Below are 144,179 nucleotides of genomic sequence, written 5' to 3' on the forward strand. Positions count from 1 at the left end.
GCTATTTTTATAGTGCCAAGTTAACCTAAAATTCCTTTCTTCTCAGACAATGTGACAGAGGCAGTATCAGCCAATCACACAGTGAGGGTAGGACATCCTGTGCTCAAGAGGGGAGTAGTTCAGGGGCAATCTTCGAATGGCAGTGCTCTCATCCAATTAAAAATTGTCCATATGAGGATTTTATTTTCCATAGTGGATTGACATCACTGTTGGCAAATGAAATCATAAGGGTATTAGAGCATCCGTTCGGTAGTACAGTTCCTCAACCGACTAGAAATCTCATTTCAGACCAGCACTGCTAGACCAGAGGAGAAAGATGTTTCCCTAAGGTTCTGGCTGCACGTTTCCCCATACCCCCTGATTTATGCACTCCCCATCCATGGCCCCACAAAGTCGTGAGATCTTCTTATCAACCATCTCCTGGTGCTGGCCAAGTTGGCCGTCCACCATACCAGGGGGAGGATGCTGGATGGGGAGGTTCTCTGCGATTGTGGGGCCTATTTCCACCCCTCCCTTTGATCATGTCCACTGGCCCCTTGGACACCTTCAAGGAGAGGTCTGGGGTTCTCTGCTCGGTGTCCCCCTCTGGCTCCCCGCTTATGACCCTGTGACCCTCATGCCCATTCCTGTTTTCTCATTTGTTGCCCCCCTGACCTTACTTGAACTCTGGGTTCAGTAGCTCCTCCACTTAGGCTTTCAGACACAGGTGGGCTTATGCCCACCCACCCCCACGATTTCAATAGTGTTAGCTTCCAGTACTCTGTCACAAGCAGCATTTTGAATTGATGTAGATGGGGCAAGCTGGCATTTGCCAGCTATAAGAAGGCCAGAGAGGAGTTTGTAGTAATTAAGATGAGGAGAGCCTGGGCATGAGTTTTAGCTGTGTGAATGAAGAGAAAGGGATGGATGGATCTAAGGCAGACGTGGACAAACTGCGGCCCGTGGGACTGTCCTGCCTGGCCCCTGAGCTCCTGGACGGGAAGCCTAGTCCCCGGCCCCTCCCCTACTGTCCACCCTCCCCCGCAGCCACACCACCGTGTGGGCCACGCTCTGGCCTGCCATTCCCGCTGGGCAGCGTGGGGAGTGCAGCTGGCTCTGGCTGGGTGTTGCAGCTGCAAGCTCCTGCTGCTGGTAAGGGGGCAGGGAGCGAGGGGATTGGGTAAGGGAGCAGGGAGTCCTGGGGGGCAGTCAGGGAGGAGGGGGTGGTTGGATGGGGTGGAGGTTCTGGGGGGGCGGTCAGGGGATGGGGAACAGGGAGGGCTGGGAGTGGCAGTCCCAGGGGGCCTGCCAGGGGATGTGGATAGGGGTCAGGAGGACAGTCAGGGGACAGGGAGCAGGGAGGGTTGGATAAGGGGGTGGGATCCTGGGGGGCAGTTAGGGATGGGGGGTCCTGGGAGGGGGTGGTCAGGGATGAGGAGCAGAGGGTGGTTGGATAGGGGGTGGGAGTCCCAGGGGGAGTCCATCCCTGTCAGGGGTGTGGATAGGGGTCAGGGCAGTCAGGGGATAGGGAGCAGGGGGGTTGGATGGGGACAGAGATCCCGGGATGGGGTGGTCAGGAGACGAGGAGCAGAGGGCGGTTGGATAGGGGGCGGGGGTGTGGATAGGGGGCAGGGCAGGCCGGGGACAAGGAGCAGGGGGGGGATTAGAAACTTACTGCGTGGCAAGGTGGGGTGTAAATCTACAGCATATCCGCCTGACATGCCCTAAGCTGCCGTGTGGACCTTGTTGCTGTGCGCTATAAGTCCTGTCATGTGTTTTGACATACTCCCATTTCAAACAGCAGTAGATCAAAGTGCACTACAAAACTTTTGGTGCACAGCAGCAGAGGTCACACAACAACTTAATGTGCGGCAGGCTGTACGCTGTAGAGTTACACCCCAGCTTGCTGCACATTGAGTTGCGGTATGGACAAGCCCTTAGAGATGTTGTGCAGAAAGAAGCATAAGACTTAGGCAGGGCCTGGAGATGAGGGTCAAGAGAGAGGGCTGAGTCAAAGAGAGTACTCAAGTTATGGGCCTAAGTGACAGGTGGTGGTAGTGTCCACAGGGACTGAGCCCGAATGCTTACACTGCAATTAAACAGCTCCTTAGCCTGAGCCCTGCAAGCCTGAGTCAGCTGGTACAGACCAGCCACCAATATCTAATTGCAGTGTTGACATACCCATAGCCATCGGTGATGGCCCAGGCTGCACCTGTGCTCAGCTGTTCAAAGAGAAGAAAAGGCAACATCATCTCAGACCTGCCCCCAACCATTCAAATATCGGCAAAGGGGTGGAGCCTGGTGATCTCATGCTGCATGCAGTCTGCTCCACTTGCTCTCCTCTGACGGCACACAATGACAGCAGTGACATCATTACATGAGTTCACAGCTACAGCCCTAGGTATGGGCCTATTGTGTCTAGTGGTTAATCTGTCCCTAGCACAGGGCCAGTGGTAGGGCTGTACAGCAGCATGCAAGTATGAGGTGCCCCCTTCACCCATGGTGCCCTTAAGAGTCTGAAGCACTGGGGCTCTGAGCCATGCCACAAAGTAAGATTTTATTTTTTAACAGGAAGAAGGAGGAAAAAGATAAGGGTGATGGGAATGCCATGGTGTGGGTGGGAGGGCAGAGGAGGGGTGTGAGAGTGGAGGGTATCCCATGGTGGGAGAGAGAGAGGTAAGAATGGAGGGCCTCCCATGGCAAGGGAGGAGGAGGGAGTTGAGGGTGGTGGATGTCCCATAGCAGAGGGGTTGATGGGAATGGTAGGTATCCCATGGCAGAAGGAGAGGAAGATGGGAGTGGGAGGGCGTCCTATTGTGCAGGGGAGAGCTAAGGGATAAATGTGGTGGGAAACCCATGCAGGGTGAGAGTTGTTCCCAATGCCTGATCCTATCGTGCACCCATAAAAACAAAGACAGCCATGCAACTCCACAATACACTCCAGCTCTGTGGATGGGAGTAGACAGGAAGCTGGGCCGGAGAGGGGTGGGAGAAAAAAGCGAGGATGGGGAGGGAGGTTGAACTGACGTGTCAGGGCCTAACAATGAACCGTCTGTGTCAGGAAAACAATTTTACTCAGCAGAGCTATTTTTAGGGGTTCATTTTTTTCCTCAGCTCTTCCCCTCCCTCTCGTCCCCACCCTGCCTTTTGTGCTGAGCGGCGCCTGGAAGATTGCTGGAGATTTAAAAGCCATGGATGGGAAAGAGTTCAACACAATGACAGAAACACAACAGGGAGGGCAGGGACATGCTCCCAGAAATAGCCCGCAAGTGGTGCCTCCCCCACAGTCCCTGGGTCTCAGAAGGGGAGGGCACCATACCTAGGCATTATGGCCAAAGTTTTTCCTGGGGCCCTTTCTCTGTTTCCAGGACACAAATGTCCCATCTGGGGAGAAATTACAGAGTCATTAACTGTCCCATATTCAGTCACAGAAACCTGCCTGCGGCATCGAATTTGTGAGACACCCTAAATTCCTAGAGAAGCTGGATGTGTGGGGTCAACCTTCTGTCACAAAGCCCACCTCACTGCATGCATTGGTGGGTCAGCCTCTTCTAACAATAGCGCTTTTGTGATGGCATGTGCTTGTGCCTTGGTCAGCCTCTGTTACGTATTGTACAACAGGCTAATACGCTAATATTACTGCCAGCAGCATGTACTGCAACATCACAACCTATTCTTCAGCACAAAGAGTCAGGGAGGTGTGACAGACCCAAACCAGTGGGATACAGGAGTCTGGTAGAGGGCAAATATTCACTGGATGACTACTGGATGAGTAGTTTTCTGTTCCCTGAGTGACCAGAGCAGGGGCTGCACTAGAGTAATCAGGAACCTGCTAGAACCAATTCAGGCAGACAAGCTGATTAGATCACCTGCAGCCAATCAAGGCAGGCTAATCAGGGCATCCGACGAAGTGGGTATTCACCCACGAAAGCTCATGCTGCAGAATGTCTGTTAGTCTATAAGGTTAGTCCACGGGATTCGTTGCTGCTTTTACAGATCCAGACTAACATAGCTACCCCTCTGATACTAATCAGGGCACCTGGATTTAAAAACGAGCTCACTCCAGTCAGCTGGGGGAGTCAGAGGAGAGAGAGAGAGAGTGTGTGTGGGTAGCACAAAGAGCTGAGAGGGTGTGCTGCTGGAGGACTAAGGAGCACAAGCATTATCAGACACCAGGAGGAAGGTCCTGTGGTGAGGATAAAGAAGGTGTTTGGAGGAGGCCATGGGGAAGTAGCCCAGGGAGTTGTAGCTGTCATGCAGCTGTTACAGGAGGCACTATAGACAGCTGCAATCCACAGGGCCCTGGGCTGGAACCCAGAGTAGAGGGTGGGCCTGGGTTCCCCCCAAACCTCCCAACTCCTGATCAGACACAGGAGGAGTTGACCCAGACTGTGGGGAAGATCACTGAGGTGAGTAAATCTGACAATAAGTGCAGGACCCACCAAGGTAGAGGAGGAACTTTGTCACAATGGGCAAACTGGTTAAATAATGTACTAACAAAACGAAATCTCCACTAGCTCCAAAGCCTGAAAAGGTTCAAAGTGAAGGTATTAAAATAAATGTTATGGGCTTTGACTTCCTAGGTTGGGCTGAGGTACTGTGGAACAAGCTGTTTTCATGGAGTTTCCATCTGAGCTGAGACCAGGAAGCAATGGGGGTCTCCTGAGAGAACTTGTTCCTGTGAGGTTACCAACCTGACTTTGTGCTGCTTTCATTCTGCAGTCTCATTTTCAGGAGGGATGATTTCCCTCCCCGCTTTCAGCTTCCATCTCCAGTTTCAATTCTGAACTCTGTTTTGTTTCCACTGTCTGTACTTTGGGCCTGAACTACTTGTCTCCTCCCACTTTGCCCATCCTCATCTTCACTTAACCTCCATGAATTTATCCAGTTCTCTTAAGTCCATTAATGGCTATTAGCCAGGATGGGTAAGGAATGGTGTCCCTAGCCTCTGTTTGTCAGAGGGTGGAGATGGATGGCAGGAGAGAGATCACTTGATCATTGCCTGTTAGGTTCACTCCCTCTGGGCCACCTGGCATTGGCTACTGTCGGTAGACAGGATACTGGGCTAGATGGACCTTTGGTCTGACCCAGTACGGCTGTTCTTATGTTCACAAACTCTTCCATGAATGACTCTTGCTTGATTCTGTTTCTTTGTGGAACCCTCATTCCTGCCATCATCTGCTCTAACCTTAACTACGGCAGCTCTTTTCTCTATGTGCTCTCCTGACTCCAGTAGGTATCCTAGACTCCAGCATGTATCTGTAGCTCCTCCTCACACTGATCACTTTCTAAGATACACAAAGAAACAGGACCTACTGGCTCCACTGTTATTTCAGGTTCCAATACAAAAATGTCCTAGTTTTGAAAAGCCTCCGTTGTTCTGCTCCAGCCTATCTCACTGACCTTGTCTGTCTCTATTCAGTCCCTCAGGTGATCCAGCAATGACCTCCCCTCTGTCCTTTCACAGAACCTTGTCAGTGCTGGTGTGAAAGCCTTCTCCTCTGAAGCTCCTGCTGCCTGACAGGGTGTCGTGATGTGGTTCTGGCGGGACCCAACTGAAAGTGCCAATTCAGGACCAATTGCTTAAACAGGGCAGTTACAGCCCTAGGCTGGGGTTTTTCCACCTCTAAGGCAAACCAAACCAGCCAGACAAAGAGGACTTTGACTTCACCCCACTGGCTAACCACAAGTTACACAAGCAATTTCCTTAGACACTTCAGTCTCCCCAGTATCACCACCAGTCCCACTCATCCTGGGGATGAATGGTTATGAAAACCAATACCCCAATAAAAGAAAGCGGTTCTCTTGATCCCAAAGAATCAAGCCCCAGACCCAGGTCAATAGACACATCAGATCTTACCCACAAATCATGCTGAATATAAAGGTTTATTCATAAAGGGAAAAAGATAGAGATGAGAGCTAGAATTGGTTAAATGGAATCAATTACATACAGTAATGGCAAAGTTCTTAGTTCAGGCTTGTAGCAGTGATGGAGTAAACTGTAGGTTCAAATCAAGTCTCTGGAGTACATCCACAGCTGGGATGGGTCAATCAGTCCTTTGTTCAGAGCTTCAGTTCATAGCAAAGTTCCTCCAGAGGTAAGAAGCAGGATTGAAAACAAGAAGGAGATGAGGCATCAGCCTTATATAGGCTCTTCCAGGTGTAAGAACACTTCTTTGTTCTTACTGTGGAAAATTACAGCAAAAAGGAGTCTGGAGTCACATGGGCAAGTCCCTGCACTTTGCTGAGTTACAAGGCGTATTTGCCTTCTCTCAATGGGTCAATTGTGTAGCTGATGGTCCTTAATGGGCCGCTAGGCAGAGCTAAGACCAACTTGTCTGGGATGTTTCCCAGAAACACAGCACAAATTTGAAATACAGACAGTACAGAGCCAATACTTATAACTTCAACTACAAAATGATACAGACATATAGACACCATAATCATAACCAGCAACCCATAACCTGGTCTTAGACACCTTATATGACCCCCTTTACATAAGATTTGGTGCCTCTACAGGACCTTGGTTGCAACCATGTTCTATATGGTCCCAGAATATATCAATAACGTCACACAGGGCTTCCTGTGCTGCTCTGTTTCCGCTACACTAGAGCTGGGTAAAAATTTTTGGACAAACATTTTTTTCGTAGAAAATTGCAGATATGGGTTGGCTGAAACATTGAGCAAATTTGTGTTGACTTCACCAGATGGTTTCAGCTGGAAGAAAATCAAACCCACCAACCAAAAGAAAAGCTCCTCAAAGTCACAACATTTTGTTTTGACATTTTTTAAATGAAACATTTCAATTTTTGTTTAGTATTTGACTTCAATTTTATTTTTTAAAAAAGCTTAAACATGAAACCAAAATGAAACATTTAATTTCAGGTCAAACAAAATGTTTTATTTGACCCAAAACAATTCTTTAAACAACTTTTTCAATTTGCTTCAATTGACCCAAAATGATTTCTTTTTAAATTTCATGTTTTGTTTTGGTCAGCACACTGAAAAATCAGTTATCTGCACTACTTCGCTCAATGCTCTGCCACATACCAAGTCTCATCTGAAAACAGATCTTTCCTCCTTGCATGTTATACCTCTTCATTCCTCTTTCCTGCTACTCCTTTCTTTCATTGTTTTGTTCAGCTCAGTGAAGCATTCTGGGATAGACTGGAAGATGCTATACAAACTGAAGTTGCATTGTATTGGATTCTAGTATGAGAGAGAGCAGCAGGGCTACTTAGCACCAAGGGGCAGAAGCTCCAGGAAGCCCTTACGTGATAGAAAGAAGGAAAGTACAGTACATTAGAGAAGAGAAAGACAGAGGGAGGGAGTCAGAATGACAGACGGAAGACTCCATTCTGCAAGCTCAATGAATGCAGAACATGCACTGAAGCCAGTGTGACTGCTGTGTATGTGTAGGGGGAGAGAGAAATCAGCAGTATCTTAATAGACTACTAAAAATAGCAAGTAACCTGGTCTCCTTCCTTGGGCCACTACAGGCCTCCCTCACCCTCCTCCCACTTCTTGTTTAAAATATAAATGTTTCCTTTGGGGAACGGGTTTCTGCTGGTTACCACAATCGCTGAGTGCCAAACTATGATATCCTTGCTCACAATGAGTAGTACCTTACTCCAGGGGTTCTCAACCTTTCCTTTCTGAGGCCCCCCCCCCAACATGCTATAAAAACTCCACAGGCCACCTGTGCCACAACAACTGGTTTCTGCATATAAAACCCAGGGCTGGCACTAGGGGGTAGCAAGCAGGGCAATTGCCTGGAGTCCCACGCCACAGGGGCCCCCTTGAAGCTAAGTTGCTCAGGCTTCAGCCCTAGCCCTGAGTGGCAGGGCTCAGGGACCTGGGCTTCAGCCCCATGCAGTGGGGCTTTGGCTTTCTTCCCTGGGCCCCATCAAGTCTAACCCTGGCCCTGCTTGGAGGCCCCCCTGAAACCTGCTCTGGCTCCCCAGAGGACCCCGGGCCCCTGGTTGAAAACCACTGCCTTACTCCAGCATTAGCCCCATTTGACTTCTTTGGGGCTAGGCTGTGAATTAAGGCACTAGTCAAGAATGACTGAATACTAGCAAAGGTATCAAAATCTGAGTGCTCAGAGGAACTCCTCCTTCTGGCCCAAATTCTGGTGACCTCAGTCAGTTTTTACTCAGATGAAAGCCCTAAAGAATCCACTGAGATTAGGACAGAATAAGGACTCAGTAACAGTTCAGACCTTCAGGATCTGGCCCTCTGTAAGAAGCCCAAGATCTCCTCAGTCTTTTTTCCATCATTCTCTCCTCTCTTCTGTGTGTAGGGAATGTAGCCATGTTTTGGGCAACAGATTAGCAGGCAGCAGGGACTAAACTATGTCTGTACCATGCGGGTTGATATTAGACAATCATCATCAGTCTGGCATAAGAGTCTAGCAAAGGTCTTGAGTGAAGGCAGGTGGCGATACCTTTCAGAATTGGATCACTGGACATGTTGTAAGATACAGACAAATGAAACATGTTGTGCATAAGTCCAGCCTTCTGGAATAGTGTCAGAGCTTCTCAGCCCCTCAAGAAGAAGCTGTTGTGTGTGGAAGGAAATGCCTCTTTTGAAGCCACCCACATGGGCTTTCTCTTCCTATAGAAGTCAGCCAGCAGCTGGTTTGAATGAGATACAGAGAAACATCTGCATCTTAGTGCCTTTTTGTCTGAATCAGCCACTGGACCCTTTTGAAGTTTGCCTCTCATCCGTCACAGCATATGAATTTTTGCAGCAAGATGTTGCTGTGGCATGTGATGTGTTTGCGGCATTATGTTATACAGCAGATCCTCATGTATTGACTCAACATCAAGGTGTTGCAAGCAGCCCAGAATAAATTCAGGATGTTCAAATGTTCTGCAAGCCAGACTAACACTAAGGGAACAGAGAGGAGGCTAATAGTGAGAGCAGGAAGTGGAAAGTCAGGAGTTCCAGATTCTGGCTCTGGAAGCAGTGTGATCTCGTGGTGAAAACAGGGGGCTGGGAGTCAAGAGAGTTGAGTATCATTATCAGCTCCGAAACTGACTTCCTGTTTGTCTGTGGAGCAGTCATTTCCTTTTTTTGTGCCTCAGTTTCTCTAGCTGTAAAATGGGAATGAGATTAATTGGGTGACCAAAGTAAGCTCCTACACTCAATGTGATGGTGTTTTTCTGTCTAACCATATGTAACAGGATAACTTTTTAAAGCTACAGCTGATCAGTTCTAATATTTCAGGGAATAGTCTAGGCATCAATGGGCAGAACCCTATTGATTTTGGTGACAATCAGAAGACCAGAAAGGTCTGATTTCCACTAAAATCACTATTTGGTCACTCAGGATAAGAGATGTCAGTGGCCTCATAGGGTATGTCTCTACTCTGTAATAAAACACCCATGGCTGGTGTGTGTCAGCTGACTCAGGCTTGCAGGGCTCAGGCTAAAGGGCTATAAATTTGCAGTGTAGACATTTAGGGTTGGGTTGGAGCCTGGGCTCTGGGATCCTTCCCCCTTGCAGGCTCCCCAGAGCACGGGCTCCAGCCCAAGCCTTGCATCTACATGGCAGTTTTATAGCCCTGCAGCCTGAGCCCTGTGAGCCCAAGTCCACTGACATGGGCCAGCCTTAGGTGTTTAATTTCAGCCTGTGGGAGGGCAACAGAATCACTTTGAATACGGGGTGAGTACTAAGTTAGGGAAGGTGAGCCCCTCACCATATTATAGCCAGCCCCCCTCCCCCCGCCGGACCCCTTGATCCCCCAGCTCCAATCAGGTCCCACTCTAGCTGAGCCGCTCATGACCACCCCTCCCCACAAGCTCAGAGCCCTATTGATTTGAGTAAAAATGGGGAAACCAGAAAAGCCTGATTTTAGTGGAAAATAGGCTTTTCCAGTTTTAATCAAACCGAGCAGAGTTGGGGGAAGGAGGTCAGGCTGGGTGTATAGCTGGACCTACATAAGCAACAAAGCATGCTGACCCTCTAGTTTACCCCCTATGTAAAGCGTTTGGAGATCCTGGACAGAAAGGTGCAATGGAAGTGCAGATTTCTTCACACAATGCACAGTCAAGCTGTGGAACTCCTTGCCACAGGATGTTGTGAAGGCCAAGACTATAACAGGGTTAAAAAAAGAACTAGATAAGTTCATGGAGGATAGATCCATCAATGGCTATTAGCCAGGATGGGCAGGGATGGTGTCCCTAGCCTCTGTTTGCCAGAAACTGGGAATGGGTGACACGGGATAGATCACTTGATGATTACCTGTTCTGTTCATTCCCTCTGGGGCACCTGGCATTGGTCACTACTGGAAGAAAGGATACTGGGCTAGATGGGCCTTTGGTCTGACCTACTATGGCTGTTCTTATTAGCATGATTATTTGTGAGAGACAAGGTGGGTGAGTGAAATCATATTTTTGTTGGCTCAACTTCAGGGGTGCTGGAACAATTTGTATAGTGGGGGTGCTGATAGCCATTGAACCACACTGTAAACCCTTGATATGAGGAAAACCACTTCAAGCCAGGGGGTGCAGCAGCCCCTCCAACACCCCTAGTTCCAGCACCTATGCCCAACTTCTGTTGGCAAGACAGACTGTGCCTGCGTGTCAGGCAGCCCCACCAGCACTGGGCTGGGTGGCAGTCTGAGCTGAACTCCATGCCCCCAGCTGTCTGCTCCCCAGCCACTGGGGAGATTTCGGTTTCTTGCCTCCAACTCCTTTCACTGGGAAGCCCAAAAGGAGCCTTTCCTGGCAACTGACTCCGAAGTGCATCTGTTTCTGCTCTCGGGGGGGAAGGGAACTCCCCCCCCCAGGTCTAGCATTGGCGTCTCCGGGAGAGAAGCGTCCCGGCGGGGAGAGGGCTCCGGAGAGAGGAACCAGTGACCAGAGCCGGGCACCGACCGAAGCCATGTCTGTTCCCTCCTCCCCCCGGGCCTCTCCAAGGCGGAGCGCTGGTGGCCCAGGCCGGCCCGTTATCTGTCAGGACACCCCCCTCTCTCCGCCCCCCCCCCACCCCTGCACACCCCCTCCCCGGCGCTGCCACAGCCCTCCGCCCCCTCCCCGGCCAACTTCCTTCCAGCCTTTCCTGGCTGGAGCGTCCCCGCAGCGGCGGCGCGGGGGGAAGGAGGCAGCCGGAGGAGCCAGGACAGGAAGCGGGCTCCTCACTGCGCTCCCGCCGGCTCGCTCGGCCTCTGCCCGGGGTGCGGTCCGTGTCCCCCGCTAGCGGGGCGCCGAGGAACCAGGCGGGGTTTGCTCGGGGAGCGGGGCCCGGGACAACCCCTCCTCCCCCCAAGCCATCGTCCAGCTCCGCCGCGGGCACCGCTCCGGCGCCCCCCCGCTGATGAGAAGCCCGCCGGGCCCGGGCTGTGCGCGCCGCGGCCGCCTGCCTGCCGGGCAGCCCCCTCTGGCCCGGCCCTGCCGGCGGAGCGCTGCGGCGGGAGCCCCCATGCGGCGCCCCGGGCGCGGGGCAGGGGCGGCGGAGTGAGGGGCAGCGCGCGGGGCAGCGGCAGGAGCGGGGCGAGCCGCGGGCGGGACTAACTCATGAAGAACAAGGGAGCGAAGCCGAAGCCGAAGAGGAAGGGAGCCGCGGGCGCCTTCGGCTGTGACCTGGCGGAGCACCTGGAGAGCTCGGGGCAGGACGGTAATCGCCTCCTCAGCCCCTCGGGAGGGGCCGGGCCGGGGCTGCGGGGGCATGTGGGATCCCCGGGCACGGGCGGCTCGTTGCTGCCTGACCTCCTGCAGGGTGGGGCCAGCCGGGCAGGGGAGGCTGGGTGTGTCGGGGGATCCTGCTTTCCAAGGGCTCCAGGTTGGCAAGCCAGCCTCACACCTAGAGTCTGCTCCGTCCAGGCACTGAAGCCCCCGAATTGCCACTGAGGTCCATGGGTCAGTGCTTAATTTGTGCCAGGGCTGAGCCCCCCCCCCCCCGGGCAGGCACCTCTAGACTTGGCACTTTATAGCCCTGGCACCTCTGGGCTTGCCACATCAGCTGTGACTGTAAACAAATTTGCTTGGAACCGGGTGCCTAATTGCTTGAGCCTGGGCAACTCTTTCATTCCAAATGAAGCATGGGGGGGAGAGGGCACTCAGCCCCCACAGGACAGGGTCTGTAAAGAGGAACCGGAATGCCCCTCAGCTGCCCCTCCCTATGTCCAGTAAGGCTCCCATCTCCTCCTTCTGTTGTAGTGCTGGGTAAGGGACGTTGGATCTGGGCAAGGCAAAGGATGAGGGAGGGACGTGTGTGGGGCTTTAAGGGGGCAGCTGAGATAATATAACCACATCCTTGCTTGTTCTCTCTCTCTCTCCTCGCCGCCTTCCTTCGGGGCTTTCAGATGAGCATATGGTGGGTCAGACTGGGGGTGGCTGCAGTAAAGTCAGAGGGCTTTGGTTTTGAAATGACTGGTTTGGGATGAGGAAAGGAAAAGAGCTGATTTCTTAAAAGAGGGACGGGATGACGGGAGAAGCAGCCGAGACCTCAACAGATAGAGCAGGGGTTCTCAAACTGGGAGTCATGACCCCTCAGGGGGTCGTGAGGTTATTACATGGGGGGGGTCATGAGCTGTCAGCCTCCACCCCAAACTCCGCATTTCCTCCAGCTTTTATAACGGTGTTAAATATATAAAAAGTTTTTAATGTAGAAGGGGGGTCACACTCAGGGGCTTGCTGTGTGAAAGGGGTCACCAATACAAAAGTCTGAGAATCCCTGAGAGTCTCTGCTTCCGAGTAGATGGGGAAAGAATAAGTATATGTCTGCTCCAAGTCCTCCATCTAAGTTAACATAATGTTCTAGTTACTGAGTTACTTTCCCCAGATTTGGGCTACTCTGAGTGACAGAGCTCTTGCAGCAACGTCAGCTACATGGAGGGTGGGCCTTACAATTGGGTCTTTCACTGTATGATGATGAGGATGATTAATGATGTGCTGTAGGGAACAAGCCTGCCTTGGCAGAGAGGTAGACTAGATTATGTAGTAAGTCTTTTTCATCACGCAGGAAAGATGTGCTATATATGTGTGTGTGCTATTCATATACATGTGCATGTTACATATGTGCATCTCTCTGGTTACTGCAAAAGACAGTTTACAATGCAAATCAGCAGTAATGTTAAGTACTTACAATATCTTCCACGTATATAGTGCCTTAATCCCCAATGATCCAAACAGCAAGCAAATATAACACATTTTAAAACAAATAATTTTGCAAACATAACACATTGATACATGAATTATGTGTGCCAGTGAATTCCACCCATCACTACAGCAGCCACCTCTGGTGAGGAGCTGTTTACAGCAGCTCATAGCAACACTGCATAACAGTTTAGGATAGGAAAGAACAAGCATATCCAGTGGAAACTGCGGAGGCAATTTAGAGGGAAAGAACAGCATTATCCCAGGTGAAACTAGGCCAGGGCAGCTGGACTAAAAAGCAAGCGTTTATTACAAAATATACAGTGGGTGGTGGTTGTTTTTTTTTGACAATTAGGGGTGAGGACCTTGTCTTAGGTGTCATTTGTAGGATGGTTCACAATTCAACCTACTTACATGGTCTGTCTTGAAAAGCAATGTGAGAAAATGTGATATTCCTTTCCCTTATATAATACTGTGTTATTTGCTGAATAGCATGTCACATTGCCCAGTGCTGTATGATCCAGAAAAGAAAGACCCAATTGTTATATATTCATTTAGAAGGATATGAGCTAGATCATAGAGTAGAAGTTAAATCAGGGGGGTTGGGGTGGATGAAAGAGTCGTGGGAGCACTCATTCCTCTGTTAGCAGGATCAATACTCATGAAATAAAATCTATCAGAGTGACTGTGAGGGCAATGAGGGGGCCAAATGTCACTGATGGGTTTACAAGCCTGCAGCTTTCCTCTAATTGGAACTATGAGATGAAATTCGAAGGGCTGCGACGGCATGGAAGATAATTGTCAGTGGGACAATTTAACTATCCAAAAATCAACTGGCTGCAGGAACCAGCCAGTATCCCTGCAGGCAGGGGCTTTGTAGAGGTAATAGGAGATAACTTTCTCTCCTGTGCAGGCAGGATCCTGGAGGGTGTGAGTAAGTTTTTTTTGGGGAGTGATGCTGGCTCTAGCTATTGCCTATTCAGAAGCAATATGGGACTGAGGTACTGGTTCAGAGCACCTGGTAGTCACAACATGAGGATAGAGCACTTTGACTGATGTCCAGAAAAGACTTTCTAATGTGGAACTTTGTGAAAGCAGAGTTTCAAATGCACTCAGAAGGATTAACTGGAACAGCAGACAAGGGTGTACAAGGGACTGGAGCCAACTCAAAGTGGTTGTACATCACACAGAGTGGCTTTTGCCCAGCTTGCAAAGCTGCCTTGTGCAGTGATTCCACAAGCTCTCATAAACCAGCGAGTGTTAGACCAGCTCTGTGCTTGGGAGGGAGATCTCTAAGGAACATCTGTGTGCTGCAGGATGTAGAGCAGGCAATTCTTTATGGTTTTCTTCCCTTTGGGTCAGTACATAATCATTAATTCAGCAAGCTCTTCAGGGGTGCTGTGCTCATAGACTTTAAGGCCAGAAGGGACCATCATGATCAGGTAGTCTGACCTCCTGCATATCGCAGGCCACAGCACCCTGCCAACCCCCTCCTGTAATAGACCCCTAACCTCTGAGTTACTGAAGTCCTCAAATCATGGGGTGCCCTTTTCAGATGAGAGATTAAAATTGAGCTCTGGAATTCTTGTGGTCAATTCATTTACAAGCCAGTGGTGTTTTTTGTAAGGGCTTTAGTCCTGATGTCCTTACCAAATTCCCGTGGAGAGAATTCTATTCTGCTTAAGGTGTTAACATTTCTCCTTCTATAATTTTTTGTCCTTAACTGTTAAACAGCTACTACATTCCACCCCAGAGATGGCTATATTTTAATAGAAGCAGCAAAGAATCCTGTGGCACCTTATAGACTAACAGACGTTTTGCAGCATGAGCTTTCGTGGGTGAATACCCACTTCTTCGGATGCAAGCAATCACTATTTTAATAGTGGATGAGAAGATGCTTCTGTATTCCTTACCTACTATACTTAAGGCAGTGTTTCTCAAACTGGGGTCGCCGCTTGTGTAGGGAAAGCCCCTGGCAGGCCAGTTTGTTTACCTGCCCCATCCGCATGTCTGGCTGATCGCAGTTCCCACTGGCCGCGGTTCGCTGCTCCTGGCCAATGGGAGCTGCTGTAAGCAGCGTGGGCCGAGGGACCGCGGCCAGTGGGAGCTGCGATCAGCCAGACCTGCGGATGGGGCAGGTAAACAAACTGGCCCGGCTCGCCAGGGGCTTTCCCTACACAAGCGGCGACCCCCGTTTGAGAAACACTGAACTAACGCTTAATTAACAATTGCTTGTAAAGTGCTTTACAATCATAGGATGAAAGTTGGTGTAAAAGTACAAAGTATTATTAAATAGGGGCAGAGAGTCAAAATATGTTAGCAGGTACAATGGATGGCTTAGGGCATTGATCATGGGATACAGCGCGTTTCTCTTCTAGGGTGATTCTTCAAGTCCGGCATGGGTCAGCAACGGTTGACAGTTGTTGCTATCTGATGGCTGGTTAGTTGCTTGTGTGCAGGGGTGAAAGCAACCTAAAGGACTTGCCAGTACGCCGGGCAGCCGAGGTCCTGGGCAAGGTTGGGGGGAGAGGCTCTGGGCCACTGGAAGGGGCAGGGCCTTGAGCGGAATGGGTGGGGCTGGGGCCAGACTCTCCCAGCCAGCCCTTCAGCGCTGTCCAGCCCGTGCCGCCTAGGGCTCTGGCGGTGATTTAAAGGGCCCGGGGCTCTGGCTGCTGCTGTGAGCCACGGGCCCTTTTAAATCACTGGGCCCTGGGACAGCTGCTCCTTTTTGCCCACCCCCCGTCCTCCCCCATCAGCAGCCCTGCCGGTACAGTGCTTAAAGCACTGCTGCGGCAGCACTTGAATGTTGCCTGTGTACCAGCAGCCACTTTCTTACCGGGTACACTGTATCAGCCCGTACCGGCTTACTTTCACCTCTGCTTGTGTGAAATGTATTTGCTGGGTCTCACTCCGGTTCCTGTCATCACCGCAATTTGTCCTCGCTGACTTCCTTGACAGTCTCAACTGAGTGGGCAGGGAGTCTGAACTCCCTTTTTACCCTTAGAGCTGATCCCTCTGGGCAGGGGCAGCTCTAGACTTTCGCCGCCCCAAGCACAGCGGCATGCCACGGGGGGCGCTCTGCCAGTTGCCGGTCCCACGGCTCCGGTGGACCTCCCACAGGAGTGCCTGCGGAGGGTCCGCTGGTCCCGTGGCTTTGGTGGAGCCGCGGGACCAGCGGACCCTCCGCAGGCATGCTGCCGAAGGCACCCTGCCTGCCGCCCTCGCGGCGACCGGCAGAGCGCCCCCCGCGGCATGCCGCCCCAAGCACGCGCTTGGCGTGCTGGCGCCTGGAGCCGCCCCTGCCTCTGGGGCAGAAATGAAGCCTGTTGGTTGAATGGAGGGTGGCAGAGGGCACTGTACCATTTGTGGGGGTAAATCAGTACTGCCAGTCCCAAGCATTCAATAATCATGAGTCAGCCCCTCCAAATCATGAGATTGGTTTAAAATCATGAGATTTTCTAAAATAACAAATATGGGTTTTTTTCCTTTGCCTTCTGGTTTCTGAGCCTTTGGGGTGCACTCAGCTCATGTTGTCCAGTTTTTCTCTGCAACCAGGAGAGCCAGAAACTTTCTCTCTCAAAAAATAAACAGAAAAGCTTCAGATAACCACTTTGTTCCAAGACTGGAGGAGCTGCTCTGTGTCCCAGCTTGTCCCATTTGCAGTAGAGTTAATTCTACTGCTGCTGTACCCTTCTGTGGTTTGTTGCACATCTGTTTCCTGCATGATGCTGTCTGATTGGGATGCAGTGACCTCAGATTTTCCCCATACCACCCCCCCACCCACTCTTTGCAGTTTCCTCAATGGCTGAAGTATTCACCAGTTGCACCCAGAGCTCTTTAAATTCCTTTGTTTGACTCCAGTTATTGGTTTTGTTCTGTGGCTGAAAAAGTGGGTCTGCTTCATTAACGGCCTTTGAAACAAACGACCCTCTTTGTGCTCAGCGGTTGAGGCTCCTGCTTTCCATGAGCAGAGGACTCTGAGTGGCTGTGAAGTGAGGCCTGCTAGCAGTGCCCTCTGGAGAGGAAAAAGGGATCAGTGTTCTGTGAGTGCTGCCAATGTAACATTCTGCTCACCCTCCTGCAAGCCCTGGAATAGTATTGACTGTGGGGAGACAGCTATGGAGTTTAATAGTGGGGGTGCTGGGCCTGGGCCAGGATGGGCAGGGCTTGCCCCAGTGGAGGCTGAATCAGAGCAGGGTTGGAGGAAGGCAGTCCCTGTGCCCTAGACACACTATGACATGATGCTCTTTGTAGCTCCTCCTCATCACTGTGGCACAGCCCCCAGGTGGGACTTGATCACATTGTTAATCTCTAAACCCTCTCTCAGGCCTGGGGGGTATTTAGTCAGTTCATCCAGCCATCCGTATTTACCCAGGCTAAATCCTGAAAGCCATATTCACATTTGACTCAGGCACAAATTTCCACTGAGAATTTTGTCTGCGGTAGAACTTCTGGATTTGCCCATTAATTAATAGGAAAGCTTGGTAGCAGGTGGCAAGATTGTTTGCATTATGGGAAATATCAACCCTCACTGCTAACTTCTCATAAGGTAGATGCAGCCAGTCCTATGCCTCAGCCATTGTGGTAAGATTCAACAACAGGGCAGCTTGTATAGAAATTAGAACTTGTTGAGAACAGTTATTGCCCACCTGGCAACTGACGGATCAGGAGGCAACTCTCCTACACTCCACAGGAGCCCTGTGATGTTTGCACATGGGAAGGGAAACCAGGCACAGTGCTCCTACTCTCTATGGGTTGAATTAAGACACAGGCATTTTTTATATGCCTAGTGCCCAGCTGTCGGAGTCAGGCGATTATGTCAGAATCGCATATTTCATTTTATTTCAAGTAAATCTCCAGCCCTCCTGCTTACATAGAAGAGCCTGAAAATATGATCCAAGTGTGAGCACTTCAGCATCATCTTCCTGAGCCTGCAGACAGCCTCAGACACACAATAGGGTTTCGGAAAGCACACACAACCAGGGCCTGACTTCTTGATGACCCCTCAAAAAGGATTTAAAATGACACAAAGACAAGACTTCTTGTTCTATTGTGTGGGAATGTTTGGCTGGAGCAAGAAGCAGAAAATGACCTTGAATGTGTATGGCTTGACATCCTAACAGATAAAGCTCAAGATGTGATATTATTTGGTGTCTGCTACAGATCACCAAATCACACTAGAATATGTAATGATGCATTCATCCTGTTATCTATAATATGCTGGGGGGAAAAAACCCTATATGATCATGGGGGACTTCATTTTGAGTAACATATGCTGGAGGTCTCACATTGCCAGTACAAAAACATCCTTGGAATTTTTAAACATCATAGATGACAGTTTCCTAACTCAAAATGTGTTGCAGTCAACATGGGAGAATTCTATATTACGTCTTGTCCTAACAGATAAAGAGGAACTGATAACACAACTAAGAATTAATGGCCTTGATCACATTAATAATGTGCAAGCAGAATAAAGTCCAGACCAGTACTATATAAACTTGGTGCTTTAATAGGGCCAATTTCACAAAGCTGAAAACAATTATGAGCCAAATCAGCTTGGAGGAAGATTTTAAACAGAAAAGTGTGAATGATAATTGGGAATCATTTAAGAGGACTTTACTAGATGCCCCAAAAGCCACAATCCTACAGCTGAGGAATAAGGCCATGCTGGTTAAAAAACTGAATTGATTTAGAGGGGCAGTGAAGGAATCTATAACAAAAAAAAATTAAAAATGATATATAACACATGGAAGAAAGGGAAAGTTGATAGTAATGAATATACATCAGAAGTTAGGAATTGTAGAAAATTGATGAGGGCAGCAAAGGGACACAAGGATAAATCTATGACCAACAAAGTTAAGGACAATCAGAAGGAGTTTTTAAAATATAATAGGAACAAAAAGAATCCTGAGAATGGTATTGCTTCATTACTAGATGGAAATGGTAGAATTATCAATAATAATGCAGAAAAGGCACAAGTGTTCAATAAATATTTCTGTTCTGTATTTGTGGAAAAAACAGATGACGTAGTCTCATCATATGGTTATGAAAACACTCTTTCCATTCCACTACTATATCTGGAGGATGTTAAACAGGAGCTGCTAAAATTAGGTGTTTTTAAAACAGTAGGTCCAGATAGCTTGCATGTAAGAATTTTAAAAGAGCTGGCTGAGGAGCTTGCTAGACGGTTAATGTTGATTTTCAGTAAGTCTTGGAGCACTGGACAGTGCTTCCAGAAGACTGGAAGAAGGCCCATTTTTAAAGCAGGTAAATAGGCTGACCTGGGTAATTACAGGCCTGTCGGTCTGACATTGATACTGGGCAAGATAATGGAGCAGCTGTATAGGACTTGATTAATAAAGAATTAAAGGAGGGTAATGTAATTAATGCCAATCAACATGGGTTTATGGAAAATTATCCTGTCAAACTAACTTCATATCTTTTTTTATGAGCTTATAAGATTGGTTGATAAAGGTGATAGTGTTGACGTAATATATTTAGACTTCTGTAAGACACTTAGGCCTGGTCTACACATGAATAACGTAGCTGAAGTCGACGTACTTAGATCGACTTACTGTGGTGTCTTCACTGCAGTGAGTCAACTGCTGCTGCTCCCCTGTCGACTCTGCCTGCACCTCTCGCCGAGCTGGAGTACAGGAGTCGATGGGAGAGCGCTCAGGGATCGATTTATCATGTCTAGACTAGATGCGATAAATCGACCGCAACTGGCTTGCTCACTGCCCACCGATCCAGCGGGTAGTGAAGACATATCCTTAAGTTGGTACCACATGACATTTTGATTAAAAATCTAGAATGATATGACGTTCACATTTCACACATTAAAAGGATTCAAAGCTGGATTATAGGCCTCAAAATGTAATTGTAAATAGGAAATTATCACCATGTGGGTCTGTTTCCAGAGGGGACCCACAAGGATTAGTTCTTGGTGCTACATTATTTAATATAAAATCATCACTGATAAAGTTTGCAGATGACACGATTGGGAGAGTGGTAAATAATGAAGAGAACAGGTCACTGGTTGAGAGTGATCTGGGTCACTTGGTAAACTGGGTGCAAGCAAACAATATGCAATTTGGTATGGTTAAACATAAATGTATGCATTTTGGAACAAAGAAGTTGGCCATACTTACAGGATAGTGATTCTATCCTGGGAAGCAGTGATTCTGAAGAGGATTTGGGGGTCATGGTGGAAAATCAACTGCTAGCCCTAGCTGAACAATGTGATGCTGTGATGAAAAGCGCTAATGAGAACTTGTGATGCATAAACAGGGGCTGGAACGTGAAGCTAGACAAATTCAGACTGGAAATAAGGTGTATGTTTTTGACAGTGAGGGTAATTGGCCATTGGAACAATTTACCAGGATTATGATGGATTCTCCATCACTAACAATTTTTAAATCAAGATTGGATGTTTTTCTAGAGAATCTGCTCTAGGAATTATTTTGGGGCAATTCTGTGACCTGCGTTATACAGGAGGTCAGACTAGATGATCACAATGGTCCCTTCTGGCCTTCGAGTCTGTGAATGTAAGAACTCAAGCCAGCCATGCAAAGGATACAAGCAAGGGATGAGGATGCGTATCCCACCAGGACATGGGAGTGGAAATGGCTCGAAAATGCCATTCCCTACTTCCTCACCCCACCGACACCCATCCTTAATATCCATCACCCTGCCCTTTCCAATACCCACTGCCTCAATATGGATCTTCTTCCCAGTCTCCCAGTACACATCACCTGCTCTCACAGTACCCTTTACTCCTGTTCCCATTACTCATCCCTCATTGTTCTTCCCAATCCCTACCATACAACTCTAAAAATCTCTCCCCAATGCCTATAATTAATCTACCAATATAAATCCTCCTCCAATAACGGTGTCTCCAGTACCCATCCTACAGTATCCACCATCTTTCCATTCCCAGTCTCCATCACCTCCCATATCCTCTCTGCCAAAACTAACAACACCCTTCTAACATTCCTCCCTCAGCACCCATCTCTTCACACTCACCGTTTCTGTAGAAGAAGCATTAGGATGACTGCACTGAGTGAGCATTAAAACAGGGCTCATTTAGTGTTAGGGCCCTAATAAAAAAATTACTGCAATTTTGGACCCTAATAGCTCTCCCAAAGCATTGCAGTAGCACTCTTGTGAATTGTAATGTTTCAGAGCATTACTATAGGAGATATCAATATTTTTTTAAGGAGGTAAAGTAATAAATACTTTGCACAGAAGAAAGAAAACACAGAGCACTATCCAGATCTCCATTCGCTGACTCCTGATTTTGGGACAGTATCTTGTCACCAGATCAGCCATCACAACCATGTGCTAGGGGAACAGAGTTTTATGACCATTTATATTACAATCATACTGCTGTCCTTGCTGTGATGAGCAAGGAGACCTATCTTGCAGGCAGCATGTTGTTGGTGCCATTAGGCATATTCCTAGATAATTCAGGAGGGTAGAAAACCACAGTATTAATGAAGTCTTTCTGTACTAGGCCTGAATTGAACCAAAGTTATTTTATGCTGGTCTAAGAGTCCCTTTATGTTAAACTCTAGTTGAATTCCCAAGTTAGAAGTGAGAATGGAATGTGTAACTGCTTCTTATCAGTACAACACGGACAGCAGGAGATAGTAAAAAGAGGCCCCTTTTATTACTTGTGTTTAGTTTATAAAGAGGGGAGACAAGATAATAAATTTCGAAGTGAACCAGGCTAACAGCCTTGAAAAGTTACTAGCAGATAGATTGTTTGCTGTCAAGAATGATTTAACCTGTTAATGTAAACGCTAGCTATACAATGTGTCTACTATATGGGAGGAGGAAGGGGGGGGGTAGTAAGGGGAGGAGTGTGGGGGGTAATAGAGATGTGTAACTGAAATCATGTATAAGAAGAGACACACAGCTTCTATCTGTGTGCAGGATTTGAGATGGTAAATATCTCCCTGGCACCTTACTTGAGCTCAAATAAACTTTTTCTGCATTCTCCACCCTGGTGTGATAATTAGTGCGACGCACACCGGGCAACGAACCACTGTTTGCTGCCTCAGGCCTTTTTGGGCCGGCAACAGTCTTGGCGTCCCTGGGTGGGCTCGAGGCAAAATTATGCCTTGCCCGGACTCCTCCAATGGCCGGTGGACGACAGTCACAGCCGATGCCAGCGCGCACCGGTGCTTTTACCGGGGGCCTCGGCAGGGACGTGTCAGACCGACCTTGGAAGGCACAACGGTGCAACGCACTCAGATAGTGGAGAAGCAGCTGCGGGCGACGGTGAGGAACCGGTCCTGTGGAAAAGGTAGGAACAGTTCAGTGCTGTTAACCTTTTGTTTGCCTGTTAAGACCTGGGGACGCCCAGTGTCTTCCCATAGGTATGGGGCAGGGATAGAGTACAGGCAGGGCACGGTGTATGCCCCCAGAATGCATTCTAGCAAATTGGAAAGTGTTTGGTTTGGATCCAATGATTAAGGGTAAACTAAAAAGGTTCTGTACAGTAGACTGGCCTCAATATCAACTAGAGAGCCAGGAAAGGTGGCCACCAGAAGGATCACTTAATTACAACATGATCCTTCAATTACTTTTGTTTTGTTAGCAAATGGGTAGCTTTTGAAACTGTTTGTATAAAGAGCTCTTGTAAAAATCCCCCACCATATGCCCCAGAGCTGCACTGGGAGGAGGATTGTCCGTGGGAATAATGGTCTTGGTGTGTGTGTGTGTGTGTATACCAGTGTGAGTGTCTGTTACTGGAAGACGCCCAGATTACCCTGTGAAGCAAATGCTAATGATCAGGAGTAGTCTAACGCAAGCCCAGTAACTAGTGGATCTTTAGGAGATCCGACCCACGGTGGGCTGACTCAGCCTGGCATCGTCCGGCGAGGAAGCTGCCTGGGTCTAGGAATGTGTGAACCTATCTTCCCTTCCCCCCCTTCCTTTCTGTGTGGGCTACTGACAGTCTGATCATCTCATTGAATGCAATTAGAGTATACGGCGTTGTGTCTCCCAGAGACTAGCCGACGCTCTTTGCTGAAAGGAGATGTAGAAGAGTCAGTCATCCTCGTTAATCTCTCCTGTGTGAGTGTCCTGTAGGGAGAGATTCTTAGTTTATGAGCCGCTAGCGCGGACAGGGCCCCCCCTCTTTGTGTGTGTAAGTGGAAAAGGGGGGAAGGGACAGTCTAAACGTTCTACCTCACCCCCTAAGGGTACCCCAGCATAGTACATGTACGTACATTATGGTCCTGAAACCTGCAGGTATTTAGAGAATTGGAATCTTTACACGCGTAAAAATCCATCTAAACAATGTCCATTAGAAGGTACCTTCAATCTAGATAAGATCATATATCTCAGAGGAGCTTTTAATTACCAAAGGAAAAACCTCTGACACGGTGTGAGCAATTCGTCTAGGAATGGGTTAATTTGAAACTCTGCTAAGGCCAGAGATAAAGAGAGAGCTGCTCTGCGTGTTAGGTCAGACTATGTTAAGTATAAAGAAAAATTTTTAGCCCCAGCTGGCTGTGGGAAAATATAGACAGAGGTAAATTAAAGGTAATCTAAGTTACAGAACTGAGATTGCATTTGCAAAGCTTAACTGTTCAGTGAGATTTAACAGTCTTTGCAATCCCAGAGCTGGTATGGCTTGGTGACCTGAACTGGGATCTCTGAAAGAGACACTGCAGGAGATTCCAGGGTGTAAAAGAACAGCTCTCCCAAGAGTGGAAGCATGTTGGAAATACTGGATAAGCTGTATACAGAATAATTTCCTGTCCACCTATTCCCCTTCTCTGAATGTTATACACAGACGTGGTCAGTCTGGATATGTGTGAGTATTAAAGTGGCTTAAGGCTTGGGGAAGCTTTGGGGTTTGGTTATATGGTGTGTTTTGTCCTCCCCCAACGTCCTGCAGTAGATAAATTGGTAACAGATTTGTTACAGTTTGGTGAGTAATTGAGAATGGGGGAGCCCTATAGAATTTACACCATCTATTTGTTTTACCTTTGTTATGTTGTGTTTCTTTTGTTTGGAACTGTTGGTGTTATATGTTGAGGATTGCATGATTAAAGGTGAGCCTACTCTCAGCTGCAGTAAGTCTGAGAACTAGAAAGGGGTTCTACCCCCAGTTGCAGCAGGACTGGGCAATAGAGTAGTTGGAGAAAAAGAACAAATATGTACTTGATAACTAGAATTGAGCAATTAAGAGCATAGATCATGACCCAGACAGCAACTCAAACCTGCACCCAGGGCAAGTTGCAGGCTTTGAGACAGGATTTCCAGTTAGAAAAGGAAGCCCTGGTTAAGCAAGTACCAGTCCTTCAGGGACTTGCCAAAATTTAACTATTTGTGCTCAGCATACGCCGTAATAGTAGTGTGTTTGCTACAAGGGGAGATTAAATAATTAAACACCAGTGGGCCATGTGTTTTGCCCAGGTGGCAAGCCTCACAAGGGAAGACTTAGGTAGTCTTGTGAGTTAAAATGTTTTAGGGAAAAAGACCAGAAGGGTGGGGGCTAGTTGAGAAGCCAACCCCCCCCTTAGTTAAAACTGGCAGTGGAGCAAATTGGTGTCTAGGGAAAGAACGGTTCAGCTAGAAAAGAAGGATCGGGCCCAGGCAGGCAAACAACAGACGGAGAGATTGGAAAACGGGTTGGAAACTTTTGAGGGTCTAGTGGAAGAAAGGAGTAAATAGGTATAAACATGGGGATTTCAAATACCCAGGAGGATACTTGGAATAGTGATTTAAGTTGAGAAAAATGGTTGTTGAAGAAAACAAGTGAGTGATTTAAGGCAGTGTGAAAAGTTAACTCCGTAGTTGCTGGAGGGAACAGCAGTTGAACTTTGTAAAAATGCTAAAGAGAAAAATTCTTGGTGTTTGTTTTTGAAATGTTTGTAAATAAATTCAGGCAAAGAAATTTTTAGATTGCAATCATTTGGTTATAACCCATTTAGTTGAATTATCTAAAAAATGTTTATATAGTGCTATGTAATTGAAATCTTATTAGGTTCTAAAGGCACTATAAGTGATGATGTTTTCTTTCAGTGTTTAAAAGCAGGAGTTAAAAGTACAAAGCAAGTCAGGAAGCATCTGTATTGATGCAAGTTATCTAACTGATAAAGTAGAAGTCACTGAGACCAAAGCTGCCTATGAAACATATATATGAAAATATGGGGTAATTCCCCTGTTTTGCCTGAAATCAACTAAGGTATTTGTATATTTTCAGTGATGATTGATTGCCCAGAAAGGGTAGACTTCTGTTTTTGCCTTTCAGATAATCAGAGAAAACTGATGCTAGCTGAACAGCATTCAACATACCATGCCTTTGATGGCACAGTAAAAATTATGTTTTATGTTTTATGTTCTGTCTTGTGGTGTCTGTCTGGTGGCCAAAATTATTTTGTTTATGGGATGGTCTGGATTGGAATACAGATACTTGTTTTGTTCAACTTGGAATACAAAGTGCTTGGATAAATTGGGAAAAATATGGTATACTAAAGTCTAATACATCTCCTTAAGTAAGAGAAAGAGAAACTTTATTGGCCAAATCTTTTAATTGAAAATTGTTAGTAAAACTTGCATACCAATAGTTTTTGGAAGCAAGGACATGGAAAGTTAACCCACTCCCCATATTGTACATGGGATCCTTCTGGCTATCTCAGATTTCTAGCCAGAGGGCTGGGGATGGTGGGAAACTATTGGACTAGAGGCTCTATGAAATAAACTCATCAAAGTGGGTGTGCTTGTCCTAACTTGTTGTCCCAAAGCTCTGGAAAAAGTTATTTTAGTGAAAGGATAGATGTGATAAACTTTAAATAATAAGACTAATGTACTGTATAAAGGCAATGTATATGTGTTCATTGTTAGCAAAAGATGTATAAGTGAAGGCTAAGTTTCCTTTGTAGGTTAAAAGAAGCCAAACAGGACAAAGGAAGAAGGACGAGTTAACTGAGGAAAAATAGCTAACATGCTGAGTTTAAAAATAGGGCATTAGCCCCATTTCAGGACACTGCTCTCAGCTAAGACTTAGCTAACAACCAAGACAAGGGAGGCTTAAATGTGCCCACACAGCTGTAAAGTCTGCAAATCGCTGACAGGCACTAATGAAATGTGTTAGGTTTCTTTTTTCACAGGTAAAGATGCACTACACAAAGACCCTAGGAGTCCTGCCACCCTTGGAACCAGGAAACTGGATTAATGTAAAGCTCCACCAACGAAAGACTGCTTTTGCTCTATGCTGGAAAGACCCTTATTAAGCCCTGCTGACCACCAACAGCGTTGTGCAGTGTCAGAATCCAGGATTTCCTGACCATAAAGGACATTAAGGACTGACCCTGGTGTAGAAACCAAGAATTATACACTGGCAAGAAGAAATTTGTGGGACCCCTGTTTGAGACTGTGGTATTGATTAGATTTTGGGGTTTATTCTACAGGCTGCGCCCTGTGGTTTGGATAAATCCTTCAGCATGTATTGCTCACAAGGGGCTGCCATACGATTAACACAACAGAGAGCCTGGGTTGTTTCCTCTGCAAGAAGAGGGAATTGATCAGATCTCTGTGGACTCAGACCAATAATACAGCAGCCATTTGAAATATTTTTAAAAGCTGGGAACATGATAAGAAATTGGGCCAACTAGAAAAGGCCACTAGCCTTATTTTTAAAGCTCAGCTATCCCAAATACAGGCTGGAGTTGGTGAGTTACATGTCATTTCCACCCTCAGTTCTATGACCCAGAAGTTGCTGACAGAGATGGTATTGACAATCACTGAGACTGGGAAGGTATTGCAGTGGGATCTGGTATATTTAGATGGATCTTGAGCACCAGACTTGGCCCACTGCCCTTACAGACTATCAGGAACCATCTGATCTGTGGTCAGGGGGATGACATACTTGGACACTTTCTGGATGGAAGTATGGACATTCACAATGCTCCTTCCAGGCATGAGGACCGGTTAGGGTGGGTGTGGGCTTCCACATACCGAATCCTACCGGGTCCATAGGGAGGATGAATGTGGGACTGAATACCCCAGCTCCCTAGAGTTTAATTGTTTTTTGTCTTCAAAGTATGAGAAAACTCAACCAAATGTTTGTTGAGTATTCTCAAAGGGGGGAATTGTTGGTGCCATTAGGCATATTCCTAGATAATTCAGGAGGGTAGAAAACCACAGTATTAATGAAGTCTTTCTGTACTAGGCCTGAATTGAACCAAAGTTATTTTATGCTGGTCTAAGAGTCCCTTTATGTTAAACTCTAGTTGAATTCCCAAGTTAGAAGTGAGAATGGAATGTGTAACTGCTTCTTATCAGTACAACACGGACAGCAGGAGATAGTAAAAAGAGGCCCCTTTTATTACTTGTGTTTAGTTTATAAAGAGGGGAGACAAGATAATAAATTTCGAAGTGAACCAGGCTAACAGCCTTGAAAAGTTACTAGCAGATAGATTGTTTGCTGTCAAGAATGATTTAACCTGTTAATGTAAACGCTAGCTATACAATGTGTCTACTATATGGGAGGAGGAAGGGGGGGGGTAGTAAGGGGAGGAGTGTGGGGGGTAATAGAGATGTGTAACTGAAATCATGTATAAGAAGAGACACACAGCTTCTATCTGTGTGCAGGATTTGAGATGGTAAATATCTCCCTGGCACCTTACTTGAGCTCAAATAAACTTTTTCTGCATTCTCCACCCTGGTGTGATAATTAGTGCGACGCACACCGGGCAACGAACCACTGTTTGCTGCCTCAGGCCTTTTTGGGCCGGCAACAATGTGATTTGCTCTAAGGAGATGCTCCAGTTGGAGCCAAGTTTGAAACCTGCTGTGCAGATGTGAAGCCGGCTTCTCCAGGCCACGTGGCCTTGCAGCCGCATGCATAAGCGTGCTCAAGCATATGTTTGTATGTCTGTGTGCTGTGTTATCATGCATGGATGTGTGTGTATGAATGCATGCACATGTGTATCCATGCACAGGTGTGTATGCATTTGTTTGTGTGGTATGTTTTAATGCATTGCTTTGTGTGTGCAAATGTATTTGCATGCTCATGTAAGTGTTTCTGTGCACAAGGGCGTATGTGAGTGTTTCTGTGCATAGGGATATACAGGGGGAGGGATAACTCAGTGGTTTGAGTATTAGCCTGCTAAACCTAGGGTTGTGAGTTCAATCTTTGAGAGGGCAATTTGGGTTTTTGGGGCAAAAATCTGTCTGGGGATTGGTCCTGCTTTGTGCAAGGGGGGTTGGACTAACTGACCTCCCGACATCCCTTCCAACCCTGATATTGTATGATGATTATATACAGTAAACACCTAGGTCTGTGTAAGTTAGTTTGTGTTTGTATGTTCATAAAGATGCATTGGAGTCTGCCTTTTTAAGTATCAAATATCAGAGGGGTAGCCATGTTAGTCTGGATCTGTAAAGCGGCAAAGAGTTCTGTGGCACCTTATAGACTAACAAACATATTGGAGCATGAGCATCCGCCGAAGTGGGTATTCACCCACGAAAGCTCATGCTCTAATACGTTTGTTAGTCTATAATGTGCCACAGAATTCTTTGCCCCTTTTTAAGTATGTTTGTCTGAAAATGAAAATGTGTGTACATGGGTATGTTTGCCCTTATGAATGTACACTCACAGGCCTATATTTGTGTGTAAGAATGCATGCACAAACCTCACTTTTATGACAAGTGCTGAAGAATCATTAATGTCCATGCAGAAGACATAAGAGGGTGCTTCTTGAGGTCCCATTGGAAAGACCCAATGCACATCTACTGCAGAAGGATGAAAGGCTAGATTCACCCTCCTGTGGTTTGAATGTGCAATGCCAAGGATTTTAGCCTTGAAGTTTAGACTTCTAAGTCGTTTCCTTAGCTGGGTACCAGCTGGAGAACATATTAAAATGCATGTCACCAATATACTGAAGCAAGTAATTTCACTATACTATGTGGAACATGTTTCAGGCTGTTGACTTGTGGTGTATGTGTACGGTTTCTCCTCAGGTCTGTGTATCCATGGTATTGTGGTGGGCAGAGACTGCAAGCTCTGAGAACTGGAGTCAGTTTCAAGAGGCTGTGATTTGACTCTTTGAGGAATGGATTAGTAAATTGAACCCCTCCCAGTGAGTGTGAGACCAAAGTGCAAACGGGACGTTTTTCAAAGACAATTGCTGCATAGGGAATCAAAGGTTGAATGTATGAACTATGGGGCACATACTCATGTATGGAGGGAGAAGAGGGATGGTATCATGGAGCACTGAGTCTGCATAGGTGAAGGGGTGCTTCTGTAGATTCCTACATAGATGTGTGCAGCCACAATGGACAGTGTGTGCGAATATGTAATAATCCCGAGGTTGCTTTCTCTACACCCACTTTCACTAGCAGTGCATCATATTGCGGGTCCCAGACATAAGCCTTTATAGCAGCACCGTGAAAGCAACAAGAAGGCAAATCTGAGCTGGCTGTTAACATTGGAAACAATGGGAGAAGAAGCCATCTGTTTGCTATTGTTACTTTGCTGTTCTTCCTTGTTTTGGATGTTGTTTGTATTACTTCCTCAGTCTGTTTGTTGGTTTCTGGGAGCTGGATTTTCATATCCCTGTAGCTTGGTGTAACAGCAGTTGAAGATTTGTGTTGCAAGCACAGCTCTTCCTGCTTTGTATCTATATTTTCCTAGCTAACTCCTGTGTGAATCATATATTCTGGGTCCAGGCTGCATCCTGCTTTACATTTACCTCATCAGCCACTGCATGAGACACACATGTTGTTTGCATGCCTCACTCTGCTTTGATTCTGTATTTCCCTTGCAAACAGCATGAATCACATGTTCTGGCTGCATAATCTGAACTAGATTTTACAGAAGAGACATTCTGAATTAGCATACATTTTCTCTTTATTGGTAACAGCAGATTTTATCTAGACTTGGTCACAAACTGCTGCGGGCTGCAGTATGTAGGATTTCATAGCTCTAAAGGCACAGGAGATATCCTTACCGGGTGAGATGCTAACATGATATGAAGGCAACAGCTGAAGTTGACAGGGGCAGCTCTAGGCATTTTGCCGCCCCAAGCACGGCAGGCAGGCAGATTCGGCGGCATGCCTGCGGGAGGTCCGCCGAAGCAGCGGGACCAGCGGACCCTCCGCAGACAGGCTGCCTGCTGCCCTCACGGCGACCGGCAGAGCGCCCCCTGTGGCTTGCCACCCCAGGCACGTGCTTGGCGTGCTGGTGCCTGGAGCCACCCCTGGAAGTGGAGATACTTCAGAGCTCTTATCCAGATTTTATTTTTCCCAAATTTCAGGAGTTTTTGATTTTGGAACTAAATTTTGGGTCAGGCCCAGCTGTAGACTGGAGCTTTCATAATTCAGACACAGTACCAGAAAGGTTAATCTGTAACTATGGCCTTATGTATAATTCTACAGTCACCATATTTGCTGCAGAGTATACACTGTGCCACGGATTTTTGCTTCAGTATCTAAGTTCATTTAAAAAAAAATTGTAGTCCTCTTAATCATAGAATCATGGGATCATAGGACTGGAAGGGACCTTGAGAGGTCATCTAGTCCATTCCCCTGCACTCATGGCAGGACTAAGTATTCTCTAGACCATCCCAGACAGCTGTTTGGAGATTTTTAAGAGCAGGTTAGACAATGTTGGAGATTCCATAACCTCCCATGGGCAATTTATTACAGTGCTTAGCCACCCTGACAATTAGGAAGCTTTTCCTATTGTCCAACCTAAAGCGCCCTTGCTGCAATTTAAGCCCATTGCTTCTTGTCCTATCCTCAGAGGTTAAGGAGAACAATTTTTCTCCCTTCTCCTTGTAACAACCTTTTAAGTACTTGAAAGCTGTTATCATGTCCCCTCTCAGTCTTCTCTTCTCCAGATTAATTGTGAAGTAAAACTTGAAACTATGAGCTGAGGGTGAGTGATGCAGTGATGTTTATTTGAGTCAGCAGAAACAATACCTTTAACAAAATGAACTGCTTGATTCATCTTATTTGGGGTGTTGACTCTGAAACCTAAAGATGATAACATAAATGTAAACATTGCTAATTGGTTCACTGCTGATCATTTGGGAGACGCATCCTGCTAACCTGTCTGTCCCACGGTCCCAAACAGCTTCCCAGGCCTTCCCAGTGCCAAAAGCCCCGATTGCCCTCAATCCTGCTGCCAAAACCTTCAGCTTCTCCCTTGACAACTTCTGCTGTCCAGTTATACTTTGTCAACACAACAATCTACAGCAGTCAAAGACTGACATGGACAGAGGACATTGTAGCACAAATTGAATTTAGTGTCAAAATAAATGATACAGAGGTTACTGTACTGATTGCAGAGGGGAGTTGGGCACCCATGCCTTCGTAATAGTAATTGGGTGAAAGGGAAAAAATAAAATCATATTTGGAGAAAACACCCTTGACTTTAGTAGGAGTCCAACCTCTTTCCTCCCCCCATCACCAACAACTAATGCTGTGTGCCTTAGCATCATAGCAGAAGTTCCAAACAGTGCCCCAATTCAGGCCTACATCTAGGCAGGGTGGAGACACTAGTGTTTAGTATTACAAAGTGAACATGTGAGACAATTCCTATCATAAATTGGCCTCAAGTTTGCTTGAAACTCAGGCCAGGTTTGCAAACCTAGGGTTGGACTTTGAGTCTGTAACTAAACAAGAAAGCAGGGGAATTGGGTGTTTGGTTAACGACAGCTTCAGACCACACTAGTGCTGAGAGTCCTCTAAGGTGCTGTGGTTAGATCCTCTGTGTCGTAGCTAGTCCCACTGCTGCTGAGCTTGAACAACAAACAAAGAGATGCTTTATTAACACACGGACGCGTGAGACCTATTATGAAATCTCTGCAGGATCTTTGCCTAAATAAGAGCATACAAATAAAATTCTGGGGCAGCAATGCATGGTGCCTGCAATGGCTTCCCTCCCCCGATAATTCTTGGTCTGCACACGCTGTTGTAAAGCGATCCCATGTGTATCAGCACCTGACACATGCCCAGACTCTTTCACAGAGGCTTTGTTGCATGCTCCTCCCTGGAGTGGGGAACAGGCAAGAGGATGGGGAATGCATGTCCTGCTGCCAGATTCTCAGCTGCCTGCTGCTACTCTTGGAATTCTACTCTAGCAGCTGAGCAGGGTTGCAGCCATTCATCTTCCGCTCCTGTTCCTTCCATGTTTAGAGCTTGACTAACTGAATGCCTTCAGAGATGCTAATATCCCACATGCTCCCCAAGCCCAGGAGCAGCTCAAAAACTTATCATTTGGAACAGGAGGCTATGTCTGTTTCTACAAATACAGAACCGTTTAAAAAAAAATCAAACAAACCTACATCTTAGGCCCTACTTTACATTCTCCCAATTATAGCTGGGTTGGGACATGGCTTGTGATATAGCTAAAGGTTGTTGTGATGTGTGTCTCTGAAACTGGGTTAAAAACCTGGATGGTCCAAATGGACAGAGGATAGTCATGTTGTAATTGGGTCCCTTGATTTGTTTCTAATTTTAGTAAAGGCAGGCAACCAAACTTTAGTAAAGCCCCAACCAAACTCTCAGATCCAATCCTTATTTAAAAATTACCACTGTGATTGCCACAAACATGGCAGTATCTGTACTGTATATTGTTTGGGATTGATACTGTAGTACTTTTTTTTTTTTTTTAATAAGGCCATCTTCAAAACCTAAGCTGAGATCCAGCTCAGAATTGAGTAAATGGCTCCTGTCTTTATAATGGGCTAAATCAAAACCACTGATTGAGCGCCCCTAAAACTTAGATTGTGGATGTTTGAAAATCTGGATCCAAATTGTGACGTTTGAGCCTGTCTGTATTTCAGAACAATACTGTTTTGCATGTGCTGTCTCTGGCAGTGTGTGCTATTCAGTATCTTGTTGGCTTACACCAAGAGAGGCTGGCAGAGCAAGTGTGTTAAACAAGATGTTGGAGACTCTGAGAGTCTCATGTGAGGTCTGCACGGATTTCCTTTTTGAACCTCCTCGTTAGTGGGTTGCTTTGCTTATAGTAATGATGGTTGAACCTCAGAAGTTTCAGTGTTTTGATCAGGGAGGATGATCCTTCGTTCTGGATGGGTATCCAAACCTCTTGGGTCTGTGTTGTAATTTGAACGAAATAAACAAGCAATCAGCACGATCAAATTGGTTTCTTTGGACAAGCTTAAATCACAGATGTTAACAGCTTTGAACCATATTACACTTCTTTTGCCTCCCTTCCTCTCTGCTATCCTGTTTTCCTCTAGTGTTCTTAAGCGGGTATTTTATCTTCTCCCTCCTGTGTTCAGTTAGCTTTAACTACACCTTCCTTCCCATCTGGGCTAGAGAGCAAATGAAAACAGGCTCTCTCATGAGACTTCTTGTACCTCCTGCTTCTGATCAGGCCAGAAATACAGAGCAACACCCATGTATATTTCAGTACTTTTCCTTTCAATCCCAGCTGGAACCCAGAAGTATAACAGGGCAGAGGAATGAAACAAAGAAAAGTTAAACCAAATGGTTTGGAACCTCAGAAAAGGTTTTGTGTTTGGTTTGAGGCAAAGGTTTGGGATTGTGGGGAGGGGAAAAAGGATTCTTATTTTATCTGAACTGGTTCACTTATCCATCCCTAGTTGTTTCTGTTTCCACTTCAGTAACTTCATTGGCATGACAAGATATGCACATGTTGCCAAAGTCAATACATTAAGTGCCTGTGCCCAGGGCAGGCTTAACAGTAGTAACGGGAGAGCTGTGTTTGATATATGATGTCTGTTATTGTTCCTTTCTGACTTGGTGGTGGCAGCCTGCCAGTATTGTGGCTTTGAGCTTTGCCGTGCGAGGCAAGAGAGGTCTGAGCAGTGAAGTTTAGATGCTGCCGATGGTTTGGATGTGGGTTCCGGTTTAGGCTTGCAGGAATAGTAGTGAGGGGGAAAGCTCTGGTCCAGTCCAGTCACTAGAACTTGGGCTAACACTTCATTCTGGGGCAGTGTCCAGATCAACAGTGAGGAGAGGTTTCCAGTGGAGACCCAATTTCTGGCATTATTAATGAACCTGCTTCAAAGGGAGAGGAGGAAGCATCTAATCAGCCCAGAGAAGGGTGACGAGTTCCAATTAGCCCTCAACTGTATCCTTGTTAAATACCCATCTGTCATTCTGCTGCACTAGTGAAGAAGATTAAGTGGATGTAGAGTTCTAAACATGGCAGACCTAAACCTACAGCCTTAAACTTTGCTTGAAGCACTTTCATATGTGCTAGGCAGGATTGGAGTCTTCCAAGGAAATCTGTTGCAGGAAGTGGTGTTGATGATTCAGTAGATAGATGATAGCCTTCCTTCTCAGACAACACAGTGAATGCACCAGCATGGTGTGAGGAGGTACTACTGCCCTTTGTAAAACAAAGGGCACCTGACTGCTTGAGCTCCATAAAAAAAATGCTGTTTTTCTTCCCCCCCCCCCCCCCCAGGATAGAGAAGTTTGTGGTGATTATCTGGTCAGATTATCATTTGCATATGTACTTTCTGCATCCCTCAATTCCCTTTCTGCAGTTTCAGTTGGATCCATGATTTGTCTTCACTTCCTGTCCTGAGCTGTTGTGTAGTGTTGCTGTACCCTGTGAAACAGCTGCCGCATCCCAGCCTAGAAGGGAAATAATAATGGTTCCCTGCGCCTGATTTTAGTGCATCTTTTATTATAGAGGTTAAATCTTTGTAAGGTGGTGGAATGATTTAGCAGAAGAAAATACAGTGGCAGTCAGCCAGCCAGCAGGGTCTCTTCCTTAAGGGAAGAAAATTAAGTGAGCGTAAATAAGCAAAGAGAAAACTGCTCCCCGTTTGGGATTCAGCTTGGAATTATGACCCTGAGTGTGGCACTCAGCCTCCCCAAAGGAACCCTTGTCCTCCCTGGGTTATAACCCATCTGCTAAACACCTGTGGCAGAGATGGGGAAACTGAGATTAACCCATTGTTCATGGGGCTCCTGCCCTCTTCCAGAGCCTCACTGTAGAACATTAAAAAGGATGCCACTCGCTCACAACCCAGGGGAGACAAATAGTGTCCTTGATGCCCTGCACAGTGCTTTTATAAAGTCCCTTTAGCTGCTTTGTGCCTCAGTTTCCACACCTGTTAAATGAGGCTGATAATCTTCGGCTATCCCTCGATGCGAGGATGATGTGTGCCAAGGGGGTTCATTGGTGGGATTTTATGTGGCTGAGGAGCCCAATTCTTGCCCTGCAGGTTTTCCCACAGAAGTGACCGGTGTAATCTTGGAGGAAATGTAGTTGTTGGCTGGACTGTAGTGCCCTATCTTTCCTCCCTTGTCGCTTCTCAGTCTCATGAACATGTCTGTTCTCCTCAAAGTGAGCTGTGGCTTGGTGTATGGGTGGCACCACTGTGTTCTGTTCTGCACTGAGTCCTCCCAGTTTGTTGGGTTGATGCCTCCCGTTTTAAGGTGTACTTTCAGTACGTCTTTGAAGTGCTTCTGCTGCCCTCCGTGAGCCCTGCTTCCCTGACTTAACTGAAAGAAGAGTACTTGCTTTTGGAGTCGAGTGTCAGGCATACGTACACAGTGGCCAGCCCAGCGGAGTTGGTGTTTCATGACCTGCATTTCTATACTGCTGATGTTGGCTGCAGAGAGAAACCTGATGTTAGTACACCAGTCTTCCCAGCTGAGTCTGAGAATCCTCCTGAGGCAGCAATGCTGGAACCACTCCACCGCTTGAGATGTCGTCTGTAGGTTACCCATGTCTCACACCCATAGAGAAGGGTGGGGATAACAACTGCCTTGTAAACCAAGATCTTGGTGCCTGTTTGCAGATCCCCATCATTGAAGACTCATTTGAGTAGTCTTCCAAAGGATGTTCTGGCACAGCAGATCCTGTATTCAGTTTCTGTGTCAATGCTGGCTGTTTGGGAGAGGTGGCTGCCAAGGTATGGAAAATGGTCCACATTTTCCAGGGGTTCTCCAGTGATGGTGATTTGTGGAGTACGAAGAGTAGTTTGTGCAGATGAGGGCTGGTAGACTACCTTGGTTTTCCCGATGTTGAGAGAGAGACCCAGGCTGTGATAGGCATCTGCAAAAAGATTTAGGGTACTTTGCAGGTCGGTCTCTGTGTGTGTGCAAGAATGACTCAGTTATCTGCATACTGAAGGATCAGTGATGTCATTTCTCATGATCTTAGATTTTGTTTGGAGATGTCGGAAATTAAGACGTTGTCCATCAATGATAGTATTGGCCTACTGTCCCTCACAGAAAGGGGCATGTGGAGCTTGCAATGCTTAATTCGTTCCTGTTCATTAAGCACTTTGAGATCCTCGCAGGTGAGGGTGACGAAGAAGGCAAAGGGTTATTTATATCATACTGCAAACCCCAGAAATCAAGTGGTAAGTGCAGCAGCACATGCTGCAGGATTCCAGGCTGCTTTGGGCCTTACTTGGGAGTTCAGAACCCTTGCTTTCACATGGGAACAAGGCTGTGGAAGAATCCCACGCCCAAACCCAAGGAAGGCTGTGTGTTACATGCAGGGCTCAGATATTAAACATTAAGAAGGGGGCTCCTTCTCTTCTCCTCCCCTCCCCCAGTGTCATTAAGCATCCTGCTTACACATAAACCTTCTGTTTATGATCTGGGAAGGGAAGGGGTAAGGGCTATCTCTGACTGACTGACTCCCTCCTTCCTCTGGCAGTTTGCATGTTAATTAGCTCATCTGTACCAGACAAGCTTGCAGCCCTACAGAGATGTGATTCAGTGACCGAACAATGTCCAATTATCCCAGCTCGGGGAGCGAGAGGCAGGCTGCTGGCACGTGGACGTCACAACCCCAGCCAGATGGCTCCTTGAACTTACTTGGCTAGGGCCAGTAACACTGCTTGGGGAATTTGAGACGTGTCAGCAGTTTCAGCCGAGCACTTTTCTGAGCTACCAGCAACATAGTTGTCTGAAATATTAGGAATGACTTCGCTCCCACCACCAACCCATTGAGGAATGCACAGAGTGGAAGAAGCCACTGATGACTTGAATGCTTAGCGGCATAAAAATTCATATGTGAAATGAGCCTTTGGAGTCTCAAGTTGTTTTCTTTTTCTGTGGGCAGTTTAACAGACATAGTACAGTAATAACAACACCTTAGCTTCCTGAAGGACCTTTCATCTGAAAATGCTTCATCCATTTATCAGTCTATTGATCTATCTAAAATACAGAAACAGTTGAAGGGGTGTAGGCCTATACATAGGACACTGCAGTAGGTTCAGGATTCTGCTCCAGGGTTGTGTTGACTTACTGTGTGACTTTGAGCAAGTCACTTCTCTGCTCTGTGCCTCAGTTTCCCCATTTGAAAAATGGGAGTAATGATACCCATCTTTTTAAAGATCTGTGGGTGAAAGTGCTCTGTGTGTACTCATTATTATTGTTACACGGTTTGAGGGGTCTTGGATCCCATGAATTACTTCACCCATGACTGAAATGCAGTCACCTTAGGGAACATAGGAACTGTCTTTCTGGATCAGACCAGTGGTCCATCTGGTCCAGTATCCTCTCTCTGACAATGGCCAGCACCAACTGCTCCAGAGGGAGATGCCAGGAATGCCATAGTGGACAGTTATGGGATAATATGCCTATAAGGGAAGTGCCTTCCTCCCCGTGGTGGGATAGTGGTTAGCTTATGCCCTGAAGGATGAGGTTTATATCTTGAAGAGAAAATGGCAGCTCTTTAATAGTACCCAGGAACACAGCCCAACACCTTAGGACAGGAAATAAAAAAAATAGTATCTAAATGAAAGAGCAAAAGGGATAAACCTGAACAGGGATTTGGCCAGGGCTCTGGCTTTAACCCTGCTACTCTAGCAAAGAGTGCTAGGAGCGCTTTAGAGAGCAGAACCTCCATTTTATAGCCATTCTAAAAGACAGCAGCTTCAGCAGCCCAGCCTTTCCTGAGCCCATGCTTGGATATTGGTGCTATTAACTCATAGCTAAGACTGCCACTACCACCTAGGTTTATCCTGTAGATCTCCTATCCAAGTACTGGCCATGTCCAGCCTAATTAATTTGTCGCAGCTGATATCACAGCCAGTGGAGCAGCTGGCTAAAGAAATGGCTGAAAGGGGCAGAGTGTGAATGAGAGATGAAAAAAATCCTGTGGTGGAGCAGAATGGGGGAAATGAAAGAGAGGTGAAGGTGGCAGAGAGAAACTGTGTGAGGAATCTGCAAGGCAAACGATGATGCTGAGTGAGAGCGGATGGCCCTGGGGAAGGCATGAAGGGAGAACTGAAGAATGACATGCAGTAGTAGAAGAGAGAGAACTATTCTGCCATAGGCAGAAGAATAAGGGCAGGTGCAAAGCTTTCTGAACAAGACTTAAAGTCATGGCAGATTTAGTGCTAGGGATAGAGCCAATGGAAAGACTCTCCTGTTTAGGTAGGTACAAGACAATGACACTGCCAGCAGATGTAGTGCTCAGGAGAGGCAACAGAAAGAGAGAGAGAATATAGACTAGAAGTGCAAAGAATTCTTTTTATTATCCTAATCCCCTATTTCCAGACACTGAAAAACATTGACCTTTGTGATGAAATTGCTCCTGCTTGTTTTCAGTCCAAGAAACAAATCTGGTTTTGGAAAGTTTGAGAAAATGCCATTCATCTGTTTTCTGTGTGACTGGAACATGAGCAATCAAGCTTTTCACCAGTTAAAGAAATTTGCCCACTCTTCTTTTAGTGCTTGGATAATTTAAAAAAAACCAAAACACCAAGCTTCATTCTCAGAACAATGCCAAATTTGATGTGTCCATGGAGTGTTCCATGATCACCAGGTGTTGTGCTTCACTTGAAGAAATTTGACTTTGAAATAAAGTCATAGACATTTAAAAATTGCCTTCTGAGAGTGCATCAGCTTCCTTGATTCTTGAAGCATGCCTCATGGTGTAATGATCTGAAAGTGCTCAGATTTCTTAGTCTCCTAGAAATGAGAGGGATAATTGATTTACCATGCAGCAAGCCATCAAAATGTAAGGAAGTTTGATTAAACATGAGCTCAACACCCTTTTCCTGCAACAACCCTCCTTATATTGCAACTTGTAGTTTCTGCTGCATAATTAGCATCTTAAAGTCAGTGGCACAACAAACTCTACTTGCAGGACAAGGCATTTGGGGATCTATCTAGAAGACACACAAAGGAAACAGAGCCCAGAAAACAAGCCTTTGGCATTGAAATGTTGAGAACCCCAGTGTTGTAGGCTACTTGGAGATTTTCTTTTGTTCTTCCTGCCCTCTTCTTTCTTGTTCTCTACTCCCTCCTTCCTTGTTCCTCTTCATTCCCAGCAGCTACCCAGGTTTTCCCCCTCCCAAATTACTGGGCAGATGTACAATGGGGCTTTAATCAGGGCACTTGCAGCGGACACTATTGGCCAGGGGATTCTCAGAATTCAGAACGCAGAACAATTGATTCTTTCAGAGACTGCTGGGGAATGAGCACAGATCTTTTCCCCCTGGGGCGTTTTCATGCAGCAGCAGTCTCTGTGAAATAGAACTTGACTGGGAATACATTGCCTGTAGTGACCTCAGGTACCAGCATGCCCATGTGAGAGCCTCTTTATTTAGGGCCTGCACTGGGTTGCCCTCTTCATGTCAGCTGTGAACAGCCCTGTCCTGGGAAGTGTTTAGGAAAGTGGCCAACCTGTCTCTTAAAGAAAACCTGCAATGGGTAATAAAATAGTTTCCAATCCCTTGATCCAATGCAGCCAAGTGACTCATAATTATCTCCTTTAATTTTTGTATATAGAAAAAGCATCTAAATATGACATATCAAAGCAGGAAGCATCCCTATGGTCAACCTGGTTACATTAATCAAGTTGGGAAGGTAAGAGCAAAGAAAGAGAGACAGACACCAGCAGGAGATTCCAAGAGGACTTTTTAGTTCTGTTTTTTTTTTCTTTTTGTTTAGTGTGCACATCCATATAGCACTAATATTTCTTACCAAAAAGGAACTGTGGGAATCTCCTGCTGTTCCCTATCTCTCCGACTGCAGCCCTGAACCTTCCTGTCTTGATACATCCCATCAATCTGTGTTTCCTGATGAATTTGGCAAACTCCCGGGGTTACACAGATGCCCAATTCATCTCAAAGGAGATTTTGAAACATTTTCAAGTATTTTTAAATACAGCTTTGTAATTTCCTTGTTTAACTTTCTGACTGACTGAATTTTTCTGAAGTCCTCTAAGGCAATAATGAAAATCAATGCTGCTTTCCTTCACAGGATTTTGCTGTTGCTGCTTCCAAGTTTTAATGCAGGTGCAGAGGGGTTTGTGGGTGCCTGTTGCCCTCAGATTATTAGGATCATGGCTGTACTGTTCCCTGAGTTCTTGTTTTCCAATCCTCCATTTTAAAGCCATCTCTAAAGATTCCCCCCATGCTATTGTGTGACAGGGGAGTTAGGTCGCACAAGCTCCACTAAAATGGCCAATCAAAATGTATGAAACTTCCATAACAAAGTCTGAAAGTAGGGGAAACCTTTCTGGACTTAGATTTTGTTAGGAACTAAAACTTGGGCTTGGTTTGCAAACCCTTTGGCCAAATCTAGAGCATTTTTGAGGCAAACTTTGGTGGCATTTTGGGTTTAAGCTGGGCATATGAGTAGAAACCAGGTGAAACTTGGGAATCTTGGCTGAGTTTTGCTGTCAGTTTGTGGTTTTGTGCAGAAAAACTGGAAATAAAAGGTTCCTGTGACCTAAAACTGCCATGTCTCACCCAGTCACAGTGGCTGCCTGAATATATTTGTCCTGTGGAACAGTATAATCATATCATCATGGCTTGACACTGCATCATGATATTGCAGCAACTGGATCGCCACAGTACAACACTGTATCATATACATTATTGTAATATTTGGGTCCCCACGGTGTCATGCTGACATTGTGCATCACAGCTGTTTCAGGATGTGAATATTTGACATCCTCTCCTTGCTGTGTGAAGCCTTGAAACTGGAAATAAATACAGAACTGTTTAAATGTTCTGTAAACCAGGCTCAGACCAATGATACTGGGACTGGCCTGCTAATGTCAGAAAAGCTGGTGAATCTGTGTTCCCCCCATCTTTAATATAAAAGACACAGGTACAATAATAATCTAGAGGCGAGCGACAAAGATGATCAAAGGGATGGAATGCAAGCCATATGAGCAAAGGCTGAAGGAAATGGATATGTTTAGTTTGGAAAAGAGGAGATTAAGGGGGGCACGTGATAGTAGTCTTCCAATACTTGAAAGGCTGACATAAAAAAGATGGAGAAAAATTGTTCTCCCTTGCCACAGAGAGCAGGAACAAGAGGCAATGGGTTCAAACCACAGCAGAGCAGATTTAGGAAGTTTTTTCTGAGATTTAATCTATCTGTAAAAACAGTAGGACAATGGAACAGATTGCCTTGGGAGGTTGTAGAAGCTCCTTCACTGTAGATTTTCAAAAGGAGGCTGGGTAGCTGTCTGTCTTAGATGGTTTAGACATAACAAATCCTGCATCTTGGCAGGGGGTTAGACTAGATGCCCTTGCGGTCACTTCTAACCCTATGGTTCTATGAATTCCAGAATAAACTGAGAAACAAAGCTTCACCTTCAAAAGGCTGGCTTCAGTGCCGGCCTATCCCTGTGAGAAGCCAAGGGATGGTCCCTTCTCGCCTTGCAATCTATGAATCTGTGAAGCTGGATTGGGTTGTATCCAGGTCCTGGGATATTCCAGGTCCTGCCTAGGGGGAGGAAATATATACAGCTTCCCATCCTTGAATCCTCCTTGGGCTATATTTCTGGAATCCTAATAACTTCTTGCTGTTTATCAGGCTAAGGTGAACAGTAAGAAAGGCCCCACTAGGCACCTTTCTGATTCCAGGTCTGTTCTTTTCAAATTGTTCTGAAGAGAGTTGAGACAGAGAAGCAAATTCTGGATCTGAATATCCTCAATGTTCGGGGGCCAGTGTTTTTCATAGATTCATAGAATTGGAATCATAGAACCATAGAACTTGAAGGGTCCTCGAGAGGTCATCTAATCCAGTCCCCTGCACTCGTGGCAGGACTAATTATCTAGACTATTCCTTACAGGTGTTTGTCTAACGTGCTCTTAAAAATCTCCAATGATGGAGATTCCACAACCTCCCTAGGCAATTTATTACATTATTTAGCCATCCTGACAGTTAGGAAGTTCCTGAAATGTGGCACCGAGAACTGGACACAGTACTCCAGTTGAGGCCTAATCAGAGCAGAGTAGAGTGGAAGAATTACTTCTCGTGTCTTGCTTACAGCACTCCTGCTAATCCATCCCAGAATGATCTCTTTTTTTTGCAACAGTGTTACACTGTTGACTCATATTTAGCTTGTGATCCACTATGACCCCCAGATCCCTTTCTGCAGTACTCCTTCCTAGGCAGTCATTTCCCATTTTGTATGTGTTCAACTGATTGTTCCTTCCTAAGTGAAGTACTTCACATTTTTCCTTATTGAATTTAATCCTATTTACTTCAGACCATTTCTCCAGTTTGCCCAGATCATTTTGAATTTTAACCCTATCCTCCAAAGCACTTGCAACCCCTCCCAGCTTGGTATTGTTCGCAAATTTGATAAGTGTACTCTCTATGCCATTATCTCAATAATTGATGAAGATATTGAAGAGAACTGGACCTAGAACTGATCCCTGTGGGACCCCACTCGTTATGCCCTTCCAGCTTGACTGTGAACCACTGATAACTACTCTGGAAACGGTTTCCCAACCAGTTATGCACTCACCTTATAGTAGCTCCATCTAAGCTGCATTTCCATAGTTTATTTATGAGACGGTCATGCGAGACAGTATCAAAAGCTTTACTAAAGTCAAGATATACCACATCTACCACTTTCCCCCATCCACAAGTCTTGTTTCTCTGTCAAAGAAAGCTATCAGGTTGGTTTGACATGATTTGTTTTTGACCAATCCATGGTGACTGTTACTTATAACCTTATTATCTTCTAGATGTTTGCAAATTGATTCATTTTTTGCTCCATTATCTTTCCGGGTACAGTAGTTAAGCTGACTGGTCTGTTATTTCCTGGGTTGTCCTTATTTCCCTTTTGATAGATTGGCACTATATTTGCCCTTTTCCAGTCTTCTGGAATCTCTCTCATCTTCCATGACTTCTCAAAAATAATAGCTAGTGACTGAGATGTCTCCTCAGTCAGCTCCTTGAGTATTCTAGGATGCATTTCATCAGGTCCTTGTGACCTGAAGACATCTAATTTGTCAAAGTAATTTTTAACTTGTTCTTTCTCTATTTTAGCCTCTTCTGATCCAACCTCATTTTCACTGGCATTCACTACGTGAGATGTCCAATCACCACCAACCTTCTTGGTGAAAACCAATGCAAAGAAGTCATTAAGCACCTCTGCCATTTCCACATTTTCTGTTATTCCGCGCCCCCCCCCCCCGCCGCCCCATTGAGTAATGGACCTACCCTGTCCTTGGTCTTCCTCTGGCTTCTAATGTATTTGAAGAATGTTTTCTTGTTACCGTTTATGTCTCTAGCTAGTTTGATCTCATTTTCTGCCTTGGCCTTTCTAATTTTGTCTCTACATACTTGTGTTATTTGTTTATATTCATCCTTTGTAATCTGTCCTAGTTTCCACTTTTTATAGGACTCTCTTTTTTTGATTTTTAGATCATTGAAGATCTCCTGGTTAAGCCAGGGTGGTCTCTTGCCACACTTCCTAGCTTTCCTTTGCAGGGGATAGTTTCCTTTTATGCCCTTAATAATGTCTCTTTGGAAAAACTGCCAACTGTCTTCTGTTGTTTTTCCCCTTAGACTTGCTTCCCATGGGATCTTACCTACCAACTCCTCGAGTTTGCTAAAGTCTGCCTTCTTGAAATCCATTGTCTTTATTTGCTGTTCTCCCTCCTACCATTCCTTAGAATCATGAACGCTATCATTTCATGATCACTTTCGCCCAAGCTGCCTTCCACTTTCAGATTCTCAACCAGTTCTTCCCGATTTGTCAAAATCAAATCTAGAACAGCTGTCTCCACCTTCTGAAACAAAAAAATTGTCTCCAATACATTCCAAGAACTTATTGGATAATCTGTGCCCTGATGTGTTATTTTCCCAACAGATGTCTGGGTAGTTGAAGTCCCCCATCACCGCCAAGTCCTGTGCTTTGGATGATTTTGTTAGCTGTCTGACTCCATCTCTTGTTCAGAGCCCTGTGCTCTCTCTGCTCTGTGTGTGTGTGGTGGGGAGGCAATCACCAGTCAGGAGCACAGGATCAGGATGTATGCATAAAGCAGATGCAGACGTTTACAGGCTTTAAATGTCACCTGCTGAGCATATAACGGATATTCTTTGGATTTTATGATTAGCCGTTGTGTTCCACCAGCCAACACTGGCTTGTTGATGTGATTTATAAAGTAGATTCAGGTCACTGGCAGGCGAGCCAGATTCATAAAGTCCTTGGATTTCCTCAGACATTTTATGATCTTTTACAAGATTTTCCTTGATTCTTACTCCAGTTTCACACTGATATGGGATGTTTTTGCACTGGTAGCGCCACTCTGACATAGCACCTGGCTTGCCAAACACCTAGTCAGTATGGCTCTGTTTTGGGCATCAATTCCATGGTGCACTGTATCGCAGTCTATCCTGAGTCCACAATGAATTACCCATTCCCCAGGCTTCCTGACTTGGTGCCTGATCCTGTATTCCTTGCACACTCAAGACTTCGCCAAAAACTGATAGGAGATTTGGTTGTGCAAAGAATACAGGATCGGGCACTGGAACTGCAGTTTCAAGCCCAGTCTGAAGTGCTGGCAGGGAAAAGGCCTCTTCAGTATATTACTGTGCTTGGCTCTGCAAAGTTTATGGCTGTTCTAGCACCACATGTCACTGTGATACCTCGCTCCTTCCCACAGAGGAGAGCATGCAGTGAGAGGGAGCACTGGTCTTGGTATCAGCATTTGAGTGTTCTCACAAGCTACCTTTTACCACTGAGTTACTCCATATGCATAGACTGCATGGCATTGGGCCTGATTCTGATCTCAGTTATACTGGTATAAATCTGGGGTGCCTCCATTGACTCGTGTGGAATTACTTTGGATTTATACCGGCGTGCTGTTTTCCATATGCAAAGAGCAACATGAACTTAAAAGTTTCAGTGACTTTTCATGTAGTCTAAGTGAAGCAACAAGAAAGAACAAAAGTAAAGTCTTCAGGAGAGAGCACAGTGACAGGCTGCTTCTGGACTGAACACAGATTCTTCTCCCAGTTACTGCCATTGTGAGCGAGGAGTAACTCCAATGAAGTATATTGTGTAAGTGAGAGGATAATCAGGATATGCATTTGTCACTGCCAGGGTATTGTATTGGAACTGCATCTGGAGTTAAAGATAGAGGCAGCACAAACTGCAACTTGTGCAGAACTTGCGCACCTGTTTAGCAGGATAAACTGCTGAGAACACATCATGCCTATCCTCTGCACCTTCCACTGGTGGAGGCACCCCAAGCCCCTAGTCTTAAAAATTCTTTGGAGCCCTCAGTGAGTTGGGATATGGCTGTGTCAGAGTGACACTGGAGCTGACATTGCCCAAGGTGTGTAAAGTCAGAGACCCAGGCGTTGACCACCGAGAGCAGTTGAGTGGGGAATGTCCTAAAGGAGAGGATAAGAGTGACCACTTTCAGAACATGAAGCAAACCTCACCATTCGGCCAAATCTTCTCCACAATAATTGGAGACAAGGAATTAAACAAGCACGAAACAGAAAAACCGCAGTAAAGCAAAATCTGTTGGCCTTGGGAGAGGTGCAGAGCAGAGACTAAGGAGAACTCCATATGACCCTTGAGTACTGCAAATGCTCACACAGTACAGTGAACGGCTTAGGAATATGACAGAGCCGTGATGCCTAACCTTTTCAGACTGAGGGCCCAAGGTTTTATTTCTGAAAGATCACAATCGATACTCTGGGGCAGATTCTCAGGTAGCGCAGAGGGAGTCGACTCACAAGGAGGAACTCACAAGTCCCTTGCTGGGGATTCCTCGACTGTGGGCTATGCTGGGCTCCTGTGCCCCCCTCCTCACAGCCCCTGATGGAGGGGCATCTTGAGACGGCTGTGGGGTGGTGGTAGCTGGTGCAGACCACACTCCAGCTCTCTCCCAGGTGCAGTATGGTGCTGAGGGGACCATTGCCAGATGGTGCAGGTTAGAGCAACCCCCAGGCTGGGCAGTGAATCAGGGGCTGTGGTTCTCAGTGTCCCCCTTTTCCCCCTCTCCTGGGCTGCCCGGGGGAGCTGTGGGGGAGGGGGACACCCTTTGTTAGCACTCCCCTACACTTAGGCAGAGCCCTGTGAGCTCTGATCCTTCTCTCCCTGGGGCTCCTACAGCCCAGCTTAGAAGCAGGCCACAGTCAGAGCAGCTCTCTCCTCCCTCCCCTGAGGTGCAGCAGGTAGTCAGTGGGGAACTGCTGAGCAGAGAAGGGACAGCAGCTGTTCAGAGCACCGAATTCACACCTAGGGTGACCAGACAGCAAGTGTCAAAAATTGGGATGGAGGTGGGGGGTAATAGGCTTCTTTATAAGAAAAAGTCTCAAATATTGGGACTGTCCCTATAAAATCGGGACATCTGGTCACCCTACTCACACCAGGCCTGCAGGGGAAGCAGTGGGAGGCAGCTGGGGAGGAGTTGCCCCCTATCTCTCCCTCAGAGTATCCGGCCTGACTGAAACACCTGGGTTTAAAATCACAGGACACGGCTCAGGGAGCACGTTTTCCATTCCCAATCAAACACACAGTTTCTGAACACAGACACCCTTGAGGGCCACAATTCAGAGCCTTGTGGGCTACAAGTGGCTCTGGGCCACAGGTGGGACACCCCTCCCCCTCCCGCAGACAGATTAAACAGATAAACTAGCACCCAGGCAGGGTGGCGCTAGAGCAGCAGTGAGGAGCTCAGATTGCCACACAGCTGTGGGCCAGCCCAGGGGGGCTGAAACAGCAGTGATGCAGGCAAGCAAGTATTCAGTTCTTCTCATTTCTCTCCCAGGCTATGTAAAGAGGAGGACATGTGTTAAGGAAAGGGGTAGTCTAGCCACCCATCCCAATGTTCTAGGAGAGTCCTGAATTCCAGTGTGGTTTCCTGTGCTCCCAGCAGCACAATGAGTTAGTGGTTTGAAACAAACAGTATGTGTGTCCCTTGCCAGTCAGGGCAGCTGGAGGTGGATGTGTCTGTGTAGCTTTCATGGCATTGTTGCTGCTTCAGGCCGCTGCCTTAGTGAGAGGAACAATAATGTCCTAAAGCAACTATCCCTATGATTTTATGACTGTTGAACACCCACCCTGTCACAGCATGCAGTGTGGGAGATGTTCAGACCACCCGGATGATGGCATCAACAAAACCATGATGTTTGCTGACATTTCAAGGGAACAGAGAGCTGAACAAAGGCTAGGTTGTCTGACTTCAACCCAATTTAGAGTTCCAGTAAGAAGAGGTGGGCCTGAACCAAAACCCCAGATCCAAACATCCTTAATTTTTGGTGTGTTTTAAATGTGGATTCAGGTCAAAAATTTGAGGCTTGGGACTATCAGCTTTACCAGGCCGAGTTGGGGAAGAAAAAAATATAAGAAACCAAGTGTCCTGTGAAAAGAAGAGGAATGAAAAAGGAAAAGAGGTGGAAGAGATCAGATGAGAGAAAGAAATGGACGTGGCCTTAGTGAATGCCTGAGGACTGACATGATTGGCCTTTGAAGCAGGCAGAAAGTTCTTCTTTTCCAGTGAGAACTTAGCCCCCATCTCTTTTAGCTTTTCCTGAGAAAATTAGAAACGTAGCTTCTCACTAGAGGGCCTCTGGGTAACGTCTTGCCATTATCGTGGTATTTAGTCATGGGGGAACCAATTGGGAAAAAATAAGGACTGGAGGTGGGAACAAGCAATAAAGATTGAATTCAGTTCTGAACATTCCCAAGGAGGCGTTTTGGTCTGGGGTTTTAGTCCAAGTCCATCTCTCCTAAGAACCAGCCTAGAACTTTGCCCCAAACTTGAACCTGCTAACCCTGGCCAAAACCTTTCAGGAGGTTCCAGTATATGTATTTATTTAAATGGCATATACCTGTTTGCATCTAGGTTTCAGATAGCGAGGGAAATCTGGGGTGAGAAAGTTATTTCTGCCTTGGAAGTACAGGGTCTCTCCCAGAACAGCCTGTCCTTGTGAGATTTCCAGCCTGATTTCTAGACCCAGTGATTCTAGTAAGTTCATATAAATGTCTGGGTATGTCACCAACCCTCTGAACTCTGAGAGCTGTACTCATTGCTGTGAGGCTCATATGGAGGATGGCTGGTCTTGTGGCTGAGTTTCAGGGAGTGCAAGTCACAAGATTTGGGTTCCACTCCCAGCTCTGCCTCTGCCTCACCATGTGACCATGGACAAAGTCACTTACCCCGTCTATGAGATGAAGATGAGAATTGCCCTCTGTATAGGGGCATTGTGAGGCTGAATTCATTACTGTTTGTCAAGAGCTTTGAGCTTCTCGGGTGGAAGTGAAATATATTTTTGTAAGACTGTGCTGGAGCCTGACCCTTTCACTGGGGGATTTGAATAACTCATTGATTTCAATGAGAGTTAAGTGTATCGTGTGGGTTGATATACAAGCCCTAGAAACACACACACAGTATCCCAGACCAAGGCCTGGACTACATTACAGAGTGAGGCAGCTTATGTCAACCTAACCTGTAAGCATTTACACTAAAATGCAGTTCCCACGGATGTAACTCACTCACTACCCCAATTTAATAACTCCACTTCCGTGAGAGGCATAGCCTTTAGGTCAGTGTAGCTAGGTTGACAGTTTCAGTGTAGACACTGCGTTGCTTACGTTGATTGTTGTTGCCTTTCAGAAGCCAACCCACAATGCCCCACACTGGTAGTTAAATTGGTGCAAGTGCTGTTGGTGAGGACGCGCACTGCCGACACAGGGAGTGTAGTGTGGATGTGCAAAACCAATTCAATTACTGTGTGTAACCGGGTCCTTGCCTGGCCTGCCCCCCTGGTGCTCTGGGCTCCTTCAATAAAGCTCCGTCAGGCTTCTCCTTTGCAGCACCCGTGGTTTATTCACAGAATAGTTCCCACCACCAGCAATACTATATACAAACTTTACAGGCTTTTCTCCTCTTTACAGGGTTTCTCCCTTCTGTCTGGATACTAACCCTTCCCTGGCCATTCCCCCCCTCTGCACTGGCTGCCAGCCAGGCTTTATAGCTCCTTCCTGAGCAGGCCCACAGGTGCAGCCAGTTTCTGGGGCCAGGCACCAGCCTTCTCCCCAGCCCCAATCCATTTCCTCTGATTGAGGCTGGCTGAGCAGGGGCTGATTAGGTGCTTCTGCAGCAGCACCCTGCTACACTGTGGTGGCTGTACGTTGATGTAACTTAGGGCGATTGAATTTTGTGGTGTAGTCTTGCCCTGAGTAAATCTGTTGCCTAGACTTCTGTCCATGCAGAACATTGCTGCCCCTCTTTTCACATGTGCAAAGAAGAGCAAGCGCATTATTCGCATGCTCAGTCAATGTCACTAGCTTCCCACTAGAGTTGGTCAAAACTTGGAATTTTATCCCTACTTGGAACGAAAGGTGGAAACTTCCTGCAAAATGAAATTTCTGAAAAAATAAATATCATATTTATTGGTTTGATTTTTATAATAAATGTCAAAATGAAGCCCTTCAGCATTTTCAAAACAAAGTTTCAATATTTTTCATTGAAAAATTCAACAAAACCTATACCTTCCCATGCAACATCTTAATTTAGTTGAATCAGCATTTTCCAAATAAAACTGCCTTCAGAAAATTTTTCAATCAGCTCTGCTTCCCCTGTTGTTCAGGATCCAGTTAAAAATTAAGCTGAATTTAGCTGTATGGAGTACGTACTGTATATACTTTCATTTATTATTGCTCTGTAATAAACTCTCCATGTGGACTTACCAGATCTTTTGTCTGAAAGTCTCACCTGATAATAGAGATAGAAAAGACCAGCAGGATGATTTTGTCTTGTCTCCCAGAGGCCAATGCAAGCTGTTCCCTACAGTGTGTTCTTCAGCCAAGTTTTAAATATTTAAAGTGATGGCATTCCCACCACTTCTTTTGAGCAGACTATTCCACAGCATAATAAATCTCTCGCCTTTAGGACATTTTTTCTACAGTTCAGCGTAAATTCTGCATAGTTACACTCCCTTGATCAACCTAAACAATCCCTCTCCGTTTTTGGTGTTTACACCCAGGGCCAGATGTTTATGTGCCCACCTCCCCATACATCATAATTTGGACCAGCTATGCCTGTTTGCCGTAGGTGTGTTATTTTTCCCTCATAAGTCAGTCACTGGAGATCATCTGAGTTTCTGTTCTCTCTCTGCACATACAGTGTGGTATCCTGTTTGCTTTTACTTGTAACTACAGTCATGCACGAGGCTGAAGGATTCAAGGATTTTTCCATTAATAATCCCCACACCCTTTTCCTGGTCCGTGCAGTGCTTAAGAGGGACTGAATTAATTCATTCACGAACAGAAAGCTACTAAAAGAGAGAGAGAGAGAGGAGGTGCAAAAGGAAAATGTGACTTTCTATGGAATCTCTGATCCATTTCTGCAGAGAGCTCGTTATTTAGAGTGTGACTTGGATTGTGCAGGGATTGGGCCATCAGCAGTGTTTTCCCCAGGAATTGAAATGGGGGGTGTGTGTTCAAATTTACAGGGAGGGGGGCCAGGGCCAATGAGGGGTGAGACCATGAGGGTGAAGGTGGACTGTCTGGCACCATAGTAAAAACTGAAAACGGTTTCATGACCATTTTATTAGATTTAACTCATGTTTTGAAATCATCACACAAATTAAAGTTGGCTACTCAAGCATTCTATGAAGCATGACATCTACATCCTTCTTGGTTTCTTGTTATAATTTTGCACAACTCTGTTAATGAACTTCTTGAATGCAACGTGTTCATCTGTGGTGGCTTCTCGTGTGTCCAGTATTCCATTCCTTCAGTTGATATTCTCATTAGTTCATTTACATGATCAGGCAGAAGGTGACTTCTTTCAGAACACAATGATGAAAAAGAACACTCAACTGTACCTGTTGTGACTGGGAGTAGCAAGAGATGATTTCCTACTTCTTTCATCCTAGGAAACATAGCATAAAGATCAGGTTGAGCCACTAGTGATGATGATAAAAAAAGAAGTTGAAGTCAAATCTTCATTCATTCGTCGTATGATATTCCACTCTGTGTTCAAATTCTCTATTCTGTCCTGAGCACATGGCAGCCCCATTGCTGGTAGTACCTCACTTCACTCAACTACGTAGAGGTTGAGTAGAATCTAGAAGTTGCTGTTGTAGATTTTTAAGAATAAAGTCTGTGTCTTTAACACTTCTTGTCCTCTTCACTTAAGGATTCAATATAAATGCCTTCATTAGTCAATTTCTGGACTGAAGTCTTTGCTTCTTCCAGTACTTTTTCAATGGATAGCTCTCTGATTGATTCAAATGTAGCTTCTATTGCTGGACAAAGATCTACTACTGTTGTAGCAGATGCATGGATGGCATTGTTTAATGACCCAGTGGTTTCAACAGTAGACTTACAAGAGAGAGAATGGCAATAGTCTTCTCTGAATGTAGTAGCAAAAGTAATCCACCAGTCTCACTACTTAGATCCATCCCATCTTGGTAGATACTTTCCAAAGTTAGTAATAATGACTGGAGCAATATTAAGACAACAGCCAAGGATTGCTCATGAGAAAGCCAGAGGGTTTTCCCAGGTTGGACTAATTTGAACTTCAGTATCACTGTATCGTCTATATTTTCCAAGATATTCAGTCTTTTTGGACTCTTGCTGAAAAAAAGACTATAATGAAGACATTAAATGTATAGCTTTTTAAATGTCTTTTGAAGAGTCTGCAGCTTGTACTAGTGCTAGCTGGAGTAGATGGCCTCTGCAGTGTGTATAGGAGAGATTAGGGTTACACTTTTCTCTGAGCAAAGTTTGTACTCCACCATGTCTTCCAGAGAAGTTTGCAGCTCCATCAAATGCACAAACAGCCATCTGTTTGAGGTGCAGTTGACAAGCTGCAAACTCTTCTAAGATGTCACAGATGCAGCCGATGTGTCTTCTATAACTTGAACATCTAGAAATGCATCTACTGGCCTACCACTGACATCAAGATAACGTACACAATGACTTGCCCATTTGCATCGGTGCATTCATCAGCCATGTATGCACATTTTTTGAATGTGATGAGAGAGTTCTTCACTTTTTCAACTGTTGAGTCTTTCACTGTTGCACCACATGCGTCTAGCCAGTCAGTTAAGTTTCTTGCAGAAAGATAGTGAGCATTTGCTGGTCTTGTTTGGAACTACTGTTCAACTTCAGGATGAACAAGTGCCAATGCACTTAACATTAGCCTCCAATTTGTAGTGTGTGGTATCTCTTGCTTAAATAGAAAGTATGATGCCACACCTATGTTTATTTGCATGTCTCTTGAGGTTCCACCCAGCCCACAGTGGTTTCAGCTGAGCTCTCAGTGGGGGAACCTTGCTGCTAGTGCAGTCTGGGCCCTCTCTTCCACTTAGACCTGATTATCAGTGATTTCAGCTGTAGTAGTTTACTTAACAAAAAACTATTTATGGAGCCTAATCAGCTCTGTCTTTAAACAGTGGAGAGGGGTAGATCAAATAGTACTTGTGACTCAGGCAGACCATCAAGCAAAACACCTGTCCCCACCCTCTCTCTTGATGCCCTCAATCAGCACAGGCTAAGTACAGTTCGACTGCCCTTTACTCTTAAAATAAGAATAACAACATTTCATATCCCTCCCCCCCCCACATTCAAGTGTTTTGTAGCCCAACCCCAGCCACAATCTATCACTTGGGCAACACAGCTCTGTTTGTTGGATACCTAGGTAGATTAGGTGTGACTGTAAATATAATCTGGTCCTGAAGCCTTTCCTCCCAACCCCCAGCTCATCAGTAGCTGTCAGGGAGAGCTCATTTAGACTTTGCTTACAAATCATAATTTGGCCAACATCACCGAAATGAATGCACTGATATCATAAAAAACAATGGCTGTATAAGGAATCTAGTCTATGTTCATACTTTTCAAATACACGTATTTTATCATACATTTTATATGCTTTTAAAATATGTATTAATGTTTCAATTTCAATTCAGATTTCCAAACAATCACTAAATTGGCAACACTGCATGTAACTAATTCACAAAACTGGGTGTGGGGGGTGTTGGGGAAATTCAGGGAGGGTGTAGGGAAATCCCTGACCATCAGTGATTTCAGATCCAGTCTGCTGAGTGAGTTTGTTTGTTTGATTTTCTAGTTGTCAGTGCTGCAGACTTCCCCAGGGCCCTGCACGTTATCCCTGGTATGAGACCGCAACTGGACTCCTTCTACCGCTGCTGCCCTCTCCAGTGATAAAGATGTCGCAACTGTACACTAGCTGACAATTTTGCTGATGATGCACAAGATGAAATACAATCCAGTTTATTCACGTGCAGTGGTGCTGGCTCTGCAGGGCAGACAATGATGAGACTTGGGGACCAAATCTGTTCTCATTTATATTTGTGTAAATCTGGAGTAACTTTGACTTCTTTGAGTTCGCTAAACTGCACTGTGGGACTCTTACTGCATTTTAGCAGTGTCCACGTGGTGAGTTCCTGACTAGCAGGCTGGCACACTGTAGATTCACATCCTGGCTTGCCATCCACTCATTAGCCATGTAGGAGGCCAAAGTGGCTATTGCTGTAGCTTGCCTTTTTTAAGACTAAATTCAATTGAATTTAATTTCACTAAATTCCTCAGTGGGAAATCTGGGAGCCTAATCAGTCTCTGATGTTCTGTGCAATAAATTATTTCTCTGGTATTTACGAACACGGGCGGCGCTGAGATATAATTGTATTGTCTTGGCTTCTCTCTTTCTTGTTAGCGATAAGGGCTCTAGATTCATCCTGACTGAACACATGAATGCAAGAATAAAACAATCCTGGCAGCCTCCCCATTATTCCTATCCCCACTTTTTTTTTTTTCAGCTCCTGTGTAGGAAAATGGCTCCTTACAGTCCTCATGGAAAAGGTTACATATGCTGACAGGAAGTCCATTTGCTTTAGGAGGAAGTGGGGCCTGACATCAACAGGAAGCCCTGTGCAGCATAGCTACTGCTGCTTCCAAGCGTGAGAGGCCTCGAAAACAATGTCGGCCTGTAGTTTAGGAGTAGCTGGCAGGAAATGAATGCACGCTGGTGTGTGTGGTAGAGAGGAAACGATAAGCGCTACCTGCTCTGACTTGGAGCAGAGATAGCACAGCGGGGGGGTGGGGTGGGGGAAAGGTGGGGTTTTTTTCATGTTAGTTTGGAGCCTGTCATTTGTCAAACGGAAAACAAAATAAGGAACAAAATATGGATTATACCAGAAATCCATACTGGGGAGTATGGAAGCTAGGGCCTACAGTTGAGAAGAGGCTGTATTTATTACTCCTGTAACAGCTGGGGGTGCTGGCTTCTTCCCAGTGCTAGCATTGAAGATACCCCTCCACTTGGCCACACATGCATATCTATTGAGTGACTGAAGGGATATGAAGACTTAACCTCCCTAGGGTGGGGGGGAAAGGGGACTCTAGGGGAATGGGTAGGGGCAGGGGGGGCTCCAGGCACCAGCGCACCAAGCGCGTGCCTGGGGCGGCAAGCCGCGGGGGGCAGCCTGCCGGTCACTGTGAGGGCGGCAGTCAGGCTGCCTTCGGCAGCACGCCTGCGGGAGGTCCACCGGTCCCGCGGCTTCAAGGGCAATTTGGTGGTGGGTACGCCGAAGGTGCGGGACCGGTGGACCTCCTGCAGGAATGCCGCCGAAAGCCACCTGACTGTCATGCTTGGGGCGGCAAAATACGTAGAGCAGCCCGGGGGTGGGGGCGGGAGGTAAGGGGAGAAGCATAGAGACAGCCCCTCACAGTCTGGGACAGAGGGGACCATGGGATAGAAAGAGGAATGAGGATACAGAAATATAGATAACACTGCTGAACAACCCTCATCCTAAAGCCAAGGAAAAGAAACTCTGGAATTTAAGAGAAATACTGACTGTAATACCTCCTTCGCAGGTTTTTCTCTTAGTGGATGAGGGAGCAGACTTATTCTGCAGTGTTCAACTCAACTCTGTTCCAGTTCAGAGGGGCTGCCCCTTTATGACCGACTGTGAGGGTGACCACAAGTTCAGCCTCATTGTATTGTTGCCCCTTCTTCCAACTTCAGTTTCCTGTTCTGACAACAGTGTTGCTCTTCCACCCAACAGTAGCAGACGTCTGGGACCTTGAAGGTCAGCTTCCCAGTGGAGGAGAAATTGGAGATGTGAGATCTGGGTGTATTTTAAGTGTACCTTGCTTTATCTATACATATATACCAGTCTGGGAACAGAGGTGGTCACAAACAGCACATAGAGGCAATCCTTTCTTCCAGAAATCTCAGCTCAGCACCAGTGCCCGGTTCCCAGGTGGCAACTCTGCCTCAAGAATTGACATTAATAATAGACCAATAGAGGGTGCAAACTCTCCTGCTGCTTAGATGGCTCCCCGTACTCAGAACATTGCATAACAAAAGTTTTCCCAAGACTGAATATTTGCTCCCACACTAAGTGAAAGACCTTGAAATACTATGTGTTAAAACAACACCTAGTGACACCTGCCATAACAATATGTTTATGAACTCTTAAAAACTGACCAAAGTTTTACCCTGTCCAATCCCTCTTTTACACTGATGTAATTTAATGTCCCAGCCGAGAGCCCTCTGGCTGCTTGATTGAGCCAGGCTGGAACACAGTGCACAGTGAGGCTCACCTATTCTCTCTTTAAAAAAGGAGGCAATGAACATGCTTGGAGACTATGCTGCAGCAGTGGCTGCCAGCAGCATTCTCGCACGTTGCTAACTGCAAATGCAGTCGTGCCTTCCTGTCTGTCACCTCTGACCTTTGCAGAGTGTTGTGGAAAACAACTGTCACTTGGAGCACGTGCAGAGTATTGATCTGACAAGGACAGCAGATGGAACACAATAGCACAGGGGTGTCCGAACTTACTGATCCTCCAAACTGCATACAATAATCTTCAGAAGTTTGAGAGCTGGGCGCACCTGCTGGGGCTGGGGGCTTCACCCCTGTGGGAGGCACTTGCAGGGGCTCAGGGCTTCAGCCCTGCTCCTGCTGAAGACCAGGGCCTTGGCAGGCACCTCCAGCAGGACTGAAGCCCTGAGACCGCCCCCTCCCTCACCACCCTGCCACAGGGAAGAAGCTCTGAGCTCCCCCTCCAGTGTGGTAGGTGGAGAATAGGGGGAGGGCATGAGGAGCTCTGTGAGCCACACTTTAACTGTAGAAGAGCCGCATGTGGCTCACGAGCCACAGTTTCGCTACCCCTGCAATAGTATTTGCTACCGACTTTGGAAGAGACACTGGGCGCACGGCATGCATCCAGATGTTGGAGCCACGCCAGTTAGTGAACACACCACTCCCCCATTTCTGTCCTCTTTATTACATGGAAAGGAAAATTAAAGGGACCCTTGAGATCAGGGCTGGTGTACCTGAGAAGACTGCAGCCCGGGGGATTAAAAGATATGTCTGAGGTCACCGAGCATCCATCAGCTAACGGCTTCATCTGTAGACTAGTCCACTGAGTGAAGCTGAGTTCAGTTATGAACTTATCTGAAACTTCAGATGTTTGTCCTGCTTTTATTGGCAGTGTTTTCTCCATGCTGCCCAGAGACAGAGTCCATGTCCTTGGGTGGGCAGGTTACTGCTCAGCATTAGACACCCTGAAGATAAAAACAACCAGGCATGATCTACATGGGTGCTCCTCCCATGCTAGTGCAGGTGATTTGCATGCTTTTGACTGGCCCCATCTTTTAACCCTTACATGTATGTAACTCCCATTGGGTGTGCTGAAACTAGGGAAATGACTTGTTCACAACATGTGGCAACTATGCATCCCAGGGGTCTTTTTCTCCGCTAAGATAGAAAATGTTTTCGTTGCTAGACAAGTTGTTCCACTTGAACTTCCACAGTATGTCTAGCTCCCGGCTTTTACAGGTTTTCTCCCAGAGGTCTAGCAACTTTGTTGCACCAGGAATTTCACCAGAAGCCTAACACTTTGGTATAACAGGAGCAGGTTTCATCAAGGGTCTAGCCCCTCATTCTACCAGGGAAGCATCAGCTTTCTGAGTTAAAATGACTTCACCCTCTTATAGTGGTAGACAGTGTTTCCTCTAATTTTTACCACACATGTGTGGAATGAATTTTGTAGTGTGCACCAGGATGGAGCTGATGTGTGGAGGGGGCTCTGGCCTGGGGCAGAGGGTTGGAGTATAGGGGTGTGAGGGCTTCGGCTGGTGGTGTGGGCACTGGGGTGGGGCTGGGGATGAGGGGTTTAGGGTGCAGACTGCCCCGGGGCTATGGTGTGGAGAGAGGACTCCCCCCAGCTCTCTCTCCCTGTAGCAGCACCTGGGCTGGGGGGTGAGAGGTGCCTCTCCCCCCGCGACAGCTCTGGGACTGGGGCCACAGGATAAGTGCCTCTTCCCCAGCTGCAGCAGGTCGGGGGCTGCCTTGGGGCCGGGGCGCCTGTCCCCTGGCTGCGGCAGGTCCGGTCCAGGCCAGGCCTGGGTTTGGGCTGTGGGGAGGAGCGCCTGTCCCCCGGCCGCAGCAGGTCCACTGGGGCTGGGTTCCCTGAGCGCCTGTGCTTAATAGGCTGCTGCGCGGCCACATGCCCACGCAGCTTACAGGGAACTTAGTAGGTAAACTGTTTTCAGCCTCATTTGAGTGGGGCTGAAAGGAATGCCTGGCTGATGCCCGTTGTCAGCAATATGTCTGACTCTCCACTCTCCCTTGCACCTCGTGTCGTTAATTACACCTGTAGAAAATGAATCTAAATTCTTCCTTCAGTCAAATTTGGTTACCTTGTACACTCACTTAGGCTAGGTGTAAATGACAAAGTGTAAGGCAGCAGAGAATTGGCACCAATAGGTTATTTTCCTAGTGTACAAAGGCCTGCTGAAGTCAGTGGGAGTTGTGCATGTGTGAAGTCTCCTGGAAGAGGCCCAACAGGAGCAATTCTTGCAAGGGTAATACCAAACCCTAAATACATGCCTTGGTGAGTGAGCAAAGATGGAACTCTTTTTAACTTGTTTTAAGTTTCTTTGTTTATTATTTCTAATTCACTTGCACATATTTTCTCTTACTGATTTGACATCTTAAATCCTTATTTCCTTTTTTCCCAGGCTGCTGTTTGCATTCACTTTTCAGTTCTCATGTGCAGGCTGTAAGGAGGCTAAGTTTGAGCTTTTCAGCTGTCTTTCCGTGATGCATAGTGCTGCTTAAAAAGTTTTGTAGCTGTTTGCCCAAAATCATGGGCTATCTTTAAAGTAGCCCATTGAGGTAACATCTGGAAATTGCTGTGCCTGCTCTTTATCAGTGGATCAGTGAAAAGCGTGAGTGAAAGTGTCAGTTTGTATCAGTTGACCAAGGGCAACATTTAAAAGAAAACCATGACCTACTGCCGAAGATGTACTACATGGTGTGCAGCCAAGCACTCCTCTGCCCACAGGGAAGCAGGTATACCAGGTCTGATTCTCCACTGCCTTGCACCATGTTGACATTTACATCTGCACTAAATGGGTGTAAAATTCTTCCAAATCCTTTCATGCCCACTTGGTGCAGATATAAATAATGATGCAAGGTGCCAGGTGGTGGGGAATCAGGCCTGTCGCTTCCAGGGTTCAGCTCTCTGCTTTCCGGACTACAAATCTGTTTGGCTACTAGAAAAACATTTATAGTGAAAAGATTCCTCTGCCTGTGCAAGGGAATAGCTGCCTACTTGAGCGATCTGGAGGCGGGCCCGAGCTGTGAAGTTCAGATCCGGATCCAGTTCTTTCCTTCCTCACACTGTCTGCAGATGTTCAGCTCTGTGGTTTTGGTTTGAACTGTGACAGAGACTGGGCCAGGCAGAGAGATCAATTGTGCCTGATTGGCGCTGGGGGCAGAGTAGAGATGTAGTACCCCTGGGATGTTCCGGGAGGGACTTCACCCCAGGCAGCTCATTGGTGTGCAGGGGGAGCACACCACCTGTTACACACCTGGAGGGGGTCCAGCATTCTCCTTCCAGGATGCCTGGCTAGTTCTGGTCCAAAGTTTGTCCTAGATCCAGACTTCTCTGAATTTGAATATCACTGATATTCAGATCCAGGGTTTCAGGTTAAGCCCATTCCTATTCTTCAGCAATATGTTCTGGAGGAGGTGAGACTCAGGGCCAGCCCTAGATATGTGCCCAGTATGTGGCCATACAGAGCACTGATCTTTTGGGGATCCCACTTTGTCAGCATCCTCTCCCAACTCTCACATTCAGCTTCCCTGTCCTTTTCCCCCTAAGCTTGAAAGAACCTTAGGGCCTCAACCCTCTATGGCGCAACAGTGACAAGGAGTCAGCCCCCGCCAACTGCTGAAACCCTCCCTCCCTCTAATTGCCTAGCACAGCCATTCCTGAGGTGCTGTGAGAGTCACTGAAGTCTGTCAAGATCCAGTCATGCTTTACTTCAAACAGGACCCAGCAAAACCTAGAGCCAGGCCTGAGGAGAGCAGACCTGCAGCACTGCCCATCCGCTTTCTTCATCTTAGCATCTCTTCAGTCTATATAATGATAGTAGTAACTTAGATGGAGCACCTTTAATCCTGAGGGCTCCCAAAACACTTTACTAACTGTATACAGACATCGCTTTGCCCACCACTGAAATGCAGTCATCTCTGGTGTGGAATACGGCAGCTGTTGAGAACTACACAGCAACATAGCATTACCAAGGCAAAGCATTACAGTATAGGGCAGAAAATGAGGAAGAATTCTATATCTTTTAGAAAATACTATAGGCTAAATTGTGTGAGAGAGAGAAGAGAGAGAGAGCAACTGGGATAAAAGAGGAACATAGCACTGGGGTTCTAAAACTGTCTAACTTATAGTATCTGCTGGTCCTCTTCAGGTATACCCCAGAACTCTGCACCCAGAACAGGTTTCTAACAGTGAGACCTATGGGACTTTCTTACCACCCCCCCCTCCCAAAAAGTGAGGGAAGAAGCCGCATTGGTTGGCATAGTTAAAACTAGACTGAAAAAAACACTATAGCAAGGAACAGTTCTGCACTGGCCACCAGGGAGTTGGACTAGAAGGGACCAAGCTGTTTTTAAACTTCACCACTAGATTCAGTGATTCTAGGAATCCTTTGCAACTGTTCCCATTCTTCATGGGAGATGCTATTTCCCATGGTCTCTTAAAGTAATGGCTGATGGGGCCAGGGGCGGCTCCAGGCCCCAGCACGCCAAGCGCGTGCTTGGGGCAGCATGCCGCGGGGGGCGTTCTGCCGGTCGCCGGGAGGGCGGCAGGCAACTCCGGTGGACCTCCCACAGGCGTGCCTGCGGAGGGTCCGCTGGTCCCGCGGCACCGGTGGAACATCCACAGGCGTGCCTGTGGGAGGTCCACCGGAGCCGCGGGACCAGCGGACCCTCCGCAGGCACGTCTGCAGGAGGTCCACCAGAGCCGCGGGACAGGCGACCGGCAGAGCGCCCCCCGCGGCGTGCCGCCCTGCTTGGGGTGGCAAAATTGCTAGAGCCGCCCCTGGATGGGGCTCTGCTGGCACCTCAAGAAGACTGATTGTAAGTGACTGGGCAAATGTATTTCAGCAGGAGAGTAGACACAGCAAAGGGAAGCAGTCTTGCTGTTCATCATATACCCGCTGCTGATGCCTTTGTGGGTTGTAACTCTCATGCTGAGAGTGAATGAGAAATATACAAAAACTATATATTTTCCTGTTTGCCTAACAACCCGAAGATGAGCTAACGTGGCTTATGTCCTTGTCCATTCCTTTTAACAGAGGGAGAGAATGGAGAAAAAGAAGGGAGATGAGGGTATGACAGGGCAGAGAGAGAAAGAAGCAGACATAATGTCACACCCACAGGCTGTGGACCTGTTTACTGATTTTGACTGAAATCAGTGAGTGCTCAGGAGGCATCAGCTGGGGAGTCTTCATTAACAGAAAACTCTCCAGTTACAGCTTTGCACTTTTGTTATTCTCCTGCTGACTCCTTCCCTCAGCTCCCTTGAATGTCCCATCTTTATATGGCACCCGCTTGCTTCGGTATTCAATCAGCTTTTGATACAGCACTTAAACTAAGCATCCTTTTCGCCAGGTGTCACCAGAAGCAAGGTTAATGGTGAAACGTCTGTAACACCCAGCATCACAGCCCTGCTCATTTTCATATATCTAAGCCTTTACTACCAGGGAGAGCGTTACATTACACCAGGGGTGTCGGCAAACTACAGCCCACAGGCTGCATCCAGCCCATCAGATGTTTTAATCTGGCCCTCAAGCTTCCGCTGGGGAGCGGGGTCTGGGGCTTGCCTTGCTCCATGTGTGCCATGGCTCTGCGCAGCTCCCGGAAGCAGGCTGCCCCCACCCTAAGTGCCCATTTGCCGGGAACCACGGTCAAGGGAGCTTCAGGAGCGGCACCTGTGGACAGGGCAGCATGCAGAGCCGCCTGGCCACGCCTCTGCATAGGAGCTGGTGTGGGGCGGGGATGCTGCTGCTGCTGGGAGCTGCTTGAGGTAAGCACTGCCCGGAGCCTGCACCTCTGATCTCCTCCTGCGCTCTAACCCCCTGCCCCAGCCTTGATCCACCTCCTGCCCTCTGGATCTCTCGGTCCCACCTGGAGCACCCTCCTCCACCCCAAGCCCCTCATCTCCAGCCCCACCCCAGAGCCCGCACCCCCAGCTGGAGCCCTCATTTTATCTCCCTCAAAGAGTGTACTGAACACAAGATGGGTACAGTATCAAGGAGCAAAATCCTGTTTTGTTTTAAGTTCAATGAATTTAGCCTTTGCCTTTGATGGAACTCAAGTTTGGCTCAAAGTATTGAATGCCATGTTGAATTGCATTAGCTTAGAATCAAAGGGCTAGAACCAATGTAGTCTGTGGGAGCTGAGTGTGCTCAGTGATTTGCAGGATCAGGCTCATTTTGTGTATGTATTTGCCAGTCAAAATGATAACCTGGGGCTGTGCTTTAGCCACTGGGATAGATTGCTACGGGTATTTTTGTGGAAACCCCAGTGCCAGTGCAGCAACGGTTCTCACAAACGAAAAAAAGAGAGTGTGTTGGTTGTTCAGTGATTTAGTTGCTCTGGCTCCTGCATAGACAGGATCAGAGCAGTGCCAGCGATTCATCTTTTTAACTGAATTGATGGCAGCCAGGGGGAAGAGGGAAGGAGGGCTCCAATAAGATGATTCATTTTTAAACTTATTTGATGCTGTTTAGTTGTCTCTTACTATTTAAACACAGGTGTGTGGGGGTTCCGGTAGCGCAGCTATCACTGCCAAAACCAACAGTGGAATCTGATGGTGAGGCAGTTTATTTTTTCTTCTTCTGTAAAGTGAATCTAGTGCTGGTGAAAGGTGTTGCATTGACAGCCCTGGAGACTGAAGCTCTCTGTCTGTCCCCATAGCTATGCAGGACAGGCTTTCCCCCATGCTGCTCCACACCAGTGGGCCTTATCCCTGAGTTGGAGGAATTTCTCTGAGGGAGGGAGGGGAATTCAGGCTCCATGGTCCATTCAGTCTGAGGCTGCCAACAGGGGGCCCATTCAGTGCCAGTGCAATGAGATTGGTGCGGGTGGGGGATTCAGGTTGTGTTTGGAACAGTCACAAATTGCAATTAAGAATCTGAAGGCAAGTTGGAACATTAACAGCTGAGTTTAATAGGAGGACAGAGCCCCCTAGTGTAGATGCAGAATAAGCAAACAGTAGGAATTCTGCTGGCATAGCTACATCAGCTCTCCAAACGTTAGCCATGCCAACAAAAGCATTCCTCTGTCACATAGCCGTGTCTACACCGGAGGTTTTACTGGCATAGATATGTTGGTAAGGGGATGTCTACACAAAAAAGTTGTAACACTTTAGTTATATACTAGTATAGATAAAGTGGTACAACCCCCCTCATGTGAATGCAGTTATGTAGGTATAAATATGTTTATGCCGGTATAACTGTTCTTGCAGGGTGAGGGGAAGGCACCTTTACACTGGTACAACCTCATCCACATGAGGTCTTTTAATAGTATAAAGGGAGTAAAGAATCATACTCCTTCCAGAAATAGCTATACTGATACAAAAGCCTTAGATTCCATTCCCTGCTCTGCCACGGATTTGTTGTGTGATTCTGGGAGGGTCACTTCCCCTCTGGATCTCAGATTCCTTATCTGTAAATCAGGGATAATAATCCCACCATTGCCATGTGCTTTGAAATCCTCAGTTGAAAGCAGTTCTATAAATGCAAAGCATTAATGACTGTATTTATGTATTGATACTATACATATATTTCAGTGCTAATATTCTGCGGAGTCTCTTTCTTTTCTCATGCTCTCTGTTTACCTAAAAATAAATGCAAAATGCAGTGCTAATGGAGCATTAAGATTGGAGAGTTAAAGTCACTAAAAGTAAGGAAATGCAAAAATAAAAGTTCCAGCAGTGACATTAACTCAGTCGTGCTGCAATATATAATAATGGCTATTCCTTTTTTGTGGTATGAAGGCAGATTAATATATTACTGTTTATGTGATAAAATGTGTGCCCTAGTTGTGTAATGCATAAAATAATGGATGATAGAATGGAGGTAAATCAGGTGCTCTTCTTTACCCTCTCTTCTAATCTCAGAACAAAGAGGTATAAAATTAAATTAAAAAACAAGCAAAAATTGACAAAGGCAATAATTAATTTGCATGTTGTGTATATATAACATGCGGAACTCACTGCCACAAGATTTCATGGAAGCCAAGAGCTTAGAAGGATTAGACATGGATAATATGAACATCCACAGTTACATTAGCGAGGATTAAACAATTTAGAAGGGATATTGAGCCTTTTTAAATAAAAAAAAATTGGTCAAAATAAAAATACAACATTTTGATTGACCCCAAACTGATTTTTTTTTTCAGATTTTCAGTTGACAGAAGTCGAAATCTCAAATTTCTTGTGTTGTTTTGGGATGTGAATATTGTTCTATATCTAGGAATATTCTTGGGATGGGAAAATCATTTAATTCCCAGCTTTAGTCAGGAGCCTGATGGGAGGTAAGAAACCGTGACCATGCATGGCCTTCATCAGAGGGATATTGATCAGGATAGAAGGGAGACATGATATATTACTGCTGTATGAGGAGTGTGACTTGGATAGGAACGTGACATGGCACATGTTCATGGAATGAGTCTATGATAAAGGCACATAGTCCCATGCCGTAGGGCCCCACCATCGGCATTCAGCGAGAATGGTGTTAATCACTGAAACTGGTCTTTTTGTTTTGTTTTTGTCTAAGGGGAAGAGAAGCATCATTTTCTCTCTCTGTGTTATGTTTATAACTCAGTTTCCTTTCTGATTGATGCCTGGTTCCACACTCTCCTCTTCTTCTCCATCTGGTTTCTATTGTAGTTTCAAATGAGGACAGTTTGGCTGTCTGGCAGAACAAGCGGGGGTTTGTGTGACACCAGCTGCCTCTTCCAACTTCCAAGCCTCCAGCATGCTTTTAATTATAGAAACTCATGAAGACTGGGACATCTACCCCCATCCCTCTCTCTCTCTGTCTGTCTCTCTCTCATGCACACATGACACACGCACACACCACACACACACACACACACACATTCCTGTAAAGTTCAGATCCAAATCTGAACTTCCTCAGAACCCCAGAATGTACAGATACAAGATTTCCAGTTGGCCTGTTATGGAGCTAGACGCCTGTTGTAAAGTTCACTTTGGGATCTGAACTTGCCCCGAAGTTCAGAGATGATTAGACCCGTTGTTTTGGTTCTGACTCATCTCTGAAATAGAAAAACAGCCAAACCAGAACGAAATGATCTCAGACTGGCACAGAATGAGGGTCAGCTGCCCACTACCACTCTCCCCTTCCCCCCTTCTAATTAGGGGCGGCTCCGGGCATCAGCACGCCAAGTGCGTGCTTGGGGCGGCTAGCCACTGGGGGCGCTCTGCCGGTCACCGTGAGGGCGGCAGGCAGGCTGCCTTCGGCAGGCAGCTGGTCCCGCAGCTTTGGCGGACCTCCGCAGGCAAGCCGCCGAAGGCAGCCTGCCTGCCATGCTTGGGGCGGCAAAATGCCTAGAGCCGCCCCTGCTTCTAATGCCCTAATAAATCAGCTCGGTAGGAGATCAGCACTGCTAAGGGATTTCAGTGCTGCAGGTTCTGCTGAAACAGAACATTTATTGTGCTCCAGTTTCACACAAGTGCTGCATTTAGGGGCTTGCTTTGCAGGAAATTGATACAGTCCTTTCACCTCCAGGGACCTGAGGTCAAGTCTATAATTTCTGGCCACAAGTGAAATGAGTCCCATGTGAAAATTTTTTGACATCACAAAACCACCACACAATTTGGCACGACAGGGTGTTTCTATTCAGAAGAATCCAAGGACTGGAATAGAAGGAAATCACGGTGCATGATGATTAAGGGGCACTGGCAGAGCTGTGTGAGGAGCCCAGCACTGGAATAGCAGGGGCTCTGTTTGTATATTACCTGTTTATGCCACGTTAGGCTGTCTCTGTAGTTATCTGCCCCTCACTTCCATGAATGCTAAATTCACACAAATGTTTAAACTCAGTAAAAGTATAGAAAAGGTTTGCTGCTGACCTGTATTCCCTCAGGTCCCTTCTGTTGCTTGCCTGTGGATTGGGCTAGCCTCCCTCAATTGGTGCATAACAGGGTAGATTTGATTTAAATCAAATTGATTTAAATCACTAGTCAGGAAGACTCGATTTAATCATGGATTTCTACATAAAAGTGCATTCTTGTTGTTTGTTATAACCTTAATACATATTCTTAACAACTCAGAAATAGATGTAGGTTTCATTTTTAGAAGGTACACACTATACATTTTTAAGTGATTTATTTTGAAAACTTTTCAGGTTAGTTTTACAGCTATATCAGAAAATGAATGATTGTTTGGTTATTTCATTTACCAAAGATAATTGAAGGAGATATTTATGAAGTCATTGGGAGGTGAACTTTCTCCAATTCAACAGGTTAATCATTAATATTTGGAGGATTTTCTTGCCATGCTGTATTAGGAGGAGAACATCACCAGACAGACATTTAAATTGTTTTATTTAACTAAAACAACAATGTTAGGTATTCTGGATTTTTTTCTTCAACAGCAAACATATAATATTTAAAAAAAACAAGCATATGAATTTTTTAATTTAGTAAACATTCACTTTTTTTAAAATCAGGTTTGTTTTTGTTAAAATTGTTTTTAACTAAAATAGTTAAATGAAATATTTAAAAAAACAAAACAAAAATTAAATCGACTATGTCAGCCAAGTCAACATGAGAAACTTAAAATATTGGCTTCTACAGCTAACTCAATCGTCTTCACCTTCATTTTCCTGTTTGTTCATATCCTGGAAATGAAAAAACAACCGTTCCTGTTTTTTCAGTTCCCAAACGATTTATCAATTTGGAATGAATTAGTTCAAAGGAAGAAAATATTCTTTCTACACCGGCAGAAGAAGCTACTGAATAAGAAAAGTTATTTACTTGTTCCCGTAATATAAGAACTAGGGGCCACCAAATGAAATTAATGGGCAACAGGTTTAAAACAAATAAAAGGAAGTTCTTCTTCAAACAGCGCACAGTTAACCTGTGGAACTCCTTGCCTGAGGAGATTGTGAAGGCTAGGACTATAACAGGGTTTAAAAGAGAGCTAGATAAATTTATGGAGGTTAAGTCCATTAATGACTTAGCCAGGATGGGGAAGGAATGGTGTCCCTAGCCTCTGTTTGTCAGAGGGTGGAGATGAATGGCAGGAGAGAGATCACTTGATCATTACCTGTTAGGTTCACTCCCTCTGGGGCACCTGGCATTGGCCACTGTCAGAAGACAGGATACTGGGCTAGATGGACCTTTGGTCTGACCCAGTGTGGCCGTTCTTATGTTCTTATGTACTGCTGTTAAAAGTGAGATTATCACTTCAACAGTCTCTGAATCCAAGTGCTTAAGTGACTTCCACCAGTTCACTGGAGTGACTTTCTTTAAAACATCATCAGCAAACATATATCTCTTGAATGGTTCACCCTTAGCTCTGACGTTTATTATAGTTGGCATTATGGAGGGATGATTGCTGGATGTCCATGTCATAGCCAACTCCTCCTCTTCAGCAGTTAAAGTTTGACCCTGGTATCGAGTATTGAGAATATTTGCAAGAAAATGAGCTGGAGATAGTGCTCGTCCCATTTGTTTTTTTTAATGCTTGTAATTTAACTCTGTCATTGCATATTTCTCTTTTTAAGATCTCACTCAGTTCCTTCCAAATTTCAACAGCGTCAGCAATAAAACAGATATTTCCCTGCATTTTGTTCAAGGCTACAGAAATAGGCTTCAGGGTACTCAGCATTGTTCAATAGTTCTCTTAAACCCAATGTTGAGAACTTTGGCTGTGACAGTGCCATCTATTTTCTCACTATTTTGTTCACAAACTGTCATCAGAGTAGGCCAGTTCTTGATATAGTGCTCAGAACAGTTCACTACTGAGTTCCATCGCACGTCTTGTGGGAGAGTTAGCTTGGCTTCTCCCACTTTTTTCAGAGCAGCTGTTGCAAAGTGGTTGTTACGGAAGTATTTTGCAATTTCAACAAGATTAGCCTTTATTTCTGGAACACTGAAGTTTTCGCTAGGAGGTGCATCAAATGAGCACTGCAACCATATGTTATTAACTTGGGACTCTCTTCTAAATAATTTCTTCTCATCTTCGATACATTTGCAGCATTGTCTGTGACCAAGCTGCGTACTAGACATTTGAATTTTTTTCACAGTTTGTTATAGCTGTTACTACTACTTCTTGTAGGTATTCTGCGGTGTGTGCATTTCCTGATCTATCAATTGGTTCCGTAAGGAAGACATTCCCTTCTTCTGTTGTCACACAAGCACATACAACAGGATCATTGTGGACATTGCTCCACCATCAAGACTCAGGTTAACAATTTTAACCCTCTAGACCTTTTGCACACTGCTCAATTTCTCTTACACTTTATCCAGCAATTAGCCTGCAACATCTGCTCTGTTGGGTGGACTGTATCCTGGTCTTAATGACTGAACCATGTTAATGAAGTGTGGGTTCTCAATCATACGGAAAGGAGAGTTTGTTGCATAAACAAACCGGGCAATTTTTTCATCAGTTACCTCTTTTTGTAATCTGTTGGTTCTTATCACAAACGTATCTATGGTTGTTTCTGGATGATGGAGATTTTTTTTTTCTTTTTGCTACAGGTGATAGATATTTTGTGGCTGTGTGACATACATGATCTGACTGAAACAGTATAATTGGCAGATAACTCTGAAACTATAGAAAATGATGATTATAGAAAATGATCTTGAAGGTGGATAGTCTTCAGAATCCTGTATATTGAGGATGGATTCTCCTAAACAAAATCAGTCAATGCAGTTATTTAATTATTATTACGATACTGCTCATTTAGTATTACTCATTGCATTCACTGACACTCAGTACTACTTTAAAGGTGAAATTGTAAAAGGAAGATCCGCCTATTTCAGCTATTTATTTTTTATCACATCTGCATCTAAAATGGTAGTACCATAGAGTAACAACTATATTTTTTGCTCAAACATGAGAATTCAAGAATAGTCCATAAGGAAGACAGGCAGTCCTCAATAAAGAAGTATGAAATAATAAAGTTTACCAACTTGAAGATCCTGCATGTTCAGACATGTTCCTTTCATCATCTTCAACGCAGCTTCCTCCTGAGAAGGAACACTTTTCATGATGTTGTTTCATTCTGGCAACCAGGCCTTGCATTTCTTTGTTGCACTGTTTGCATTTTGCATGCATGCCTGTCTTACCCACAGGTAGAGGAACTTCATTAAAATATTCCCCAACTGGGTCTCTTTTACGGCCTGCTGCCATTATAGGTTTTCCCTTTTAGTGAAAGAATGGTATGGTAGATCTCAAGTCAATGAAGGCTACACTCAGAAGGACCTCAAGACTTCTGGAATATGCCTCATTGCGTTAGGCACACACAGTCACTGTCAGAGAGAGCTAACAGTCTAAACAGGCAAGGGTGATTGCGGGAGGGGAGAATTCTATTTAGTTTGTCTTTCCAGCTAATCATTCATATTATGCTCCTCATCACAGTGTCTGAGTGCCTAACCACGTTACAGATAAGCAGCTATCGGTTGTACTCAGAGATGGAAATGTTTCTCTCTCTTCTCTCCAGGGGCATGTCCCAAAGGAACATTTGGCTTTTCAGGAAAGGAGTGGGAGAAGCTTTCTTCTTTCCTCTCTTCTTATCAGTGTCTTTCCACGTGATTTATTAGTGTAGTTGCCATTGCTGGGAGGAGGATGCTGTTACTGTGAAAGAATGAGTCTCACATTTCATCTTGAAGGCAGTGACATCATGGAAGAACCATAGATTCATAGTTTTGAAGGCCAGAAGGGATGTGTCTGACTATCTAGTTTGACTTCCTGCATGGCACAGGTCATAAACTTTACAGAAATAATTCCTGTTTGAACTAGAATAATTCCTGTTTGAATTAATCCTTCAGGATGGAGTTGTGCTGCTGAGAAAGTTCTGTCTCTTGCCATGCATCTTGCCTGTTTTGTAGACAGTTTCATGGTTTCTAATGAGCACAGCTATTATGACAGGTAAAGGCCACAGAGACAGAAGTCACATCTCTGGGTTAGTCCTGACTCTTGTGGTTCTTTAATCAGCACAAGATCCTTGAGTTTGATCCAGTATTGGATAGTGAGCCCTTGTTTGACCATTTTTGAAATTTCCAGAGAGGAGAGTTATTCAGTTTGGATCATGTGACTTTGAGAGTAATTGCTGGCAGATATATGAGATCTATGCATTGCTGGGGTTCATAGAATATCAGGGTTGGAAGGGACCTTAGGAGGTCATCTAATAAACCCCCTGCTCAAAGCAGGACCAATCCCCAAACAGACTTTTGCCCCAGATCTCTAAATGGCCCCCTCAAGGAGGGAACTCACAACCCTGGGTTTAGCAGGCCAATGCTCAGACCACTGAGCTATCCCTCCCCCCATTTGTGTGTGTTTGTATGGAAGCAAGCAGAGAGCAATAGGGATGTGCAAAGAGGGCCTTCCCAAGCTAAGGCACGGGAGACTAAAGGTCAAGAATTCCCAAAATGACTGTAGTGGGTGCTGCAATGAATCACCATTGGGGTCATTGATGTAATCACCCAGGTGAAACTCCACATAGAAATAATTCTATAGGGAGGGCTTCCCAGCTGAGTGCTATAGAGACAGTTCGGACACAGCTTAAACCTGTTGATTATCAAGCCATGTCACAAAGCCTTTCTGTACCCTGGCTTTTGACAAGGGGGTAGCTTAGGGAGACTGTAGGTAGGCTAAGGAGGGATGGGATCTGTGAAACACAGCAGAGGGAGGGGTGACAAGTGGTCATGCTGTCTTATTGGTTTAATTTGCACGACTTGCTCATGTGCTGCTGAAATGATGGGTGCCATTTTTACACTGCCAAATGAACACATATGAAAGGAGATGCCCGTGAGCACCCAGTACATATATAGCTTGGGATAGTTCTATTCCAGCATGTTCACAACCTTTCATAACACTCAACATTTGGGCTGAAATTTTTCATACTTGGTGCCTTCCCCAAAGGTGTATTAGATTAGGAGGAGGAGGAGGAGAGTTTGAGGAAAACCCTTCCCCCATTTTCGAGTTATGAAAAATTGATTAAAATTAATGTTTCCCATTGCAAAAATGGTCAAACAAACAAATCTAACCACATTAGGCCAGACTCTCTTGTACCCAGTGCAGTTCAGAGGTGTGGGGAGCCACCAGGGTTGCTGTTAGTCACCTTTGGGGCAATTTGATCCTCAGGCTGCTGGTCTTGCAGAGCAACTTTGAACAGCCTTAAGGGGCCATTCCTGCAGCTGGGGATTGCTAGAGTGTAACAGTGCTCTGGCCATGCTTCCTTTCTCTTGGCCCCATCTTTTACACTGTGGGTGGGCTCCGGGGGTCAGTAACAGAGGTGGCATAAAGCTGGCTCAGCACCACCCGAAGATTCCGTTCTGCTGAGGAAACCGCAGTGAGCCACTTAGCCAGGAGCACCAAACCATAGAAATGTGGGGCTGGAAGGGACCTCAAGAGCTCATCTAGTCCAGCCCCCTGCACTGAGGAAGGACCATGTAAATCTGGACCATCCCTGACAGGTGTTTGTCCAACCTATACTGAAAAACCTCCAGGGACAGGGATTCCACAACCTCCCTGGGAAACCTATTCCAGTGCTTAGCTACCCTCATAGTTGGAAAGTTTTTCTTAATATCTGACCTAAATCTCACTTGCCACAGATTAAGCCCATTACTTTTTGTCCTACCTTCAGTGGCCATAGAGGACAGTTGATCACCATCCTCTCTATAACAGCCCTTACCATATTTGAAGACTATCAGGTTTTCCATCAGCCTTCTTTTCTCAAGACTAAATATGCCCTGTTTTATTAACCTTTCCTCATAGATCAGGTTTTCTAAACCTTGTATCATTTTTGTTGCTCTTCTCTGGACTATCTCCAATTTGTAAACATCTTTCCTAAAGTGCGGCACCTGGAACTGGACACAGTGCTTCAGCTGAGGCCTCAGCAGTAGACCGGGGACAACTACCTCCCATGTTTTATGTATGACACTCCTTTTAATACACCCCAGAATGATATTAGCTTTTTTAGCAACTGCCTCATGTTGTTGACTCATATTCAATTTGTGATCCACTATAACCTCTTTTCAGTAGTACTACTGCCTAGCTGGTTATTCCCCATTTTGTAGCTGTGCATGTGATTTTTTTTTTCTTCCTGAGTGTGTAGTATTTTGCACTTACCTTTATTGAATTTTATCTTGATTTCAGACCAATTCTCCAATTTGTCATGGTCCATTTGAATTCTAATCATGTCATCCAAAGTGCTTGAAACCACTCCTACCTTGGTGTCATTTGTGAATGTTATAAGCATACTTTCCAGTCCATTGTGCAAGTCATTAATGAAAATATTGAATAGCACCGGATCCAGGACAGACCCCTGCAGTACCTCAGTATATATATCCCCCCACTTTTACAGCAAACCATTGATAACTACTCTTTGAGTATGATCTTTAAAACCATTTTGCATCCATTTTATAGTAATTTCATTTAGACCACATTTCCCTAGTTTGCTTAAGAGAATGTCATGTCGGACAGTGTCAAAAGCCTTACTAAAATCAAGATATATCACATCTGCAGTTTCCCACATCCAATAGGACAATAACCCTGACAAAGAAGGAAATTAGGTTAGTTTGCCATGATTTGTTCTTGACAAATCCATGTTGGCTATTCCTCTAGGAGTTTAGTAGTTTGTTCCAGTATCTTTCCAAATATCGAAGTTAGGCTGTTTGGTCCATAATTCCCCAATTCTTTTTTTCCTCTTTTTAAAGACAGGTACTATGTTTCCCGTTCTCCAGTCTTGGGGGACCTCACCTGTTCTCCATTTCTCAGAGATAATCATTAATGATTGTGAGATTGTTTCAGCTAGTTTCTTCAGTACCCTAGGGTGTATTTCATCAGGCCCTGGTGATTTTAATACATCTAAATTATCTAAGTATTGTTTAGCCTGTTCTTTTTCTGTTTTGGATGCATTCCTTCCTGGTGGTTGTTAATATTAATTATGTTGAGTATCTGGTCACCACTAACCTTTTTAGTTAAGACTGAAGTAAAATAGGCATTATACACCTCATCCTTCTTGATGTTATCAGTTATTAGCTCTGCTTCCCCGCTAAGGAGAGTACCTGTACTTTCCTTCATACTTTCTTGCTCCTAAATTATTTAAAGAACCAGTTATTATTGCCTTTTATGTCCCTTGTTATGTATAACTCATTTTGCCTTAGCCTTTCTGGTGTTGTCCCTACATCTTTGAGCTATTGTTTTGTTCTCACCCTTAGCAATTTCTTCATGTTTCTATTTCTTATAGGATTCCTTTTTGATTTTCAGGTCATTAAAGAGCTCCTGAGGGAGCCATGCTGGCTTCTCACTATTCTTCCTATCTTTCCTCTGCACTGGGATAGTTTGCTGTTGCACCTTTAATATTGGCTCTTTGAGAAACTGCCAGCTCTCCTTGAACTCCTTTTTCCCTCAGATTTTCTTCACATGGGACTGTGCCTACCAGTTCTCTGAGTCTGTTACAGTCTGCTTGTTTGAAGTCCATTGTCCTTATTATGCTGTTGTCTCTCCTTTCTTTCCTTAGAATCATGAAATCTATCATTTCACGGCTACTTTCATCCAAATTGCCTTCCATCTTCAGATTCTCCTCCCTGTTGGTCAGAATCAAGTCTAAAATATCTGTCTCCCTGGTTACCTCCACCGCTTTCTGAAACAAAAAGCTGTCCCCAATACATCTGGCCCATTGTGTTCTGAATGGGAATACAGTGACAGTGGCTGAAGTTTGAAACTGATCCTTGGCATGGGCAGAGATCTCACTAAGGACTGGTGCCTTGGCTTGGCTTGCAAGGACAGGCATGAAAATATTATAAAAGGTTGAACAATCACTTCTGACTGACCTCATGGCATCTGCTAAGACTTTTAGTGGAGTGCAAAGATGTCCACTCCTCTTATGACCTCTCCACACATTCTCTCTGCCTGACCTGAGCAGGATCCTATTGCTGGGAGAGAGTGGACATGAGAGGATATGTAAGTGTCATGCTACATTAAGTAGCAAAACCCTCCAGGAAAAAAACAAAAACCTTTCCCTTAATGGCCAGGACAAGAAAAAATGGCACTGGTGGGTTGGTGTAGGAAATGGATCCAATAACCCCTTCCCGTCCATCCCCAATGCACTGCTCCATGTTGTGGCCCCAGTGGTGCTGTGCCGCATGGCACATAAGAGGTACAGCCCCCTGGGAAGGCTCCCACATGCCCATAGGCGGCAAGTTTGTATAATTTTTGGTTGGGCCCAAAATGGTGCCTCCCCCCCACCCCGCTCCCGCCCTGTAAGCCGATATAAAATGAAGCTACAACGCGTCAGTGCCACAAGATTACGAGGGTCAATTAAAAGTGGAAAGTCAGAAGCAGCACTTGCCTGCTTCAATATACAGTATTATATTTTGTTGCACCTGTTGTGATGAAGTGGGAATGTTCTTAATATTTTCTCTGAATACTGTGTGGGTGCCTCAGCTTCCTCTGCAAGGTGCCAACTGAAGGTGTTGGGGACAAAGATCAGGTGGCCTCCTTGTCTGGAATCGAGACACAGAGGCCAGAGGAGGGAGTGTCAGTTTGGAGCTGGCTGGAGAAATGGGGAGAGGCCCAGAACCTGGGTCTGGGCTCCCCACCCCCCAAGATGGACCTGACTGAGGGGTCCTGTTTTCTGTACCCACAAGCTCTGTTCTAGACTGTGATCCTGTCATCTAATAAACCTTCTGTTTTACAGTCTGGCTGTGAGTCACATCTGACTGCGGAGTTGGGGTGCAGGGATCTCTGGCTGCCCCAGGACCCCGCCTGGGCGGACTCACTGCGGAAAGCACACAGTGTGGAAGAGCATGCTGAATGCTCTGAGGTCAGACCCAGGAAGGTGTAAGCTTCTTGCCCTGGAGACAGTATGCTCAGAGAGGAGGCTCCCCCAGAGTCCTGACTGGCTTTGAAGGAGTGGTTCCAGAGCATCCCAGCATCCCCTTCCACACCATGCGCTTCCCGGAAGTCTGCACAGGCACTGACACTCCCTCCTGTGGCCTTTGTCAAGAAGGCTAACAGCATTTTGGGCTGTATAAGTAGGGGCACTGCCAGCAGATCGAGAGACATGATCATTCTCCTCTATTCAACATTGGTGAGGCCTCATCTAGAGTACTATGTCCAGTTTTGGGCCCCACATTGCAAAGAAGGATGTGGAAAAATTGGAGAGTCCAGTGGAGGGCAACAAAAATGATTAGGGGGCTGGAGCACATGACTTCTGAGGAGAGGCTGAGGGAACTGGGATTGTTTAGTCTGCAGAAGAGAAGAACGAGTGTGGATTTGATAGCTGCTTTCAACTACCTGAAAGAGGGTTCCAAAGAGGATGGATCTAGACTGTTCTCAGTGGTAGCAGAGGACAGAACAAAGAGTAATGGTCTCAAGTTGCAGTGGGGGATGTTTAGGTTGGATAGTAAGAAAAACTTTTTCACTAAGAGGGTGGTGAAGCACTGGAATGGGTTACCTAGGGAGGTGGTAGAATCTCCTTCCTTAGAGGTTTTTAAGGCCCGGCTTGACAAAGCCCTGGCTGGGATGATTTAGTTGGGAATTGGTCTTGCTTGAGCAGGAGGTTGGACTAGATACCTCCTGAGGTCCCTTCAAACCCTGATATTCTATGATACTCTAAATTGACCACCAAATTTAAGTAGCGTGTTTTTCCCGTCAGGTGAGGACTCTGGGGCAGGGCTGGGGATAAGGAACTTGGGGTGCAGACAGGCTGCCCCAGGGCTAGGGCCAGAGAGGACTCCCCTCCACCCTCCCTGGCAGCAGCAAGCTCCAGGGGAGGGACCCCTCCTCTCCCCCCCAGTCACTGCACATGCTCCTAGGGTCCCTCTCAGGTCCAGAAAGCCCGCTCGCCTCCCCTATGGTGGGTACCGGGCTGGGGGAGTTGCCATCACGTGTGGCCTCCCCTGCTGCCACCCCTCACCATAGCCTCGCTGGGGATGGGGCTGCCCCTTGCCCAGCGTGGTGCAGGAGTGGGGACTGCAGGGTGGTGGCTGGGGAGGGGCAGAGTATCACAAAATTCACCCAAGCCCCAGCTGCTCAGGTCTAGGAAGCTCCCCTCCCCAGTGGTGTAGCCAGGTTCTAACATCAGGGGGAGCGAACATGTAAAAAAAGGTGCCAGCCAACATATCCAATTACTAATCAGGTAGTAGGGTTTACAGTGCTATAACAAGAGATTATGCTATTATCATTATCCAGTCAGCTTGCACGCTACTATTTTGAATTAGTGATAATTCAGAGAGAGAGAAAGAAGAAAGCTGAATTTAGAGAACAATTATTAACCAGATTCCTGGTTATCCACCAGCCACTTTGCTCCAGCCCATGGCACAAAGCACCATAAACGCAGTAGAATCTGGCCAAGAGACTATTCACCTCAAATTGGCATCAGCTACACTCCCCCCTGCCCCGCCCCCAGTCCCCACTATTCAGGATGTAGCTGAGTGAAAAGGTGGCGTTGCGGAAGCATTTAGCAGGTAATTGAAAACTCCTATAGAGCACTGCATAGTCCCTGAGAACATTGCTGAGTTCTGAGCACTGGGTCTGCAGCTAGTCAGCAGTGAGATGAGGAGACACAACTGGCACCTTAAAGCACCTTTACCCCCACCCCCTTCCTTCACAAGCTGCACTAAGCACCGTTTCAGAGCCCCAGGTGCAACACTGAGGGAGGGTAAGTGGGGGGGGGCAATAACCCAAAGTCGCTCCTTTGCCTCCTGGCCCTGCTGATCCCTCAGCCCCCTCCGCTGAAGAGAGACCAGGAGAAAAAAACATCCCCCCCCTCCCCTTTTCCTTCCCTCTCCACGGGCACCGGCTGAGCTTCAGAGCCCCCTTGCCTGCCGCATGGCTGCCTTGCTCTGCACAGGACTGCTGCTCCTCAGTCCCCCGCCGCACTTGGGGGGGCTGCCCTGCGGCCCCTCCCGGCAGAGCCCACCCCGGCCGGCTCAGGGAACTGGGCAGCTGCGAGCGGATGGGCGCCTCCTCCTCCTCCTCACCCCTGGGGAGCCCGGCAACCAGCCGACCTGCCTGCAGCCCCCTGCAGGAGGGTGGTGCAGAGCCCAGAGCCAGCTGGCAGCCACATGCAAAACCCGGTCCGGACTCCAAGTCCGGAGCCCAGTGCTGGCTGCCTGGAAAGGTGCTGATTTTGTAAAATGTGCTCAAAAGGAAGTGGCTGCTTCCCCCCTTCCACCCCACTATGCTACTGGGTGGGCGGGGATGCTCCGGGGCTGGGGGTGGTGGTAGTGGCAGCCAGGGGCCAGTGCCTGCTCCAGGCAGGGCCAGGGGAGAAACCCAGCTCCAGTTATTGGTGGAGCACAGCCCCCAGCCCTGAATATTCCTGGGGCTGGGGCTCCTGGAGCCCATATAACCCGGCGCCTATGCACATGCCTTCTGCATTGTGTAATGGAACCGCACCAGTTGTGCTACATTCAGACCCTCCTTGGTCTGCTGGATCTGGGTCCTAAATATCAAAATCCCAGCTGGTATGACCTTACTGCTGCAAATTATAACCACTAGAACCCAGGAAAGGTTCAGCCTTTAGCCTTGCTTCGTGGCACTGCAGCAATGGCTATGCCTGCTCTTCTGGTTAAATGTAGAGCTTAATCTATTACTGTTTGTCCTACAGAGTGTACGGGACGCACAATGTGGCCGTGTCAAGATTCCTCCCCCACTCTGAACTTTAGGGTACAGATGTGGGGACCTGCATGGACACTTCTAAGCTTAATTACTAGCTTAGATCTGGTAACACTGCCACCATCCAGAAATTTCAGTGTCTGGATCACTTTCTGTCCCCCCAAAACCTTCCCCTCCCTGGGCAGCCTTGAGAGGCTTTTTCACCAATTTCCTGGTGAACACCGATCCAACCCCTTGGATCTTAACACAAGGAGAATTTAACCATCCCCCCTCCCTTCCCCCACCCAAGGGCGGCTCTAGACATTTCACCGCCCCAAGCAGGGCGGCATGCCGCAGGGGGCGCTCTGCCGGTTGCCGGTCCCGCGGCTCCGGTGGACCTCCTGCAGGCGTGCCTGCGGAGGGTCCGCTGGTCCCGTGGCTCCACCAGACCCTCCGCAGGCATGCCTGCGGGAGGTCCACCGGAGCCGCCTGCCGCCCTCCCGGCGACCGGCAGAGCGCCCCCCGCGGCATGCCGCCCCAAGCTGGGGTCTAGAGTCGCCCCTGCCCCCACCAATTCCTGGTGAGTCCAGATCCAATCCCCTTGGATCTTAACACAAGGAAAAAAATCAATCAGGTTCTTAAAAAGAAAGCTTTTAATTAAAGAAAGAAAGGTAAGAATTATCTCTGTAAAATCAGGATGGAAAATACTTTACAGGGTAATCAGATTTATATAGCCCAGAGGAAACCCCCTCTAGCCTTAGATTCAAAGTTACAGCAAACAGAGGTAAAATCCTCTCAGCAAAAAGGAACATTTACAAGTTGAGAAAACAAAAATAAGACTAACACACCTTGCCTGGCTATTACTTACAAGTTTGAAACGTGAGAGACTGATTCCGAAAGATTTGGAGAGCCTGGATTGATGTCTGGTCCCTCTTAGACCCAAGAGCAAACAACCCCCAAACAAAGAGCACAAACAAAAGACTTCCCTCCACCAAGATTTGAAAGTATCTTGTCCCCTTATTGGTCCTCTGGTCAGGTGTCAGCCAGGTTTACTGAGCTTCTTAACTCTTTACAGGTAAAAGATACATTAACCCTTAACTATCTGTTTATGACAGGCCGAGTTAATGCTGCGGTGAGGAACCTTAACGTCTGCATTTCCTGACTGTCTTGGGATTATAACTGTGCAGCCTTCACACTGCATTAATATAGTGATTTGCATTTAATAGGGAAGGACTCTGCCAGCTGAGTGCACTGGGGACAGCAGAGGATTGTATCTGAACCAAAAGGATGACTGGCTCCTATACTTGTGTAATGAGAGAAAGCAAAACCTCAGACTGAAACACACTTGAATCCAGATCTGGATATGAATTTAGTGGTTGGAGCTCTTTTCTAAATCCTTAGCTGGTATAAATTGATGGAGCTCTTTTGAAGCCCATGGAGCTATGTCGATTTGAGGATCTGGCCTATATTTCCTTCTAATCTGATCTCTCTAGGTATTTCTAAGCCCTAGTCACTGGGCACTAGTCTCACACACAAGAGTAGATGCTTCTCTGATTTTTATCCAAACTAATCAGACCAGTTGGCACAACTGCTTTCAAGTACCTGAAAGGGGGTTCCAAAGAGGATGGATCTACACTGTACTCAGCGGTACCAGATGACAGAACAAGGAGTAATGGTCTCAAGTTGCATTTGGGGAGGTTTAGGTTGGATATTAGGAAAAACTTTTTCACTAGGAGTGTGGTGAAGCACTGGAATGGGTTACCTAGGGAGGTGGTGGAATCTCCTTCCTTAGAGGTTTTTAAGGTCAGGCTTAACAAAGCCCTGGCTGGGATGATTTGGGGTATGGCTACACTGGCGAGTTGCAGCGCTGGTGGAGGCTTTCCAGCGCTGCAATTAGTAAGTGGCCACACCTGCAGGGCACTTCCAGCGCTGCAACTCCCTGGCTGCAGCGCTGGCCGTACACCTCACTCAGCATGGGGAATAAGGATTGCAGCGCTGGTGCTGCAGTGCTGGTCATCAAGTGTGGCCACACACCAGCGCTGTTATTGGCCTCCAGGGTATAAGGATGTATCCCAGAATGCTTTTAACTAAATTACTCCCTTTGTTTTGTTATGCAGCCTCTCTTTGTTTTGTTGTGAACCTCCGGAGCTCCGTTGCTACCGGAGCTGCTCTACCAGAGCTGCTTATGTAAACAAACACAGCTCCTGTTTGCTGTGATCAATCTGTGAACAATCTAATGGTCTGCAGGCTTTTGCAGTTAAAGAAGAAGGGGTTGGGTTTTGTTGTCAACTTGGCCAGGCTCCGTGCACCTGGAGCTGCTTCAAACAGCTCCTGTTTGCTGTCATCAATCTGTAACTACTGTTAACAATGAAATGAGATAACCCCCTGCCTATCTCATTCACAGGGGTTGAGTGTTTGCTTTGCTTGAGAGAAACGGGGGGAGGGGGCAGAGGGGGGAAAGAGAGTATATTGGATGCAGGCTGTTTGCAGTTAACAGTAAGGGGGTGGGAAAATTTTCTGATTTTGCACAGTGTCAGTTCCAAAAATCCACTCTCTCTTCCCCCCCCCCCCCGGTCCCTGTCACATTGCCCCACACCCCCCTCTTTTGAAAAGCACGTTGCTGCCACTTGAATGCTGGGATAGCTGCCCATAATTCATCACTCCCATCAGCGCTGCAAATGCTGCGAATGTGGCCACACTGCAGCGCTGGTAGCTGAGAGTGTGGCCACACACCAGCGCTGGCCCTGCACAGCTGGACGACCAGCGCTGCAACTACCAGCGCTGCAGATTTGTAAGTGTAGCCATACCCATGGTTAGGTATGGCTAGAGCAGCCTTTGTGATTACAGGCCGTTATTGTCAGAGCAGATGATGACTATGGCTGCTGCAGAACTGTCGTGTGACCTGCTGTCTAGCTCTGAAAATCAATTTGTGGCCACTTAAAGGATTTTATTTTGCTATTCTTGATCTCACCCATTACAATATCCTTTCCTGCTCACTGCAGAGAGGCTCTGCCACCGTTTAATGGGATTGTCTTCTTGAGGACCCTCATGAAAGATCTTCTCTCTGCCTAGTCACTGCTGACCTCATCTTCCTTTCCTTTATTAGTCCCTTACGTGCTGAGGAGCTGTGCCGAGTTCATTGAGACCCACGGCATTGTGGATGGAATCTACCGGCTCTCTGGAGTGACATCCAACATACAGAAGCTGAGGTAAGGGCAGGGGTCTGACTGCAAAGTCGGGGTTCAGTGGCATTGCTCAGTACCATTGTGTGGGGCTAGTCGAGGCATAGACTTGTTGAATGTGGTTTCTCGGTGGTGTAATGAGGGCAGCATGTCCCAACCCTGGTACAGAGGAGACCAGGTTTAGAGACAACCTTAGTTCCTAACACCGGTAAAGACCAAACACACTATTTTACGGAGACTAACTGTTGTTCCCCCAAAAGCACCCCCCTCTGGATCCATTAACAGAGTACCTTAAGGGCAGCCCAGGAGTATCCAACCTCAGGAGAGGGTAGTCGCTGTATGTCAGTTTTAGGACCCATCAGTGGAGCTGTGTGAGGGAAACCAGAGATGAATGAACCTGGAGTCTGAGCTTCAGGAGAGGATCTGGGCCAGGTTGCAGGTAAAAGAAGCAGATCTCTGCTTTCCATTCTATAACATATTTCTCTTTTCCCTCTGTCTCTGACAGACAACTAGGCATGGACTGTTTCCAGCTCCTGTTCTTCCAGGCTGTTATGTCTCTGTCTGTGTTGTTTCAGGCAGGAGTTTGGCTCTGATCAATGTCCAGACCTGACAAGGGAAGTTTACCTTCAGGACATTCACTGTGTGGGGTCACTCTGCAAGCTGTACTTCAGGGAGCTGCCAAACCCCCTCCTCACTTATGAGCTCTACAAGAAATTTACGGTGAGCCTTTTATTCTTGTTCACAGCCCGGCATGCACATGTGTTTTGGTAAAGGTAGTTGTTTGTGTTTTAGTCTCACTCTGATGACCGTGTGTGTGTGTGTGTAGGGGGATCATCCATCAGTGCTCAGGCACACTTGTTCTGTCTTTTCATTTTGTCTGTTGCTGTCTCTCTCTCACTTTGTTTCTCTCTGTCCCTTCCTTGTTTCCCTCATTCTTTCTCTTCGCTATTTCCGTCCCTCTATCCTTGTGTTACACTGTCTCCTTCTCTTCCATATCTCCCTCTCTCATTCTGTTTTTTCTCATTCTTTCTCTTACTCACTTTTCTTTCCCTTTTTCTCTTTGTCTCATTGAACCTTTCCTTCCTTCCTCCCTCCCTCCCTCCCTAATTCTGATTCTTTCCTCCATTGCTGTCCTTCGCTTGTAATTTTTATAACATGTGAATACACAGGGCCTGATTGTCTGATGCACTGTGCAGTCATTTACACCTGTTTACAGTGAGTGCACAGTGGGTGTAAAATACTACTACTTGCTGATGTGCTAGTGTTTTTAACTCCGTTTGCATTGAGGTAAATTGTGACACAAGGTAGAGGGCAATGGAAAATCAGTACATAATGAGCATGTCCTGGATACAAAGAGCAGGTGAAAGTGGAAACTGTTCAAGCAGAAATCTGTAACCTTATTTAAAGTAATAACTCCATTTTGCAAAGTGAATATAGTTTATGTGTGGATACAAGTAGGAGTCTGGGAGCAGACTGCTGGGGGCAGAAAAATAGACCATAACCCTTGCTGCTGAGCCTCCTTAAGTCTGTGCTGGGGACCATAGCTGGACTTCTAAAGGGCTGGACAATTTGATGACAGATAATATTTTATTATTGGCAGTGCAGATAGGAACACCTGTAGTTAAGGTTACCTGATGCTTTCCACTATAAACCCCTGCATTCATTTGGTTATAACTTTGCCAATCTTTAACCATTTTGGCTGAAATTTTCCATACTGTCTGTCTGTCTCTCATATTGAATGTTTTTGGAAAGTTTCAGCTAAAACAGTTCAGCCATTTCTCAGAATGATATTAGGGAAAAATACATCATATAGCCCATGTTCAAAAATTCTTACAACTGTTTCATTGAGAAGCTCTGGTGTCCCCCTTTAGATCTGAAGCAGGGACTAGAAAATTGGCAGAGGGATCACCCTGGTGTCAGGAATGTTAGATACTATGGTGATGAGCATGGTATATGAATTTATATAGAACAGAATAGCCTTTTGTTTTCCCCTTGAAAATATGCGCAAGTTGGCCAAGTTTTAAGTTTCTGAACAATCTCAGTTTGCACTTGCTCACTAGAGACTTGTTAGAGTTTGGCAGCTAAATTCTCCAAAGGTTCCATCTGTATTTAGCATGCTCCAACTAAGGGCTGCAGGGGCTGAACAGGATTTTCCCTGCAATTACTGCTCCTGGCTGCCCAGGGACAACTATCATGCCCAACATAGGAACTGAGAGCAGGAAGATGGTCTCTCTTGTGTTTTCACTGCTGGGCCCATGCAGAAGGACAAGAAGGAGGAAAAGGCTGATGGGAATGCAAAGAGGTGAGGAGCCGGGTCTGGGGGGTAGTGAGGGAGGGGACTGGGATAAGGAGTAGAGGGGATGGAGGACTGGGATGATTAAGATTTGGCAAAGTCAAAAGCAACTGAAAACAGGTTCTTATTACAGCTGTGTGAAATTGTTCAGCCAAAACCTTTTTTTGGCAAAAAATGCAAGATTGGGTGACATTGGAACATTTTGTGAATTTGTGTTGGTTTTGCCAAATTATTTGGGTAAAATAATTTTAAAAAATCCAACGTGAAAATGTTTCATTATGACATTTTTTTAAAGGAAATGTTTCATTTTTTCAGCACTAAATGACTTTTTGTTTGGAAATTTCCTTCACATTAATTTTTTAAAAATTAAAATGTGAAAAAACACTCAAAATCAAAATGAAACATTTTGTTTCAGGTCAAATGAAATATTTTGTTTGACCTGAAACAATTTTTTTTCAACAGTTTGATCCGCTGAACATTTTGAAAAATGTTGGCTTCAGGTTGACCCGAAACAATTAAAAAAAAAAAAAAAGTCAGAATTGCAAGCACACGGAAAAATCCATTATTCATAGAGCTCTAGTTCTTATAATGGGAATTGTTGGGCAGCCTTAACTATAGGCATTGCTACTTACAGTGGGTAACTGATTTGGCTAGAAATACTAACAGAAGCTAAGAAAAAGAAACTATTCCCCAGAGTCTGGCGAAAACCACCAGAAGGGGAGTCTGGTTGAATGTAGGATGGGTGCCCCAGTGTCTAGACAGCAGTGTGCGGGTGGGAGGCAGGGATGCCTGCTAATCGTACACTGTCTGCCTCACTCAGCACTGTGTCCGAGGAAGGATAGGCACAGCTTTGAGTCACCACAGTGATTCAGACATTAGTGTCTCAGGATAGGGAAATTCTTAATGACCAGAGAGGGATTAGCCTTTCGGCTTCAACCGTATCAAGTTTATATATATGATGACCCTGCCATGGCATTGCTGCATATTTATCTTTGCAGTATGACACTCCCTCCTGCTCTGGTCCTTCACCAGCTCATAATCTAGTTCTGATTGAGTTGGTGACTCTGGCACTGGCAGACTCATTCTAATGCTAGTGTAAAGGGACTGATTGCTTCATCAAACCAATTCAATAACAGAAGGCCACACACCTTCTTCCTTCCTCAGTTTTACTCCACTTGCTAGCCAGAGGCTACCAGCTGAGCACACCCAGTGTGGTCATTGGAGTAGAAGGGTAATAGATCATGTGTGTCCTTGACTGTGCATCTGAAACACCCTGTCTCCTTCCAATTTTTTCTTCCCATTCATAAGGTGAAACAATCAGTAATTAATGCTAAATTTGAAAAAAATACATTAAATAAAAGCAGTTGGTTTTTCTTGGGATTCTGTATCCTCTGCTTCTTGCTGTTCTGAATCTATAATTCCACATGTTGAAGATGATCCCCCCCTGGTTTTGTAAGCCATGCCATGGGTTTCTAGCTCAGTTGGCTGAGAAGTATGGCTGTTGGGTCTGAGTCAGTCATGACATCACACGAATCAGCATTTGCTTGCTGTCTGTTTCAGCTTCCTTTCCTAGAATCTAGAAATGAAACGTATGAGCCAAAATCTGCACTGATTTACAGCCATGCAACCTAGCTGATATCTGATGTTTCAGATTTGCATCCAAATGTTTGGATGCTTCTCCTGATCCATTTTTGGTCAGAACCAATGGCCTGGAAATCTCACACGAGAAGCGTTGGATTTATTGTGCTTCTTGTCTCTGAAATGGTGGAAACAGGTCTTTTTTATAGGTCAGTACTTCCACTGGTGGATTGAAACAAAAAATAATCAGCTGAGATGGGTCTGAGTTGTAAGATTTAGATCTGGAGCAGAACTTCCCCCAATTCAGGAGTTTTTAGCTCTGCGTTTTCAGTTCAGCCCATAGGAGAGATGGGGTCAGGCACAAAGCTCAGATGTGGATTTCCCAAGTTCAGAGGTATCAGAGCTGTCTTTTTAGCTGGGACTATCTCTGGAGCTGAGGCTTGTGGAGATAAAAAAAAATAAAAGAAATACTGGTTAACTTCCACCCCACTAATTTCTTTGACCCTCAGAAAAGGCTCAGTTCCTGCTTTGAATGAAGATTAAGGTCAGATCTTATTTAATCCAAATAAGGTGTCTGTCTCTCTCTCCATCAGATGTTTTGACGTTGGAGGCAGGCTGGTGGAATATGAACACCTGATCTCTCTCTATATATTCATTATTGATGCAAAATCCTCTCCTTGATGGATGCCTGATTAATGATATTTAAGTTTGTCAGCACACGTGTACCATGTCAGTGATGTTAAAGGACTGGTGTTGGTGATCCTGGTTATGCTCTTATTGGTGAGATCATTGGTAACAATGGTGAAGTTATTGACTGATGACATCAAAGGTTTTGTTGATGATTCTGCTGCCTGGTGTGGTAACTGTGATGGTGGTGGTGTCTACTATGCACCTGTGGTTGTGGGCTGACAACAAAGATCAGAAATAGGTTCAAGCCACAGAATTCAAATCTGGGTTCTGAAAGTGGGGGCTGCTTGGATCCTGGCATGCAGTTCATGCCCATCTCTGGTAGCAAAATTGATGATTGCAATTTACATGTCGTTTTGCATAAAGGATGGCTTATAGTGAAAAGAATAGTGACGAGAATAGTGACAGCAGAATAAATAATGGGAATGTAGTAGTGACAGTGAAAACACAGGAAGGTGTTTCTGTGGCTGTGGTTGGCGATTTCAGATTAATATTTAAGCAACTGATGGTTAGGAATGGATTGTTTTCTTTATCTCAGTTCTAGCTTTGCTGACATCCTTATGTAGGCAAAACTCCAATTGGCAGGCACGGTCACAGTATCTTTCTTTGAACTCACTTCAATCCCCAGAAGTAGAAGTGTGGGCAGATGGATCCTAGATAGCCTCACATTGTTTAAAGTTCCTAGTGGCTTGTCCTCTCCCATTGCAATGTTGAAAGGGAAGCTGACAGAAGACTAACAATGCAGAGAAGAACTCCCAGGAACTGAGACAATAGGTTCTTATAGCCGTCTCAGCTCCTACTCTGCAGAGAACTGCTGGGCTAGTGGTGGTGGGGAGGTGCATAGGCTCAGTTTTATCTACGCTACTCCACTCGAATCGCTAATGTAGACTTTTGTTACTCTGTCTATGCAATTGTATTTCTAGGCATTTCATTGTAGCTACTCTAAAATACCTCATCATCACAGGAGCTGCTATATCTACATACAGTAGATAATAATGATTGTTTTTATTTATAAATTACTTTGCCTTTCACCCCATGAGCCCCAAGCTGTTTTCATTTCACAGGGTTTAAAAAGGACCCATTTTTTATTTGTTTTCAAATTTTTTTGGAAAAAGTTTCAATATTTTTCATTTGTTATTTATCATTTCCTTCTCTTGTCCTTTCATTTCTTTTCCCTCTTTTCCTCCACCCCCTCTCAATATTTTTTCTTTTTTTGTTTCTTTCCATTTTTCTCCCAGTCATCGTATGTGTGTGTGGGAAGTCAATTTTCAAAAATGAGTGGGAGGAAGGGGGAGGGGGAAGGAAAGAGTCAAAAAGAAGAAAAAGGAAATACATCTCACAGCTGAAGATCTCAAAGTGTTTAATGAATTAAGGCCCAGACTTTCAGCCGTGAACTGAAGGAGACTAAGGCTCTATGCCCCACAGCGAGATGGGTAAGTATGGTTATCCTTACAAGGAGGTGAAGTGACTTGCTTAAGGTCTGACAGAAAGTCAGTGGCAGGACTTCCTACTCATAGGTCTGTAATGTAATGAGACAATGCTCCCCTCTGACACCTGCCAGGCCTCTGTACGTGTCTCTCTCTGTCACTCTCTCACTCCCTCTAAATCCGTCACTTCAACGGACTGTTTCCTCTCTCTCCACAGGAGGCAATATCTCGCTGCCCGGAGGAGGAGCAATTGGCCCGTATTCAAAATGTCATCCAGGAACTTCCACCATCACATTACAGGTAAGAACTCAGCCGTTGAAACTGTGGGGATCCATGCGGTGGCTCTTAGCTGTGGGAAGGATTCTCTGAAACGGCTTCTGCTTCGGGGAGGAGCTGAGTTCATTCATTGCCACCAAATTCAAGAACAATTCACCTGTCCTCTAAATAAAATTAAACAGATCATTGCTTAAGTGTCTGAAAGAGCAACCAGCCCTCTCCAGCTTCTGTCAACTCGAGTCTCCCTCCCAGCTGTCATACCGTACTTGGCCAGTTGCGCAGTCCTGTCCAAGTGGGAGAAGGCAATTAAGCCCATGCATTTAAGCATACAATGTGATCTGAGCTTCCATAGCTGCCATATGCATCAGTAGCCCTCTTCTTCCTGCTTCCTACTGTCCATCCTCCTCAAATTCATTTGGGTTGTACCACATGAAGCCATCCACAATAACATCCACAGTGTTCTGCGCCACTGCTCAAAAACTTTGACATAACAAATCACTGCTCTGGCTTTGAGCCATGGTGCCCATTTTGCCAGTCTCATATATACAGACACCACAGTCACTGGGGGAGACTGAAACCAGTACCATCAGCACCAAAACACAGGCCTATCTACCTCTTGGGCTAAAGGAGAATTCTGTTAGCAGATCTTATATGGCAGACTGCTGTACTCATGGGGGCTAGCAACTAATGGGAGACTTGATCACATGTGCAGGAGGTGAAGATGTTTTCTTTATCCAAACCTAATGCTTGCAGGACTTTGGAATACCTGATCAAGCATCTGACTCACCTGGCCTCCTTCAGCAACATGACCAACATGCACACCAGGAACCTGGCCCTAGTGTGGGCACCTAATCTCCTCAGGTACAGTAAGGACCTCTTTTCACTTCACTCTTAGGGCAGCACTGCTGAGCTACTGCTGGAGCATCTGAGAGTGAAACTGACCAGACAGTAAACAGAGACTGATCAGTCAATCACAGACTGATCCCGCTGAGAAAAATGCAAAGAAATAAACAGCATAAATAATAGTGCAAAGTAAATATGATTAAAAAAATTCTCCCAAATTGAATAACCTGAGGTTTTACTAATAATATCCAGGGAAGGAAATCTATGGATTTCTAAAAACTATATTCTTTTTGACAGTGTCCATTTAAAAATGAGGCGTTTGCTCATCACTATGGGATTGAAGCAACTGTTTTCAAAATATGGGTGGTGAAGGTTGATAGGATAGAGCAATGAGTGACTAGGGAAGGGGAGATGGTGGTACATGTTATAGACAACTTGAATCCAAATCCATTTTGGTCACAAGTGAAATGAGTTTGATGATCTTAAGATAGTTGCTAGTGGACATTTGCTGGTATCACAAGATCACCAAGCGTTTTTTCATAATTTACCCTGCCTGAAAATCTCTGCTGAGAGCCAGTACTGCGATTGGATCAAATGTTGAAACTATTGAACATTGCAAAGTGGACGTTTACTACTCATACATTTCCATTCCAGCTTCTGTCCTTCTTGTCAAATGACCTGAAGTCTGTTTCCTTTGTAATGCAAGTCCCAGGGAGGACAAGAAAGAGGCAGGCAATGCAACTGCAGTCTCTTTACATGGTTATCCAGTTGGCAATGCCCCAAGCCCTTATCTAACAAACCACTCATTAACTTTACAAAGGATCCATTGCCTAGAGATAATTTCTTCAGTAACACTTTGGCATGTCAAGATAAGGAAGGTTTTTCTGCTGAGAGAGTGAGAATGCAGGAGTGCTGGGTGGAGTGAAGGAAGGGACAGGGGCATAAAGACAGTCATAAAAAAATAGCAGGAAAAAGAAGAACCTAAGACATGGAATTCAAATCTGCTCTTCCCTCAGATTTGACTGGGTTCAGTTCTGGTGGTTTGGCTTCAAATCCACCTTACAGAGATAAGCTCAAACTACAAAGTTTGGAGCTGGATCCAGAGTCTGAGGGGGGGCTGGGCCCAGTGTTCTGGTTTAGGCTCTAAAAGGGATAGAGAAAGAGAACAGAGAGAAGGTGAGAACGGAAAAATAGAATGGTGGAAATAGGAAAAAGAAAATTTCTGATGAATAAAACTAGTGAAAATAAAAAGGGGAGAGAGGAAATGGAGAAAGCAACACAGAAGAAAAAAGGAGAGATGGGAGAGGACATGGGGAAAGAATAAAGAAAGAATGGAAAGTTAAGAAAGCGTAAAGGACTGGAAGAGTGAAAAGAACGAGACTCAGAGCAACAGTGCATAAAAAATTCCTATTCCAGGACATTCTTGCTGTATCAGGGAAAGGTTCCATCCATGACCCACTGGGGAAGGTCAAAGCAATTCTGTCCCTCACATACTGTATCTTAGGATGCAGGGGTTTTATTGTATTTATGGCCACTCCCCCTGTGGTACAGGTCGAAGGAGATCGAGGCTGTCGGCTGCAATGGGGATGCAGCTTTCCTGGAGGTGCGAGTCCAGCAGTTGGTGATTGAGTTTATCTTGAATCACGTGGATCAGATCTTCAGCAACAACATAACAACCAGCTCCATGGAGCATGATGGTAACTACCTCCCCTGCCACATATGCTACCTGCCGGCCGCTCTAACCCGAGTCCCATCTCCTCCCACCAACACTCCAATTTCAACCCCGTCCTTTCTCATAGACACTCCCAGACCTTCTCACCAGTACCCCAACCCCTCATTGACCCTAACACTTCTCACCAACCCCCAAATCCTTCTCCTCAACATCCCCGATTGTCCCTACCAAAACGGAAACCCACCCTAAGCCTTCCCACCAATGCCTAACCTGACTAATCATGACACTTTTCATCAATGCTCTTCTCACCAGCATGACAGTACTCCCAATCCCAACACAAACCTTTCCCATCAACCCTCACAGATCTACCCTTGATATCCCAACCCATCCTAACCTTTCCCACAGCCACCCCACTTAGCCTTTCTCACCAATGCCTAGAACCCTAAACCTTCCCACCAACAGCCTGAGCCCAGCCTAAAATCTTCTCCTTGCAATGTCAGGCCTTCTCCAATCATAGCTCTGCACACCCTTATCCCCATCTCTGCCGACAGCCTTCTCCTCCCTTTGCTCGTCATGTCTTATCCTAGCCCTTCCTGCCATCAAAAACATGCCCAAAACGACAGCGTGTGCTTTGCATGGCATTCAGAGCATATGTCTAAGGATTTGCTGCTTTATACCAGGGGCATTATTTCATAAACAGAATTTGTCCTGGACTTCAGCAGAGTTGGGAAATACTGTTCTTGTTACTCAGAGACAGGCTTGTAGAGAAAGTGCTTTTAATGGGGGCTCTTGGTCCTGATTAGCCTCATGTAACCTCAAAGATGTGCACCCCTATAAGTCTGTAATTCTTTTCACCTTTTATTTGAACTTTAGGGAATTTTTAGCACTTAAGGAAGTGAGGGACTTACCATGCCGCCTAAAGACAGTGTGGGCAGTGGCTATGGAACTTCCCCATACCTAGCTCTGTCACTGTCCATCAACCCTGACCTGCAATGCCCCCTTAAAGTCCTCTGCTGGAAACCACCTGCTCAGAGCTCCAGCCCTGACCTGCAGACACCCCTGTTCTTCCAGTGCTAATGCAATGCCTATGGCCTTCTGTTCTCCCATGGCAGAGGTTGGAGGCTGCAGAGTGAAGAATTCTGCCCTAGGATTATTTCAAACTGGCACAAATATCATGATGGGAGTAGTGACTCGCCAACATAAAGGGTTGGTGATGTGTTGCAGAGCCTTTGATCTCCAGGTCACCAGCTCAAATCTGGCCCGTTTTGGTAGTGACTGAACATTGTTGCCTGCTAACAGCTGTGTGGAGTCCTGTGAGGAATAAAGGGACAGTCTCAGTCCAGCTCTTAGTGGGGAAGTTCCCATATCACAGAACCCACCAGCACTGGCACTCATTGGTTCCCTTGTTCAGCAGATAGGCCAAGAATTGACTAGACTGTAGGGGCTGAGCTCCCCTCCCACTCTGAGAGGAGGTAGGCCCATTGGTGAGGCAGTGTGTGGGAAGCTAGTCTTGCTATTGTCCACACAAACAGAGGCCTTCACTCTCCAGGGTTGTCCTTTTGTCAGAACTAAAATTAATTACGAAGGAAAAAGTACCGGTAATGTCACTGTTCAAAACAACCCCCCTAAACAAACAGGGAGAAATATTACAGAGTAGAGACAAGGGCCAGCCACAAAGTTGGGATCTGGATCTGAACTTCCCCAAAGTTCAGGGGAATTGGGATCCAGGTGTTTTGGAGGGACACACATCTTTCATACTCAGGCTTCAGCAGCAGCCAGTACAGTGCAATACAGAGCGTGGCTAATGAGCAGAGCCTTGCTGGGAGGCCCTGCAGTCTGATGAAGAAGATTGTTGAGACAGAGGACACATTGGACAAGTGCATCTCTGTGCAAGTGCTTTTCCCCCTGCAAGAGGTGATCCTGTGGAGGAAACACATGAGAACCCTTCTTAGGTCCCCCATTCAGAGTTGGAATCTTCTTTTTTTCCCTTTTAGAGAATATGCCCATTGTGAAGAGTCTGACCCTGCCCTCTGCCTCCCTGCCTATGAAACTGGTGAGCCTGGAAGAAGCTCAGGCACGGAGTCTGTCAGCCTCCCATCCTGCCCGGAAAGAGAGGAGAGAGAACAGCTTGCCTGAAATTGTCTCAGTCACTGGATCCTTCTTCCACACTGTCGTCGACCTACCCGACAGCAAGTAGGTGCCCAGAGAAAGCTGAAATACTAACCGATGAAAGCATACCTCCCCACGGTCATGGGTTTGGTGGGACTGTCCCCCTTTGATTCCCCCCAAACCTCCTGTCCTGACCGAAGTAGAACATTTCCCGCATTCAGTGGCGCCCGCAGCTGTACATACCATTGGCTGGGGCAAAGCTAGGGAGGGCAGTGCTGTCAGCTGCTCCAGGGCATGCTCAGCCCCCTTGGGCATGCTCAGTGGCTGCAAGGGAGCACAGGGATGGGGAATGATGCTGCTTCTGAGAGGGGTGGGCGGGAAGGCAGGGGCTGAGTGTGGCGCACTCTCAGCAAGTGACGCTCTGGTAACAGTGCCTGCAGCTGGGATGGCTTCATAGGGATTGGCAGTGACCGGCTGTGTCCCACTTTAGCCATTTACAATGTTATGTGAAAGACAGAGAGAATGCTTCCGCTCCTGCTGTACCCCCACTCCCCACATTGTGATCCCCTTCTCCACCCACTGATGAACTTACCATCACCATCAGGGTTACTCGACTCCCATCTCCAAGGAGAAGAGATCAGACTCTCCTTGCAAGCATTGAAAATGTGATCCTACAACTTCCCTAGGCCTCTGTTTTCTCATGTGTCCACCATTCCTCAGTACAGAACCAGGGCCGCCCAGAGGATTCAGGGGGCCTGGGGCAAAGCAATTTCAGGGTCCCCTTCCATAAAAAAAAAAAAAGTTGCAATACTATAGAATACTGTATTCTCGTGGGGGCCCCTTCGGGGCCTGGGGCAAATTGCCCCACTTGCCTAGGGTGACCAGATGTCCCGATTTGATAGGGACAGTCCTGATATTTGAATCTTTTTCTGATATAGGCTCCTATTATCCCCCCTTTCCCTGTCCCGATTTTTCATACTTGTTATCTGGTCTCCCTGCACTTGGCCTCCCCCCCCCCCGGGTGGCCCTGCACAGAACCAGGCAGGCCCATGCTGTAAGGCAGCTGCCTTGGCTTCCCTGAATGTGCCCAACCTGGTTGAATGTCAAACAGATCTTGAAATCATTTGTTGTAAGAGCTCCACCTGCTGGTGGCTGTCCTGAACTGCAGAGTGAGGCATCCATCTGGCTAGTTCAGTAGTTTTCAACCTATGGTCTGCGGACTAAGATTTCCAATGGGTTCCACAGCTCCATTTGAAAATTTTTAGCAGCCTGCAAATGAAAAAAGGATTTAAAACCCCTAACTTAGTTGTATAATTCACCGTGTTCCTTCATGCAAAGAGAAGAGCCACTAGGGCAAATATCACTCCTGCTGTATCACTAGAGTACATCTGCACTGCACACTCCTCATGGCAGTGTGTAGAGTCCATACCCTGCACGCCCCGCTAAGCATGGGTATAAATAGCAGTGGAGATGGTAAGAAAGGGAAAGGCTCTGAAGGGGGAAGAGAGCGTGGAGCTGCTGGAGCCTTTCCCCATTGCCTCTTCCCTGCCAGAACCTTTCGCTGATGTGTGTAGCTACATACCACAGTGTGGACACAGCCTGCCTTTCACTGCAGTGTGTATCTACATGTACCCTGTGCACCAGCACTGTCAGTAGTGTAGGTATAGCTGAAAAACTATTGACAAGAGGGCACATGTTCCGAGAAGAGGAGCGTGAAATCAGATCACCTTGCTGCACTTGTCAGGTAGGTGTATATCTAGATAGATAGATACATAGTAATATCTATCGAATTCTAATCTAATCTAATCTAAGTAAAATATGGGCACTGAATTGCCCTGGCTCAGAGATAATAGCCTGTACAGCTGGAGACTTACTAGTGACCCATAAGGAACCTTAGCAGTGATGTATCTACAGACTTCATATAGTAACAGCAAAGGACTACACACCAAAGGGAAGAGGTACAGAGGCAGCCCACTCCCCGAATAGGATACCTCACCTCCCCCCCACCCCCAGAGTGTCCTTTTCCTCACACTTTCAGGAGAACGGGCCTACTCTAAACCCCTGGTCCCTCTGTAACACAATGAGCGGGGACTCTGTACTGCTAACATCCTCTTCTCTGTACCAGACTGATAGGAAGGGTTGTTGAGGGCAAGGCAGAGATGCAGGGAGACTGTGTCCAAAAGCAGGAGCTGCAGAAAAGGTTCTTGCACCAAGAGAGGCAAGAGTGTGGGAAGGGAGAAGACCAGTCTCATGCTAGATGAACAGAGGGAGTGAGGCAGGGAGGTGAAGACAAAAATTCACACAATACAGTATACAAAGGAGAATATGCATGAGATGTGGTGCTTCTCCTGCAGTTTTACACAGAGCTTTTCAAAGGGGCCTGTAACCGGGTCCTTTCCTGGGCCGCCCCCCTTGCTGAGCTCTGTGCTCCCTCAATAAAGCACTGTGAGGCTTTTCTTGCTGCAGCACCCCTGGCTTTTATTTACATATAGTTCCCACCACCAGCAATACTATTTACAAAACACACAGGTCTTCCTATCTCCTCTTTTACAGGGAGTCTCCCTTCAGGCTGGAGACTGTCCCTTCCCTGGCCATTCCCCCTTTGCACTGGCTGCCAGCCAGCCAGCCTTTATAGCTCGCCTACTAGCAGGCCCCCAGGTGCAGCCAGTTCCAGAGGCCAGGCACCAGCTTTTCCCCAGCCCCAGTCCATTTCTCCTGATTGGGGCTGGCTGAGCAGAGGCTAATTAGGTGCCTTTGCACCAGCACCCTGCTACAGGGCCCAAGGGAGTTAGCGCCCAACTCCCATTGAAAGTCTCTGGGATTTGTGGGCCTAAACCCCTGGGACTCTTTAAAAACCTCTGCCTTAAGGTTATTATAATGTTTGCCTTGCAAACCCCAGAATTAAAGAGAGAGAGCGAGAGAGAGAGACAGACTAAAAGAAGAGCAGAGGCTGAGGAGGATGGGGGGAAGACAGGTTTCTGTGGCACACCAGGACTAGTGTTCAGCCCCAGGTACTTGGCACTAATCTCCTGTGCATTTTCTCTTCCAGGAGAAAATTGTCCACCAAATCCAAGAAATGGAAGTCAATATTTAACCTGGGCCGGTCTGGATCAGATTCAAAATCAAAATTGAGTCGAAATGGGAGTGTGTTTGTGAGAGGGCAGAAACTTTCTGGTAAGAACCAGCTTGTCAGTTAATTTCCTCTCTCAGCCAGCTTCCCCTAATCACCCCTCTCTGGTATGGCAATGGTACAAGAGATATCCTGTTGATGTTAGTGCTGCAAGAATTCAGATCTGGGATGAAAGTCAGATTAGGCTTCTAAAGTTGGGAGGCAGGAGGAGTCACATAGTTAACTCCTTCCATCGTGGGCCTTTCACTTGAGTATGGCAGTGAGAGGCAGTCAGAACCAGGGACTGCCAACCCAGAACATCCATTGTGGTGTTGGGGTGAATATGCTTCATTGCCCAGCACCCTACCCTGGGCTTAGGAAGCACTAAGTCCCAGTTCTGCAAAGCTTTTTAGGCTTAGGAGCCTAAATGCCATAGAGGATTTGGGCCTTACATGTTGTATTAGCCTGGCTAACCCAGAGTGGGTTTAAGGGGAGCTGCGCTCCTGGAAGTATTATGCCTCATAGGAAATGGTGCATGGCCAGGTTAACACACTCTATGTGGTACTGAGTCAGAGACAGGTCTATGCCTCCAGGGCATTAAAGAACCAAAGTGTCTTCATATAAACTGTCATCATGAGTTCCCATGTTTATTGTCTCGTGGTGTTTGGATAAATAAGATCACATTTGCAGAGTTTACAGGCAAAAAGATGTTTTTCTTAATGGCCAGCATCCCAAACTCTAGATTCTCCTGCATTGAAATCTAACAATTGCTCTGCTTCCTAGGAGCATATCCAGTATTGCCAAGCCTCAAGGTTCAAAAATCATGAGTCAGACCCCACCCCCTGCCCCCAACAATGAGTTTGGTTTAAAAATAAGGAGATTTAAAAAAATTAGGGTTGTTGATTAATCACAGTTAACTCACGCGATTAATTCAAAAAAATTAATTGTGATTAATCGCACTGTTAAGCAATAGAATACCAATTGAAATTTATTACAGATTTTTGGATATTTTTCTACATTTTCAAATATATTGATTTCTATTATAACACAGAATACAAAGTGTACAGTGCTCACTTCATATTATTATTTTTATTACAAATATTCGCACTATAAAAATGATAAACAAAAGAAATAGTATTTTTCAAACATATCTCATACAAGTACTGTAGTGCAGTTTCTTTATTGTGAAAGTGTAACTTACAAATGTAGATTTTTTTTTCTTACCGTAACTGCATTCAAAAACAAAACAATGTAAAACTTTAGAGCCTACAAGTCCACTCAGTCTTACTTCTTGTTCAGCCAATCGCTAAGACAAACAAGTTTTGTTTACATTTATGGGAGATAATGCTGCCTGCTTCTTATTTACGTCACCTGAAAGTGAGAACAGGCGTTCACATGGCACTTTTGTAGCTGGTGTTGCAAGGTATTTACATGCCAGATATGCTAAACATTTGTATTCCCTTTCATGCTTTGGCCACCATTCCAGAAGACATGCTTTCATGCTGATGATGCGCTACAGTACTTATGTTAGGTGAACTGAAAAATACTATTTCTTTTGGTTTTTACAGTGCATATATTTGTAATAAAAATAAATATAAAGTGAGCACTGTAAAATTTGTATTCTGTGTTGTAATTGAAAATGTAGAAAACATCCAAAACTATTTAAATAAATGGTATTCTAATATTAACAGCACAATTAATCGTGATTAATTTTTTTTATTGTGTGATTAATCGTGATTAATTTTTTTTAATCGCTTGACAGCCCTAAAAAAGTACATTTGGGGTTCTTTTAATTAGTTCTCTGGTGTTGGAGCTTTTAGGGTTCATGTGTTCAAGTTTTTCTCTGCAATCATGAGGGCTAGAAACTTACTTTTTCTTCTTTTTTTTAAAAAAAGATGAGATTGAGTCTCACATAATCTCATGAATCCAGGAGCTGGGACTTTATGGAAAAAACCTTAATACCACAAAAATATCAATAAACTCACTAGAGTTGGCAACATTGCAATATCACTTGTATGGTTGGTACTGTATAATAATTAGAGGTGAGGTTGGATGAAAATCCTGGAGCCAAATCCCCTTTAACTTTGGGAGAGTTCAGATCCTGATCCAAGCTTTGTGGCTCCGGCCCATCTCTGATAGTGTACTTGCGCACCTGCAATCACACCCACCCGTGTGATTTGCATATGCAGTGTGAGGTCACACAGGAAGCCTGTGACAGCCTCTTTTTTAACCACAAGACCATCCTACATCTCTGATAAGGAATCCTTTCATCACGCTACCATCCCAAACTAGTCATGGACCTGAGCTACAGTGCTCATTTCCAGGCCTGGCCTCCCCCAAAATGTAGGGGTGTTGGAGCCTGGGGTTCTTTCTGGGCCCAGATCTATGCTAAACAGTGCACTGAGGGAGATCAGGCTGTTTCTTGTTAATAATGGACACTAAATGCCTTTTCACTGCATTAACCCACCCTCCGATCATTGCATTGGCTTTAATTATGCTGTGCTCTCCAGCTGGTTGTAAACTGACAGGTCCCAGGATCTGACGTAGGTTTCTAAACTTATTTTTTCACAGAAAAAGCAACTATTCGACCAGCTAAAAGCATGGACTCTCTGTGCTCCCTGCCTGTAGAAGGTGAGACCCTGACAGCCTGTACTTAGGGCTGCCGAGCTGCGGGATGGGCCTGTGAACTCTTAGCTCTAACGAGTGTGTGCATATGTGTGGGCAGGTGTTTTTGTTTCTATGCATGCTCACATACCTATGTCTGTGTTTACTTTTCTCTCTGTGTTGCATGTTCTCATGTGCTTCCACCAGATGTTTACACATGTCCATGCGTTACCATACCTGTGTATATGCACTGCTGTCCCTCTGTCTGTGTGCTTGTATGTTGGCATATGCATCTGGGCACGTATATATGTGTTTGTGCGGATATCTGTTACCAGTACAATGGGCTTCATTCAGCTCTGCATTATTCCAATGGGCACGAGGTCCCTATTTGTGGGAAGGCTGCCTGGGAAGAGGATGAGGCATTGCCTGGTGCCTGCAACCAGCCAGCAAGGCCCAGGCACGGCTGATTGGCAAGGGCACACGGGGATACACGGAGCCAATAAGGATCCTGCACAGTTTCCAGTGGAGAGGATCCTGTCTAGCTCCAGCTACCTGTGAGAGCTGCCATCTCTGGGTAGAGTCCCTGGCGGAGGAGCCTGAGGGATGTAGGTCCTGTCCCCTGCCCCCGTATCAGAGACTCTGAAGGGCTGGGGCTGTCCAATAGGGCCCGCCCTGTCTCCTGGGTGTATGGAGGAAGGCTTCCCGCTGTCACTGCTCCCTTTGCCCATTCTCCATTTGTCTCCTCTCCCCAGGGGAGGATGAGAAAGGCCGGTTCAAACGCACAGTCGCTGCTGGAGGGTTTTTCATCCCAGTGATGAAAACGCGGACAGGAGGCACAAGCAGCTCGGGTGACCTCAGCAAGGAGAGTGAGTGGGACCGTGAGGGGTCCCCAGCAGGGGCCGAGGGCGGCTCAGAGCTCAGCGGGGATAAAGCTGGCCCCAGGGCCCCCCAGGCGAGGCCGCTCCCCGAGCAGTTGAAGGTGTTCCGGGCCATGGAGGACACTGAAAGTGAGCAGACCTCCCCAAAGACGTGTCGCATGTTCTACACCTCCGAGACAGCCTCCAAATCAGGCTTCCCCAGCAGCCTCTTCCCTCTGGAAGCTTCCCCCCGGCACCAGCGGAAAGTCCTGAATATCTCGGAGCCCTTCGCCGTTTCTGTGCCCCTTCGGGTGTCCGCCGTCATCAGCACCAACAGCACCCCATGCCGTGTGCCTGCCAAGGACAAGCCTGGCCTCTCCAGCCTGGAGGAATCGTCCGCTGTGGGGCCGGGCAGTGCTGCTCCCACAGCGCCGGAAGGAGGTGGCCAGCCCGGGAATGAGCAGGCCACAGACAGGGAGGAGAAGCAGCCCAGGGCTGAGGCTGCACCAGGTAAAACTAGTAGAGGTGAGCAGTGCCCAGCCCCAGCAATGAGCTATGCAGGGTGAAAGCAGGGCTGAGGAATTTCCCCTGTTAGGGACCCAGGTCCAGTAAGGCCAGTCCATCCAGTGCAAGGCAGTGGAGAGACTGGGGGCTCCCAGTGGCACACCTGGGGCAGGGAGAAGCTCAGTGGTCCCCAGTGGAGGCTTGGGAGGGAGGGTGGGCATTGAGAGGACAAGCACTGGGTTGGTGTAGAGAAGTAAGGTTGTTCCACAGGGGCATGGGAATGGGGGACTTAAACCATGTGAACTTCCTGACAGCAGTGCCCTGTCCATGACGGCGGAGACGCCAAGCGGTGTAGTGAAGGATTTTGGGTTTTATCAGTCAGGATGAGTTGAACCTACACAGGTCCTTTATCTCAATGCCCTGGGCCAGCAACAGGCCCTGTGTTGTGAGTGATTCGTGTTTCTAATATAGGTTCTACCACCGAGGAACTGATGGCAGCCAAGAAGCCTGAGTCCTCAGAAGCCTCAAAGCCAACAACAGAAAACCAGGAGCTGTTAGGCAGTGGCAGCAGCACCAGTGGCAGGCAAGCCCCAGAGCAGAGCCCTGGCTTGAAACAGACACCAGCACCAGAGGGCCCAGGAGGCCTGCACTCGGCAGGTGAGATCGAACAAGGCCAGCTTGCGACACAGGAAAACCCCTCTGAGAGAGGCAGCCGGCAGCAGGAGACACCAAGGGTTAAAGCAGAGGAGGTCTCATTCCCGAGAGAGCTGGTAAGGAGGGAGTCTTGAAAAGAAGGAATATCCATTGTCTCAAAGGACCCGAGGGAGGTGGAAGTATCCCCATCTTGCTGGGGACTGCTACGGGGGACTGGGGAACTGTTGCATGTGTGTCTGCATCCGAGCAACCTCAAGCTGTGATCCTGACATGGAATATAGGCTAAGCAGGGTTAGGCTTGGCCAGGTGTTAATTGACCTTCGCTATTCAGTATACAGCTGTCACGTCCTCTCTCACTCCCCTCTTCTGTTAACTATACCCTGCTGTTGGTACTGTCTCTGGAAGCCTCTCCATATGTCTAATCGCTTTGACCCTCCATCTCTGACCCTTCTACCTTTATTTCTGCCACGTCCTTTATCAGGACTGTGATTTTCTCAGTCTGATTTTTTTATTCCATTCCTGATCATCTGAACATTTTGTAGGGTCACTGCTGCACGCTGAGCAGAGTTTTGATTTGAGTCACTCAGTCACCCCTCTGAGTGGTTACAGATGAGTGGAGCCCAGCAATGTGTATGAGTAGTTCCAATTATTCCTTCCAGTGTGCATGAACTTGCATTTGGCAACATTTCTTTATGGGGTTTGTAGTGTCCCCTGCTGGGATAGGTGAGTCTGTTTCATGAGGCAGGCTGGGAGGCAGTCTGAGGAATCGTAGCTATTGTTTCTCAGCTAATTCACTTTGGGTACTTGCCACCAGACCTGAGTCCTAGCTCCACCTCTGATGATCTCCCCTGTAAACCCATTTGTTTACAGGCACATGCAAGGGAGGCAGTGTGGCTTAGTGAATAAAGCACTGGACTGGAGCTCAGGAGATCTTGATTCTATCCCTGGCTCTGTCAATGGCCTGCTGGGTAACCATGGGCAAGTCACTTCACCACCCTGTGCCTCAGTTTCCCCATCTCTAAACTGGAGGTTGTGATATTGAGCTCCTTTGTAAAGCACTTTGAGATCCACTGATGAAACTACTACATAAGAGTGAGATATTATTATTATTTTATTTTATTTAGCCAGATTTCTGGTGGCATGTGTGTGTGCGCCAGCATTCCCACTAGCCCAGGGGGTCTCAAACTGGGGGTCAGGACCCCTCAAGGGGTCGCAAGGTAATTACGTGGGGAGTCACGAGCTGTCAGCCTCCATCCCAAACCCCGATTTGCCACCAGTATTTATAATGGTGTTATAAATTAAAAACACTTTAAAATATATTTAATGAGGGGGGGTCTCCCTCAGAAGCTTGCTATGTGAAAGGGGTCACCAGTAGAAAAGTTTGAGAACCACTGCACTAGCCTGATGGTATTCCCGGCAGGCTGCTACAGGCAGCGTTGTGGGCAGAAGGCAGATGGGTATGTGGAGTGATTGCTGTCAGGTTATGACATTTCTGGTGTTTTTCAGGCTGAAGATGATGCTGCCAATGCCCTGATGGAACCGCTGTGGCCGGAGATTCAACAGGAACTCAAAATTATTGAATCTGAAGAGGAGCTCTCATTCTTGCCTACAGATGTCCCCAAGAGAAGCCCACACCAGCCTGCGTCCCCTGCTTCACCACAAACAGAAAGCTTCTGTTCTGGTTCTGTGCTTGCCGTGACACTGGCTGACCAGGAAACTGCATCTGGAACCCCACAGGCCACATCTCAGTTGCCTTTATTTGGTGCCTCCTCCAAAGAAAGTTCAAAGGAGCCTGGCAGCCTCCAGGGTGGTAAACCTGAAGTGGTAGCACAGCGTGACTGCTCTCCTAACATATCCGAACTGGATACTGTCCTGTCTGAGACAGCTTCTCCAAAGAACCATCTAGTGCTGGACAACGTCAACAGTGATCTTCCAGCTCCCCACCAAGACCAGAAGCTTTATGATGAAAAGCAGCCCATTGAGGGTCCTTTAAAAGAAGATGTCTCAGATACCAAAGGGTTGTGTCCAGACCAAGCCAAGGAGAAGGGCAACCCTCGCCTGCTGCATAGTGAAAAGGATGGCATTGCTGTAGGCCAGGATGGAGTCCTAACCCAGAGGGAGAAGCCTGATAGAGAGGCTGCAGGAGATGGCCTGATCTCATCAAAGAGGGCAAGTGGAGCTGGAGCCCAGAAGCCCAAAGAGGGCGGCATGGCTAACAGAGCCCAGGACTCTTTCGACCATGAAGAGGAGGATGCATGGACAGACAATGTCCAGGGCTTTGAGCTGGTAGAGCCATGGGAGGATCACCAGTGGGTCACCAGCCCGCTCCATTCCCCCACCCTCAAGAACCTCCAGGAAAAGGCAATGCAGGATTTCCAATCACAGAGCTATGGAGTGGAGAGGTGCCTTTGTGCTCGGCCACGGTTCAGTCGCAGTCTTTCTCTGGATAGCAAAGACATGGTGCTGAGTGTGTGGGCTATCCAGCCACCTCTCACAAGTGCGGCTGAAGAGCTCCCACATGGCTGCACTAGATCGGGGACCAGGGACCTGTTAGAAACACTGCCAACCTCACCACCCAGGCCGAACCACGTCGAGCGAGCTGAGACCTGTCTGAGTCCTCGAGAGGACTATTTAGAGCCTGAGGGATCAAGTGATGCCCTGAGCAGCAAGGCAGAGCCTGCAGCAGGGAGGCTGCTAGCCAGGCATGAGGAACAGCACCCTGCCTCTCTTTCAGAGCCAGGGGAGAAGGTAGTGGATGGCAGCAAAGAAAACCCTCAGGACTTAACACCTGAGTTGCCTTTTCCATACTGTAATACCCAAGATGGTTTCTTGCAGGCAAAGAAAATAGATGAAGATCCATCCAGGCCTCAGGATGCTGCCCCCACTGGAGCGGCTGTCACCAAAGGGCTGTGTTCCACCAGCGAGTCACAGCCAAGTAACAACAAAGGCGAAGACGCACCCCGTAAAGTGAGAACCAGGCCATCATCTCTCAACTTGGATTCACTCCTCCCTGCCCCCAATTTCTTCAAGTTTGAGAGCCTGGCGGTGCCCACTTCACCTGGAAACCTCTTATGCGTGCAGAAGGAAGGGAAGAGCAGCGATTCTGTCCTGTCACTGCCTGCTGCCTGCCCTGCCAGGAACAAAGGCGACCCCTGGGGATCTCGCTTCGATCTCCAAGAGCTAGACCTGGATTACATGGCAGTGGCCCACGCTGCCACCGGCCGTCGTAACTCTGCCCCTGTGAGTGTGTCGGCGGTGAGGACCTCCTTCATGATTAAGATGTGCCAGGCCAGAGCTGTGCCAGTGATACCGCCCAAGATCCAGTACACACAGGTCCCACAGCCGCTACAGACTCAGAACACCGACCGTGACATCCCTGCATTGCTGGGGAGGAAGGAAACAGAAGCCCACTCAGCCAGCAGGCAGACCCCCCGAGCAGCTTGGGGACAGCTGGAGCCCCCAAAGAGCCCTCGGGTAGAGAAGAAAACCAAAGAGGAGAAAGAAAACAGTGACCCAGCTCAAATGGATTCAACTTCTTCTAGGCATGGCAGCCTCAACCCTCTGCCAGATCTCTCCCTCTCCAGTCGTAATTCCACACAGGAGGCACCCGTGCTGCGCCGAAAGCGCACTTCAGAGGTGGAGACCTCAGGAGACAACCCACAATCCTCAAAAATGGAGAGGCCATCGGGGTTTTCCAAGCCTTCCTACAGATCCAGACCAGGAAGGCCCCAGAGCCTTATCCTCTTCAGCCCACCCTTCCCCATCATGGACCATCCGTCTTCCTCAGCAGACTCCAGGGTGTTGTTATCACCCATAAGAAGCCCCTCTCAGAACAACTCTCCAAATCCTATTTGTGGCGATCTGTCTGGGAACCTGCAGACAACGCCTGAGGGGGTCACTATGCGGAACAAAATGACCATCCCCAAAAATGGGCAGAGACTGGAGACCTCCACCAGCTGCTTTTACCAGCCCCAGAGGAGGTCAGTGATTCTCGATGGGAGAAGCGGGAGGCAGATAGAATAACGCCAGTTCACCTCACCCCTCTTCCCTGGTGGATGAGAAGGGAGTGCCCACCTTGAGACCAACTGTGCTATTGCTGTTGTTGTTATGATTATAAATATTCTATGCAAAAGGGACACAAATCTTTTATTTCCTCCTGCAGAGCATTTTGCTACTGATGTTCTCATTCTCTTTGTTTCTTTCCTTTTCGGGCAACCCCACATTATCTGCTCTATGGAAAAAAAAATCCCAAGGAAGTTTGTTTTCTTCAGTCTTGTTTTCTAACACACCCTGTGAAAGTCTCACCCTCTGTCTGAAAAAACCATGGCATGGTCCAATGGACATGTATGTGAAGGAGGTAAGACCAGACAGGTACATTTTTCTCCCTTGCACCCCCGGGCGATGATGCAGGACCATCTGTCCAGCCATCCCTGCTGTACTGCTCTAGATAGCATAAGCAAACTGCAGAGGAGAATGGTGATAGCTGAAGGTGAGAAGGTAAAGCTGACCTGTAAAGATCACACTGAGTGCGTTATGTTTTGTTGCTCTTCTCTGGACTTTCTCCAATTTGTCCACATCTTTTTCTGAAATGTGGTGCCCAGAACTGGACACAATGCTCCAGCTGAGGCCTAATCAGTGCGGAGTAGAGTGGAAGAATTATTTCTTGTGTCTTGCTTACAACATTCCCGTTAACACATCCCAGAACAATGTTTGCTTTTTTGCAAGTGTTACACTCTTGAATCATATTTAGCTTGTGATCCACGATGACCCCCAGATCCCTTTCTGCAGTACTCCTTCCTAAGCAGTCATTTCCCATTTTGTATGTGTGCAAGTGATTGTTTCTTCCTAAGTGGAGTACTTTGCATTTGTCCTTTTTGAATTTCATCCTATTTACTTCAGAGCATTTCTCCAGTTTGTCCAGATCATTTTGAATTTTAATCCTATCCTCCAAAGCACTTGCAACTCCTCCCAACTTGATCTCTATGCCATTCTCTAAATAATTGATGAAGATATTGAGGAGAACTAGATCCAGAACTGATCCCTGTGGGACCCCACTCATTTTTACTTTCCAGTTTGACTATGAACCACTGATAATTACTCTCTGGGAATGTTTTTTCAACCAGTTATTCACCCACCTTATAGCAGCTCCATCTAGGTGGCATTTCCCTAGTTTGTTTATGAGAAGGTCTTGTGAGACAGTATCAAAAGCCTTACTAAAGTCCAGATATACCATGTCTACCGCTTCCCCCCATCCACAAGACTTGTTACCCTGTCAAAGAAAGCTATCAGATTGGTTCGACATGATTTCTTCTTGACAAATCCATGCTGACTGTTGCTTATCACCTTATTATCTTGTAGGTGTTTGCAAATTGATTGCTTAATTATTTGCTCCAGAGAGCAACTAGAGATGGACCAGTGCCACAAAGTTTGGATCAGGAAATCAAGTTCTGCAGAGCTGGGAGGATTTAGATTAAATGGTCCATGTCAGTTGATTGTAGAGCTGGGCCCAAGGCACCAAGTTCAGCTCTGGAGACAAACTTTCCCAGAATTCATGGGGCTTGGAACTGGGAATCGGTTTCAGACCTGTTGCCTCTAGACTAGAGAAGAGGTCTGAGCTATGCTGTAGCGTCATGGTGCAGTTGGTAGAACCGTGTGTACAGTAGAGAACTGCACCATTGCAACTTGCACCAGTGCAGCTGAACCAGAGCAAGTTGTAATAGTGTAGCACATTCACATTAGCCAGCCCATTTTTGGGTGCACTTCTGCCCCGTGTCCATTTGCAGCATACCCTCCACTCATTGGAGTAGCATTTATGGGAAACGGGTCCGTCCCACAATTGAGGGTCTTCCTGAGTGTAGGGGAGGTGCCTGGTGCCTGGTATTATTAGCATGGAAACACTTTCCCTAACTAGATCACAAGGCTGCAGTTCCCCCAATCCGGTGAAAAGTGTAGGGCCTCTCATTTAGGGTTTGCAGGTGGGCTCTTATACCCTCTGGCCTAATCCTGACATTGTCCATCACACTTCTTTTAGTTTATGAGATCTAGAAGACAGGACAAGGAATACCCAGATGGATCACTTCCCATTCTTTCCTTGTACTCTGTTATAGAGTACAAGGCGGTGATGCATGCAACTCCCATTAATTGCAGGATGTTGGTGGGTATGGGGGTCACCTGGCTGGATGGGAGTGGTGTTGGATGGTGGGGGGTCACCTGTATCAAGGGGAGGTGGGCTGGATTGGTGGTGTGGTGTGTGGGTCACCTGGCTGAAGGGGAGGGGTGCCGGATGTAGGGACCACCTGGCTGGATGGGAGGGGTGTTGGGTGGGTGGGAGTCACCTGGCTGAAAGAGAGGAGCTTTTGTGACTTGTGTGGTGGGGTGGGGGAGGGGGGGAGGGGAGCAGGGCCGGCTCCAGGCACCAGCTGAGCAAGCTGGTGCTTGGGGCGGCAGATTCTAGGGGGCGGCTTCCGCCCGATCCTAGGGCAGCACTGATGCTTTTTTTTTTTTTGGTTTGCTGCTCTGGCTGCCCTGTAGGGGGCAGAGGAGGGGAGCGCCCTGCAGCAAATTTGGCAGGACAGCCCACGTCCTTCCCTCCCCACCGACCGGAGCAGCTTGGAGCCTTCCCGGCAGGCGGCGCGGAGATTGGGGCCGCGGGGTGAGCGCCCCCCTGAAGCCCTGGCTGCCCCCTTCTCTCTCTCCCCCCTCACTCCCTCCCCTTCCCCCCCTTAGACTGGGCGCGCACTCTGCAGCACAGGGAGTCCCCTGGCTCTGGCCGCCCTGTAGGTTTTTTTGTTTTGTTCTCCCTGCTTTGCCGTTCCCCCACCCCCGCTTTGCCGCTCCAGCTGCGCCCAGGTTGTTTTTTTTCACCTGCTTTGCCGTTCCAGCCGTGCAGTTTTTTTTGTTTTTTCCCCCACCCTGCGTTACCGCTCCGGCTGTGCTGCCGGGTTTTTTTTTCTTCCCTGCTTTGCCGCTCCAGAGCCCTGTTCCCCCCCCTTTACCGCTCCAGCCCCACCATGGTTTTATGTTGTTGTTTTGGTTTTTTTCCCCTGCTTTGCTGCTCCGGCTGTGCTGCAGTTTCCTCCGCTCCCCCTTTGCCATTCCAGCCGCGCCGGTTTTTTGTCCCCCCAACCCTGCTTTGCCGCTCTGGCCCCGCTGTGGTTTTGTTTTGGTTTTTTCCCCTGCTTTGCCACTCTGGCGGCCCCTCCCCCCCTTTTCTTTTTTTTTGCTTTGGGCGGCAAAAAAGCCAGAGCTGGCCCTGGAGGGAAGAGTCACCTGGTTCCATGGCAGGGACATTGATGAGTGTGGGATTGGCTGGTGCAGTTATGTCCTTGGGGACAAGCAGGAACTAGGACTGTACAGTACATTGTAAACGATATTAACTTAGACTGTCCATCCCATTTGCTCATTTTACAAAAGGTGAAGCACTTCTTTGATGCAGCCTGTCAGCACGTTAGGGCTCTGGAGGAGGTTAGGTCTGCAGCAGACACCAGCAGCAAAGCTTGCAACTGTTTCTACCAGCCAGAGTCCAAAAAGTGCAATCAAAATCTTTTAATCTTTTCTTTCTTTAGATTGTAAAATGCCTGTACTGATGAATGATGAATACTGTGTTAAATTTATCTATATATATATAAATAAAAGAACATTATATATAAATATATTAAAATGTAATTAAAAATGAAGGAATTGTCTAAACAGGTCCATCACATCTGTGAAACTTGGGCTGATGTACAGATGTTGTTTTCCGTTAAAATTTCTTTACCGCTGAGAGTGTAAGCTGGAACAAGTTATAACCAGCACAGGAAGGTGAAGCTAGAATCTTAGATCTGATTATGGTCGGTCGTGGATCAATAGTAGATCCTACCACCACTGAAGTCAATGATAAAACTCTCTCACTGAAATCAACGGGAGCAGAACTGGGTCCTAGAAGAGGATGGAATAGATCGGTGAGTCCCAAAATACCATGACAGATTTCTCCCTTAAATGTCCGATGGAGTTTCAACTCCCCGTTTTTTCCTGGGGCTCCCTGATTTTTACATCTCTGCCATCTTTCCGCTCAGAAATAAATATACATGGGTTGGTGAGATCCTATGGTTGAGCTAAACTCCGTTTAGTCTTAACCTGATCCTGAGTAACATAATGCTTAGTAATAACAGCCTGCTCCTGCTACTAGTGTAATGCGTGGAAAGCTACCATTGACTTCAGTGGGAGCTGGACTGAGCCTAGAAAAAGAGAGCAATCAGTAGCCAAGTCCTGTTTAGGGCTCAGTGGTAAGTGCAGACACCAAAAACGCTTGCAGCTCACTCCTGCGTCCATTGGTCCCCTTCAAAATACTGACTTGATGCAAGTCAGGGGGACGGGTTGGAAATCAGATATCGGGTGAAGAGGACTGGCTTATGGGCTGTTGATTATTTCTTCTGCTACTCCTGATGGATCACATTTTTGTTAAGCATTACTGTCCAAGTGGATTGCCTGCCTTTGTGCCTTTTATTGCTTTAAGAAATTAAGTTTTGCCCGATCTCAACCATGAGATTAAACTGGAGTTTTTATAAAACAGACATGTGCCCTAGTGGTGATTTGAGACTTTATTATCCCCTGTATGATCTTGGTGAACATGATGAATGAATGTTTCTGTCTCCCTCTGTTATCACCTCTAACCCCTAATTTGCCATCTAGAAGGACCACGGAATGGGGGAGGGGGGATTCCATTAAGGGAGCAAAATAAGTTAGTGGACGGATTTTCAGAGGTTTGAAAGTCAGGCCAGAGGTTTTTGGCTGTCACAAAATCACCCTTATTTTAACTGTTTAAAGTTTTATGGGCTAAAGGTCATATTCCTGCCAGCCTCTTATAATATTGAATAGATGATGTTTCTGTGGTGTTAGTGCGTGTTTCCTCATTAGTACATTACATGCTGGAGTCTGTTTTATTTAAAATAACAAAAGAGAAATAAAAAGATAGGTGGTCAATACATTTCTAACACTAAGTAAAGGAAAATTAAACCAAGCTAGAAAAGAACAACACAAGAAATTACTATGAGAACCAGCACACTTCGTTTTAGTTTGATGTTTCTTGCATATAATTATGAATTATAAAGGAAAACTATGAACCTAACTAAAATCATAAACTGGATTTCTCTGGTATAACTTCCTTATTGCCATAGCATCTGACCACCTGCCATTAGTGCATTAAGTCAGTGGTTCTCAAGTAGGCGTACATGTACCCCTGGGGGTACACAGAGGTCTTCCGGGGGTATATTGACTCATCTAGATATTTGCCTAGTTTTACAACAGGTTACATAAAAAGCACTAGCGAAGTCAGTACAAACTAAAATTTCATACAGACCATGGCTTGTTTATACTGCTCTATATACTATCCACTGAAATGTAAGTACAGTATTTATATTCCAACTGATTTTATAATTATATGGTTAAAATGAGAAACTAAGCAATTTGTAAGCAAGTAGTCTTTCAGTGAGGTGAAATTTGGGAATACATAAAACAAATCAGACTCCTGAGAGGGGTACAGTAGTCTGAAAAGGTTGAAAGCCTCTGCATTAAGTGACATTACTTTTTGTTTACACCTGTCCTCTGTCTTGAAAAAATGGAGCTGCTAGTCCTTTGTAAACTCTGCAGTGAGCCCTGCAATCTGACCTGCTGTTCACTTCCTTGAAACAACTGAGCCTTTAGGCTAAAGAAAATACATTTTGTCTATGTACCAACTGAGTCTGGGACTAGAATTGGTGGGGAATTTTTTTGACTAACATTTTTTCATTGGAAAATGCCAGTTCATAAAAATTGACACCATTAATGGGAAAGAATTAGTTTCAACTAATTTGCCATTTTTAAAAAAAATTGAAAAACTTTCAGAATGCCCCATTTTGGCATTTTCAGAACCAAAAATTCCATGTTTTGTTCTGAAACAACTTTTAGTTTCAAATTTTAAATTAATGTATAGTAAAAAAAGTGTCAAAAATTGGAAAAGATAAAAAGTCAAAACAATGTTTTTGAATGGTCCACAGAAATATTTTTGCTTGACCCAAAGCTAAATTTTTTTTGTTCAGTTCAGAATTTTTTTTTGAGATTTGACATTTTGTCCCATTTTGAGATGGGAAAATTTGTCAAAATCTCAAAATTCTTGGGGGAACAGGAAAATGATTTCTTGTCCAGCTCTGCATGAGACTTGGTTTCCACTCCAAATAAAGACTCCACTGTGCCACCCTTCCTTAATTTTGCTTTCCCTTTAGGAAAATTACTAGAATATGCTTCCTGTAAGTTTCTATGGCAACTGGCATATAACCAGCATATTAAACATCATAATACACACTGTCTTGACTGTGATCTCCACTAGCTGATGACTAATCTTGCTCACGGGGGTCTCTCTCTTTATACCCATCTCATTATTCGCTTGCCACCAAGAGCATTTTATAAACCTAAGGTGCCTCTCAACTGACTACCATGATTTCCATGATTAAAGAAATCAAGCAAATTATACATTAAACATGGTGGCTGCCAGCACAGTTTAACTGTTGTATGTACAGGGATTTAAACACATGGAAATGCTCCAGCACACTTTCCACCAAGTCATTTTTGCCTGAGTGCAAATCACTGTGGATTTGAAAGGCTGACTCAATACAAATTACAACGTAGCCTGAACCAACAGTGCCTGTGCTGGAGGAACTGGTTACAACATGACTGACTCCTGCCCCTGTGTCGCAACAAAGATGGCTCCATGTCTAAGCATGTTTCCAAAGTGGCTGCTTTCCATTTCTACCCAGGAGACAGGTTGTTAAACTGGCACAGAGGAAGGCTCCTGTAGAAACCTGCCCTGCAGCCTCACACCCCAGCCCACTTAGTACTGTCAACAAGACACACCTCGCTGCTGCCAGTTCTTGACCTGACCTGGCCAGCAACCAGCATAGAACTGGAGGCAAACTGGTAGCAAAGGAGAGACAGGCAGGGTAGGAAAGTACATCAGCTCGGGGGTGGGGGAGGTGTTGGCATGTGAATAAGGGCACTGGAATAGTTTGTACATTGGGGGTGCTGGCAGCCACTGAACCAAACTGTAAACCCTGGATATGATAGAAACCACTTCAAGGCAGGGGGTGCAGTAGCACCCCCAGCACCGCTAGTTTCAGCACCTCTGCCTGTGAAAGAAAAAAATGAAAACACATACAGGATAATAGCTAGAGTTGGAAAAGAGCTGTTAACTCTTTGAGACCATTCTCTGCCAGGGCAGGAGCCAGTCCTCAGATACAAGACACATTAGGCTAACTCATCTGATGTTCTCTGAGGCTTAAGGATAAGATGTTTCAGGGCACTGCGGCTTATAGACAGACTAGAGGTGCAAAATTCAGCTCTGGGTCTGGCTTTCAGGCTCCCAGAACTTAGCTAGAGCATGTGTGTTAAGGTGAGGGCTTTCGGTTCAGCCTGTTATTAAAGAACAGGAGCTAGCTTACTGCATGTTATATGCAAAATGTGGCTCAGGCATCAGGGTTGGTTTCTGAGCTCCTACAAAGCCCTGGGCATTCAGCTCCAGGCCTAGCTTTACAAGTGAGCTGTTTTGTGTTCCCCGCACAGCTGTGGCAATGTATATATATCTAGTATTTAAATCCTTCATCTTAAAGGACCTGGAAATGTTTCTGTTCTTATTCAATTTATGAACAGCTGTACTGGGTCAGACCAAAGATCCATTGAGCCTGGTATCCTGTCTTCTGACAGTGGCCAATGCCAGGTGCCCCAGAGGGAATGAACAGAACAGGTAATCATCAAGTGATCCATCCCCTGTCACCTATTCCCAGCTTCTGGTGGAAGAGGCTTCACTATGTCAAAGACTATTCAGTTGCTGCTTAAGAACAAGCCACAAGGATTCAGGATGTGACTGTGGCTAGAGCTGGGTTCAACTGGGGGAATAAAACATCTCATGACGGAAGAGCTCTGCAGGTTTTGCCTGCCTGCAAAGAAAAAAAAAACCACAACTAACAATGATGGTTACAGCCCGAAATACACTAAACCTCTTTCAAAAGCAGTGGGCAAGGGTTCTTTAATGCTGCAACCATTCATGCTCAGCAATCATTATTCATTTTTGTACCATGAAACACTTTAAAACCCAAGTGCCTGGGATAGTGTAGTTGTTGCTAGGAGCAGAAATGGGATGCTAGAAGCCTGATTGATTCATAGTAGCATTGAAAGTGGCAGAGACTCTGTTTGGAGCTGCCTCCACCAGCCCTGCAATCTCTCTACCAGCCATAAAACCCTAACAAAGGTGCACCCACACTAGGAAAAAAAGTTGGGATTTTATCTCCTTAGCTAACATGGTAACATCCTAGTGCAGGGGTTGGCAACCTTTCAGAAGTGGTGTGCTGAGTCTTCATTTATTCACTCTAATTTAAGGTTTCATGTGCCAGTAATACATTTTAATGTTTTTAGAAGGGATCGTTCTAGAAGTCTATAATATATAACTAAACTATTGTTGTATGTAAAGTAAATAAGGTTTTTAAAATGTTTAAGAAGCTTCATTTAAAATTAAATTAAAATGCAGTGCTCCTCGGACTGGTGGCCAGGACCCAGGCAGTGTGAGTGCCACTGAACATCAGCTCGCGTGCCACCTTCGGCATGTATGCTGTAGGTTGCCTACCCCTGTCCTAGTGTTTACCTGAACTAGCTTCCTGGGAGAACTACAAACTGCATTGGCCATACCAGGAGTTCACCTCAGCTGGTAGCTAACATGGTAAAAACCCTAGTGAAAACTAGGCCTCAGCATCCTGCCTCAGCGCCTTGATCAGTAAAGCCTCTTCCCTAACTAGAGGAGAGACCACCCATTGCAGGGGGGAGTTCCTGGAGGAGGCTGCCTGCCTCCATGAGCAACATTTCAGAGGCTTTTCTCAATTGCTGCTGCAGGTGAGGAATTCTGTTACAAGCTGGCTGGCAAATTTTAGATCACTTTTCCCTTGACAGCCCTGCTGGTGATGCAGGATGGCTCAGGACAATACTAGGATGCAAGGGGTGTGTTGGCCAGAGCTTCTGTGCAAGCAATATAGGACACTAGGTGTATAGGCACAGTGTGTTGGTTTGTGCAGAGGTAACTGCTACGTGATGTCTGGCTACTGCAGCAGGGCATTGCTTGTAGCTACCCTGTCATGTTGTCCAAGAGTTGTCAGAAGCTACTGGCCAGAGGTAGTGTAGGTCAATAACAGGCTGAGGAGAGTGAATGAAGGCCTGGCTGCAGGCGCCTGCACAAGGAGACAAGATCATGTGTAAGAATGAAGGTACTTTTCTGAGTGAGGCTACAGGAGAATGACAGCACTAGAGAGGGGGCAGGTGCGTCAGACTGTGTGTACGTGGAACGTAGCAGAAAGAGAAAGGCAGAACTAAACTGCAATGTGACTCAGAGACATGAGAGCTCTCAGTGTTGCCAACACCAAGCATTGAAGAACAAAACCATGATTTTATAAAATAAACGCACACTAACTGTAGGGTAGATTTGGTGTCTGATGTTAAGCCTTGAGGGCACTCCAATGTTTCCCAAGCTTTTCTCTACCATGATGAGAGATGGAAATGTTATAAATAAAAAAACAGCTTCTTCCTAACACAGTGCCAGCAACTGGGCATACAAGAAAAATAGCAAATATCTCAAGGTGTATGATGAAAGTGACAAGAGGTGGCCCTACAAAGGGTGCTGCTCTGCATATACAATAGATAGCTGGACAGGAAAGTTACAAATGCACATTTTTGTGCACAAATGGTTACAAAGATTTGAGCCTCAGAGCCCTTCATCTAGGGAGATTATGCAGCACGTGTGCGTGCACGGTGAGGAGACAGATGCACTTTCAAGAGTTTTATTGTCACCTTATCTCTGTTCTACATGACTAATTCACATAGCCAAGCACTATGGCCATTTCAGAGATAAGGCAAGACCTACACCAAGCTGTAGTCCAGAATGTGGAAACTAGGAGGGTCCCTAGATAGCTATTAATTAGCACATGAACCTGTTTGCTGCCATTCCTTATCTCTTGCGCTACCTTGTCTCTACTGCTCTGAACGTCCTCACCTACTCTTGGAATCCCACAACCCCAGTGGGGATCTGCAGAGATTGGAATGAGGCCCCTCAAAGCAGGAAAACCAGAAAAAGCTGTGCAGGATTCCTCTGAGCTGGCTTGACAGCATTCTACCATCACTCCATTCTGCTCTTGCCACCTCAGTGGAGGTGCTTGAAACCGCTTTTCCAGACAACAGCACTGCTGCCACTCACGCTAGTTGGCGTTTCTCTTAACTCCATAGCACCAGGATCACGTGATTACTTGACCATCACATTTGAAAAGAATTAAAGGAAGTTTCTGTTCTGCCTGCTTGTAGAGAAAGTTTAAAACATCCAGCAAGTAACCCAGAGGCTCAGGAACCCGAAAGGCAAAATGCAAAGAACCCCAACCTGAGATTTGTAAATAATGCTTTAAGCCACTCACAATTGGAGTGCTTGGGGGAAGCAATATTGAGACAGCACTAGGCAGCTCTGTTTCCACTCCTTCACCTACAAAAAGAGGTGGATCTGACAAGTGAAAGGGAGAGCAGATGCCAGATTAGTTTCAGGGTGTCTTATTCAACCGTCCAGATAGCTGTTGGTGAGGGTGGAGCTATTAAAGCAGAAGTTCCTAGGGGGAAGATATTCTCTCAACTCAGCAATCTAATCCTGTGGTTTTGATTATTTCATTTTTGCGAGCCACTTCTTCAGAGACATCAGTACAGAGGAGGCTGTGCGGACCATCACCCAGGCATCGTGGCTCTGCCTTGCTCCTGGGGGCAGCCTAAAACCAAATAAGAGCACAATCTCATGCTGAAGTGGGTATGTTACAAAAGCGGGTGTTAATTCATGTGGGTGAAGGGCTGGCTGTCACACCAGAAGTGTGTTTGGAGAGAGTGGAGAAGCTGTATGTGGGTGCATGCTCACATAAAAATGATACACCAAATTTCTACTCTCCCGCCTCCCCATAGGTGTTTTGCCTCTAAATGGACATAAAAGCTGCAACTCTTCGCTATTGCTACCCTGACTTAGAAGTCACTGGTTCCTCATGTGTCTTGTAATACCTAAAACTAAACTTGTAGCTTCAAGAGAGGTCTAAGCAAGAGAACCAACCCATCTGCTCAAGTCAACCGTGAGCGAGTATTTGGGACTAAACACTGCTTGTAGTGGTGCTTTAGAGTCCATAGTCTTGAAGGAGGCAGCCACCACATCACCAAGGCAGCCTGCCTTCTGTTGGGTTCCCCCGCCCCCATCTTCCACCTCTGCCCCCAAATACCACCATGTGTCAGTGACCCACCTCTAATTCAAGAGTTCTGGCCCACAGCCCTTTGTGATTAGACTGGCAAGTCTCTTCAGTGCCACATTTTTCCACAGCACAACATTCTAGATGCACAGACAGTGGCAACTCAATACCTGCGAGAAGTTTGGAGCCACCAACTTTTTGAACCCAGATCTCCACTGCCCAAGATTCAGGTGTCTGTAGGCAGCTGGTGTAGCCTCCATTTACTCAAGATCCTGGACAATGAGAATTTGAAACTCAGCTTTTTTATTAAAGATTTGGAGAATATACAGAAACACTGGAACAATCAGGGCAGCTGGCAGGTTCTTAGGAGCTGACCCCCTACACTTAAATGGATTTCAGATAAAACATTCTGTACAAGGAGCATGTGTCACACAATGCATGTAACTTACAAAACATTCAATAGGAATTACGCCAGACCAGAATAGACCCATTTAAGCCTGACTTAAGCAGACAGTTACTATTGACCTAACTGGGAGTTTTAACTGTTTATGCTAGGACAGAACTGGGGGTCAGTGAGGTTGTAGAAGAACATATGAGTAAGAATTAATGGTTGTCCTTAAAAGCAAATTACTCTACTTGATCAAGGGGGCTCAATTATATGCATTGAGTTAGCCGGAGGTGGAAAGTGGAGTAGGCTGGTGGGGATGGGAAAGGAGGAATATTTTGTCCTGTTAATGCATCCGAGTACAAAACTGCATTTTTTCAAGATCTCCACCGAGCTGTGAAAACTGTTGAGTCACATTAAGGAGGCAAAACATTGCATGCATTGGCACCATTTCAGAGATGGGTGTTGTATAGCTTATCAGTGAAAAACCAGAGGTAGGCTTGAACATAGGAAGCATATGATGATGTAAGGAACTAGCCTTTGATTTGGGTTGACTAGTAACCTGCTTTTATCCTTTAAGCCTGAGAAGTTAGGTATGGCAGCGGGAAGAAAACAGAGTCTGCCTCCTTCTTAGAAGATGGATATCTTTAACAGAGGCCAGAACTAAATATGAATGTTAAATAAACTTGGTGATTCCTGCAGTTACAGGTTCAAGTTTCCTCTTCCTTGCAGGGAGGAAGGCTCTCTGGTGTTGTGACAGCATCTCTCACTTATACTATATACCAACAGCCTTGTGCATCAAATTTGCTCTGATATCATTTACATTAGCCCTAGTTTAAAGAAATTGTTTTCTGGAGCAAGTACATTTATGGGCTATTTCCCTTTTCAAGGCCATCTCTGGAATGATCAGAGCATCTCTCAGACTCGAAGTCTTCAGAACAGTGAAGGATTTGGGTCAGTTAATAGGCGTAAAACCTACAGAACTTCAGCGAGGCTAAGGGAAGGCATGTTCTTTCTTGGAAGGATCAGCTCAGTGTACCAGTCTGTCTGGTTTTCAGGGAGATGCGGGGGGGGGGGGGAGAAGGATGGTAATGGGGGGACTGGGAGAGCCTCAAATCCTCCATAGCACAAGAGGAATAGTACAGATGAACTAATGCAGTTTCATGCACCAAACACTTCAGAGGGGTTGTTGGGAGGCCACTGGATCCTCAGTATTCAATTCTGCTCCAATAGAACATGGTGCAGATAAGAACCCAGAACTATAAAGAAAAAAAAAAACACCACGGCCATTAGATAATGAAGAAAGCAGATTTAAAAAGAAAACATGCAACAATCTCATTGTCAGATGACATTTCAGCCTTTCAGTGGGTCAGGTCAGGGATTTCCATCACCGAATCCACCCCCGGTAGCCACAGAAGGTTGCAGTCTTCACACAGGAGCCAACTCTTCAATGCAAGAGTTGAGCAGGAGCAGGACAAGCTATCTGCAGCCAACAACTCTGCAGTTAAGCACTATGTCCCACAGCCTATGTCCCTTCAGACTAGAGGTTGCTCCTGAACTTTTTGCCATGACTATTTATTTCTTAGGTGACTATTTCTCATCATGAATAGCAAATACTCCAAGTTGTGTATTTTTCTGCTCTCATGACAAGCCCAGAGCTTTGAAGTGGCCACATGAACACTTCCAGCAAGAGTAAGTGACACTTTTCTGTGAGCAAGACTTGAGAGCTGCACAAATGTTGGCAAAGAGCAAATAAGAGGAGTGGTGAATACTCAAGTGAACATCTGTTTGCATTAACAGCAGCAAACTTTTTTGGAAACATCCATCACCTACCCCTAGGCTAAGGTGGGGGAGTTCATATTTATTAGCACACTTAACTTTCACTTTGTGGGCCATGGGATCAGTCCACTGACAGAGACTTTTGATTTGCAGAGTTAAAAGAAAGCGAGTTAGTGAGTACAGAGATTTTATTCTGAACATCAGCAGGGTGCACTTACGGGGATTAGGCACAGTTGCTATTAATTTCTCAGCACGTGGAGGTCAGATCAGAACTGGTGATCTTCAGAACACAACCTTACTTAATGGAACAGAGCTAAAGCAGCTTAGTCTGCAGACTGTCCTTCAAGGCAGCCCACATCCCTTATCCTGCCCCCAAGCCCGTTCCCAACTCAGAATGGCCCTACGGTTGGATGCAGAGCTACTTGTTCTCCAGGGTCTCCAGGGATCAGTCCTTTCACCAGTGCCAATCCCCATTTCCCTTCATGTGGGGGAGGGGGGGGGAGAAGGGAAGAGATCAGATATTAGGTACTCACAGTCCAGCAGAGAATGGCGAAGCCAAACCAGGCAACACCCCAAGCATGTCTGTTCATTGGACCGGAGATAATGTCATAGCAACCCTGTGGGAGCAGAGCCAATAAGCAAGTCAAGACCAGAGTTTGAGCTTTTACCAACTATGTTACAAGCTCAGATCTCTCTTGGAGAGAGGTGGGGTTCTCATTCTCCAAGAGCCACAAGAACACTGAACTAGCTAGTTTGCATGACATTAACAAGTAAACTAGAACATGATTTGGTTGCAATGCAGCCACCATGGTCAGAATGTTCTACTTGGTCTTAGGAGATTGCTCACAGTTGGCATCCCACCCTAGGGCTCTGCTAACTCCCTGATACAAGAGGAAGAAATAGATCTAGATTATGGCTTTATATTCCCTCTAGAAACAGATCCCTCTCAAATACTTCAGGCCAACTTACTGTATTAACTATGCCTTTCACTCCAAAATCACCAGAACATGAGCTTTCTGTTTTGCCAGAGGGAATATAGCTGGCGATGACAGCCCTCTGCTAAGCTGCTAGAAGCTAAGGTCACCTGAACTTCCCCATAACCCCCACCTCCAAACATGCATCTTACATGCAGTCAGCAGTCTCTCCCTGGGAACAGGCTGCTCCACTGACTGGATACTGCCACTCTGGCTGCCCACCATGCTCCCAAAAAACTGAGCAAGGTACAATTTACCATGCCCTGCACCACGGCAGGTTGCTAGCATTTGGGAAAGGCATCAAAGAACCAACAGTCCCTTTTAAGCCATAGACGTTGGCAAAAGCTTCCCACATAGTACCCTATTAACACGGCTTTGTCCCTTCCCACCTCTAGAATGGAGCCCTTTGGGTAGGTTAAGAGAGTTTAGTCACAAATGACTGGTGCTCAGCCAACACTGGCTACTATACCAACCCTCTTGGTCATGAAGCCAGATACCCTCAGAATGCAATTCCTTTGGGTACTACTGTCCTTGGCTAGCATCTTGTTCCAGTGGAACTGGAACAACACCCCTCTATTGTCTCCTGCGTCTAGGGCCCTACCAAATTCATGGTCCATTTTGGACAATTTCACAGTCAAATATTTAAAAATTGCAAATTTCATGATTTCAGCTATTTAAATCTGAAATTTCACAGTGTTGTAATTGTAGGGGTCCTGCCCCAAAAAGAAGTAGGGAGAGTTTGCAAGGTTATTGTAAGGGGGGTTGTGGTATTGCTACCCTTACTTCTGCACTGCTACTGGTAGCAGCACTGCCTTCAGAGCTGGGCAGCTGGAGAGCAGCTGCTGGCTGGGATCCCAGCTCTGAAGGCAGCACTACAGCCAGCAGCAGCGTAGAAGAAAGGATGGTATGGTATGGTATTGCCACCCTTACTTCTGCACTGCCACTCTCCAACTGCCCAGCTCTGAAGTCAGTGCAGAAGAAAGGGTGGCAAAACCATGACCCTGTAAAATAACCTTGTGACCTCCCTGCAACTCTCGTTTGGATCTGGACCTGCAATTTGAGATACTGTGGTCTCCCCCATGAAATCTGTATAGTATAGGGTAAAAGCACACAAGAGACCAGATTTCATGATCCGTGACACATCTTTCATGGCTGTGAATTTGGTAAGGCCCTACCTATGTCCTAAATATGAGGAATGCTCCTGTATTACTCTGTCCTGGGCCAGTGATGTGGCCAGGAAACTACAGAAGTTTCTCCTCCTCAGAAAGGCTTTGGGAACTAGCAGATCTATTCTGTCCCCCTAGTATGTCATAGGCTTCCAATCCCATTGTGCTTCAGTTGGCATGCTGCCCCCATCCCCATGAGATAATCCAGTGCTTAATTTGTGCTAGGGCTGAGCCCTGGCACCTCTCGGCTTGGCAGTTCATAGCCCCAGCTCCTCTGGGCTTGCTGCATCAGTCATGAATGTAGAAGAATTGCTTTAGCCCTGGCACCTCTTTTCATTACAAATGAAGCATTGAGATAATCCCACTAATCAATGAGAATGACAGTAAAAGCGGAGCGAGATTCTTGCCTTATTATTATAGTAGCCGGAGACTCCCAGTTTGCAGCCATCCAAGTTGATTGGAATTCCTTGGACATCCATGACACAGCACTGGCGTGGCCAGGGGAACTCTGAGTCACTGTTCTTGCTTCTGAACACAGACATGTAGTTCTGCCAGTCAGAGGGGCCATTCACTCCACAGCACTGATTCTGGATTTGGAAGAAGAAAGAAAGAAAATTGAGATCCCCCTGCAACACAGGGCTACAAGCACTATACAGGAGCTGACATCCAGTCCTCAGTGGTTCCCTCCTTTCTCCCTCCTTCCCCCGCCTCCCCACCCCCAGAACAGTTACTAGCTTGCATCACACCAGGCATAAACAGATTTATAGGAAAAGTAACATGTTGACATATTTCAGGGGCCTGAAGTGTCATTTGATGCACCAGCACCACTGGGATGCTGGAGGTTAGGCAGGGCCACATCTGAAGATTCCAAGCCAGATTCTAGAATTCTTTTATTACTGAAAGATTCTAGGGTGACAATGAGAAATTCCAGAGCTGTGTAATCTTTAGTTATATGAGCACTGGTCACCTGTAGCATGAGGCGGTCCCATGTCCTGGTGACACCTTCACTCATCCACTTATCATCATTGTTGGCTGGCTCTGGGTTCTGATACTTTTCCAACATTTGCTTCAGGAAGAGATTGGGTGTGAACTACAGGGCAAATGAGATAGAGAGCACAGATGATGTTATTAGATTCATAGAGTCCAAGGCCAGAAGGGACCACTATCATCTAGTCTGACCTCCTGCATAACAGGCCAGAGAACTTCCAAAAAATTATTCCCAGAGATGTTTTAGGGGAAAAAAAAAACCCCACACATTGTCTAGCTTCAACTTCCCACCATTGGATTGTTATACCTTTCTCTGTTAGATTGAAGAGCCCATTAAATATTTGTTCTCCATATAGATGATTACATTCTATAAGTAAGTCATCCTTTAACCTTTTCTTTGTTAAGCTAAATAGACTGAGCTCCTTGAATCTATCACTATAAGCCATGTTTTCTAATCCTTAAATCATTCTCTTGGTTCTTCTCTGAGTCCTCTCCAATTTATAAACATCCTTCTTGAATTGTGGGCACCAGAACTGCGCACAGTTCCAGTGGTCGCACCAATGCCAAATACAGAGGTAAAATAACCTCTCTCCCCACTACTTGCCATTACCCTGTTTATGCACCCCAGGACCGCATTAGCCCTTTTAGCCAGTCACACTTGGAGCTCATGTCCTGCTGATTATCCACCATTACTGACAAATCTTTCTCAGAGCCCCTGCTTCCCAGATTAGAGTCCTCCATCCTGTACATATGGCCTATATTCTTTGTTCCTAGATAGATACATTTAGCCATATTAAAATGCATATTGTTTGCTTGTGCCCATGTTATTAGATGCCTTTCTGAATTGAGTAGGTTTTCTGCTTCATTAGGAGTAGAGAACCAGCAAACAGTTTTGGACATCCAGGTTAGTTTGGAAGTCTTCCTCCTCTAACTCCTAGCATCTCAGGTTGGAGAACAGGACTCTGGGATCTATGGGTTTTCTGATGCTCCCAGCGTCTGACAGCTGAACATGTCCTCAGAAGGGTTTGCCTCAGAGGAGGCAAGGGAAGAAGCTATTTGTTAGTGTCTGGAGGTTTGTTTGGAGCCAAGTACTACACATACAACTTTTTCCAACAGCTGTAAGAACCTACATGGGTCTCTCCCTTACACTAGTAATGCTCAAATGGCAGGACCAGATGTCTTCCATCATTAATACCTACAATAGCATTGTCCATCTGAAAAACATGTCATGATCCAGTAGCCTCAGTTAATAGACAGACTTAGCTTGCATAAGGAAAGTCTTCCTTCCTTGACCCCAAGTTATGAGAATTACACATGCCCCTAGGAGACTAGGCCCTCTATTCAGTGGTTCAGCAGTATCCATTACTGTCCAGTCTCTAGCCAGCCCTCCCCAGGTTTCCACTCTGCCCTAGCTGCATTGTATGCTTAGAGCTTTGGCATTTTGTGGACATGTTCAAACACCCCACCTCCATCCTACTCTTGAGAGAACGTGCATGGGAAACCACCACTCACAAAATCTCGATGAGTTGCTGCTGTGATGCAAGAAGCCACTTCAAATCCATATGTGACCAACATCAGAATGATATACTGGGAAAGAAGCAGAGCAGAAGGTACAGTTAGCTCTCCAACCTGAGTCTATTCTCACAACATGCTGCATTTCAAAGTGTGGTGTTACAACATCAGATTAAAGGTCTTTTGGAGCAGGGTTCCTTCTCCATCCCACCCTGTGGGCACTAACCTCCATCCTTACCCTACCTGAACAACCCTGAGACTCAGAATTAAGTTCCTCCACCATGAGAGTCCCATTCATCCAAGTTCTACCCTGTTGTTAACAGATCCAGATTATGGAATGTATTTAAGGGAAGCCCTGTCATTAGTTAGGGATTGTCTTATTCCCTGGAGCATAAGGGTTCATATGCTCATTTTATTTGTATTCTGCCTAATGGCACTCTGACTGCTCTGATCATCAATAGTGGTGTCTTATCCTTCTTAGGAAGCAGCTACATTCTTTGCCCCACTGATATCTTGAGAGTGCAAGTTTGAGGTTCATTACAGGGTGTAGAAAATTAGTTATGTTAACAGTCTTAAAATTTGTTTCACAGAATTTCTGGATTGCTCTTTATGCTGTAGGCACAGATCAGACTTCTCCACTCTGCCTCTTTAATAGAGCTGCTGAAGAAGTAGACAAGAAGCTGCATAATGATCTGTTGACTAAGCATATGAACACCATTTTAGCATTGTCCACGGCTTGTCCAGCAACTCCAAGATACCTCCCAACTGTATAGATATTATGGAAGGTGAAGTTTCCTCACAGCAGTGATTCAATCTTCCTAGGCTACTGAACATCAAAGTTAGAGGTATCAATATTTGATGCCACCCAGCAGCAAATAATGAGGACACAAGCTTGAATGGTCAATTGGAATTTACACTGTATGACCATGTCAAATATGTTGTTCAGGATTCTGCTGGAGACTCAAAGACCAATCAAGGCATTTGTACCTCACCTGTAGCCACATGCTGTCATATTAAGGTACCCCAAGGAATGGTGAGACCATATTGTCTAAAAACCCAGACAACTGTAATACAGCTACAGTACTTCCACTGCAGTGTTTGCCTCCTCTAAACCTGGTGACAGGCACCATAACCCACCACGAGACCACCATTTCGATTCCTATTCCCTCAGAATCTCTCTCTCAAACCAACCCAGATAATGGCAGAAGGGAAGCCTGTTATGATATGAACCCCCTACTGAGCTCAGTTCAGTTAATAAGGAGCCATTTCCCTCCTTTTCCCTATTGGTTTTCCAAGATTTCTTCCCCCCTCAATAGAACAAAGCTGAGGTAGCAAGTGCCAACTTATTCTGAAGAGAACAAGGTTCAGTCCTCTTGGTCACCTGCAGTCATGGGTTTGAGTTGTGGCTTAGTTACCATGGAAATAGTCTCCCACACTCATGTCCCTCTTCCTGTTACAGATTCCTTTTGTTTGTGGACAATGTGGCTGTCCTAGGTGTCAAAGAGGAAGGGGGTGGCCCTTTAGGAACATTGGGCCCTAATGCCATTACAACCCAAATCTTGACGTTAGCTGCGTTCAACAGCTCGTGAGCACAGGGGGCAGAAGACTGGGATAACATGATCTTAGTCCGTTAACAACCTGTTGACTAATATTACTCCACTTACCGCCAGCAGCATCGTCCGGTTTGACTTAATGACTCCAATGATGCCCAGGACAGATAGATTAAAGAGAGCAAAGCCAACAAAGATGCCAATCCAGGCCGCACCATAGATGTCATCATTATTAGTGGCTTCCAGCAGAGGGTACAGAGTCTGCTGATCCGACACGAAGAAGATGCACTCTGCTGTCAGCGCAATGCCGCACATCTGAGAACCAGAAGTCAGACTCCCATCAGGTCAGCCCAAAGCAGTACCACAGCTATGTCCAAGGAGAGCTTCTATTAATCACATTCCTCCTCCTGCCCCCACATGCAAGGCACAAACTTCTCAGTGAGATCACTCCCTCCCCACAGGCCCACAATCCATTGTGTTTTGTCCTCCCATGGGAATTGGAAACATAAAACCCACTGAGCGCGGGCCCTTTCTTCCCCAGGCCAGCACAGATCATACCTGCTGGGCTTGTCTTAAAACAAGATTTGGAGCATTCCTTTAAGAACGGCATTAACATAACCCTTCCTGTCACTGTGGGAAGGAACTGGGCTGGAAAGAGACGTTCAGGAACCAGGGATCTTCCCTCTAGAACCCATGGCACAAAAGCTTGTTCTTCTAGATGTGCTGTTGCTGCCCCTACTTCCTACTAAGCCAGGTACCCTCACCCATCCATCCCTTACTGAATTCATTTGCTTGCACGACTCAGCCTGGACCTTGACCTCTTACCTAGCCTTGCACTTACCACTTCAGTCTAAATAAAGTAACATGAAGAATGACCCCATTGCTGGGCTGTGCCTTTTATTACAGTGCATCTGATGAGGAGTGAAGAGCCCCTAAAGAAACCATCTCTCCACCCTCACAGCCTCAGGATCACTTACCCCAATAATCACATTGCCAAGAATTAGTAGGGCTTGGAAAAAGCGCACTCCATTATCACCTTTCGCCATCTTCAGCTCCTCATGCAACCTGGAGGGGGGAGAAAAGTGTTCAGACACGTAAGTCTCACAGGTTTATTCTAGAAATGGACATTATCCCTGAGGAAAGCCAAACAGAACCCCACAAGCCCCCACATACACTCTTCTCCGCAGCTTCCAGTTTCAGAAGGGATGTGTCAGTGCTGGGAAAAACGTTATCCTGTTAGTAGTCTGAGCTCCCCCAGTCATCCAATTGGCAGGGAGATCAGCAATATTTGTGTGGGCTGCTGAAGATGGTTGGGGCCTTGTCTACACTAGGATTTTTACCCACCAGCTGGCAGCACCACAGTGTGAACCTGTAGCATAAGCACTATTCCACTGATGCAGCTACATCACGGCTACAGTCCCTGTGCATACCATGAAAGACAAGGCATAGGAGTTAAAGAGTTGGATCGACCCTACACAGGTCTTCACTGAAGACGTCTGCTCCATCCCAGACAGCCGTTCATCCTGTAAACCTCCCCCTCCCCAATTGCACTATGTGAGCCACAGTTTTGTGGTGGCCACTTCTGCTTTGTCATAAACACCAAGCATGCTCATTTTCCTATAGTGCTTTGGGTCCAGGTCAGAGATATCTGGTCTAATTGCATACCAGCAAATCACAGCAGTCTAGTCTAGGGCTTTGGTCTCTAGCTAGTATATACATTCCGGTGACTTCTTTCTTCCCAACTCATACCTACTGGAGAGATCATAGGCTCCTTTTCCAACTGTGTACTTCAGGCTATGGCTTCTGTCTCTGAAGCAGTGCTACTTCCTTTGGTTTCTACAGCAGATAACCTGCAGCAAATCTGATCTAGTGTCTTTCTAGTGAGACACACCCAGGTTGGGAACTAAAGCTACCCTAAAGCACTCCTTACAGAGAGGGCGTGAGGGAGGAAGTTGAGCCACTAGCAGCGGGAACATGGCATACTAGCTTAGTAGCATTCCAGCTACATTCTCAAAAGCTCTCTACCCTGCATTCTAGTCCTATACAGCCTCGGATGTAGAGTGGGATCCTACAGGCCGATACGTTGTGACATCTGTGTCCTGATGGAGCCACAAGGTGGACAATGCATACTGGCTGTGGACCTTCCAGGGTCGTCTCCTTCAGAAAAATAATAAAGACCGGTTCTGCCAGCTACTGTGGAGACCCCGACCTCCAACCTTGCTCAGCCAGGATCAGATAAAGCAAATTAAGAAGGACCTGAAGAGGTACTCCAAGATTTTTGAACAGAAGGATTGTCTAAGCCAAACCAAAGCCTCAAAGGAGCTCGTAGAAAGAAGACGTACAATGATGGAGGAGTTCAAGAAATACCACAAGATGGCACAAGAATTGCATTTGGAACAGAAGAATGAGCCTCTAGAGCTGCGAGGAGGGGTGGACACAGATGAGTTGGACAGCAATGTAGATGACTGGGAAGAGGAGACTGGAGTTTTTTATCAATGAAGAAATTATTACCATTGCAGAACCAGAGTAGTCCAATAAAACTGTGCACCGCCATATCTTGTACTGAAAAGGGGTTCATTTATTTTCAGAAAGCCTACACCATCTTTGGAATTTTTAATCCATATTCTCTCACTCTGGACGGTGAATGCACCAGGTTCTCTCCATTCTGACATATTGTAGTGCCTTTAAACCTCACTGTCAGCAGTGGGGCTATTTGAAAGGCACTGCTTTTAATTTTTTATTCATTTGGGAGGGGGTTGTCTTTCTTTTTAAATCCACCACCAGTATTTGCTGTCTGACTTCTGAGCATTGCTTACCAGTTGGCAATTTTGAACTGTTGCCAGTAGGTGAGCATTATCTATGCACCTTCCAGTATCTTGCACGCTCACAATGCTTCTCTTTGCAGAGGACTCTTTTTATGTCCTAGGTGCATGGACAGGTGTTTGTTTTGCATAGGGAAAGATCAGCAGGAGAACCATTTTTCATATGATGTATGTTAGTGTGCTGAAGCAGCACTACAGCGGGATTCAACAGGTTGAATGTGGAAATAAAAGCAGACCTATACTTTAAAAAAAAAAAAAAATTCTAGTCCCAGGCACTCCACATGAAATTCACTCTTCTCCAGTGAGCTGCATGGAGGCATCCTCCACAGGGTCAAGAACCCTGGAAAAAGACAAGTCTAGATTCTTTATCTGATGGGAAGGTGATGAAAACCCCTCCTTCAAGCGGGACTGAGTGGGGAAAAAAACAGCTGTGATTGTGTGGAGCTGCACAAAACCCGAGCTGTTAACAGAAGCCTAAATTAGGCCTCATCCGTACCAGCTTCTATACCAATGGGACAGGGGAAAGATTACGAGCTGATAAGATAACAAGTCCACTCCTGGAATGTCTTCCCTAGCAATTTCTTATTCGAGTTTCCATACTGTTGTTAACCCCAGAGGGAAATGTTAGTATAGACAAAGCCATACGGTCAAATATTAGATGGATGCAACGTTACCCTGCATAGGAAAAGCTGGGCTGAGAAGAAATGCACACCTGATGATCTCTTCCTCTTTACTAAGCCCTGGTCTCCCTTACTACAGGCTTCCTTAGGTCCTCTGAAATGCAGTGAGGCAACCAACAAGTCACGGGAAGTTCTCTGGTGGACCAAGCATGGGGACACCAATAGAAAGGAGGAGTCCGGTGGCACCTTAAAGGCTAACAGATTTATTTGGGCGTAAGCTTTTGTGAGTAAAAAAGCCCTCACTTCTGTATCTGCTTATGCCCAAATAAATCTGTTAGTCTTTAAGGTGCCTTGTTGTTTTTGTGGATACAGACTAACACTGCTACCACCCTGATAATAGAAAGAACAGTTACCTAAGCTTCCATTACCTCCCTCTACAATAGCTTTTCTAAGGCTATTCTTACACGAATGGCAAAAGACAACCAGAATTCCATGCAGCTGCAGCAGTGGTGGAGTTGCTAGCATAGACAGACCTTGGGCATTTTTACCACTTCTCTATGGACGCTTCACTTGTAGTCCTACTGTAATGTAATTGGGTGTCTACACGAACCAAGCACAGTGCTGCAGACCTGCCAACCTCAAATTAGACATTGTTCCTACAGTTTGGTTTAGCCACTGTCTGGTGTATGCACTTGTACAGAAGAGAGAAGAGGAGTTTTTAGGGAGCCTCAAGCTCTGAGGACAGTGTAGTTTTAAAAGAACCTCACACAGCCTTTCCTTAGCCAGCTGCCTGGCAGGAGACAGAGTGGAAGGGAAGGAAATCATCCCTACTAGAACCTGGGATGGGAAAGAGATGGTTCTAAGCTCAAAGGAGGCTTTTTCTGGATCAGATTGTTGTGGGTCAGGGCTGCTCTTGGGCATAGGTTGGACACTAGGAGCTAGACCCAGATAGGGGCTTAAGTGTTGCAATTCTCAATGTTGCAGCACTGAAAATTTAGGTCTCTTGCCACCAAATGGAATCCACAAGCCCTGGAGCAGGTACCCAGGCTCCCTGTACAATGGATAGGGATACAATGGAGAGAGGCACCTAAGGAAAGGATCCACAAAAGCAGCAGGGCTGAGTAGGTAACCACCTAAGCTAGCCAATGGGAAAATGCCGAGGAGTGGTGCACTCAGCCTGGGGCTGGGAGGGAAGCACCACTCTCTGCTAGGGATTGTCAGATGTGGAGTCAGGTGGCAAAGCCGCTTTTTGGAAGAAACTGGGCAGGGGAGGAGCGGGAAGTTTGTAGCAGCTCCCCACTTATAAGCTTTAGCCCAGTGATTAAAGCACTCACCCAGAATGTGGGGGAGACACAGGTTCAAGTCCCCCCACTCTGCCCGAAGAGAAAGTGTTCAAATTGGGGCGTCTCAGGTGAGTGCTCTTAACCACTGAGCATTGGATATTCTGATGTCTGGGCTCCCTCAGTCTCTCCTGTTGAAGCTGCCCCACTGGGTGTGAAATAAATATCGGGCTGGAGTGGGAGTGAGAATAACTCTACAGGGAGTGCCCTAACCACTTGAAATGCTGGTCCAATTCCCTGCTCTACATTAGGCAGTGCGGGGAATTAAACATGGGTCTCCCATATTGCCGGTGAGTGCGCCAACCACTGGGCCAATGGTTCTAAGAGAAGCCACCTCCTCTCCACCAGCCATGGTGAGTTTAAGGGTGCTCTGAGCACAGCCACTGGGTCAGGTCTGCAGGGGAATGCCTGGTTTGAGGATCCTGCTGTGTCTGAGGTGTGAGATCGGCAACTAGGCTGAGGTGGCTGGATGCGCTCTCTAGCAGAAACGTAGGCAACTTGGAGACTTTAGGACTCCAAGAGCCTGAATTTTCACCTTTAAAGGCCCAATAGAGTTAGGCACCAGCTGAGCAAGGGGGGTGGAGGATTTCAGTGGTGTCTAAATGTGGGTGTAAAGTGCTTAAGTCCTCATGTGGAACTAGCCCCAGGTTATTGCAGACCAGCCAGTTATTTGAGGAATCTTGCTTAGGATGTGTCCTCCCAGCCACACCCTCACCCCCTATGAGCTAAATGCCTTCTGCAAACTCTGGATATACTGCATGTTCTCAGAGCCTCCTCTATTGGCCAGATCCTGCCTGCCCCAAGCCTGATACTATTGTGTGCACACATGCCCAAGAGAGAACCTCCAAGACTTCCACAGAAAGGAAGGGTCAACTTTCAAAATACCTGCTTTTGGGGCAGGTATATAGTCATCACCACCCGTGTGCCAGCTGCCTAGTGACAGATTCCTAGTAACATGGTAAAGGCACCAGCCCTTTACTAGGGAACATGAAGTTACAAGGAGAGTAAAGGCTGAATAGAATGAAATAAATGCAGAGACAAAGAAGGGAGAGAACCTTTATCAGAAGGCATTATGATAACAGTCACATGGAGCAGCATTATGCAGTGCCTAGAACACTAGTAGGAGTCAGAAAGCCCTGAGTTCTGTCCAACTCCACCACTATCTCCTGGTGTGACACCAAGAAAGTTACTTCCTCAGTTTCCCCATGTGACAGATGGGAAATCGTACTCCCCTACCTTTGAAGAATGCCTAGTTGAGACTGAAAACCATACCAGGTGCCATGACAACATCTGGACCTACTGGACAACCAGAGAATCTCTCCTCCGAAACAGATGAGCTATGAATGCCCTGGGACTTCAAACGTTCCAAATCAGCTCATTCTAAACACCTCAGAGCAGGGATAAATTACAAGTGAGATCAATTAGCATAGCACTTGCTACGTTAAGGCACCTGCAGAGGTAAGAGAAGAAACTCTGCATGTTAGTCTTGGTTGAATTGCACATGTGTACGTGTAGGAAAGACCTCAAATCTACATTGATCTGGAATAGTAGGAGGGCCTTCTCCTCCCATACCTGGCAAAGAGATGGATGCCAGCAACTCCTGTCTGTTGTCTTTAGTCGAGGGTGTCCAGAAGAGGGGTTACGTCTTTCATATAAAGCTAGTTTTTGTATTGGTTTCCAACCCAACATAAGTTGCCTCCAGTCCAATTGAAGGCAGGGGAAAGATGGGGCTTCACCTAGGACCCCAAGTGCTTCATATATTAGGTCTATATGAAACAAAAGGAAAGCCAGAGGTTGGGTTTCCTCCCTCTCAGGGGAAATCTAGACCCTCAGCTTGAATGGAATCATTGTTGTCAGTTAAGTCAAATGATAAACTCTTGCTAGATTTCAGAGTAACCACATCAAGAGTATTGCAGTTCTGGGTATAACTGTTCAGTAGATATCACTTGAAATCCCTTTTCTGTTCCACTCCCCCTCACCCCATTGCACCCTATGTTTTCCCTCAGCTGTCCCACCAGCCACTCCCAAAATGTGGCTATGACCTAGTTCCTCTCTCTCCCTAGAGCATGTGGGACTAGGTAAGTTAGTCAGACGGCAAGAGTTGCAGCATCACTGCTCTTCAGCAAACTATGGGCAGGTCTGTGCTTTCTGTGCCCCATAAGCTGCACTAGGAATGGGCTTGGCCTATACTCCCTCCCCCTACACACAACAGGCTGTGATAGACCCATAAGGCCAGTGGGGGAAGTGGAAAGAATGCACTGAGAACTAAGCCCATTAGTGTTTTGGGTGCCCAAACCAAGCAGCCACATCCCTCATCCAGCAGCAGCTTCAGCAAATCCAGATCAAGACAGTTTTTAGTCCTTCATTATACTTAACTCCTGTGCTGGAAGTTGACAACCTGATCTATTCCCCATAAACTGGAAAGTGACATGGATAAGGGCGTGTGTGCGCAGCACTCCGGGTAACTCTCACTGAACACCAATACTGATGACTACAGAAGAAACTGGGCATATAGCCTTGCCTTCTGCAAGACACAAGTCTTTCATTCTGCAGGCACTGCCACGTGTGTGTGTGTGTGTGTGTCACATCTTTTCTTCTTGCCCATCACATTAGTGGTCCCCTCAGAATAGCCACTAGGTAAATGCACTACCAGTTCTCTCCTGACACCCCCTCCCTTCCTCCCACTTTCATGGAGCTGCTCATGTATCACATTCTTAATGAGTGCGGTAAGAAGCTAGAGACAAGGGACCCGGTCATTTTACTGAGCAATCTCATGTAGGGTTTACCCATCATTCAATCCAAGGTGCCTATTCCAAATGCGTCAGCAGTGACATTCAGAGTCATTCATGCACAACAAACAAACCAAGCCTGACAGCAGCAGAAAGATTTGGTTCACCCACCCAGCACTAACCTGCCTTTACCCTGATTCATCTGAGAGGTGCAAGGACCACACCTGCTATTTCTCTAATTAACAAAGCCCAGATTACAGAGCATTTCCTTTCCAGCCTTAGAAAAATGTTTTCACTTATGTGAGGATAATGAGAGACTTCAGCCAAATACCAAGGTGTGTCTCTTAAAGCCATTTCTCAGCCTAACCATGGAGGGTTACTGCATTCTGCCTCTTTCATGCATTCAAAATAAGAGTTCCACTCTTGTATGCAGTGGTATAGCTGTGTGGGTCCCAGGATGTTAAAGAGACAAGGTAGGTGAGATAATAGCTTTCATTGGACCAACTTTTGTTGGTGAGAGATGAGTTTACACAGAGCTCTTCTTGACCTGAAGAAGAGCTCTGTGTAAGCTCAAATCTTGTCCCTGTCACCAGCAGAAGCTGAAATATTTTTATTAGACTCTTGGCCTCTCTAAAGTCCATTCTGAACAGCTGCTAAAGGGTAATTGAGGGCTGACAGTAGGGGAGTCAGGTTTTCATTAGACAAAATGACATTTAGTGGAAAAAGCCTTGAGGACCTTGATGATTAGTCTCCAAAATTTAAGATACTAACTAAAGATGAGGGGAGAGAGAGAGAGAGAGATGATCTTACGGATAAGTTTAGCCACCATATAGAATACTTTAAACATTGTGGATGAAGTGGGATTTTTACCCACAAAAGCTTAAGCCCAAATAAATCTGTTAGTCTTTAAGGTGCCACTGGACGGATTCCTTGTTGTTTTTGTGGATACAGACTAACACAGCTACCCCCAGTTAAAAAAAAAACAACAAAACACTCTATAGGAGCTGAGCATTTTACAAGTGTTGGTTTGCCCTTAGGAACTTTACTATCTTTGAACGACCATACATACAAGCTCCTCCAATAATTTCACCCACCACTGAAATGAAACAGCAGCTTGTTTAACAGCACTCAAATATTAGAGGTTTAAGAAAGGAAGAGTAGCCAGCCAGTTATTTCAGACCACAGTAATGAAACAGCCTCACCAAACAAGCCTCAACCAAACTTACTAATTAAGTCTCCTTTAGAGAGAAATTGTTTGCTATGAAAGCATGCTTGTCAGAACACTAGAGTGCCTGTTTAATTATCCAGAGTAATCACCTAGGAAATAAAGTTGGGATGAACAATTGTTTTCTTCCCTCCCTCATTAGCTTTATGGAGCCAAACCAGAAGAGGGTCCCCCCCTCCTTCTTTCAGAAGAAGAGGAGGAGTAAGTGTAAAGCTCACACTTTAGCTGTGACCCTTACTTCCTGCCCCCCAGATATGTTGGCAACACATAGCTCTCCTTTTTTCTAAATGGTAATATCCCTTCAAGAAGCAAATTAAAGGGATAATACAGAGTAGGCAGCCTGCAGGTAGAAAAGAAAAGCTACTTAATAAGCTCTTGCAGTTAATTCCACCCAATTACTAAACACCCACTCACTTCTAGTGCTAGAGAACTAAAATAAACCATTAACTCTGAAACCCTCCTTATTTATTGTGTCACACAGCAGTAGTTTGAATACCTCATTAAAAGGAATACAGCAATTTACTCACCTTCTTTACTGTGCTGCTATCCCACAGAAACTCAACCACACCTGTAAAGCTAAGCAAGGCCCCCTGTAGCTCAGCCTGTCTTTAAAGGGCCCTGAGTGCTTGTGGAAAGTGGTTTTGATTGGTGGGGTGTGCGACACATGAGAGGAACCTGTTTCTAGCCAAACCTGTTCCTGGGTTGGGATGGGAGCAGAAGGTGTCTCTTTGATTCTCTGATTGTACTGGAATGTGGTTGTACTGAAAATACACACACTAAAGTGTTTCCATTATTCTAGTCTTTTGGGGTGGACAGGTGACTCACTCCTATGAGATCTCTGAACTTTAGAAAGGATGGGTGAATAAGTACATAAATGTGAATATTACTGACTGATGAACTGTTGTTTTAATGACTATCCAGTATCCCAAAGAAATTACTCTGACTGGAAAGGAGAGAAGAGGTTTTTAACAAATGTCTTCACATAATCCTGCCCTGAAAAAAGAGGGGTGGGGAAAGAAAGAAACCCCCCACCAAATTGGGCTTGCATCCTGCTCTGTTTCTTTATGGTCCATAAAGAAGGCATGAAAGATAGGTGTGTTTGATAGATCTTCTTTTTGTACATTAGAAATTCAGGTTTTACCTACGCTAGAAGACTCTAGATGCCAGAAGCTGGGAATGGGCAATAGGGGATGGATCACTTGATGATTATCTGTTCTGTTCATTCCCTCTGGGGCACCTGGCATTGGCCACTGTCAGAAGACAGGATACTGGGCTAGATGGACCTTTGGTCTGACCCATTATGGCCATACTTATGTTCTTATGACTCTATGAATTACTAGAGAACTAGTAGGATTATGATATCACACTTGGGCATTGATCCTGCACATGCTTAACTTTGCACATGATGAGTAGTATGTAAAGTGCATAAAGTTAAGTATATGTGGAAGTCTTTGTAGGATCACTGAGGGAGCAAAAGCTGGTTCACTGAGAGGGGAGAGGGCCGAGGAGCATTTGAGACAAAGGATGTCTTTGTTTAAGATTCATAAGCCCCTTCCCTTCCACTCAGTTAGGGTCTATGAAAACTCACAATGTACATTTCTGAGAACGCCAGCTACTGGGAAGACTATACTTGGCCTTCTTCATATTTTTATGTTAAAAAACAAATGGGGGGGAAACCTTGGGGATGGAGGTGCATGGGGTCCCAATCTTTCAGGACCTCTTTATGCATCAAAAAGAGCATAAATGGGCACAAACTAAATTTTTGAACAAATCCTCAGTAAGTCACCTTTAAAGTGCCTTAAGGAATGAGAATTGTGAAAGGTCTTAACATTCTGGGGGCCTCCCCTCCAGATATCTAACCAGGGTCTCTAAACAACCAAAGAAAAGCCCAGCTCCTAGAGAACGCAGGCCAGGTTTTTCACAGAGTCCCGTGCATGCTGGACAGGACTTTGGTAGTTTAACCTGGGCTCTGTGGATACCCACCTTTTGCTGTCAGGAGAACCCCTATTAGATTGTCACAAGGCCAAGTGAAGAAGTAACCAGCTGTTCCATACAACCACTGTTCTTGTGACACCTGGGGTAGATTGGACAAGGGGGAAGTGGGGAAAAGAAAGCATTAAGAAGAAATGTCTGCCACTTGTCTTGTTAGGGGGGTGAAAGTATGAGGAGATGGGAGTGACTGGTTGAGAGAACAGTCCCCTAGAGGAATGAAGCAAAGTCTGCACTTCATCAGAGAAAGTTTCCCTGATTAGAGGACACTTTAAGTGGCATTGGGGTTTATGCTGTTACCAAAGAATTCATAGCAAGATTTAAAATATTTACGCTCCCTAGAAGCAGATTCTAAGCCCAGCTGAGTTGATTCATCCCCCTGGTTCTTTTGTAGTACTAGAGAGAAAATGAGTGGCATGCAGTTTATATTGCTCTACAGCCAAAATGCTTCTGAAATAAATGTAGTCAAACGTTACTAATTCTGGGTCACTGAGAACGAAAATGATGCTTAAAATTGTTGATTGGCTCTAGTTTTCAAGTGATGCTATTGGGTCAGTATATACGACCCTTGACTTGGGAATGGTGGAGGATAAGAGAGTTATAAAGGGAAGGGATCTCAATTTAAACCAGAAATGACTAAAATACATCTTTGACTGGATCTATGAATAAATCTATGACTGGGTTTGGACAGTACTTGCTTTTTAGGCAAAACAATGAATGATGCAATCTGAAGCTGGTATTGCGTCATACATGATATGAATTGCATCATGTTATTCCTAGAAGTCATGGATGATGCAATCATAACGAAGCTTACATCACTCTGCTGAACAAATTGCCCTATATCAGCTGTAGAAATCATACAGTGTCGTGCTCTCTTATTTGTCAGTGTTTGATTTTGCAAAGGGACACATTTCTGTTTAGCCAAAGTGAGCAGAGATGCCTCGTACTTGTGTGAACAGTGCAGATAACTTCTGCTATGTTTGTGGTGAAGTGACTTTTGCATCACAAAAGCGCAGTATAACCACTAGGGTTAAGAAAGCCTATCACCTTTATTTTGTCTGCAAAATTGGAGATCAGGACAAGAGGTGGACCCCACACATATGCTGCAACACTTGTGCAACAAATCTTCGCCAGTGGTTGAACAGGAAAAGGAAATCTATGCCTTTTGCAGTGCCAATGATTTGGAGAGAGCCAACAGATCATACCAGCAATTGTTACTTCTGCATGGTGCCTCCAGTTGGAAAAGGTGTGTCAAAGAAGAAAAAGTGGACTGTGCATTATCCAAACATTCCATCAGCTATACACCCAGTACCCCACGGAGAAGGACTGCTGGTTCCTGATGCACCAGAATCATTCTCACTTGAGTCAGATGAGGAGGAGGAAGAGGATGAAACTTCTGGTCCTGAACCATCAATGTCACAGGACCCACATTTTCTCCCATCCTCCTCCTCTGAACCACACCTCATAACACAAGGTGAACTGAATGACCTTGTCAGGGATTTGGAACTACCCAAGAGTAAGGCAGAGCTGTTGGGCTCCAGACTACAGCAGTGGAATCTCCTGGCAGGTGATGTTAGGGTTTCCATGTTCCGTGACCATCAAAAGGATCTTGTCCCATTCTTCTTCATGGAAGGTGATCTTGTAGCCTGCAACAACATCAATGGTGTGATGGCATCCCTCAACATCGTTCACAATCCAGATGAGTGGAGACTGTTCATTGTTTCATCGAAGACTAGTCTTAAAGCTGTTTTACTGCATAATGGCAATGTTTTGCCATCAATTCCAGTTGGTCATGCAGTCCATATGAAGGAAACCTATGACAACATGAAACAACTTTTGAGGTGCATAAACTATGACCAACATCAGTGGCAGCTTTGTGGCGATTTGGAGGTTGTTGCTCTCTTGCTTGGTCTGCAGACTGGATACACAAAGTACTGCTGTTTTCTCTGCGAATGGGATAGTCGTGCAAGAGATTCCCACTACATCAAGAAAGATTGGCCACTCTGACAGTCATTGGAGCCTGGGAGGAAAAGTGTTCAGCATCCACCACTTGTTGAATCAAGGAAGATTTTGTTACCACCTTTACACATCAAGCTGGGTCTGATGAAGAACTTTGTCAAGGCCATTGACAAAACACAAGCAGCTTTCAAGTACCTCCGTGGAAAATTTCCAAGGTTACGTGAAGCTAAGATAAAGGAAGGTGTCTTTGTTGGTCCTCAGATTCGTGAACTTCTTCGAGATGATGCATTTGACCATGCACTGCGTGGCAAGGAAAAGACGGCATGGAAAGCCTTCCAGTTAGTGGCAATAAATTTTCTCGGAAACAACAAGGCAGACAACTACAGGTTGTTGGTGGAAAACCTCCTCAAGGCATACAAAAGCCTTGGTTGCAACATGTCACTAAAGATACATTTTTTGCACTCTCATCTAGATTTTTTTCCACCAAACTGCGGAGCAGTGAGCGACTAGCACGGCGAGCGATTTCACCAGGACATTGCAACAATGGAGAAACGCTATCAGGGCAAATGGAGCCCATCAATTCTTGCAGACTATTGCTGGACAGTGACAAGAGTTGCTCCATTTAATGAATACAAGAGACAAGCCAAAAAGCGCCGAGTAGACACTAAATAGGACTAAACTATGTACATAATAGTTTTTTGCCTTTTGTTTCATAATAAATTTTAGTTAGATAACCCTTTTGCTGATTTTCAAAGTGTTACATAAACAGGACGGGTGAAATATTATCATGTAAAGCAACCATAAACACATGAAAAGACCTAGGTTTACAGTTTATGATTAAAACTCTACTATCTACACAATATACATAGACATAAAATGTAAAAACTTAAATAACTTAGAAACAGTAGCCAATCAGTTGTTTTAATTGTCATATTTGAATTCAGCACATCAAAATACATAATAAATAGCACATTTTATCTCTGAAGCAGACGACTTCTCAAAAATTGTAACCAGTGATTGGTCTGCTCTGCTCTACTGGACATGAAAGATCCCTGGGTTATGGGCATGTGTCTTGGCTTCACAGAACTGCCAGGCTATATGTGCAACAGCAGCAGCTAAATGCAGGGGTCCATCTTTTGGCTGCAGTGGTGATAGTTTGCTACAGACTGGGGGGAATACAGGAGGACAATAGGGAGGAGGATAGAAGGGAAATGGAAGCCCCATCTCTTGCCAGAACGAGGCAGAAAGTCTGGCTTGGGAGATCAGGTGAGGAAAGCGCCTGCCTAGGAAAAAAGGAGGAGAGGTCAGCATTGTGGAGAGCTGGGGCCAGCCAGTCACCAGCATGAAGAGAAGCTTTCAAGAAAGTGCTGGTAAATGTTTGCTGTTTGACATAATCCCCAGTCAAGGGCTTGCAGACAGGTTGTAATGTTAATCTCATCTTGAGTTGGAAATGAGGGGAGAGATGGAATTCAGTCCTTTGCTGTCACTGTTGTTTGTCTAGTGACAGCTTTCTGTCAAACTGGCTTAGCAGGCTGATAGGGAGATGGTTGGAGCAGATCAAGAAAGAATTTTGGTGTCCGAAGGAGGAGCAACAGAATCTTTTTTTTTAAAGCGAAGGTCAGTTTGAGTGTGCGCACTTGCACAGCCACAGGCATGTACATACAAACACATACACACAGGTGAGTGCACATAGAAATACATGCATGTGCATACACACATGCAGCCTCCACATGCACATACCTGCTCAGATCTAGCCATCCACACACGTGCATGTGCAGGGCCAGCTTTAGGAGGTGCAGGGCCCAATTCGAACAGTTTTGATGGGGCCCCGGCAGGGATGACTAAAAAAAAAAAACACGTAAAAAAACACGTGGGGCTTGTACTCACCGGGCGGTGCTCCAAGTCTTTGGCGGCACTTCGGCAGCGGGTCCTTCACTCACTCCAGGTCTTCAGCGGCACTGAAGGACCCACTGCCGAAGTGCCGCCGAAGACCCAGAGCAAGTGAAGGACCCGCCGCCGAAGTGCCGCTGAAGATCCGGAGCGCCGCCAGGCCAGTAAAAATTAAAAAGGTGCCTCTAGCCAGGGAAGGGATTCTCACTGGGCGCAGGGCCCGATTCGGGGGAATTGGTGGAATAGGCCTAAAGCCGGCCCTGTGCATGTGCACACACACACACAGATCCAGATGTACACACACATGCACATGCACAGACACACACATAGGTAGGTACACACACAGGCATGCACATCTGCATGGACTAACACATGTGCGACCCACGGGGTGAAAGTGTGTTGTAGGTTTCCTGCGGTGCCTGGTGCACAGAGGATCTGAGTCTGTTACAGTGCCAGCTGGATAGCAATGGCTCTTTAGCTCAAGCTGCAGCTGCTTGTGTTCTTTCGCGCGGGAGACCCCTAATTCAGTCCCTGGTGTGCCGGCCAAAAAGGCAGTGGTCACACGTGCGATGCACACACTGCTGTAGTCATAGACACATAAACATATTGACCTTCAGACTGGGAAATCTGCAATTGACTGAGGCCCAGATATTGCTCAATGTCTCAGCTCAGTCCCTTGGGGCCACTTTAACCACCTGGTAGCCAATGATTGTAGTTTATTGGTCATTTAGTGTGTGATGTGATAGTTAACTAACATGTTATGCCATATATAATCATTGTATGCTAACTAGATTTAAATTCTAGGCTTATAGAAGTATAAGGTTGATCAGTAGTTAGAAGGGATAATTATGTATTAGGTAAGCTGTGCTGAAATGCAAGGCTTACAGGCGGAGGCCTCTAAGATTTTAGCTTAGTGCAGGGGTGAAAATGGGCCGGTATGAAGCCAGTACCGTTAAGAAGCCAGTACCGGCCCGTACGCAGCCCATGTTAAAGCGCTGCTGCAGCAAAGGTCCCTGCTTAAAGCTGCCCCTTCCCCAGCTCCCCTCCCCGTCGGCGGCCCTGCCCCTACTGGCAGGGCTGCCGACGGGGGAGGCAAAAAGGGGCAACGATGTTGCAGTGCTGTGGCAGCACTTTAACGTCGTTGCCCCTTTTGCCTCTCCCAGGCCACTGGCAGGGCGGGGCCAAAGGGCAGCTGCCCCGGGGCTGGCGATTTAAAGAGCCCCGGGCCTTTTTAAATCACTACTGCAGCCCCGAGTGGTGGGGGCCAGGTGGTGTGGATGGGCTGGCTGGGGGAAGCTGACCCCACAGCCCCGCCTGAGGGCCCGCCCCTTCTGGGGGCTAGAGCCGCCCCTGTACCGGTAAGAATTTATTATTACTTTCACCCCTGGCTTAGCCATACTAGGCCATAGGCTTAAGAAACGCTTGACATAAGTAAGGACCAAAGAATGCCCCTATGCCACAAGATTACGGGAAAAGATGTACCAATGGATGATATTACAAGAAATTAACAGCAAGAGTCATTTTTTGCTTACAAGCCTCCCCAAACAGGGCAAGAAATGCTGGCTGCAGCATACCTCCCTTTGGAGGCCTGCTGGCAGAAGATCCCGAGAAGTGAGAGGGCCACTAGTGTCCGGACTGTGGCCTCGCCACTCCTGCTCCACCCTGAGGCCCTGCCACCACTCTGCCTCTTCCCACCCCTGCTCCGCCTCTTACCTCAAGGCCCCGCCCCACCTGCCACCCACTCCTCTCCGCTGCCTCCCCCGAGACCCGCCTCACCCACTGACTCTAGCAAAACTAGAAAATGTTCAAGATTGGCATATGCACACAGGTTAGGTGCAGGGCGTGTTGCATGTGGGGGAGGCATGAGGTTGGAATGAACAGTGCTTGTTGAAAAGGGAAGAAAAATTGTGAAATATTTTGAAATTTGTTTTCTTTTTGCAAGGTTTGAAATGGTCCAATTTTTCTTTTCTTCTTTTTCCAATATTTCCCCCCATTTTTGAAAATTTTCCATTTTCAAAAAAGACGGGAAAAGAAAATAGTTCAGTCATTTTTGAAAGGAAAAAGTCAAAAGAAAAATGAAAAAATAAAAGAAGGGAAAAGGAAAAACAAGAGAAGAGGGAAAAAAGGAAAAGATCGGGGGGGGAATGAAAATCTAAAATCTCCAAAAAATGGAAAAAAATAACTAACAATCTAGATATTTTCATTTCTGATTTGCATCTAAAAGAGGTTAAAAATATCAAACATTTTTCACAAAAAAGTCATTAAAAAAAAAGCCATTTATCAAACAATAACAACAAAACCAAACAGAAAACCACACCAAGCCTTTTTGTAGGAAAAATTTCAACCAGCTCTATTATCTAAGGGTTTGTTCACGGGACATGAATGTGCTGTGTACACAGCATGCTTCTGTATTAGGTGGAAGCAGAAGGAAGTGCCTTGTGAAAGTGAGGTCTGTCACTGAGAGAGAAAACGTACCTGTGGGCAACAGGATACTGTTAAGAGGTGCCCCAGAACTTGGTACGGTATTGCCTGCTTTTTAAAATTTGCCTGGGGAAGGGGGGGGATATCAGAGGATGTCATAAACTGAACATCCAGCCAGACTATCACATTGCTACAGATCAACCCAGGTGGCACTCCATCTGCAAGGAGGCTATGTCCCTTTGGGATCTGTCATTATGATTATGACGACTTATGATACTTAGTCCTGCCATGAGTGCAGAGGACTGGACTAGATGACCTCTCGAGGTCCCTTCCAGTCCTACGAGTCTATGACATAGGCGCCAACTCCGTGGGTGCTCCAGGACTGGAGCACTCACAGAAAAAAATTAGTGGGTGCTTAGAACCCACTGGTAGCCAAACTCCCCTTCCTCCCTCCCGCCCACCAGTGGTCCTGCCGATCAACTCCTCCCCTTCCCTTCCAGTCATAGGCGCCGATTCCATGGGTGCTCCGGGGCTGCAGTACCTACGGGGAAAAAATTGGTGGGTGCTCAGCACCCACCAGCAGCTCCCCTTCCCGCCCCCCGCCTAGCTCATCTCCGCCTCTGCCTCCTCCCCTGAGTGTGCCACATGCCCGCTTTTCCCCCCTAGCTTCCAGCACTTGTGCTGCAAAACAGCTGGGGAAGGGGTGGAATCAATGGGAGCAGTGCCTGGGGCAGAAGAGGCAGGGCAGGGGCAGGGGTTTGGGGGAAGGGGTGGAGTGGGGGCGGGACCTGGGGCAGAATGAGGGTTGAGCACCCCCCAGGGAAACTTGGAAGCTGGCACCTGTAGATGATGATCTGCAGCAGAATGAAGATTACAAACAAACCCTATTAGACTGCATGAGTAGTATCAATGAGTCGGCCTTGCTATTGAGCTATGGATAGATGGACCCTTCCTCGCCCTCCTGCCACCTTTGCTTCCATGCCATGCAGCGGCTTAACATCCAGAGAGTGTAACCTCACAGCAGGAGAATGGAAGCCACTGGCCAGATGAACAAGACCTTGTGAGTCTGCCTCACTTCCATGTTAAGAAGGAAGATGAACCACCACCTCTCGCCCCTGGTGTGGATTACATTTGCAGCTCTGCATGGGAAGATAATAAGGATGATCAGATCTCATTCTTTAGAGCATCAGCTGGTCACACGTGGAATCAGGAAGGACCTCCTTTGCCCCAACCCCGCACACAATGGGCCAGGTACATTATAGGTTTTTCTTCAACTGCTGAAGCCTTATGTACTGGTTAACTCACAGGCAGGATAGGAGACCTGATGGAGAAATGGTCTGATAGGGTACAGGAAATCTTATGTTCCTAGGTGTGTAACTGCAGTGGTTATTGATCACTTACACAGGTTAAACTGGGCACCATCGCTGAGTTTTTCTGGGGCTTTTTTGCTTTCCTCTGGGGCACTGAACAGAAGTCACCTGTTAGGGTCACCTGATGCTCCAACTAAAATCCACTAGGGAAGATTCTGAATTAAGCAGTGTTCTCCCTACAGAGCCTTCTCATCCTCTTGGACTAAGGCTTCCCTACAGTGCTGTAGCAGGGTAAAGGACTTCACCATATCCGAGGAATAAGGCCAATTGTCTGGGTCGCCATGTCACCTAATCGTGTTCCGAAAGATCTGAGAGCTGCAGACTTTGCCAGCAGAGTTAACATTTTATTAAGTATCTCAATCACCTTCTCCAAAAGGTGGCATTACAAGGGATCCCCAGACTCAAATTCCTTCTCCCCAAATGGCTCCGGCTCCCTGCTCACATTTCCAGGCGCACTGGGAACAGCTGCGTCCAGCCCAGTGCTCACCCTTCCTCCTCTAACCCAATTTCACTATGAGGCTGGCGGCATCTCATGCCTGTCCTGTTTATGCCAGCCAAGTGTCATGGCTGTGTGCCAGTTCTTTCCAGAGAAGAGGGGAATTTCTCACAGTTGCCTCTGCCTCTCTCACTGCATGTGTGTGTCGAAGGTGAGGTTGTGGGTTTTTCTGATAAAGATGCTTATGGAACCACCTAGAATTCAAACTCTCCCTGGCCTGTCTCCAGATCATCCTCTAAGCCGGGGCGGGCAAACCTTTTGGCCCAAGGGCCACATTGCAAAACTGTATGGAGGGCCGGGTAGGGAAGGCTGTGCCTCCCCAAACAGCCTGGCCTCTGCCCTCTATCCGCCCCCTCCCACTTCCCATCCCCTGACTGCTCCTCTCAGAACTGCCGACCCATCCAGCCCCCGCTGCTCCTTGTCCCCTAACCGCCCCCTCCTGGGACCCGCACCCCTAACCTCCCCCCCCCGGGACCATACCCCCTATCCAACCCCCCCGTCCCCTGACTGCCCCAACCCCTATCCATACCCCTGCCCCCTGACAGCCCCGCTCCCGGGATTCCCACACCTATCCAACCCCCCCGTCCCCTGACTGCCCCAACCCCTATCCATACCCCTGCCCCCTGACAGCCCCGCTCCCGGGATTCCCACACCTATCCAACCGCCCCTGTTCCCCGTCCCCAGACCGCCCCCCCAAACCTCCGCCCCATCCAACTGTCCACTGTCCCCTGACTGCCCCCTGGGACCCTCTGACCCTTATCCCCTCCCCCCTTACCATGCTGCTCAGAGCAGCAGGAGCTCGCAGCCCCGCGGCCTGGCTGGAGCCAGCCATATCACCCATGCTGCCCAGCAGGAGCTGCAGGCCAGAGCGCTGGTGGCGTGGCGCACTGAGGTTGTGGGGGTGGGAGGACTGCGGGGGAGGGGCCGGGGGCTGGCCTCCCCGGCTGGGATTTCAGGGCTGGGCAGGATGGTCCCGTGGGCTGGATGTGGCCTGTGGGCCATAGTTTGCCCACCACTGCTCTAAGCTCATATCCACTCATTCCACTCATCCTATCTTGGTTTTCTCTCTGGCCTCCTCCCCAAGACTCTCCGTAGTGAGCAGGGTCATACTTTCACTTGAGTTGCCCCTCCTTTTGGAACGATCACCACTTCTGTACCTTCTAGCACTGGAGACGGAGAAATAACTGTAGTGCATGGATGATATATGAATGAACACCACCCAGGGAGATCAGGGGAACAGGACTCCATCCCTAAAATGTTTACCAAACACTACTGAGTGCAGAGAGACAACTAGCATACCATTAGCAATAACTATGAAGCTAATTATACTGACCTGGAATAACCCACTGGATCTATTTCAGTTTGCAAAAATACATTCCGAAAAGCAGAATTGTATGCAAATACTTAGAATAATACGGAATGCAGTTAATTAGTTCCATGATCTCAGATACACTTGTGAAGAGGGCTGTATGGAGCTTAGATAAATACACCTTGGTGATTCCATATATCCTGGTATTTTGGACTTGGAGATAGAAAATCCCTCCTGGATGTGGCATTGCATCTTTATTCCTCAGCAGAGCTGAATAATGGAGACTCTCCAGGGTTTGTTTCCTCTCAAAAAATTTAAAACTTTATTTTATGAACTTGTATCAGGATGGTTTCACAGATGGACAATACAGTTGTGCTCATAAATATGATGGGTTTTTAGGGTTGCCAATACTCACAGTATTTGGTGTTCATCTGAAAGCCTCAGCTCCTGGAGTCATGTTATTACACAAGAATCTCAGGTGTCATTCAAAAACTGGAAAATTAACATTTTCCCAAAAATAATTCAGTTTCTAACCCCGAGGGTTGCAGAGGAACATTTGAAAAACAGGAATCCTAAAGCCTCCAAAAACAAAAATAAAAAGAGCCCCAAATGTATTCTTCTTAAAATCTGATTATTTTAAACCAATCTCATGATTTTGGGGGGCTTGGCTCATAATTATTGAGTGCTTGGGGTTGGCAATACTCAATTTTGCTTTTATTCATTTTTTTTGTATTTTGCCTGCCTCATATTTCCATAAATAATTGTGGCAGTGTGTGTTACTTTTGTTAATATGAAATTTCCTGCATTCTAGAGATCATTTTTTAAAATTCAGAGACCAAAAAGCCATAGATAGGGACACCTCAGCAGCAGACCAGAAAATGAAGGGTTTGATCCTGCTCCATTAAAATCAATGGGGTATTTTCATTTGACTTGAATGGGAACAGGATTAAGCCTTAAGTCCTGTATTATTATTAACTTAGCATCCAAATCTGCACTATAGGGCATAAAAATAAAGAGGAGAAATAAATGGAATACATCTTCCTCTATTTAAATCTCACCTTCAACCGTCTTTTGTTTAGCTAATGAACACTGCTTTGGATGAAGGAGATCGTAGGAAACTAGAAGTGTATTTTATTAATTGAATGGATTACACAGTTATGTTAG

General features: G+C 46.2%; 2 protein-coding genes across 5 annotated transcripts; one reads left to right on the plus strand and one right to left on the minus strand.

Annotated features, from left to right (window-relative positions):
• Positions 1 to 2,409: 2,409 nt before the first annotated feature.
• ARHGAP31 (Rho GTPase activating protein 31) lies at positions 2,410 to 103,895 on the plus strand. 4 transcript variants are annotated; one of them, XM_045001258.1, is made up of 12 exons: positions 2,410 to 2,528; positions 80,553 to 80,655; positions 81,204 to 81,348; positions 86,831 to 86,913; positions 87,643 to 87,750; positions 89,284 to 89,429; positions 91,399 to 91,597; positions 94,563 to 94,687; positions 97,194 to 97,253; positions 97,979 to 98,608; positions 99,059 to 99,357; positions 100,748 to 103,895. In XM_045001258.1, exons 1-12 carry the CDS (start codon positions 2,519 to 2,521, stop codon positions 103,262 to 103,264), a joined length of 4,425 nt encoding a protein of 1,474 aa, XP_044857193.1. In that variant the 5' UTR covers positions 2,410 to 2,518; the 3' UTR covers positions 103,265 to 103,895. The 4 variants fall into 4 exon arrangements, with proteins under 4 accessions (XP_044857193.1, XP_044857191.1, XP_044857192.1 ...); XM_045001256.1 differs by lacking the exon at positions 2,410 to 2,528 and adding an exon at positions 11,462 to 11,601; XM_045001257.1 differs by lacking the exon at positions 2,410 to 2,528 and adding an exon at positions 11,463 to 11,601 and having other exon boundaries at positions 97,979 to 98,593.
• A 10,888-nt stretch (positions 103,896 to 114,783) lies between these two features.
• UPK1B (uroplakin 1B) lies at positions 114,784 to 132,227 on the minus strand. The gene is made up of 8 exons (XM_045005196.1): positions 132,109 to 132,227; positions 123,823 to 123,910; positions 122,960 to 123,160; positions 121,296 to 121,370; positions 119,764 to 119,886; positions 119,204 to 119,383; positions 117,190 to 117,273; positions 114,784 to 116,136 (listed from the first exon to the last, which is right to left on the minus strand). Exons 2-8 carry the CDS (start codon positions 123,889 to 123,891, stop codon positions 116,086 to 116,088), a joined length of 783 nt encoding a protein of 260 aa, XP_044861131.1. The 5' UTR covers positions 123,892 to 123,910; positions 132,109 to 132,227; the 3' UTR covers positions 114,784 to 116,085.
• Between the last annotated feature and the right edge of the window lie 11,952 nt (positions 132,228 to 144,179).

The sequence above is a fragment of the Mauremys mutica genome, chromosome 1 (genome assembly GCF_020497125.1).
Source record: "Mauremys mutica isolate MM-2020 ecotype Southern chromosome 1, ASM2049712v1, whole genome shotgun sequence".
Taxonomy (NCBI): Eukaryota; Metazoa; Chordata; order Testudines; family Geoemydidae; genus Mauremys; species Mauremys mutica.

Coding starts and splice junctions, on each gene's coding strand:
- ARHGAP31 (XM_045001256.1), top strand. CDS start 11,502: ATGAAGAACAAGGGAGCGAAGCCGAAGCCGAAGAGGAAGGGAGCCGCG. Junction 11,602..80,552: donor GGAGAGCTCGGGGCAGGACG/GTAATCGCCTCC, acceptor TTCCTTTATTAG/TCCCTTACGTGCTGAGGAGC. Junction 91,598..94,562: donor GTCGACCTACCCGACAGCAA/GTAGGTGCCCAG, acceptor TTTCTCTTCCAG/GAGAAAATTGTCCACCAAAT.
- UPK1B (XM_045005196.1), bottom strand. CDS start 123,891: ATGGCGAAAGGTGATAATGGAGTGCGCTTTTTCCAAGCCCTACTAATT. Junction 119,384..119,763: donor GGGACCGCCTCATGCTACAG/GTGACCAGTGCT, acceptor TTCCAAATCCAG/AATCAGTGCTGTGGAGTGAA. Junction 116,137..117,189: donor TCGCCATTCTCTGCTGGACT/GTGAGTACCTAA, acceptor TTTTCTTTATAG/TTCTGGGTTCTTATCTGCAC.